At 38.2% G+C, this 144,179-nt stretch overlaps 6 protein-coding genes and 1 long non-coding RNA gene across 7 annotated transcripts; all 7 read right to left on the minus strand.

Annotated features, from left to right (window-relative positions):
• Positions 1-38,342: 38,342 nt before the first annotated feature.
• LOC128362323 (interferon-induced protein with tetratricopeptide repeats 5-like) lies at positions 38,343-53,200 on the minus strand. Its single transcript, XM_053323064.1, has 4 exons — positions 52,771-53,200; positions 52,401-52,694; positions 49,696-49,846; positions 38,343-39,657 (listed from the first exon to the last, which is right to left on the minus strand). The coding sequence occupies exons 1-4, from the start codon at positions 53,198-53,200 to the stop codon at positions 38,343-38,345; spliced, it is 2,190 nt and encodes a 729-aa protein (XP_053179039.1).
• A 7,573-nt stretch (positions 53,201-60,773) lies between these two features.
• Positions 60,774-62,084, minus strand: LOC128361411 (interferon-induced protein with tetratricopeptide repeats 1-like). Its single transcript, XM_053321866.1, has one exon. It carries the CDS (start codon positions 62,067-62,069, stop codon positions 60,774-60,776), a length of 1,296 nt encoding a protein of 431 aa, XP_053177841.1. The 5' UTR covers positions 62,070-62,084.
• A 5,252-nt stretch (positions 62,085-67,336) lies between these two features.
• On the minus strand, positions 67,337-68,686 carry LOC128362324 (interferon-induced protein with tetratricopeptide repeats 5-like). The gene has a single exon (XM_053323065.1). It carries the CDS (start codon positions 68,684-68,686, stop codon positions 67,337-67,339), a length of 1,350 nt encoding a protein of 449 aa, XP_053179040.1.
• A 20,058-nt stretch (positions 68,687-88,744) lies between these two features.
• Positions 88,745-100,158, minus strand: LOC128362325 (interferon-induced protein with tetratricopeptide repeats 1-like). The gene is made up of 3 exons (XM_053323066.1): positions 100,154-100,158; positions 99,012-99,910; positions 88,745-89,157 (listed from the first exon to the last, which is right to left on the minus strand). The coding sequence occupies exons 1-3, from the start codon at positions 100,156-100,158 to the stop codon at positions 88,745-88,747; spliced, it is 1,317 nt and encodes a 438-aa protein (XP_053179041.1).
• A 6,988-nt stretch (positions 100,159-107,146) lies between these two features.
• Positions 107,147-114,051, minus strand: LOC128362326 (interferon-induced protein with tetratricopeptide repeats 1-like). The gene is made up of 4 exons (XM_053323067.1): positions 114,000-114,051; positions 112,994-113,113; positions 109,132-109,171; positions 107,147-108,461 (listed from the first exon to the last, which is right to left on the minus strand). Exons 1-4 carry the CDS (start codon positions 114,049-114,051, stop codon positions 107,147-107,149), a joined length of 1,527 nt encoding a protein of 508 aa, XP_053179042.1.
• A 2,478-nt stretch (positions 114,052-116,529) lies between these two features.
• LOC128361418 (uncharacterized) lies at positions 116,530-117,197 on the minus strand. Its single transcript, XR_008321585.1, has 3 exons — positions 117,079-117,197; positions 116,861-116,980; positions 116,530-116,746 (listed from the first exon to the last, which is right to left on the minus strand). It is a non-coding gene; the product is annotated as an uncharacterized LOC128361418 (long non-coding RNA).
• Positions 117,198-127,664: 10,467 nt separating this feature from the next.
• Positions 127,665-129,224, minus strand: LOC128362327 (interferon-induced protein with tetratricopeptide repeats 1-like). Its single transcript, XM_053323068.1, has 2 exons — positions 129,220-129,224; positions 127,665-128,976 (listed from the first exon to the last, which is right to left on the minus strand). The coding sequence occupies exons 1-2, from the start codon at positions 129,222-129,224 to the stop codon at positions 127,665-127,667; spliced, it is 1,317 nt and encodes a 438-aa protein (XP_053179043.1).
• Between the last annotated feature and the right edge of the window lie 14,955 nt (positions 129,225-144,179).

Raw genomic sequence — 144,179 nt, forward strand, 5'->3', positions numbered from 1 at the left:
CACAGGCCAAAGGCACAGTTTCACTTTCACTAGTATTTCTAAAAATACACAACTTTCTGACCAAAGCGTAGAGCAAAAATAGCAGCCATCCAGTTTCATTTGTTTTAGTAGACGCATGTTGAATTGCTTAAACATTAGTTTACTTTTCAGAGCTCTGTCTTATGTCTGCAGGTACTGTGAGTACAAACTTTAAACATAAGTCAGTGTAAAAAAACAAAATAAGGAAGGAAAAAATTGACCAAAAAGAGGCATAATTTAAGTGATGTTCATATGAATGATTATTACACATGAAGGTGTCTGTGTGTGTGAGAAAGGAGAATGTATGTATGAGAGCCTCAAATATGCTGGGAAGGTGTAACTGTGGTTAGGATAGCTACGAAACAGCACGAAGGCAGTACAGCAATAGTTTCTGTTTTGAGTACTTTTGACCACAATACCTCTCTACAGTTGAGATGCATGACTTTAAGGCACGTAGCTATCATGAAGACACAGAAGTCTTAACTTCAGTATTTCTAAAATACCGGCTATGGCCCTGGTTGGTTTCCATTGTTTTCTAAAGCTGAAAATGAACGGACACAGTCATCAAAACTGAATTCATTGAACTTTTAAATATTCTTGTTGTCTTCAAATGTATTTCTCTTCATCTTCCAGAGAAATATCACAGTATAACCACAGTTTGCATGTTCCTGTGTCAGCTCGTTAAGTCTCATTAAGCTATGGTATATATGCACCACATTTAGATGTAACCTAATATATCCCTATGTGAGGGAAACCAGAGCTAATAAAAGCCTGGCTGCCTCATTTATAAAGTGGCTCATAAAACTGACAAATATTCTACCTTTTGAGGACTAATCTTTGACCTGCTGCTGAGGGCTTTGAGTAAATTTCCAGTTTCACAGACTGGTACTTTACAGTCTGTTGTATTTACATTCAGTATTTATATTCAGTATCATTTGTTCTGATTATACATCACTCCACCTCCTCTCCTGACATCTAGGTGCATGAGGGTGACTCAGAGACAGATGCAGGATGCAGGGACATTGCAGAGATCCTTTGTGTCATTTTTGAAATGTAGGTGTTGCGTGCATATGGTGATGCAAAAGTTTGTGGTGGAATTCATTGTTGTATGCAGGCCAGGCGGGCCACAACACCACAAAGTCTGCATGCCTGTGTAGAACCTTCCGTCTACATCTCTCCCTAGTAGCGCGAAATGAAAAACCAAAACCAAAACATGGCTAAGAAGCAAACAAAAACTGACCATTTTGTCCTGGACTACATGGACTGAATGTATATTTACAATTCCTTATATTCAACTGTAGTTTGGGTGTTGTGATTCTGCAATTTTGTTGGTTAGTTCTTGTTACTATGGTTCTTTTTGGGGATCAGCCAATCAGCTATGGGCTTCCCATGAATTTTGTTGGTTTTTCTGTGTAAAGGTTTAGAATTCTTATCATTCTTTTTGTCTATTGCCTTTGAAAAATAGCTATGTAATTGAAGCAGCTTCCTGCAAATACGCTTGCTGCTGCACTTGGGCTTCCTGTTACACAGACTCTTTGCACCTGCAGCTCCATACTTGCTCTACTCAAGACGGTGATCTGCCCTTTTACACTTTCAATTACCCAATATTCACACTTTTGACCTTCTGTCAATATGTCTTTTTGGCCTAAGTATGACCTTTCATATTTGCTCTCCAGCTAACGTGGTTTTAAAGCTGTAGTAAAAATTGGCATTGTTCTAAACTGAAAAGGTTCCCATTCAGCATGCTTATGTTTCATTTGAGAGTTAGAGCTTGAAGAGTGCATGTTGACACAAAAAGCTTTGTTTTAGTAGAAGCAAGTCTAATTGCTCACAACATTAGTTTACTTTTCAGAGCTCTGTCTCATGTCTCAGTCCGTTTTAATAAGCCATCACAAGTAGCACAGAGACTAATTTAACATGCCAATTTAAGAATATTACTTAAAGAAGACATGTTTCTCAAAATGTTCTCCAAAACTGAATACAGACTCAGCCTTGTGGTTATAAACAAATGGAAATAACACCTAAACACTAACATTTAAAACTATTGTCACCCGTCAAATTGCTTCCTATCATCATCATTGTTTGGAATAAGGCAGTAACAGACAACATGATTCACGGTCATAACAAGATACTGATCTGTTTTTTTCCCCCTGGTGTGCAAGGTTAATGATCCACACGTGACATTATAAAAAGAAGTAGAAAATTCACTTCAACGAGAAATATTGTTGCGTTTTCGTCTCGCCCAAATTGTCGCCCATCAAATTGCTTCCTATCAGTTGACTCAACATATGCCATGCTTTATTGGCAACAATAAATTATAATGTCAGGTAAAATTTTTAGAAAGAGAGATAATGCAGGCGTCACCATGACAGAAAACCGTGCACCTAAATGCTGCAGCCATTGATTTGATGACTGACTTTTGATTCTTAATATTTGTTGATAGCAATTTATTAGATTGACTTTTAACTCTCATCAAATTAACTTTGCATAATGTGTTAATATGACAAACAGGATTCATGCAGATTGTTCATCTCATCATCTTTTATTCAATAAATTACAGCTGAAGGTCTCAAGTGTTTGGTGAAGCGAATAACAACAACTTCCATTCCTGTAACTCTGGTAAAGTCTGTGCAAATATTATCACACAGGGTAACTGTTAAAGTATTGAACATAAGTCTGACGTTGTTTACAATTACAGTGTTTCATTTGTGTTCCTGATGTTCATATGAATGATTGTTACACAAGGTTAAAATGGCAGCAGGAAGTCGTGTGTGTGTGTGTGAGAATAGTTTCTGCAACAATAGTTTCTGTTTTGTGTACTTTTGACCACAATACCCCTCTACACTTCAGATGCATGGCTTTAAGGCATGTAGCTATCCTAACCACCTAGCTAACTTCAATATTTCTAAAATCCTGGTTATGGCCTTGGTTGGTTTCCATTGTTTTCTAAAGCTGAAAATGAATAGACACAGTCATCAAAACTGAAATGGATTCACTTAACTTTTAAATATTCTGGTTGTACCTGCTCAGCAGGGCCATCATACAGGATCTTCTAGCTGTTGGAGGTTGTGTCGTTCTCAGGAAGCCAATCACTGCCAATTTTCTGGGCCTGTCCAAAAATAAATATTTTCTGGCGCAAGGTTTATTCAGAACTAGTAACTATATTTGGAACTGACATTACATTTAACTGGGATGAACTTCTTTTTGGGATTGTACACTCAGCCAATGTAAGTGTGAAAAATAAATATTTATTTGCAATATTTAGTCTAGCTGTTAGAAAAGCAATTACAAAGAAATGGCTCAAGCCAGACATCCTATCTATAGATGAATGGTATGATATTATTTACGATGTGTATGAAATGGAAAGAATCACTTTTTCATTGAGGCTCCAGCAATCTAAATTCAATGACTTCTGGAAGCACTGGAAAATGTACATTTCCCAGAAACGCCCTTATTTTGTTTAAGTATCTTTTCTATAACAAGATGTACTTGATTGGTTAATTACTTTGCTGTAATATTGTGACAGAAAACACCCCATGTTCATGTTGTGTTACTTTATAAAATGCTGTGTAAAAGGAAAAACAATAAATTAAAAATATATATATATATTCTGGTTGTATTCAAATGTATTTCTCTTCATCTTTCGGAGAAATAACACAGTATAACCACAGTTTGCATGTGCCTGTGTCAGCTCGTTCAGTCTGTGAGAAAGTATAACTCTTCAAAGCCATGCTGGGTGATGAGTGACTGATGTTCTCTCATTAAGCTATGGTGTGTATGCACCAGATTTAGATGTAACCTAATATATCCCTGTAGATGTGAGGGAAACCAGAGCTGTCAACTCTCACGCAATAAGAGTGAGAGTCACGCAAATGACCATTTTCACACAATGCTATTTCTCACCCAAAAAAATTGATGTAGAAATATCTTTTTAAAATGTTTTCAGAGCGCTGTGTCAAACACCATGTGTTTGTTCTTGGTTACGTGCTGTTTCTTCGAAATCCTAACCATAGGTCCACAGCCTGTTTGAGGTCCTCATTCTCCTTTCATACACACACACACACACACACACACACAAACAAACAAACACACTTTTCAAAGGCCAAAGGCACTGTTTCACTTTCATTCGTGTTTTGTAGTTATACATTACTCTGAGCAAAAATGCAGGTTCCCATTCAGCATGCTTTTGTTTCATTTGAGAGTTAGAGCTTGAAGAGTGCATATCAACACGAAAAGCTTAATTTGTTTTAGTAGAAGCAAGTCTAATTGCTCACAACATTAGTTTACTTTTCAGAGCTCTGTCTCATGTCTCAGTCTCACTCATGTCATGTTCTCAGTCTGATTTAATAAGCCATCACAAGTAGCACAGAGACTAATTTAACATGGCAATTTAAGAATATTACTTAAAGAAGACATGTTTCTCAAAATGTTCTCCAAAACTGAATACAGACTCAGTCTTGTGGTTATAAAAAACATGGAAATAACACCTAAACACTAACATTTAAAACTATTGTCACCCGTCAAATTGCTTCCTATCATCATCATCATTGTTTGGAATAAGACAGTAACATAACAAAATGTGGTGCACTGTATGTATGGGAGAGGGCCTCAAACAGGCTGGGAACCTGCATGCATGTGGTTGTGATGTCTATGAAACAGCATGAAAACAGTTATAGCAGCAATACTTTCTGTTTTGTGCACTTTTGACCACACTACTTCTTTACTTTCTAAAATCCTGGCTATGACTCCAGTTGGGGTGGTTGTGTTCTAAAACTTCACACAGTGATCAAAACTTCAAAATTATCAAAATTAATTAACTTTGAAAGATGTCTAGTTTTCTTCACATGTATCTATGTTTATCTTTGAAACAATTGTGGTATATATTTATCTGTAGCAGAAAATACACTACACAATTGTCACAGTATAACCACAGCTTGCAAGTTTCTGTATCAGCTCATTCAGGTTGTGAACATGTTTAACACATTGAGCAATGATGTGTATGCACCACAGTTAGATGTAACCAATAAACCAATCATGAGCTAGTATTTCACAATTTTTCCACAAATCTAGATTCAGAAAACAAATAATGTTGGTTCAATTTTGTAATTTTTGGTTTTCAGTTCAGTCTTTGTCCGAGTCTCGGTGTTATTTTGCCTGTGGTTATTTGTAAGTTCATCATGTGTTGGCAATAAAATGCATTATCCAGACTCTGTCAGTCTGCATTTGGTTCCACCTGCTCCACAAACTGTGACAGGTTTGTCTCTCTTTATTATACAAAGATGCTGGAACTTTGCTTTCTATTATAATGTAAAAAAAACAACAACGAAGCCCTTTATTGGGCAATGACCAAGATACATGGCTAAATTCAGTGTTAACTATTTGCTTTCAGCTTCTGGTTTATTGGAGGTTCGCAGCAACAGCTGGAAAAAGAAAAACAGGGGATTCAGACTTTGTCAATTACACTCCAACACTATGGAGCACAGTACTGATAGATATCAGGGAAACCAGCTTGCTAAATATTTTTTAAAACAAAGCTAAAAACACATCTCCTTACCTCAGAGCTACAACTTTCCTGATGCAGCCAGACATTATTTCTATGATTTGCTGCTGATTCTTTTACTGTATTTTACTTGATTTTATGCATTCTATGTATTGTAGTATTATTATTATTATTATTATTATTAAGTGGGTTTATTTGAGCATCTCATTACATTGTTTTGTAACATGTATTTTATTCTTTTAATGACTTTTTTCATGTAAAACAACATAACACAATGTTAACACTTTGAGCTGCATTTCTTGTTTGAAAGGTTGCATACTAATAGAGTTCATGGTCACAGTTACTATGATAGATTCACTTCTATTTCTATCTGAAATAGAAGGAAGTTTTTTTTCACACTTTGAGCTGTGGCAAGAACTGTGAAGAGGATGACACATCACTGGTGGTGGAGGTGTACGTGTGTTTTGAAGTGTACAGATGGTACTGATGACTAGGTGTTGTCAAAAGTCTTTGGCGCTTGGACTCTGTAGAGACATTTTGAATTGAAGGCATGTTTTCCACACTTAAGTTTAGGTAGAAGGGAGCGCGTCTGGTTAATAATAGGGATGGGCATTTTCTTGATTGATCATCGGGGAAATTAACGATCAATTATTGATTAATCATTATTTTTTTTAATCTTAAAAGTGCCACGAATATACAAAATACAGTGTGTTTCTTCTCAATGAAATCTTTACTACAATAACTTATAGTCCAACAACAAACCTCTTAGACAAGGCAGTTAAAGTTCAACTGTTTAACTTTAACAAAAAAGATATACAGTGCTTGTAAAAGCAGCCGAGCCAAACCTCTTCACATATCAATCAATACAGCGCCCTTGAACACAATTGATGAATTTAGAAACACTTCCAAAAAAACAATAAGATCTTATCTTCACCAAAAAACTGAATATAACTCAGGACTGATGGTTTTTGCCTAAATATAACATAAAACAACTCCAAAATGCACAGAGAAAGAGGCACAGTGACTGAGAGAGATAGTATTGCTACGCTGAGGTGGTGAACTGATTCTTGTTGAGGAAGATTAGCATTTTAGCATGTTCAGGGATCAGTGAGTGCAGCCTGGTGACAGTCAGTTTGAGGGGACTGAAGTAGCTGGGATGCAGAGGTATTGTTGCGCTAGCCTGGGAAACCTGGCCAAGGTGCAGGTTTACAATGAACTCTACTTTCAAGATGTCAGTGGATGGAAGTGATGTTGGGTGTCTCACAGCCAATCAGGAACGAGGACCGAGGGATTATAGGATTATGAATTCTAGTGTGATTTGACCCTATAGGGAGGAAAGGGGCAGGGAGCCTCTTTGGCGCTCTTTCCTTTGTTTGAGTGCTGAACTCAGAGCAGGCTTTTGTCTTTCATGTAGTCCTCTCATGAACGCCATAGGCCATGGGCTCCTAAATTCAGCTCCACACTAAAGTGAAGGCCCAACAACTAGCTAAACTCTTCCTTGCAAATGATGACTTAAGTCGTAGTGAGCTTTAGTTGCTTTACCGTGTCTGTTTTACATCATCTTACAGGGACAGAGTGCAAACTGTAACAAGACAGAATATAAAAATCACCATTTTACTCTGCAACATGTGCTTTTTTTAAAACAGTACCATATGCATCCAACCATGAAAATATTTACTTACGATATTGCCTCTGTGGTCTTAACAGTGTGGGTTACATGTGATGAACACAGAAACACAGGTGTGCAGATATTGTTTAAAGCTAAAAACGTAGCTTTGCAATTTAGTTTTAACTAGCTATGATTTTTGTTCTTTTAATGACTTTTTTCATGTGAATCACATATAATAATGTCTTTACTGTAAAGCACTTTGAACTGCATTTCCTGTATGAAAGGTTGCATACTAATCAAGTTCATTATTTTATCATGACTGGTGGATTCACTTCCTTCTACTTCAGAGAGAACACTTGTCATTTGACCTTGAAAAAACACAGCGAAGAGGTAGTAACATCACTGGTGGAGGAACATGTGTGTTAGTTTCATTCTGAGCAAAGAGGAAGAACAAACATTTGACTAAGGAGAGACAACAGAATGAAACTAAAAGAGTTATCTATTATTCAGATGATATGATGATTGATGATTAGGTATTGAACTTTGCAGGGTTTAATACCAAGTTAAAATGTTTGAATTGAAGAACTTCAGTCCTGAACAGCAGCAAAATAGATCTCCCATGGAGTCCAGACACTGGTGGTGGTGGCTGTATTAACTTATTGTATTGTTGCGTTATCAAGATGACTTTTGTGTTTTTGTGTAGAGAAATGTTGAAAAAACCTTAACATGTGATTTTACAGTAAGGAAAACATTTCTGTGGAAACGAGAATCTGTAATATTGTTAAAAAGAAGAAAATAAAAAGGTACTAAAAGTTAACATTGAAGAAAAAAGACATGGAGATAAATTTACCAAATTACTGAAGATTGGATTTCAGATTGTTTTGACCCTTACTTTCTTATTTTGGGTGTTTGAAATTCTCTGCCTGGAATTAAATGTTGTTTTAATTTAAAACAACGTTGTGCTTTGAAAAGATGGTCAGTGTATCTATTGCTTTCAATTTGTTATTTTTTATTATTTTTAAAGATGTGACGTACACAAAAAAAACAGTACAGACACAAAAAAGAAAAATACATAATCAATAATTGGGAACAATCCTCTTGAGTGGATACAGCATTAAAACACCATTGTGTAGGATTTAGCAACATCTAATGGTAAGATCACAGAATGCAAATAAATGAGTGCTTTTACAAACTATACTGAGGCTGGTACATTTGAGCTTCCGTTTTTTTTCCCTTAATGAAATGCTTCTTCCTAGTCTGATATGAATGCAGAGGAAAGGCAATTGGAATCAGGTCACAAATTCATTCTTTGAGCTTATTAACAACACAAAACATAGTACAAGCATTATGAAAAGTATTAAGTTCAGTAATTCTCGATCCTTGTGTAAATGAAATGTTAAAATGTTAAACTGCCCAGCAGATGTCGCCAGCTGTTTCAAAAGCTTCTAGACAGTGAACCATTTAACACGAGTAAATACTTTTCTTATTACTTCTCTATAACAATAAATACTTATGACTTAATAATAAACCATCACAGTACAGACAAGAACAGACATTATTTATTAGGTGATAACAGTCAAAAACGTATCATGCATTTAATTGACAATGGTCTGACAAAGATCATAAAACTAAATTATATTAGAAAAATACTTTCACAAGTCCCAAAACAAATTTACAAAGGACACGATACCCCGGAAAGGATAAGTACCAAATACCGGATGTGACGTGGGAGTGTGGGGTCCATATAAATCCAAAATATGGAGGAATTCTATGGAAGAGATTTTTGATCATAGTTTAAAAAAAAAACAAAAAATAAAAATAGAAGCCCAAATAGAAAATTGACTGAGATAACATTAAAAAGTTAATGATTATAGTCACTATGATTATATAATTATAGTAATAATAACTAGAGGTATAGTAATTATGCTCAGAATATAATTCAGGACATAATTCAATTTAAAAAGAAAAAGGAAAATTAAAAAATCATATTTAAAAGTTAAATTTAGTCAAATTTATTAATGGAAATGCTTAAACTGAAAACTTAAATTGTTATGATGATATTGAAAATGACCAAAAACAAAAGGGTAACATCAAATATGAAAATCAAAATCGAAAATGGAAAAAAAAATGAAATGGAAATACATCACATTCAGTTTGACAGACCAGGCTGAGTTACAGAAGCTGCTTCCACAACATTTTGGTGGTTGAATAAACTTGACATCATCAGGCAGGTTCTTCATTTCAGAAAAATGTTTACAAAGCTCTCCAGAGACACATCCAAAGGTATGATGTTTTGCACCCTTGTTATCTTCCTCTGTGGATGACAAAATACTTTTTTAAGTTTCAAAAAGGTTTACTCAGCAGGAAAGTGACACATTAAAGGCAGCGATAATGTGTTTTGAGACATAAAATGATCATGAGGGCTCACCAGTCGCACTAACGCAGCGGTCCTCGTCTCCCCTACACTGTACTGTCTGGTTACACACAGCAGAAGATCGATCATCACAGCCGAAACACTGCAGGTTGTTTTTCTTCAGATCATCAGGGTCTGAAACAGAACAGGAGACATGACAGAAACTGTACAAGACACAAAGTGACTTATTGTTCTTCACTGTGACCAACATTAGACTGATACTACATGTGAATGTGATTTAGTGTCTTTAAAAAGGGAAACATTTCTCTTTACTTACAAGGTATGTCTTCACTGTTGCAGCCATCTGTGTTACACACATGAATGGATTTAGCCACAAATCCAATATTGAATGAAAATGTATGCTTTCCTTCAATGTTAGGAGGGGGTGTCACACAGGACCTTTCGGTGGCCTGATAAGGACTCCCATTCACAGTTCCTGTAAAGTGAAAATCAGACCAAACACTGTAACACAAAATCCCGTTAAGAATTGAATAAGTGAATGAATTTAAGGAACAATCACATTTATTTTCACACTTTATACAGATACCTTGGTCGGCAATAATGTGACACAGCTGAGTAGGTTCACATGAACGTAATTCCTTTGCATTATCTTCACCCTGCCAACACTGAAGAGCTTCAGCTGTAAGTTATGAAATAAATCAGGGTGAGTTAAACAATCAGCATGAATCCTGTTTGTCATATAAACACAGATACAGTATTCAAAGTTAATCTGACCACAAATTTCATCACACAATGAACGTTATTTAAGACAAAATAAATCAAATAAATTGTCCCCATAAAAGATGTTTCTTCCTTATATTGATAAAAAATATTCTTCTTGGTGTTATGTTAGCTTGGAGATTTCTTTTCTTGCTGTACAGATAATATAAGAAACAAATGAAATGATGATGAACCTGAACTTGAACAAAAGTCAGCAGCTGGCAGACAAACAGCAGAGGTAAAAAGTGAGGAGAATGATGAACTAGCTGGCATGACAGGTACCTGCAGAAACGCTGTTTTAAGAGTGAGTGAGGTTACCTGTGCTGGAGAGAGTCCAGATGAGAATGAGAGACAGAATCAGCTTCATCATGATGAGGAAATCTGTAGATTACAAGAAATACATTATATGGTGAACCTTCATACAAAAACCCCCCATAAAACTGCAGGTTAGAATTTGTCATCCATGCTACTGTAAATCAACACAGTAAATTGTATAATGTTGGGGGGAAAATAAATGACCAACAAAGAAAAGTCAAATAAAAATGGGATCATAAAATGTAGTGGATATTCAGTAATGAAAGTCTGATGCTCATGACACCTACACCTCAGTACAGAAATGGTGTGACATGATTCATATCAGAAGTTAAGTTGAAGAGAATTAAATGCAACTATAATTGTCATAAATAGCAGAGACATGCAGAGACCGCAGACTGATTGAGGTTAAGAAAATATTCTTGATTTATTTTGGACATATTAGGCAAAATAAAAGCTGACTGAGTTGAGCAAAACACATCAAACCAGGGTAAAATGAACAGAGCAGACTGAACTGAACAGAGGATCCAACCAAAACTGAAATGCATTTAGGAATTAGGGCATGTATACATGTAGCCAGGTATTTATACAAAAAAGTACATTTTCACCCCTCCATTTTCAATAATCGAAGCTTGATAAGCGCAGTTTCAGGAGCGGAAATACACACCAATTACACCCCTTCCGGCTCCTATATAAACAGACCTAACAGCTTCCCCCTTGTTCACTCTCGCATTCGAGTAAACCAGCAAACATCATAATATAATATATAATATTAATAAGCAAAACCAAATAATCAAAAGGACAGGACAGGAAACCAAGGGAACAAAAACACAAATTGTCCAAAAACCACGAGTCTATGACAATAATATTATAAAATAACTATCATATATCATAACTTCAGTGCATCAAAATGAAGCCGCTTTGAGGATCATATATTGATTTTAGTAAAACTCACCCAGTCAAAACTCAAGATGTCAAGTTCATCAACAGACAGGAACACTTTATAACTCCACCAGTGGTGTGTCTACAGGCTGCTGCTATTATATTAGCCCCACCCACGTGTTAAATTTATTGGTTTGACCCCCCCCCCCCCTTTTACCATGATAATAATGAGTACATCAGTCTATCCACTGAGCGCTTTATTATCAAATATATCCCACTTATTTATTGAGAGAGCCCACATCAATGAAACTCCATTCCACTTTGTCAATGCAATCTTTCACTCAGGCAGATTCTCACACAGCATGCACACACACACACACACACACGTGTACACACACACTTTTCACATGTCAAAGGCATAGTTTCACTTTCACTAGTGTTTCTGTTCATACACAACTTCCTGAGCAAAACATATAGAAAAAAAAGCAGGTTCCCATCCAATGTGCTTTTGTTGCATGTGACAGTTGGAGCTTCATTTGTTTTAGTAAAAGCAAGTTGAACTGCTCGTAACATCAGTTGACTTTTCAGAGCTCTTTGTTATGTCATCAGGTACTGAGTACACACTTTAGACAGAAATCAGTATATGTAAAAACAAAATAAAGAAGGAAAAACTTTTAGAAAGAAGAGGCATAATAAGTGATGTTCATATGAACGATTGTTACACTAGGTTAAAATGGCAGCAGGAAGTTGTGTGTGTGTGTGTGTGTTAAAAAAGTGGGCAGGGTTTACAGAGTTAACCCTTAAGCAGGGAGCTAAGAGGGACAAGGAAGAGACGACACTAACTGTTAACTGCTAAACTGCCTAACCACTTACAGGTTCTGTGTGGTACAAAAAACATTGCTGGTGAACATTTGCAGAAAGCAGTTTTCTTTCAAAAGAAAAGTCGGCTGTATATAATGTCATTTTTTGAGACTCTGTGTTGCTCTCATGTTATTTCCAAGTCTGCTATTCCTGCTTTTATTCAGTGTTTCTTCATCTAAGCTAAAACCTCTTACTAAATGCTGCTTTTAATTTTAAACACAAAAAAACTGTCCACTGTCCTCTGTCTGATTTAATAAGCCACCACAGGTAGCACAGAGACTAATTTAACATGGCAATGTAAGAATATCACTTAAAGAGTTTGGCAGGGGGACATGGGAAAGAAATGTTTCTCAAAATGTTCTCCAAAACTGAATACAGACTCTTCTTGTTATAAAAATAGAAATAACTACCAAGATTTAAAACTATTGTCACCCATTAAATTGCTTCCCATAACCAGTTGTCTCAAACATGCAGACAGAACTCACTAAAAGTATGTCTTGCTTTATTGGCTACAATAAATAATCAATAATGTAATGTAAAAGTTGTAGAAAGAGAGATAATGCACGCGTCACAATGACAGAAAACTGTGCACCTAAACGCTGCAGCCATTGATTTATGACTAATTTCTGATTCTTAATATTTGTGGATAACAATTTATTGGATTGACTTTTGAATTTCCTCAGATTAACTTTGAATATTGTGTTAATAAACAGATTCTTGCAGATTGTTTAATTTACCATCTTTTATTCAATAAATTGCAGCTGTAGCTCTCAGTTGTTTGGTTGGTGAAGGGCTTAGCTGCAGCTCCCATTCCTGTAACTCTGTTTAAGCTTGAGCAACTATTATCACACAAGGTAACTGTAAATGATTTTTATTGATGTCTTTCAATTATTTAGTTTTCATTTTTGAATTACAGATTTTCATTTGTGTGGGATATCTATGAAACAGCACGAAAACAAGAACAGTTATAGCAACAATACACACAGTGATCAAAACTTCAGCATAATCAAAATGAATTAACTGAAAGATTTCTGGTTCTCTTTATCTTTCAAACAACTGTCACAGTATAACTTTAGTATGTATGTTTCTGTGCCAAGTCATTCAGGCTGTGACAAAGTGTAACTCTCCAAAGCCATGCTGAGAAATTGTTTAACTCTCATTGAGAAATGGTTTCAATTCAATTCAAAAGATTTGCATGCACCACAGTTAGTTGTAACCAATAAATCAATCATGAGCTAATAATTCATCATTTTTCCACAAATCTAAATTCAGAAAAAAAAATGTTGGTTTGACCCTGGTTTGTAACCTTAAAGACCCGTCCACACCAAGAACTATACTATAATAGTAACTATAAATATATAATTTAAAAAATTATTTTAACTCCAGTAGATGGTGGAGTCCACACCACACCTATAATGACATCTACAGCCAATCAAAATCATTCCTTTTGAACAAATAACACAAACGAAAATCTGCATCCAGCCTGACATTTACAGTAAAACTTCAAAATCTGCAAATATCATCTTAAAAAGATACTAAAAGTTAACATTGAAGAAAAAAGACATGGAGATAAATTTACCAAATTACTGAAGATTGGATTTCAGATTGTTTTGACCCTTACTTTCTTATTTTGTGTGTTTGAAATTCTCTGCCTGGAATAAAATGTTATTTTAATTTAAAGCAATGTTGTGCTTTGAAAAGATGGTCATTGTATATATTGCTTTCAATTTGTTATTTTTTATTATTTTTAAAGATGTGATGTTTACAAAAAAACAGTAAAGTACAGAAACAAAAAAGTAAAACACATAATAATTGAGAACAATCCTCTTGAGTGGATAAAGCATTAAAACACCATTGTGTAGGATTTAGCAGCATCTAGTGGTGAGATCACAGAATGCAAATAAATGAGTGCTCCTCGCTTTTCAACCATGTAGGAGAACTTACAGTGGCACAGAATCTCATTACAAATGTGAAAGGCATCTCTAGAGTCAGTGATTGGTTTGTCCATTCTGGGCTACTGAAGAAACATGGTGGTCCAACTTGGCAGCCTCCATTGAAAAAGATCAGCTCCCAATGTAGATATAAAGGGCTCATTTTGTGGTGATTATATAGTAATTAAAACATACTTATTGTCTTTAAACCATTTCTGTGTAGGTTTCACTGTACGCTTCAGGTCATTGTGTCTCTGGAAAATATATATTCTCCCATGTTGAAGTTCTCTGGCAGACTGAATCATATTGTCCTCCAGGATTTCTTTACTGCGGCCACGAATTGTCCCCACAGCATGATGCTGCTAACACCATGCTTCACAGTGGGGATGGTGTATTTGCAGTGTTTGATATTGGCCAAACGTAGCGTCTAGCTCTCCTTTCAAATAAAAGCTTTGTATAACCTTCAAATAAACTAAAGGTCTAAAAGTACATATTTACTCATATATATATATATATTGAGAAACCTGAAGAGTTTGGGTTAGAACCTGTTTTATGTGTAATGTGCCTTTGCTTTGATTTGGCGCTATACAAATAAAGATTGATTGATTTTATATATATAAACTTTATTTTGCTCCCCAATCATTTACATTCTGAGTGTATTATGAAGGGATCTTCTAATGGCCAGTATGAACAGGAGGTAATTAAAAGCAGCGCTGTACACAGACAAGTGATGTTGACCTCAAAGCAGATTACTATAGCATCAATCTTAAAAGGTAAAAGTATTGCTTCAGCTTTAAAAGTTTTATTAAATATCACTTATTATAAAAACATAACAATCATGAAAGCAGTTAAACCACTTGAAGTCAGAGTGCTTCGTCATTGTCTCAGATTTAATCAACTGGCCAGCAGATGGCGCCATTTGAACTGTAGCAAACGCTTCCAGACAGTGAACCATTTTCAACACAATTACTTCACATTGATTCAGGGCCTCAGAAAGTTTTGTTTCCTCCCCCACCGCAGACTGGAAGCTTTTATCTAAATAAGCAGAAACACTGATTTTCATCCTGGTATCAAGCTACTCCTTAATTACTTCTCTATAACAAAACATAATCATCATGACTTAATAAGAAACCATCAAAGTTGAGAGGAGCACAGGCATTATTTATTGAGAATTTATGGTCAAAAACATATGCAATTGATTGACAGTGGTCTGACAACGTACAGGAGATTCTTGTCCATAATTAAAATTAAAAAATAACATAGAAATAGAAAATTAATTGAGATAATGTTAAACATTTTTATTTTAGTTATTATGATTATATAGCTAATTATAGTAATAATAAAATAATGTAGTAATCATACTAGGAATAAACAGACCGTTACTAAACGTACTACTAAATCATTAAATTATAGTTTGAAAATGTGAAGTGACAATGAACCAAAGTTACATTTAAAATGCAAAAGCATTAATTGGAAATGCTTAAATTGAAAGTTTACTTGTAAAAATGAAACTAAAAATGGTGAATATGAAAATCAAAATTGGAAAAGATTAAATGGGAATTCTTGAAGTTTAAAGATAATAAAATGTATTTTGTGCATCTGCACTTTACTATTTAGTATTTGACATGTGGCATTTAAAATTTGAACCTTTCCATATTGCTTTTCAAGCTGCATGTAAATAAAGAGGCATGGCCCAAAGGCTGCAGGGAGAGTTTGAAACAGCTGGGGTGCAGAGGCACCTTATGGACAGCAGGGGGAGCTGACTGCTAAAGGGCACAGTGAGTTTGGCAGAGCGATATGAGTCCAAACTAGAAGAGGAAGTGGACCGTGCTCTAATATCCACATCGGCTGCAATGGTAAAGTCAGAGTTGACCTCAGTCCTGAGACAGACATCATCTAACCTCGTCATGGTAGCCGACTCGTGGTAAAACATAAGCCTTATCACTGGAGTTATAACATTATAAAGGTTGAGATTTTGTGATGAGTTACACATTTATGTTAAAAGTCATGCAAAAGTTACTTTCCAAAGTAACTAAATACTTTTTATATGATTACTTTTTGAGTGAAGGAACTCGTAACTGTAACGAATGACTAAATTTCAGCAACTTTTCCAACACTGCTCATTAGCAGAACACTGATAAACAATGTTAAAATTAGAAACAATGTGACCAATCAGCAACATGTACACAGAGAACAAGAATGGACCAAGAACTGACCCTATATACTCATTAATTAGGAGTTTTACTCATTACTGAAGTAGTCTTTATTAATTAGATATATAAGTGGACTGTTACTTAGGAAGTTATCATTTTGTAAATAGATGTATTTGTTACTGTCTATGAATCAGACATATTATCATGAGTTAACTTTATTTTACTGGGATGCTGCAGTTATGGTTAAAATAATTATTCACCAAGCTAAAACATTCAAACTGTTGAAAACATCTCACTGTGTAAATGAGTGAAATGATGATAGTTGTATTTGGCTTATTAACACAAACTACACAGCTGTTTTTGTAATTTAATTAGTTTCTCTTTGTTCTAATAGAAGATAAGGGAAATGAGTCCAAACAGCAAAGTGATCACATTCAGTTTAACAGACCTCAGGCCTGTACTACGAAGCTGGATTTTGTCTTATCGAGGTAACTTCAGGGTTAACCCTGGGTTTTTTGTCCTACGACGCTGGTTCACTTCTTATCGTGGTAAATCACCATGGTAACTTATGTTGAACGGCTAACCTGCTTAGGAGAGAATGAGTTTTTAGGGATAGATGCAATTTTTTAATTGTCCAAAATATATATTAAAAAAACAATCCTTGTGGCACATGAGGGATATTAGTCTATATGTTATACAGTTGGTTTGACATCATTCACTCAAATAGTTGAAGCATAATAGGTTTGTATTTTGAATGTCAAATTAATGTTGAGTATTAAACTAACTTAATGTCGGCAATTCTGCCAGCATTCCTGCCTGGCTTTTGCTGCGGCAACAGAGTTGCTTTTGGCCTGGATGATGTGATTGAATTCTTCATATTTATGAAGAATAATTGTCTGCTCCTCCATGTTAAAATAGGGTGCAGGGTTTCTCGTTTGCAATTGGTCAGACGCTGCAAACACCTCCCCTTTTATGTGAGTGCGCAGTGATCCAGATTGGAAAACCCTGGGTTGATTTACCGAGTTGATAACCAGCTTCGTAGTACCACTTATCATGATTGCGAATGTCTGGGTAAGTCAACCCAGGTAACGGAGAGATATCCTGGGTATGTTAATCCAGCTTCGTAGTACAGGCCTCAGGTCTCTCTGTCTTCCGTCACTGGGGATTCCCACAGATCTAAATTTATTTTTTTCACACTCTTATAGTGTTTATTTGAGCCACAGAGGCTATAGACAACTATGACCAGAAGATTTGAGACACATTTTTTTTCTGTTTTTATTCCTCACAACAATTAACGGTCAATGAGGATCATGAATTGGCTAATGCAGCCAGTTCCACTATTGTCCAAAACAGCAAAAACAAAAACTTATTTCTCACAATCAATGGTGAATTGGTGAATAATTGCAACTGATAGTCATAACATTCACCCAGCATTTTGTTGAGTTATCCAGGACACTTTTTTGCTGTTGTTTTAAGAAATGTTGAGGATATAAATAAAATCATGAGTGAATTATCTGGTCTGCCCACAGGACTGATAAAGACACAACAGGAATAAAATCTAGTTAAATGTTGAAGAATACTTATAAAATATATTTTCAAATTACTGTATAATATCTAGACTTTATACACTGGACGGACGGACACAGCAGGTTAGAATATGTAAATCAGATCTATGCAGTGATAACATTTGTCCAAATTGCTTCCCGATTCTTAATCTACTGTAAATCAACACAGTAAATTGTATAATGTTAGAAAAATAAAGACCAAAAAAGTTCCATAAAAAATGTAATCAGTATTGGATCATAAAACATTCAGTTGTGAAAGTCAGGTGGACCCCAAATGCAAAGACTGCAGGCTGACTGAGGATGAAGAAAAGATTCTTTATTTTTGGATGGATCAGGCAAAATAAAAGCTGCTGAGTTGAGCAAAACAGATCACCAGATAAACCAGAGCAAAATGAACTGGACAGAGGATCCAACCAAAACTAAACTGCAAACCATTTAAATACTGACAGAACTAATAAGAGAATGAGGAAGAGGTGATTTAACACAATGGCAGGCTGGGAGTTAACTGGTGGAGAAGACACTGGGAGCAGGAGAGGGCTGACGAGACTGATATAGGACAGATGTGAAGGTAACAACAAGCTGGGGAGAAAAACTGAGGGCAGGGCTAATGTGCAGGATGCAGAGCAGTTGTGAAGGGAAAACTAGACTGGAGATGAGTGCAAGAATATAGAAGAGAAACAGAGCAAACTGAAAAGCAAACACAGGAAGCACAATACTTTTACAAGCATACATTAAACTGTCAATAAGCAAAACGTACATAATGAGCAAAAGGACTGCACAAAATAAGTATAACACAGGAAACCAAGAGAAAAAAAAAGTGTCCCAAAACCACAACTCTATGACAATAATATTATTAAATAACTTTTATAAATGATATGAAATCAATTCCTTCAATCCATCAAAATGAAGCCTTAAACATTATATCAATAACATTTCAGAATTATTGTAATAAAACTCACCCACTCAAAATTCAAGATGCCAAGTTCGTCAACAGACAGGAACACTTACAGCTCCTCCAGTGTCTACAGGCGTTGCTGCCATTATATAAGGGTCAGAAGGTCCACCCACATTTTTAATTTATTGGTTTGGACCCCCCTACTTCTACCATGTCGATAATCAGCACATCCACATCCCCTCAGAGCGCTGTGTCAATGCTTCATTATCAAATCTGTTCTGCTTATTAAGTGAAAATGTATGTATGTGAGACGGCCTCAAACAGACTAGGACCTGCATACCTGTGCTTTGGAAACAACACGAAAACAAGAACAATAACTGCAACAATAGTTTCTGTTTTATACACTTTTGACTACACTACCTCTTTACTGTTCAGATGCATGGCTTTTAGGCATGTAACTACCATTGAATACACAGAAGTCTTCAGTATTTCAGTATCAGTATTTCTAAAATCCTGGCTGCGGCCCTGGTTGGTTTCCGTTGTGTTGTGCTGACGCAGTCATCAAAACTTCAACATGATAAAAATGAATTAACTTTCTTCTGGTTCTCTTTTCATATGCTTCTCTTTAACTTTCAAACAACTGTCACAGCAGTTTGCATGTTTCTGTGTCAGCTCGTTCAGTCTGTGAGAAAGTGTAACGGTCCAAAGCCATGCTGAGAAAACCCTTTCATTGAGCAATGGTTTATGCATCACAGTTGATTGTAAGGTCATGTATCCCTGCAGCTATGGGGGAAAACATTGTATGAATATAACTAATAATAATAATAATAATAATAATAATAAGTATCTGCATAGAATTTGTATTGAATATGTATAAATGTTTTTATGAACTTAGAAACCACGTTTGTGTGTCTGAACAGTGTGTTCCTCCTGATGCATATCCTGTGATTAAAAAAAGTTGATGACTTTATGGTCATAAGAAGTTGGAAAGGACCAAATCAACAGTTCCCAACATCAGTACCTGTATATCACTCAATCGTCTTCACTGTAAAGCACTCTGAGCTGCATTCAATATATGAAAAGTTGCATACAAATAGAGTAGCTTACTAGTTACAACTTTCCTGACACAGCCAGAAATTCTTTCTGTGTTCTGCTTCTTTTAAAATGTACTTTACTTAAGGTTGTATTTTCATTTATATTATTATTATAATTATAAAGTGGGTTTTATTTTGCATCTTTTGTTACATTAATGGGTTTTGACATGTTTTTTGCTCTTTTAATGACTTACTTTGAGCTGCATATCTTGCATAAAAAGTTGCATACTAATAGTTCATTATTTTATCATGACTATGGTGGATTCACTTCCTTCTATTTCAGAGGAAAACGCAGTACTTGTCATTTGCCCTTGGACTCTAAAAAAAACACAGCGAAGAGGTAGAAACATCACTGGTGGAGATACATATGGGTTTTAAAGTGTTAGTTTCATTCTGAGCAAAGAGGAAGAACAAACATTTGAATCAGGAGACACAAGAATGAAGCAGAAAATAGTTATCTATAATACAGATGATGTTTGCGTTTTCAAAGAGCTAAATCATCTAAATATAATGCCTGTGGATCCTTGTGTGGCAGGATTAAAGATACATGTAGTATGTTGCTGATGAAACAACATGTCAGAAGTATGTATCTTTATCCATACTGTGTTCCAGATGTTCATGAATGTGTAGCCCCACAACTGAAGGTCCTCCAATAAAATGATGGTAGTCTGTTGAGTTGTTTATAATTTGTAGTTTATAACCTGTGTGTCATATTTTACATAAGAAAGACCTCTATTACATAACCTCTACACACATAAATATTAATCAGAACTATCCATCCATCCATCCATCTTCTTCCGCTTATCCGGGGTCGGGTCGCGGGGGCAGCAGCCTAAGCAGGGAAGCCCAGACTTCCCTCTCCCCAGCCACTTCGTCCAGCTCTTCCCGGGGGATCCCGAGGCGTTCCCAGGCCAGCCGAGAGACATAGTCTCTCCAGCGTGTCCTGGGTCTTCCCCAGGGTCTCCTACCGGTGGGACGTGCCCTGAACACCTCACCAGGGAGGCGTCCGGGAGGCATCCTAATTAGATGCCCGAACCACCTCATCTGGCTCCTCTCGACGTGGAGGAGCAGCGGGTCTACTCCGAGCTCCCTCCGGATAACTGAGTTCTCACCCTATCTCTAAGGGAGAGCCCAGCCACCCTACGGAGGAAGGTCATTTCGGCCGCTTGTACCCGCGATCTTGTTCTTTCGGTCACTACCCAAAGCTCATGACCATAGGTGAGGGTAGGAATGAAGAAGCTGGTAAATCCAGAGCTTTGCCTTTCGGCTCAGCTCTCTCTTCACCACGACGGATCTGTGCAGAGTCCGCATTACTGCAGACGCCGCACCGATCCGCCTGTCGATCTCCCGCTCCATCCTTCCCTCACTCGTGAACAAGACCCCGAGGTACTTGAACTCCTCCACTTGAGGCAGAATCTCATCCCTGACCCGAAGAGTGCACTCCACCCTTTTCCGGTTGAGGACCATGGCCTCGGATTTGGAGGTGCTGATTCTCATCTCGGCTGCGATCCGATCCAGCGAGAGTTGGAGATCACGGTCTGATGAAGCTTGCTATGAAGCTAATCAGAACTGTCTAAATCCAAATGCCATTATCATTGTTAAAAAAAGGCATTTTATATTCTGTGAGTGTGACATAGGAAGTCACTCATTTAATTTTATATTTTCAAGAATATGTAGCTGAGAATATTTAAGATGAAATCGTGATTATTAAAATCGTAATTTGTAATGAAGCCTTCCACTATGTAAGTCAGACAAAGAACCTCAGATTTCTCAGACTTGAATAATGGAGAAATAATAAAAATTAAAGACCATATTTGTATTAACTTATTGTATTGTTGCGTTATCAAGATGACTTTTGTGTTTTTGTGTAGAGAAATGTTGAAAAAACCTTAACATGTGATTTTACAGTGAGGAAAACATTTCTGTGTTGTTTCATCTGTGGAAACCAAAATCTGTAATATTGTAAAAAAGTAAAAAAAAGGTACTAAAAATTAACATTGAAGAAAAAAGACGTGGAGATAAATTCACCAAATTACTGAAGATTGGATTTCAGATTGTTTTGACCCTTACTTCCTTATTTTGGGTGTTTGAAATTCTCTGCCTGGAATAAAATGTTATTTTAATTTAAAGGAATGTTGTGCTTTGAAAAGACGGTTAGTGTATCTATTGCTTTCAATTTGTTATTTTTTATTATTTTTAAAGATGTCACATACACAAAACACCATGTAGCTGCAAGATGTCAGGTAGCTGTGTGTCTTGGCATACACATGTCCAGCCGATGCTTCTAATAATCCACTCCAAGTCCATGTAACGTTGAAAAATACAAAGGGTGTTTATTCCACAAGTGTCACAAAATATCCACAGAATTGGCCTTTCTTACTAAAAACAATATAGGACAGGACACGGTATGAAAACCATGTGTCTCCACAGTTACTCTAAGGTCCACTAATTAACCCAGCTCCACAGCTACTGTGTCACCTGTGTGTGAGGCTGCTGTCTCTTAAAGCTACAGTACCCAAATTTCAAAACTCACTGAAATAGCTTATTCTAGAAAGGATTAACAAATAATCAAATTCAATAAAACATACTTATACATAACATTTAGGCCATTGCAAAACTTCCAAACTCAAAGCTTCAATATCAAATTATATATTAGAATAATATAAGGAGAAATAATAAAATCAGCAAACTTAACCTTACCTCATACACACCAGTACTGTACAGAAACAACAAAGAAAAATACATAATCAATAATTGAGAACAATCCTCTTGAGTGGATAAAGCATTAAAACACCATTGTGTAGGATTTAGCAGCATCTAGTGGTAAGATCACAGAATGCAAATAAATGAGTGCTCCTCCCTTTTCAACCATGTAGGAGAACTTACAGTGGCACAGAATCCCATTAAAATGTGGAAGGCATCTCTAGAGTCAGTGTTTGGTTTGTCCATTCTGGGCTACTGTAGAAACATGGTGGTCCAACTTGGCAGCCTCCATTGAAAAAGATCAGCTCCCAATGTAGATATAAAGGGCTCATTCTAACAATTATTATTTACAGGTGATTATATACTAATTAATACCTACTTATTGTCTTTAAACCATTTCTGTGTAGGTTTCACTGTATGCTTCAGGTCATTGTCTTTCTGGAAAAAATATATATTCTCCCATGTTGAAGTTCTCTGGCAGACTGAATCATATTGTCCTCCAGGATTTCTCCACTGCGGCCATGAAGTATCCCCACAGCATGATGCTGCCAACACCATGCTTCACAGTGGGGATGGTGTATTTGTGGTGATGTGCAGTGTTTGATAATCGCCAAATGTAGCGTATAGCTCTCCTTTCAAATAAAAACTTGTATAACCTTCAAATAAACTAAAGGTCTAAATGTACATATATACTTATATATATTGAGAAACCTGAAGAGTACAGTTTAGAACCTGCTCTATGTGTAAAGTGCCTTGAGATAACTCTGTTGTGATTTGGCGCTATACAAATAAAGATTGATTGATTTTATATATATATATATATATATATATATATATATATATATATATATATATATATATAAACTTTATTTTGTTCCCCAATCATTTCCATTCTGAGTGCATTATGAAGGGATCTTCTAATGGCCAGTATGAACAGGAGGTAATTAAAAGCAGCGCTGTATGCAGACAAGTGATGTTGACCTCAAAGCAGATTACTATAGCATCAATCTTAAAAGGTAAAAGTATTGCTTCAGCTTTAAAAGATTTAATTATATATCACTTATTATAAAAACATAACAATCATGAAAGCAGTTAAACCACTTGAAGCCAGAGTGCTTCATCATTGTCTCAGATTTAATCAACTGGCCAGCAGATGGCGCCATTTGAACTGTAGCAAACGCTTCCAGACAGTGAACCATTTTCAACACAATTACTTAACATTGATTCAGGGCTTCAGAAAGTTTTGTTTCCTCCCCCACCGCAGACTGGAAGCTTTTATCTAAACAGGCAGAAACACTGATTTTCATCCTGGTATCAACCTACTCCTTAATTACTTCTCTATAACAAAACATAATCATCATGACTTAATAAGAAACCATCAAAGTTGAGAGGAGCACAGGCATTATTTATTGAGAATTTATGGTCAAAAACATATGCAATTGATTGACAGTGGTCTGACAACGTACAGGAGATTCTTGTCCATAATTAAAATTAAAAAATAACATAGAAATAGAAAATTAATTGAGATAATGTTAAACATTTTTATTTTAGTTATTATGATTATATAGCTAATTATAGTAATAATAAAATAATGTAGTAATCATACTAGGAATAAACAGACCGTTACTAAACTCACTACTAAATCATTAAATTATAGTTTGAAAATGTGAAGTGACAATGAACCAAAGTTACATTTAAAATGCAAAAGCATTAATTCGAAATGCTTAAATTGAAAGTTTACTTGTAAAAATGAAACTAAAAATGGTGAATATGAAAATCAAAATTGGAAAAGATTAAATGAGAATTCTTAAAGTTTAAAGATAATAAAATGTATTTTGTGCATCTGCACTTTACTATTTAGTATTTGACATGTGGCATTTAAAATTTTAACCTTTCCATATTGCTTTTTAAGCTGCATGTAAATAAAGAGGCATGGTCCAAAGGCTGCAGGGAGTTTGAAACAGCTGGGGTGCAGAGGCACTTTATGGACAGCAGGGGGAGCTGACTGCTAAAGGGCACAGTGAGTTTGGCAGAGCGATAGGGGTCCAAACTAGAAGAAGAAGTGGACCGTGCTCTAATATCCACATCGGCTGCAATGGTAAAGTCTTATCACTGGAGTTATAACATTATAAAGTAGTCTTTATTAATTAGATAAATAAGCGGAATGTTACTTAGGAAGTTATCATTTTGTAAATAGATGTATTTGTTACTGTCTATGAATCAGACATATTATCATGAGCTAACTTTATTTTACTGGGATGCTGCAGTTATGGTTAAAATAATTATTCACCAAGCTAAAACATTCAAACTGTTGAAGACATCTCACTGTGTAAATGAGTGAAATGATGATAGTTGTATTTGGCTTATTAACACAAACTACACAGCTGTTTTTGTAATTTAATTAGTTTCTCTTTGTTCTAATAGAAGATAAGGGAAATGAGTCCAAACAGCAAAGTGATCACATTCAGTTTAACAGACCTCAGGCCTGTACTACGAAGCTGGATTTTCTCTTATCGAGGTAACTTTAGGGTTAACCCTGGGTTTTCCATCCTACGACACTGGTTCACTTCTTATCAGGGTAAATCACCATGGTAATTTATGCTGAACGGCTAACCTGCTTAGGAGAGAATGAGTTTTTAGGGATAGATGCAATTTTTTGGCCAAAATATATATTAAAAAAACAATCCTTGTGGCACATGAAGGATATTAGTATACTATAGGATACTGCAAACACCTCCCCTTTTATGTGAGCGTGCAGTGATCCAGCTTGGAAAACCCTGGATTAAATTACCAAGTTGATAACCAGCTTCGTAGTACTGCTTATCATGATTGCAAATGTCTGGGTAAGTCAACCCAGGTAACGGAGAGATATCCTGGGTATGTTAATCCAGCTTCGTAGTACAGGCCTCAGGTCTCTCTGTCTTCCGTCACTGGGGATTCCCACAGATCTAAATTTATTTTTTCACACCCTTATAGTGTTTATTTGAGCCACAGAGGCTGTAGACAACTATGACCAGAAAATTTGAGACACATTTTTTTTCCTGTTTTTATTCCTCACAACAATTAACGGTCAATGAGGATCATGAATAGGCTAATGCAGCCAGTTCCACTATTGTCCAAAACAGCAAAAACAAAAACTTATTTCTCACAATCAATGGTGACATAATTGCAACTGATAGTCATAACATTCACCCATCATTTTGTTGAGTTATCCAGGACACCTTTTTGCTGTTGTGTTAAGAAATGTTGAGGATATAAATAAAATCATGAGTGAATTATCTGGTCTGCCCACAGGACTGATAAAGACACAACAGGAATAAAATCTAGTTAAATGTTGAAGAATATTTTATAAAATATATTTTCAAATTACTGTATAATATTTGTGGATTTGCAGACATGAATCAATGGATTAAATTTCGTGGCTATTTTATGAACTGCTGTGAGACTGGGTTGCACAGGTTTACTGATCGCTCGTGTTACTGCATCTGTATTTCAATCAGATAAAGAGAACGGCCTGACACACACTACACATGAGCTATTTTGTCAGATTCTCTTTGTTCTAATAGAAGATAAGGGTAATGAGTCCAAACAGCAAAGTCATCACATTCAGTTTGACAGACCAGGCTGAGTTACAGAAGTTACTTGCACAACATTGTGTTGGTAGAATGAACTTGCCACCAGCGACGATGTTCTCCACGTGAGAAAGAACCTCACAATACTTTGCAGAGGCACATCCATATTTATAATATACACCCTTGGTACCTTTCACTGTGGACAACAATAATCATTTTTAGACTAAAAATCAGAAAGCACCAATAATGTTTTTTTGGAGGCACAAAATTATCATGAAGGCTTACCAGTTGAGTTAAGGCAGCGGTCCATCTCTCCAAAACACTGTGCTGTAGTCCTGCACTGACTGTCAAATATCCCCTGATCATTAACACAGCCAAAACAAGTCAAGTTGTTTTTCTTCTGAAGATCAGGGACTGAAACAGAACAGGAAACATGACAAGACACAAAGTGACTTATTGTTCTTCACTGTGACCAACATTAGACTGATACTATATGTGAATGTGGTTTAGTGTCTTTAAAAAGGGAAACCTTTCTCTTTACTTACTAGTTATGGTTTCATTGTTGCAGCCATCTGTGCTACACACATGAATAGATGAAAACCTAGGTCCATCACCATTATTAAATGAGAATGTGTGCTTTCCTTCACTGAAAAAGGAGGATGACACACACAACCTTGTGGTGATCTTATGGACTGACTCTAGCATACTTTCTGTAAAATAAAACAGACCAAACACTGTAATGCAGAAATCCCATTATAATGAATAATTGAATGACATTAAGGAACAATCACATTTTTATACTTTTTACAGATACCTTGATATGCTAAAGTTGCACACCGCTGAGTAGAGTCACATGAACGTAAGTCCTTTGGTTTATCTTCTCCACCCTGCCAACACTGAAGAGCTTCAGCTGTAAGTTATGAAATAAATCATGGTGAGTTAAACAATCAGCATGAATCCTGTTTGTCATATAAACACAGATACAGTATACAAAGTTAATCTGATGAAAGAACCACAAAATGGTATTCAAACAAAAGTATATTAAATAAATTGTCCCCATAAAAGATGATTCTTCATTATATTGATATTATAATATGTGCAGCATTACATTTTTAAAATATATTTACTGTTACAAATGAGTCTTTTTCTTGGTTTTATGTTAGCTTGGAGATTTCTTTTCTTGCTGTACAGATATAACAAACAAATTAAATGATGATGAACCTGAACTTGAACAAAAGTCAGCAGCTGGCAGACAAACAGCAGAGGTAAAAAGTGAGGAGAATGATGAACTAGCTGACATGACAGGTACCTGCAGAAATGCTGTTTTAAGAGTGAGTGAGGTTACCTGTGCTGGAGAGAGTCCAGATGAGAGTGAGAGACAGAATCAGCTTCATCATGATGAGGATATCTGCAGATTACAGGAAACATTTTATATGGTGATCAGTGTTTATAAAGAGGAAGTGATGGACCACTTGAATATCAAGGGTATTTCTTCATTTTCAAGCATTAGAATTAATCCACTGTCTAGCTGTACAAAGCTACAATACATAGGTTCAGCAATCTGAAATGAGAGGTGCTGTAACAAATGACACTGTACAAAAAACAGCAGGTTAGAATTTTTAATCCAGCTCTATTCAGTGATAAAATTTGTCCAAACTGCTTCCTGATTCTTACACTACTGTAAGTCAACACAGTGAATTGTATAATGTTGGAAAAAAAATGACCAAAAAAGTTCCATAAAAAATTAACTAAAATTGTCATAAATAGCGGAGCAGGTGGACCGAAATGCAAAGACTGCAGGCTGACTGAGGATAAAGAAAAGGTTCTTTATTTTTGGATGCACTAGGCAAAATAAAAGCTGGCTGAGTTGAGCAAAACAGATCACCAGATAAACCAGAGCAAAATGAACAGATCAGAGGAAACCAAAACTGAACTGCAAACCAGGATTTAAATGTTGACAGAACTAATAAGAGAATGTGGAAGAGGTGATTTAACACAATGGTAGGCTTTTATTTAGTGTAATGGCGGAGAAGACACTGGGGCCCCGTTTATACGTACCCGGTTATTTTTTTAAACGGAGACATTAACCATCGTTTGCACCGTTTAGACGCAAATGGAGAATTCACCCATGAAAACGATGCTTTTCAAAAACTCCGGAGATTTTGGAAAACTCAGGCTGTGTCCCAATCTGGTCCCAATTGCGAGGCTGCATCCTCGAAGTACGCGGCCTTTGCGGCCTTCGAAGGATGCAGCCTTCTGAGGAACCTCCGAAGGACGCATCAACCGTTGTTAAATGAGACGGTCCTGGTTGCGTCACCAGCTGTTCCCGCCCATAGTTACTATGGTGATTTATTCTCTGCAGCTAGCCTGCTCCAGACCAGGCTAACAACCAGGCTAAGATTATTCCCAGGGATTCATCTGGCAGTTCTGTCAATCGTGTGACAAATTAATGGGTTTCACAGCATTTCCATGGTCTTTCTAAATATGTTGCATCATTTTAATTATCCTGCATTAAAATATTACAGATAGACTATATTGTCGTTTCATTAAAGTCTGTTGACTGTTTAATTGCAACAGTCATTTTATAGTCATTCATGTGGTATCATTATTGTGTATAATGTACAGTAGATTTACTTTGTACTATTTACTAGCTGATACTCACAATGTTACTTGGCTGCTTCTGAGGCTGAGCAGCATCTGGGTCCTGTTACACGTTATTTTCTATTAGCACCAAATCACTGACTTCATATCCATTATGGGCTAAATGCCACAAAATTGACATGATACCTCAAGCCTGGAGTCCAGCAACACTGTCTCCTCATCTGCAGAAGTGCATCCTGCAGCTGCAGATGTGCCTTCCCCCTGCCCTACACCTAATTATAATAATTGTTTGCACTTAATTATATTTCCTGAGTAGCATGCACTTTTACTTGCCACATTTAAATCAAAGTGTTCAATTTAATTTAAATCAAAACTGTTGATTAGTGGGCTTGGACAGTAACTTCTTTAGTCCTTTAATTGTAATGTTGACAGTTCTAGTGGAGCACTGTTGTATTAATTGTACTTTTTTTTTTAAGTATATTTTTGGGCTTTTTGCCTTTGATGTACAGGTTAGTAGAGAGAGACACAGGAAAACTGGAGACAGAGAGGGAAGAATGACATGCAGGATAGGTGTGCTTGGTGCGGGATTTGAACCGGGGTCTGTAGCCTCAACACATGGGGTGGGTGCTCTACCCACTGAGCTATGCTTAACCCATTAATTGCATATTAACTGGACATTAATTGCACTACTTATGTATTGAGCCGGTCCGTGATTGTCTGCCAGGCTTTCTCCCTTTCCTTGATTACAGTACTTTGTGCTTGTGTTGCCTTTTTTTCTTATAATTTCTTTAACCTCATCATGAAATTCCATCAGGAGCTGTTGTTCAGCGGCCGTGAAGAATGACGCGCAACACCTTTCCATTTTCCAATCTGTGATTCTGTGATCGATGCCATGGGTCTATTTGAGAATGCCGTCAACACGCACTTATCCCAACTATCTACACCTGGCTTGACATAGCCGCGCCTTTTCATCCTGGCTCAGCAAACGTGCAACCGAATAAGCCAAGATGCGCCGGGCAGGCTAGATCAAGCTGCGCTTGCTCAGTTATCCTGGATTTCTTTATTCTACTTTTGTGCAATACCCCTCTGCGTTAAATGCGACGTTGTTTACAATCTATGGTGATCATGGATGCACTATGTGGAGGAATGAAGTGACATTGTTGTTGTTGCTAGGTGGGATTCTGATTGACTAACGTGGGCTTGAGCTGCTCTTGACGGCATATACCCGGGTTAGTGTAAACAGAAACTTTTCTGAAAACGGACTGGTGTGTACGCAGTTTTTTTTGTAAACGGAGAGGATGAAATGTCCGTTTATGAAAATAGCCGGGCACGTGTAAACGTAGTCTGGGAGCAGGACAGGCCTGATGAGACTGATACAGGACAGGTGTGAAGGTAATAACAAGCTGGGGAGAAAAACTGAGGACAGGGCTAATGAACATGATGTGGAGCAGGTGTAAAGGGAAAACTAGACTGGAGATGAGTGCAGGAATATAGAGGAGAAACACAGAGCAAACTGAAAAGCAAACCCAGGAAGCACAATACTTTTGTAACCCAGCATACATTAAACTATCAAAACAAGGCAGTCATTCAAACCAACAAATATGAATTAATGCTGCAAGCAGTGTTGAATGGGCCCTCGCTCCCCCGCCCCGAAGGAGTGCCATTTGCTGCAACACATCTTCATGTTCTTGAGATGACATAGAGTGAATATGAAGTCTGTAGGAGAAATTCATTAAAGTACGTGGTGTGGTAATGGTATCAAACAGCGCCAAAATGGCAAATTTGAGTGAGGGTATGGACGTGGAAATCGTAAAAGTTTGTTAAAATCTTCATTAGGTGGCACTATTAAGCCATTTTGGCGAACCTTCAAATATCAAATTTTTTCAAATTCCTTCAATGCATCAAAATGAAAATCAGCCTTGACCATCACATCAATATAATTTCAGAATTATTGTTATAAAACTCACCCAGTCAAAATTCAAGATGCCAAATTCTTCAACAGACAGGAACACTTATGACTCCACCAGTGTTTTGTCCTCAGGCGTTGCTGCCATTATATTTGGGTCACAAGGCCCACCCACTTTTTAAAATTGTTCCACAGTTTCACTTTTATTTTACACCTCACCAGATTATCTGTTTCTCTCACAATACACACACTTTTCACAGGCCAAAGGCACAGTTTCACTTTCACTAGTATTTCTAAACATACACAACTTTCTGACCATAACAAAAATAGCAGCCATCCAGTTTCATTTGTTTTAGTAGACGCATGTTGAATTGCTTAAACATTAGTTTACTTTTCAGAGCTCTGTCTTATGTCTGCAGGTACTGTGAGTACAAATTTTAAACATAAGTCAGTGTAAAAAAACAAAATAAGGAAGGAAAAAATTGACCAAAAAGAGGCATAATTTAAGTGATGTTCATATGAATGATTATTACACACGAAGGTGTCTGTGTGTGTGAGAAAGGAGAATGTATGTATGTATGAGAGCCTCAAATATGCTGGGAAGGTGTAACTGTGGTTAGGATAGCTACGAAACAGCACAAAGGTACTTTTGACCACAATACCTCTCAACAGTTCAGATGCATGGCTTTAAGGCACGTAGCTATCATGAAGACACAGAAGTCTTAACTTATTTAACAGTATTTCTAAAATACCGGCTATGGCCCTGGTTGGTTTCCGTTGTTTTCTAAAGCTGAAAATGAATGGACACAGTCATCAAAACTTCAAAATTAATTCACTTAACTTTTAAATATTCTGGTTGTCTTCAAATGTATTTCTCTTCATCTTCCGGAGAAATATCACAGTATAACTGACAAATATTCTACTTTTTTAGTACTAATCTTTGGCCTGCTGATGAGGGCTTTGAGTAAATTTCCAGTTTCAGACTGGTACAGGCAGTTGTATTCACATTCAGTATTTATATTCAGTATCATTTGTTCTGATTATACATCACTCCACCTCCTCTCCTGACATCTAGGTGCATGAGGGTGACTCAGAGACAGATGCAGGATGCAGGGACATTGCAGAGATCATTTGTGTCATTTTTGAAATGTAGGTGTTGCGTGCATATGGTGATGCAAAAGTTTGTGGTGGAATTCAATGTTGTATGCAAGCCAGGCAGGCCACAACATCACAAAGTCTGCATGCCTGTGTAGAACCTTCCATCTATTTCTCTCCCTAGTAGCGCGAAGTGAAAACCAAAACCAAAACATGGCTAAGAAGCAAACAAAAACTGACCATTTTGTCCTGGACTACATGGACTGAATGTATATTTACAATTCCTTATATTCAACTGTAGTTTGGGTGTTGTGATTCTGCAATTTTATTGGTTAGTTCTTGTTACTATGGTTCTTTTTGGAGATCAGCCAATCAGCTATGAGCTTCTCATAAATTTTGTTGGTTTTCTGTGTAAAGGTTTAGAATTCTTATCATTCTATCTTTTTGTCTATCGCCTTTGAAAAATAGCTATGTCTCTGAAGCAGCTTCCTGCAGATGCGCTTACTGCTGCACTTAGGCTTCCTGTTACACAGACTCTTTGCACCTGCAGCTCCATACTTGTTCTACTCAAGACGGTGATCTGCCCTTTTGCACTTTCAATTACTCAATATTCACACTTTTGACCTTCTGTCAATATGTATTTTTGGCCTGAGTATGAACTTTCGTATTTGCTTTGCAGCTAACGTGGTTTTATAGCTGTAGTAAAAATTGGCATTGTTCTAAACTGAAAAGGTTCCCATTCAGCATGCTTTTGTTTCATTTGAGAGTTAGAGCTTGAAGAGTGCATGTTGACACAAAAAGCTTAATTTGTTTTAGTAGAAGCAAGTCTAATTGCTCACAACATTAGTTTACTTGTCAGAGCTCTGTCTCATGTCTCAGTCTGATTTAATAAGCCATCACAAGAAGCACAGAGGCTAATTTAACATGTCAATTTAAGAATATTACTCAAAGAAGACATGTTTCTCAAAATGTTCTCCAAAACTGAATACAGACTCAGTCTTGTGGTTATAAAAAAATGGAAATAACACCTAAACACTAAAATTTAAAACTATTGTCACCGGTCAAATTGCTTCCTATCATCATCATTGTTTGGAATAAGGCAGTAACATAACAAAATGTGGTGCACTGTATGTATGGGAGAGGGCCTCAAACAGGCTGGGAACCTGCATGCATGTGGTTGGGATGTCTATGAAACAGCATGAAAACAGTTATAGCAGCAATACTTTCTGTTTTGTGCACTTTTGGCCACACTACTTCTTTACTTTCTAAAATCCTGGCTATGACTCCAGTTGGTTTGGTTGTGTTCTAAAACTGCAAATGCACTGACACAGTGATCAAAACTTCAAAATTATCTAAATCTACATCAAAATTAATTCACTTTGAAAGATGTCTAGTTTTCTTCACATGTATCTATCTTTATCTTTGAAACAACTGTCACAGTAAAACCACAGCTTGCAAGTTTCTGTTTCAGCTTATTCAGGTTGTGAAAATGTTTAACCCATTGAGCAATGATGTGTATGCACCACAGTTAGATGTAACCAATAAACCAATCATGAGCTAGTATTTCACAATTTTTCCACAAATCTAGATTCAGAAAACAAATAATGTTGGTTCAATTTTTGGTTTTCAGTTCAGTCTTTGTCCGAGTCTCTGTGTTTATTCACCCTGTGATTATTTGTAAGTTTATCTTGTGTTGGCAATAAAATGCATTATCCAGACTCTGTCAGCATGCAGTCTGCATTTGGTTCCACCTGCTCCGCAAACCGTGACAGGTTTCCATTATAATGTAAAAAACAACAACAAAGCCCTTTATTGGGCAATGACCAAGATACATGGCTAAATCCAGTGTTAACTATTTGCTTTCAGCTTCTGGTTTATTGGAGGTTCGCAGCAACAGCTGGAAAAAGAAAAACAGGGGATTCAGACTTTGTCAATTACACTCCAACACTATGGAGCACAGTACTGATAGATATCAGGGAAACCAGCTTGCTAAATATGTTTTTATAAGAAAGCTAAAAACACTTCTCCTCACTTTAGCCTTTAAATAGAGCTACAACTTTCCTGATGCAGCCATGACATTATTTCTATGATTTGCTGCTGATTCTTTTACTGTACTTTACTTGATTTTATGCATTCTATGTATTGTATTATTATTATTATTATTATTATTATTATTATTAAGTGGGTTTTATTGAGCATCTCATTACATTGTTTTGTAACATGTCTGTTATTCTTTTAATGACTTTTTTCATGTGAAACAACATAACACAATGTTTTCATTGTAAAACACTTTGAGCTGCATTTCTTGTTTGAAAGGTTGCATACTAAGAGAGGTCATGGTCACAGTTACTATGGTAGATTCACTTCTGTTTCTATCTGGAATAGAAGGAAGTTTTTTTTCACACTACGAGCTGTGACAAGAACTGTGAAAAGGATGACACATCACTGGTGGAGGTGTACGTGTGTTTTGAAGTGTACAGATGGTACTGATGACTAGGTGTTGTCAAAAGTCTTTGGCGCTTGGACTCTGTAGCGACATTTTGAATTGAAAGCATGTTTTCCACACTTAAGTTTAGGTAGAAGGGAGCGCGTCTGGTTAATAATAGGGATGGGCATTTTCTTGATTGATCATCAGGGAAATTAACCATCAATAATTGATTAATCATTATTTTTTTTAATCTTAAAAGTGCCACGAATATACAAAATACAGTGTGTTTCTTCTCAATGAAATCTTTATTACAATAACTTATAGTCCAACAACAAACCTCTTAGACAAGGCAGTTAAAGTTCAACTGTTTAACTTTAACAAAAAAGATATACAGTGCTTGTAAAAGCAGCCGAGCCAAACCTCTTCACATATCAATCAATACAGCGCCCTTGAACACAATTGATGAATTTAGAAACACCTCCAAAAAAACAATAAGATCTTATCTTCACCAAAAAACTGAATATAACTCAGGAATGATGGTTTTTGCCTAAATACAACATAAAACGACTCCAAAATGCACAGAGAAAGAGGCACAGTGACTTAGAGAGATAGTATTGATACGCTGAGGTGGTGAACTGATTCTTGTTGAGGAAGATTAGCATTTTAGCATGTTCAGGGATCAGTGAGTGCAGCCTGGTGACAGTCAGTTTGAGGGGACTGAAGTAGCTGGGATGCAGAGGTATTGTTGCGCTAGCCTGGGAAACCTGGCCAAGGTGCAGGTTTACAATGAACTCTACTTTAAAGAAGTGAGTGGATGGAAGTGATATTGGGTGTCTCACAGCCAATCAGGAACGAGGACCGAGGGATTATAGGATTATGAATTCTAGTGTGATTTGACCCTATAGGGAGGAAAGGGGCAGGGAGCCTCTTTGGCGCTCTTTCCTTTGTTTGAGTGCTGAACTCAGAGCAGGCTTTTGTCTTTCATCTAGTCCTCTCATGAACACAATAGGCCATGGGCTCCTAAATTCAGCTCCACACTAAAGTGAAGGCCCAACAACTAGCTAAACTCTTCCTTGCAAATGATGACTTAAGTCGTAGTGAGCTTTAGTTGCGTTACTGTGGCTGTTTTAAATCATCTTACAGGGATAAAAATCACCATTTTACTCTGCAACATGTGCTTTTTTTAAACAGTACCATATGCATCCAACCATGAAAATATTTACTTACGATATTGCCTCTGTGGTCATGTGGTCTTAACAGTGTGGGTTACATGTGATGAACACAGAAACACAGGTGTGCAGATATTTTTTAAAGCTAAAAACGTAGCTTTGCAATTTAGTTTTAACTAGCTATGATTTTTGTTCTTTTAATGACTTTTTTCATGTGAATCACATATAATACATATAATGTCTTTACTGTAAAGCACTTTGAGTTGCATTTCCTTTATGAAAGGTTGCATCCTCATCAAGTTCCTTATTTTATCATGACTGGTGGATTCACTTCCTTCTACTTCAGAGAGAACACTTGTCATTTGACCTTGAAAAAACACAGCGAAGAGGTTGTAACATCACTGGTACATGTGTGTTAGTTTCACTCTGAGCAAAGAGGAAGAACAAACATTTGACTAAGGAGAGACACCAGAATGAAACAAAAGGAGTTATCTATTATTCAGATGATATGATGATTGATGATTAGGTATTGAACTTTGCAGGGTTTAATACCAAATTAAAATGTTTGAATTGAAGAACTTCAGTCCTGAACAGCAGCAAAATAGATCTCCATGGAGTCCAGACACTGGTGGTGGTGGCTGTATTAACTTATTGTATTGTTGCGTTATCAAGATGACTTTTGTGTTTTTGTGTAGAGAAATGTTGAAAAAACCTTAACATGTGATTTTACAGTAAGGAAAGCATTTCTGTGGAAACAAGAATCTGTAATATTGTTAAAAAGAAGAAAATAAAAAGGTACTAAAAGTTAACATTGAAGAAAAAAGACATGGAGATAAATTTACCAAATTACTGAAGATTGGATTTCAGATTGTTTTGACCCTTACTTTCTTATTTGGGGTGTTTGAAATTCTCTGCCTGGAATAAAATGTTTTAATTTAAAACAACATTGTGCTTTGAAAAGATGGTCAGTGTATCTATTGCTTTCAATTTGTTATTTTTTATTATTTTAAAATATGTGACATATACAAAACATCAGTACAGTACAGAAACAAAAAAGAAAAATACATAATCAATAATTGAGAACAATCCTCTTGAGTGGATACAGCATTAAAACACCATTGTGTAGGATTTAGCAGCGTCTAGTGGTAAGATCACAGAATGCAAATAAATGAGTGCTCCTCCCTTTTCAAGCATGTAGGAGAACTTACAGTGGCACAGAATCTCATTAAAAATGTGAAAGGCATCTCTAGAGTCAGTGTTTGGTTTGTCCATTCTGGGCTACTGTAGAAACATGGTGGTCCAACATGGCAGCCTCCATTGAAAAAGATCAGCTCCCAATGTAGATATAAAGGGCTCATTCTAACAATTATTATTTTCAGGTGATTATACGCTAATTAAAACATATTTATGAATATTACTATATTGCATTTCTGACAAGTCTGTTCTGCTAGATACCAGTAAATTATACACACTGCACCTTTAAATAAAACTTGTGTAATGGGGAACAAAAGGGAGGCCTGGGAAACAGTTTACAGTGCAGCCACAACTTACAAAGTAACACACAGTACCAATTTGAAGGAAAAATTAAAAAATATAGGGCATCATAAAGTTGAGCCCTCTTATATTTTCTGCTTACATTCAGTGATCTGATTTTAAAAGTCCCTGAATCTTTCTCCCATTTCAAAACTATTACCATTCTGTAAAAGGTTTTTTTTAAATTAAATTGTACTTATTTCTTTATTACCTTGTGTTGCAGGATTTCAGATACATGTAGTATATTGCTGATGAAAAAAGAGGGTTAGGGTTAGGGTTAGTGTGTTTGTATCTTAATTGTTCATATTGTTTTCCAGATGTTCATGAAAGTGTTTCCAAGTATATGTAGCCGAGAGTATTTAAGATAAAATCATGATTATTAAAACATAGTGTCTTGTAATGAAGCCTTCCACTATCTAAGTCAGACAAGGAACCTCTGCTTTCTCAGACTTGAAGGAGAAATAATTCAAACTAATTACCATACCATTTTTTCAACTTATTGTATTGTTGAGTTATCAAAATAACTTTTTATGTTTTTGTGTTGAGAAATGTTGACGATATCATTCAAATAAAACCGATGAGGAAGTTATTTATGTGTTGTCTGGAAACCAGAATCTGTAATATTGTTAAAAAGAAAGAAAAGAAAGGTAATAAAAGTTAACACTGAAAAAAAACATGACAATTAAATTCCAGATTGTTGGACTCCTATTTTCCTATTTTGGGTGTTATTGGCCAAAATCAATGAACAAGAGATCAAAATAGTTTCTCTGCCTGGAATAAAATGTAATTTTAATTTAAAAGTTAAGATAGTTAAGAAACAACTTTGTGCTTTGAAAAGATGGTCAAGGTATCCATTACTTTCAATTTTTATTTTTATTTTAAAGATATCGCATATACACAAAATGCTAGTACAGTCCAGAACAGAACCAAAAAAAAGAGAAACCATAATCAATAATTGAGAACAATCCTCTTGACTGGATACAGCATTAAAACACCATTGTGTAGGATTTAGCAGCATCTAGTGGTAAGATCACATATTGCAAATAAATGAGTGCTCCTCCCTTTTCAAGCATGTAGGAGAACTTACAGTGGCACAGAATCTCTTCAAGTTGACCTGGAAGTGTTTATAAGGTTGTAAATAACCTCAGAAAAAATATAAAGACATTGAGTAAAGGGTGCATGAAAGGAACCAAAAGAACATCTGAGTGATAAAAACAGATAAATTCAGCCATACACACTTGATCAGCACTTGAATAATATGTATGCAGATTAATGAGTATGTACAGATTTTTTTTGTGGTATGAATATCAACATTTTTCTGCAGTTAGACACAATGTTGCTCAGTTAAAGTGCAGTAAATGTTTCCTCTTTATTATTGGCTCTTAGTCTTGAAGCTTAGCAAGAAACTCATCAATTTCTCCACACATGTAGTGTCTTCTTCCTTTAATCTTCTTCAGCTCTCTGATGCTGCTCTCACGATAGCCAGATTGATTTGGTATCTCTGCTGCCATCATGTGATATTTTATTGCCTTGTAGCTTTCCTTTCGATCAAAGTACAAATACTTGGCGTAGCAGTTATACAGTATCTGTCTGTCTGCAGGTTCCAGATCAGTTTCTAGCAGATCCTGGTAAATCTGGTCAGCATCATCCTGGCCATGATTCAACTTTGCATATATGTTTGCGAGAGCTATTTTTACTTTAACTGAAGAATCAGGATAAAGAGAGATCACTTCTTTATGGAGACTGATTGCTCTGTCTATCTTTTTTGGCTCCAGGGGATTGTCTTTGTCTGAATAAATCCTCCTTTTGTAGCAGATTGCAGCACACCACTTGAGATGACGTTTATCTGGATTTATCTGTCTTTCCAGAGCCTCCTCTGCCAAATCAATAGCCTCATCTTTAGATATATACGTTCTGTACAGTTTTAGTAATGGTCTTATACCACTGTAGCTACTTGGTGGCTTTCTCAAAACCTTTTCGGCCAACTCACGTACTTCATCTTCAATTTTTCTTCCCTTCTTTGCACGTTCCTGAAGGTACAGAGCAGCAAGGTACAAGTTGTCTGGATCGTGCTCTTTGGCAATTTTTATTTTCTCCAGGATGTTTTCCTCCAGTGGTTCGTCAGGGTGCCCACAACCTTTCACCAAAGCCATGACATGACTGGTCTGCCACTCCACTATGTCCGGCTGCATCCTGATGGCTCTCTCGAAGTAATCTGCAGCCAGCAGCGTTTTGTCTCTGCCAAACTTCATCAGGGTCCAGGCTTTTTCAGCGTAGATCTCTGGATGGAGCTCATCCTCTGATGGAGATGGGTATTCTTTCAGCAGGGTGTCGACCTTTGACAGGTAAGTCTGACTCTCTGCTTGTTCTCCCAGCTGGTGGTGCAACCAAGCCAGGTTCCCGTAGTTCACCACCAACCAGGGACCTTCATCTGAGCCGGTGTTTCTCATGTGGTGCAAGGCCTCTGCAGCCCTGCTGAAGAAACACTGGGCATCTTCAGTGAAGCCCAGCTGGTAGTGAATGTACCCCTGCAGGTTGTAAATGTGACCCTGCCAGCTGTTTCCCTCCTCAGTGCCGATGTCCTTCAGCATGTCCCTGAGACAGAACAGTTTGGACCTGCTGGGGTCCAGATCCCAGGTGAAGTGACACTGCAGGGCCCCAAGTTTGGCCTCCAGTGTTGTCTGACTTTGAGCAGCACTAATGGAGAGGAAAAATGACTAATATCACACAACACATATGCAGTATGGTAATATGCTTCAATCCAAGACCTCCTTAGCAATGTTCATCTCATATGGAAGAAGGAAATCAGTTAGGAAGAAATGGAGGAGAGACTGATGAATATGCAGGAAGGAATGACACAAGGAAGGAGTGGATAGTGGAAAGGATGAGGAAAAACAGAGGGAAAGGGAGGGAAGGAAAGCAGGTGAGAAGAATCGAAGCTTGATAAGCGCAGTTTCAGGAGCGGGAACACACACCAATTACACCCCTTCCGGCTCCTATATAAACAGACCTAACAGCGTCCCCCTCGTTCACTCTCGCTTTCGAGTTTTGAAATTGCTTCTATATTGTCTGAGTCATAAACCCCCTGCCGTCTCCTCACTCCAACCGCAGAGCCGCTCCTAGACAGGGACATCAGGCACCGGGATGCCTGCGACCCATGCGGTTTCTTACTCCAGCCACAGCATTTCGTTTAGACAGGGACATCAGGCACCGGGATGCCTGCGACCCACGCAGTTTTCTTTACTCCAGCCACAGTGTTCTGTTTAGACGGAACATCCGTCACAGTGATACCAGCAACCACGCCATTTCCTCAATACGACCGCAGCGCTTCGTTTAGACAGGGACATCAGGCACCGGGATGCCTGCGACCATGCTGTTTTCTAAATCCAACAGCAGCACTTCGCTTAGTCGTCTACACCAGGCACCGGGATGCCTGCGACCCATGCGGTTTTCTTTACTCCAGCCACAGTGTTCTGTTTAGACGGAACATCAGTCACAGTGATACCAGCAACCACGCCATTTCCTCAATACGACCGCAGCGCTTCGTTTAGACAGGGACATCAGGCACCGGGATGCCTGCGACCTATGCCGTTTTCTTTACTCCAGCCACGCATTTCGTTTAGACAGGGATATCAGGCACCGGGATGCCTGCGACCTATGCCGTTTTCTTTACTCCAGCCACGCATTTCATTTAGACAGCATTTCGTTTAGACAGGGACATCAGGCACCGGGATGCTTGCGACCCACGTGGTTTTCTAACTCCAACCAGTGTTCTGCTTAGACGGGAACATCGGGCACAGTGATACCAGCAACCATGGCGTTTCCTCACTACGACCCCAGCGCTTCGCTTAGACAGGGACATCAGGCACCGGGACGTCTGCGACCATGCTGTTTCCTTAAATCCAACAGCAGCACAGCGCTTGTTTAGACAGGGACATCAGGCACCGGGATGCCTACGACCCATGCTGTTTCCTTAAATCCAACAGCAGCACAGCGCCTGTTTAGACAGGGACATCAGGCACCGGGACGCCTACGACCCATGCTGTTTCCTTAAATCCAACAGCAGCACAGCGCCTGTTTAGACAGGGACATCAGGCACCGGGATGCCTACGACCCATGCTATTTCCTTAAATCTAACAGCAGCACTTGCTTAGTTATGGACATCAGGCACCGGGATGCCTGCAACCCATGCTGTTTATTTGTCCAACCACAGCACTTTGTTCCAACAGGAACATCGGGCACCGGGATTCCTACAACCCTTGCCGTCCCTTCATTCCAATCACAGCACTCGGCTTAGGCCAGAACATCAGCACCAGGATGCCAATGACCCCTGCTGTTTTTCACTACATCTGCACCACTTCAATTCGGCCAGGATGTTTGATGTCAGTGACCCCACCGTTTACTCAACCCAACCTTGGCTCGCCTAGTTCGACAGCAGGCAGCTTTTATCGTGGACATCCTGCTCTAGTTGCCATAGAAGTCTGCTCTAGTCAAGGCTCCTGGCACCGAGAGCTGCCAGCACTCTGCTCCAACCGGAACATCTGCCCCCGGGCTTCCAGCGCCCCGCTGTCTCATCATCAAGGTACCAGGATAACCCATATTTGACTACACTGATCCCTGCAGCTCATTTCTCCCGGGCTGTGACACCGGGATGTCATTGCCCCCAAGTGCTACTCCCGCAACCTCATCAGACAGAACGATGCATCGTTCTCCGCCAAATGGCCAGCTGAGACCACCCCCTTTCACACGTTTAACGTAAACTACCTGTCGTTCTCTCTCGTCACTTCGACCATTTCATTATCAACGCCCCTTTCATATGTTTAACGTAACCTACACTTCGTCCTATCTCATCACTTCTACCATTTCATTATCAATGCCCCTGTCACACGTTCAAAGTAACATATATATGTCGTCCTATTTCACCACCATAACTATTTCATTATCGACGCGCTATCGTATCGTCCTGTCGCTTCTGTCTTCCTTGTCACGGAACCAATCCTGTCTCGCCGAGCTTCGCTTGTGGTTCCATCTCCTCTCTAGCCGGAACGGTATCTCCTTCTTTTATGATGATCAGCTGACTAACTCCCTTGACATCCAGCTACACTGATGCCGCTCCTTTCTGCTGATTTTGGGGGTTTCTACAACGGTAGATGGTTAGCATCAGAATGGCCCCCAGAACCATGGACAATTGCCAGGTCGCTTCCTCCGCCTCTTCGAAATCTACCCCCGTAGTAGCCACCGCTGTTCTATGGGGACACGAATAGTCTAGTTAATCCATTCTTATACACTATGATAATCTCAGTCGTTGAAATCATTAACCAAGGTCGCTCCAACTCCTTTTCAATCACGCCATTCATACGTCGCTCACGTGGCACTCCATCACTAACCAATATATCCTCCGTGCCGCCCACGTCCCAGGCCACCACAATACCATCGCTGACTCTCTCTCTCTCATTTTATGTTCCAGAAGTTCAGAAACTGGCTCTGCACGCCAAACCGCTGCCGACTCCAGTTCCTCCATATTCTGCACTGACTTCAATCTGTAAATCCATCTTTAATACTCCTGATCTTCGAAATCCAAACTACAATATTAACAGCTTATCTTCTACACTCTCCTACTACTGGACAGCTCGGATAGCTCCAACACTTTCATGACCGACACAACATCATTTCCCCCTCGTTCTATCTCACCACCGTCATCTGCTACATCACCTATGCTCATTCTGCCATGAACATAAAACACCTACTATCAAATCTACTTCAGTGGTACTAGTTTTTCTCCAAACTAATCATAGGTAATCCCAGTCCAGCCATAAACCATCCCCAAGTAAGTCACTTCTCGCTGGTCTCGTCAGCCAAGAACCAGCCAAACGGCTTTCTCTTACCGCCGATCTGCTGTCCACTTGCTTACACACCATTCGCTGAGGATACCAAACTCCTCACATCGCCCTGACCCTCAAAGCGAGGTTCATATTCCATATTTCATATAGCATCTTCAGTTTCCTTGGATGCTCAGAATTCACTGTGTCACCATCACACTTCGACCCGTGCCGTCTTGCTTGTATCTTGGACTCTCACTATTCACGCTCATTAACGTATCACAGCTATATCTGCTCAGACTCAACGATCTAAGATCCGCACGAGCACGTCTCAAATAATTGGAGGTTTTTGGGGGTTCGTCACTGCCCGGGCGCAGCGGCGGATCCTTCGTCCGACCTCCCCACACCGCATCAAGAATCACCGTATCAAGAATCGTTCCGCATCAAGAACACACAATTCATTCAAATTCTGTCAATAAATCTGTTAAAACGTATCTCGTTGGTGATGTGTTCCTTGCTCGTGAATCGAAGCTTGATAAGCGCAGTTTCAGGAGCGGGAACACACACCAATTACACCCCTTCCGGCTCCTATATAAACAGACCTAACAGCGTCCCCCTCGTTCACTCTCGCTTTCGAGTTTCCCTCCCCCCCGCCCTCTCTTCTGTTCTTCTCTCCTCTCTTATAGGTTCCTGGGGGTTCGTCACTGCCCGGGCGCAGCGGCGGATCCTTCGTCCGACCTCCCCACACCGCATCAAGAATCACCGTATCAAGAATCGTTCCGCATCAAGAACACACAATTCATTCAAATTCTGTCAATAAATCTGTTAAAACGTATCTCGTTGGTGATGTGTTCCTTGCTCGTGAAAGGTGGGGTAAGAAGGAAAATGTAGGTCATGGATGAAATCAATTGAGAGGGAAACAGGAGTCATAGGACAATGAGATGGACAGGAATAAGGTGTGAGGTGAGGAAATAAGAGTGAAAGGAAAATATAGCCTAGAAGGATGGATAAGGGAGAAAATAATGACAAAATAAAAAAGACAGATGGGGAAGAGCTGAAAAATGGAAAGAAGGAGAGGCGGAAGAAATGCAGAGCTCATTGATAATAAACTAATTACACTGTATTCATTCTGTTTAACACATACAAAATATTGATTATAAATAAAAAATGCAGAAGCAGCCACTCACCTCATCATGTAGCTGTTACCTCGACTCAGTTGTTCTCTAATGAAGTTTTTGCTCTTTATAAACACTTTTGTTTTGGGTGCAGCAATATAAAATCAGGAATGTATAACTTCTGCTGTAAATTATGTCTTATGGAGGACTGTTATTGAATGTGATGCACTTCTCAGCAATACAAACTTACACAGTGAGAGACAACATAAGCTTCATCATGATGAGGTAATCTGCAGATTACAGGAAACACCTGTTTAAAAGGAGGATGTGAAGGTAAATATTTACATACTGAAGGAACTGTATTCTTCTTCTTATAAAAGGCATTACATTTCTCACTATAAAAACCTGCAATACACAGTTTAACAAGCCATCAACTCTTTTTTACTCAATTCTTTCATCTGAAGAAATTGAAAAAAAGGTAAATACAGTGTGCTGTAATAAAATACACTGTATAAAAAACAAACAAACATGAAACAGCAGGTTAGAATTTGTAATCCAGATCTATTTAGTGATTTAAAAATACATAAAAATGTTATATGAATATTGGATCATAAAACATGGTACACATTCAATAGTCTGATACTGGTGACACCTACACCTCAGTATAAAAAGACGACAGGATTCACATCAGAAGTTAAGTTGAATAGAATTGACGGTAACTATAATTGTCACCAACTAGTGGAGCAGGTAGACTGAAATGCAGAGATTATTTATTTTTGGATGGATCAGGCAAAATAAAAGCTGGCTGAGTTGAGCAAAACAAATCACCAGATAAATCAGAGTAAAGTGAACAGCATGGACTGAACTGAACTGACAATCCAACCAAAACTGAACTGCAAACCTGAATTAATTAAGAAGAATGGATTAATATATATATATATATATATATATATATATATATATATAATATGAATAAACATAAACCAAATAATCAAAAGGACTGGACAGATGCACAGGGAACCAAGAGAGCAGAAAACAAAGTATCCAAAAACCATGAGTCTATGACAATGATATTATTATAACTATCATAAATAGTATAAAAACATAATTTCCTTCAATTTATGAAAATTTAAATCAGCTTTGAGCATCATATCAATAAAATTTATGAATTATTTTAATAAAACTCACCCAGTCAAAACTCAACACACCCAGTTTGTCAGCAGACAGGAACATTTATACTGTAACTCTATCAGAGGTGTGTCACTTTCTTTACACAGTAATACCACTTGTATTTCTGGTCTGACACAACTTCCTGAGCAAAACATGTTGCAAAAACAGCTGGATCCCATCCAGCATGCTTTTATTTGATTTACATATTGAGAGAGAGAGAGAAAGAGAGAGTGTTTTCTCAGCAATACAAACTATCAGACACATGTTCATCATACAGAAGTAGGAGTCAACAGATATGTATGGGGCTCAGATGATTTCATGGGAAATGAAATGGAAACTTCTTTTTTATAGAAGTTTTTATAGCAATCCACATAATTATGAGCAGGTTCATTTAGGTCTCAGGATGTTTTCTGTCTTTCACAATGTCCTCATACGGTACACGGTTGGTTGTATAGATGGTAATCAGTCATGGCTGCATTAACATCAAGTATATCTCAAAACAACAGTCAGCTTCCCAAATAAGCACTGAAATAGGTTCATCTTACTGTAATCATTCCTCTTGTTCATTACAAGATCTCCTCCAAATAGGCTAACAATGGAAGTGATCGGGGACAAAATCCACAGTCGTTGTTTTTGGCTAAAATGTATTTTAGTCTATCTGAAGATAATATGAACCTTCAGTTGTCTGACTGAACATACAGCCTCTTCTTTCAATGGTTTTTAAAGGTTTTTTCCCCTCATTCCAATCAAGTATCCAGGAACAGATTATGTTGTATTGCTGTACAGATTGTACAACTTTGAAAAATATTGACTTGATTTGACTCATTTGGACAGCTGAAGCTTTGTATAACCTTCACATAAACTTTTAAATACATGTTTTATGAGGACTGTGGCTTTTGTCCCCAATCACTTACATTGTAAGTGTATTATGAAGGGATCTTCCAATGGTCAGTATGGACAAGAGGAATGATTACTGCAAGAAAAATATGTATTAGTGTTCATTTGTTCTCCTGACTATCAATACATGTTGATAATTGTTGTTAACACATAACATCTAGCATTGATCAATATAACTCCCCAAAGTCAGGTTTTAACCTTTCACCTTGCTGTAGCAATGAAGACGTACACTTCAGGGTGTGTCAGTCACGATAAAGCAATTAAGCAATAAATCACAAATGTATCACTACAAGATGTTTCTGATGCCTTGCTTCCCCTTGTCAAAAATCTCAAGATTACTCTAAACTGTATCTGATGTGTCACACAGAGATTGTGCTGGTGTTGAATGTGGGACGCGCTTCTCAGTCTGCCACATTGTTAAAAAGCAAAGCTGTACACTCTGTTGAAAAGTTTTATGATGTAAACTTTATTGAACAGCATAACAATCATGAAAGCAGTTGAACCAGTTGAATTAAGATTGCTTCCTCATGGTCTCAGATTTAATCCACCGTTATAAATTAAATGCCAACAACTGGCCAGCAGATGGCGACAATGTAACTATCAAAAGCTTCCAGACACTGAACCATTTTCAACACAATTACGTCACTTTCCTTCAGGGCACTGCAGACTGGAAGCTTTTCTGTAGACAGGCAGAAACATTGCTTTTCATCTTTGTATCAAGCTACTCTTTAATTACTTCTCTATAAAAGTAAATAATTATGACATAATAGAAACCATCAAAGGTCAAACGAGTACATGCATTATTTATTGAGAGTTTACAGTCAAAAACTTATCATACATTTGATTGACAGTGATCTGAAAAGGTGTGCAAAACACATTGGGAATCACGGAATTTATGCAAAATGTAGTCCATATAAATCCAAAATATGGATAACATCAAATTAAAAGAGATAAAAATTAAAAGGTTAATTATTATAGTTGTTTTATGATTATATAAATGTTATGATAATTTGATTTTCTAGAAATTATATGGGGGTTGAATATGTAGAATATTTATTAAAAGCTATATTTTTTTAAAAATAATACACCCACGGGGCGTTTTGAGGGGTACAGAATGAAAGTATTGCTTTTCCATAAAAAAAAATATTTAGTCTGAATTAATATTTTTACATTTTTTTGACGGGTTCGACAATGACTTTCTGTGTACATTGTACCAGCCAATTAGCGACCGGAAGTGCGGGTTGCCATGGTTGTCTGTTGTTCCGGTGCAGCTACTGTAGGCTGGCACTGGGTGAAATGGAGTTGTAAACAAGCAGAGCCGTGTTGGACTTACTAAAACCAGCGTTTTTTGCTCTCAGATACAACTTTTCATCACAAAACTTCGAAGGTAAGACAGAATATCTGTTACTCGCTATAAATAAGTGGTTGCTTACCTTTGTATTGTTTGGCTGCTGGTTCACTGAGTTTGTGTCGGAGGGTAATAATAGTGGTACTGTTGAACTCGCCCGGGTCTTAGCTTTCATATGAGATGCTATTTGTTTGTGTACCATGGAGTATCAGAGCGATAGCAATGGAAATGTGGAGAGTGGGTTTACTTTCTGACGCCATTTGGATTTTGATATTTGATCATTAACCTCTTAACGCACGCTGTTCCGTTCACGGGACGGGACGGATGTTAGGAGGTAGCCACACGTTCTTCTGAATGTTTTAAACACCAACCCTTAAACATATATATTCATGCCGTACATTGTTGGAAAGCTTAGATTGTTCTGATTCATTCAAGACCACTCACGACTTATATGGTTGCTCACAGCCGTAATAGTATTAGCGGTTAGCTCGGCTAGCAACTCAGCTAAAGTAAGCTAACAGCTATAATGCTACATACCTTCTAAGTCTTCCCTTTATCCACAACGATCATCTTATGACTCAGGACTTACTGTACAGCTCGCCAAGTATCCATTCTTGTGAAATATGAAATCCGTTTCCATAAAACCGAAATACTTTCCTCAATATGTCAACATGTATTTAGTCCAACACCTAATGTAATAACACAAATAACAAACCATATACGGTCCGTTTACGTCATTTCCTGACCTGCGCGTCCATCTCAGAGTACACGTGACTAGATGTTTACTTTTATTATTTATTATTTTTTTATTTTATTTATCTCACACAGTGGACATCGACAAACAAAGAGTGAGGGGGTTACATGCAAAAGTCAGATATCAAATTGATTGGAAAGTTACTTAAGACAACAAGAACATAGCGTGCAGGATAAAAAAAAAAAAAACAGAATACATGTCTGATAGGCCACATTGGTTCAAAAACATGGAAACAAACAAAATACTTGTTGAGTTCTTAAGGCTTTTTTGTTTTCAGACTGGCTGATTGTATTAATGTATTGCCTGATTTCCCCTTCAAGATGGTAAATACATGGTATTTGATTATTGAATTTCCTGTTATGGATGTGAGTTTTGGCTAGAAATAATATTAAATTAATTATGTAGTATTGGTCTGCCTGGGGTAGTGGGGTTAATGGAAAACCAAACAATACATTTTGATAATCCAGAACACAGTTTTTTTCAATATGTTGATGGATAAGAGTAGTGACATTTCTCCAAAAAATCTGCAGGTGGGGACATGACCAAAAGAGATGATGAAGATCCTCTGGAGCCTGTTTACAGAAGGAGCAGAGTTCACTGATGTCTTTTTTATATCTTTGCATGAATAAGTTAGTGGGATAGACTCTGTGTATGATTTTGAGGGATACTTCTTTCGTTTTATTTGTGATGAAAAATTTGTGAGGAAGAGACCAAATGTTTTTCCAAACCAGATTAGTGAAGGTATTGTTCCAGTATGAGACGGCATTAGGGATGCTGATTATTTCTTTTTGGAATAGAGATCGTACTGTTCGGTTATTGTTCCTTGTTCCTGAAAAGCAAAGTTGACCAACTTCTGTCTGTACAGGAGGAAAAGGGTCTGTTTCCTGTATCATGACATTTTTAAACAGCATAATTACACCAGAAGGTATTGCATCAAACACAATTGCGTATTCTTTTGGAGGTACAGGAAAGGTATATTTGTTTATGAATTCTGAGTATGATAACAGTGTGCCGTTTGATCCAAAAAGCTGACTGACTAAAGTTATGCCATGGGTGAACCAGTTCTCTATGAAAAGTGATCTATGTTTGTATAATATGTCCCTATTATTCCAAATATAATATCTGTGGGGTGAGAAATTGTGTTTATACACCAAAGACCATGAAAGAAGTATCTGTTTATGAAAGTTGGCTAATTTTGTAGGAAGTTTTTCAATATTGTAAGAGCAGAATAACAGAAATTTCAGGCCACCGATTTTAGAGAATATGTAATTGGGAATGAAGTTCCAGATTGATGTTGGGTCTCTAATAAATTGTCTGATCCAGTTGATTTTGAATGTGTTGTTCAGGGTGGAAAAATCAAGAAGGTTAAAACCTCCGTTTTCATAAGAGTTCAATGAAGTTGATTTTTTAATATAATGAATTTTGTTTTTCCATACAAAGTTAAGGAGAGTTTTGTCAATAAGTGCAGTAGTCTGCTTGTTTACATCCAGAGATGTTGCTGCATAGGTGAGTCGGGATAAGCCCTCTGCTATAGATAAAAGAATCCTGCCCTGTAGAGACAGATCTCTTTGGAGCCAGGAGTTGAATTTTTTCTATGTTTTTTCTATGATATAATTGAAGTTCATAGCGCACCTGCTGTCTGCGTTTTTGTTGATGATGATTCCCAGATAAGTGACAGAATCTTTTACCGGTATATTGCAGATGGATGTGCTGCTGCAGTCTTTGATTGGAAGCAGTTCGCATTTGTTCAGATTGAGCTGAAGTCCAGATGCTCTGGAAAAAACTGAAATTCGATTAACAGCAATTGAGACCTGTGTTGCATTTTTTAGGAATAATGAAGTGTCATCTGCTAGTTGGCTGATGATGATTTCCCTGTCTGCTATGGAGATCCCTTTAAGGGGACTCTGTTTGATAAAATCAGAGAGCAGTTGGGCACATATTAGAAATAGATATGGAGACACAGGGCAACCTTGCCTGATTCCACAACCTAAATCAAAACGTGGAGAAGTGCCTGTATGCATTTTTATTGAACAGTTTGCCTTCTTATATATGGTTTCGATTGTTGAACAGAAGTACTTTCCAAAACCAAACTCCTGAAGAGCCTGAAACATAAATTTGTGTTCAATGGTATCAAATGCCTTACGAAAATCCAAGAACAAAATAAAGCTATCATCAGGGCAGTATTCAGCATAGTCAATGAGGTCCAGGACAAGTCTTATGTTATTTGATATATGTCTGCCCTTCATGAATCCTGTTTGAGTTTCATCAATAATGTCATCCAGTACTGCTTTGAGTCTTTTGGCTAAGATTCCAGCTAAGATTTTATAGTCGTTATTGAGGAGACAGATTGGTCTCCAGTTATCAATGAGAAGTGAGTCTTTGTTAGGTTTAGGGATGAGTGTTAAGAGCCCTTGATATAAGGTGGGAGGAAGAGTCTGCTTGTGGATGCTTTCCGAAATCATGCCATGGAGGAAGGGGGCGAGTTTATCGAGGAATTTTATGTAGAATTCAGATGTCAGGCCGTCAGTTCCAGGAGATTTGTTTAATTTAAGTTGCTGAATCGCCAAATTGACTTCCTCTAAAGTTACTTGCTTGTCACAGAGGTCCCTTTGGGCACCACTAATAGGTTTTAGCTGAGGAAGCTGTTCAAAAAAGTGTTTTGTTGCATTTTCATCATACTGTGATTTATATAGGTTCCTATAAAACCTTAGGCAGTGGTTAGATACCATTTGAGGGTCATCTGTGACAGCTCCATCTATATTCAGTTTTTGGATGCAGTTCGTTCTGCTACGCGACTTTTCCAGCCTAAAAAAGTATGCTGTGTTTTTCTCCCCTTCTTCCAGCCATTGCTTCCTGGATCTCACATAAGCACATTCTGCTTTGACTCTGTATATTTCATCTAGCTTGATTTGCTGCTCTGTTAGATATTTTTTGTCATCCTCTGTTAAGTCTTCAGGCATGCGCTGGGTGAGAGTGGAAATTTTAGTAATCACTTCTGTTTCTTTTTCTTTTCTTATTTTGGCTAAGGTGGACCCATACTGTCTTAAGTATTTTGCTATTTCGAATTTCAGTAGTTCCCAGTTTTTTTGGAAGCATTTGTCTCGCAGAGCCCTCTGCCAGTAACACCTTATGAGAAAGTTAATCCTTTCTGTTACCACTTTATGTTTTAAGACTGAGTTGTTGAGTTTCCAGTATAGGTTCCGGCGATTACCAACAGCAAAAAGCAGGTTTGGGTATTTGGTTAACCAGGATATGAAACTGGATCCTAAGGTGTCAAATAAGAAATCATTATCAGTTTTGGTGTTATAGCCGTATACATTAGCCAAAAGGACTATATTATCATCACACTTTATAATTAGTATAACAAATCTGCCATTTGGGTCACTCTCAGAGTGTAAAATAGCCCCTTCAAATTTGTTTTTCAGGGAAGTTACTCCTGCTGACCTTTCTGAACCATGCGAGAACCATAAGTCGTTTCCCCACTGATTTTTCCAAAATTTGGTATCATCTATAACTGAGTGGGATTCTTGTAGGAAACAGAAGTCAGAGTTTTGTTGTTTGATAAATAAAAACAGGGCTTTGCGTTTTAAGTTGTCACGCAGGCCTCTGGTATTAAGTGACACTATTGATAAAGACATTTTAGAAGTTTATACAGATAATTCAGAGAGCTCGACATAGTCTTAATGTTTGTCATCATAATTAGGGCCTTTATTTCTAACTCTCCTGCAGTTAGTAAACATAGAATATACATGTACAAAGAAAAAATGCATGAACCCCCTTGTGTTAAAATTAAAAAGAAAGGCACGCACACACACACCTCTCATATGGTGGGTGCATACTAAAATTCCAAGCATCCATGACATATTTTACATGATAGAAGAGAAACATTTTTGCTACCTAAGCCAATTCATCTCAACTATGAGGATTTTAGTTCAACAGGATGTAAGAGAACACTTCCAGTAGCCTATTAAGTACAAAAAAAGGTTCATTATTTATCCATCCATCCATTATATGTAGGGAGATAACTTAAGAGCTATAAGGGGGGGAAATAAAGTATGGAGTGGATAAAGGTGTCCTTGACTGAGATTGTGTTTAAACAGCTAGATTATTTTAAAATAAAATAAATTAAATTAATAGGCTAATTGGGGTAGCAAAAAACGACACCCAAAACAAGAGTAGCAGTCGTAGTAGTAAGGTGAATATAAGTAAATCAAACTATGCTGTGACAAATTTAAATTTAAAGGAGGAAACTCATAATTTAACTTTCCTTTGTGCAACACGTGCTCAGACTACTGATTAAATGTCATTTTTCAGGTCATTCACGGTGATTGTTTTACCATCAATGAGGGCACATGCACCTCTGAAGCCGGCTCGCTTTCCCTCTTTTCTGGCTTGCTCCACCATCGGCCACAGCTTGTTTCTTGCATCTTTCGTTTCTGGAGTCAGGTCCTCGAAGATTTGGATCTTCCTTTCCTTGAGTAGCTTAGAGGTTCGCGCATCTTTCCAGATCTTATCCCGGTGTGTGCGAGATAGAAACTGCACAATGATGCGGCGGCTGGAGTGACGGTCGGCTGAGCGGGGACCAAGCCTGTGGACAATATCCACAGAAAAGTGCAGCTGTTGTGCGATGTCTGGAGATACCAGGCCAAGTATGTCAATGATCGTTTTTTTGATGTCTTCTCCAGTGTGTTCTGGGATCCCAGCCACTCTGAGGTTCCATCTTCTTTGGTAAGCTTGCAGATTCTCGAAGCACAGCATTTTCCTTCTCCAGTGTTTCAACTTGACTCTGCAAGGAGTCCACATGCAGTGTTACATCGTCCACCTGTTTCCCCAGCTGTTCCAGTGAGTCGGTAGCACTTCTGATTGCTTGTGTGTTATCTTGAACCGTAGATTCTAGCGATTGTAGTCTTCTGAGGGATTCCTCCTGCAGTTTTTCTATTCTTTCCATTACATTCATTAAAGCAGAATTTGACACATTTTGTTGTGTGTCTCCTTCGCTGGCCAGCGTCTTTGATTTTTTGCCCGGCAGTCGGCCTTCAACACTTCCCTCACATATTGGTGTCGGGTTCTCAGAGTTGATTAATCCATCCAAAACTTCAAGTTGATTTTCTAATGCTTTACGAGCGTATGAATGCATCGTGATAGCAGGGTCTTTGTTCATTTCAGCAGCCAAGTAATGAAGACTGCTTTTCTGTTAGGTTACTTTATTTAAAGGCAGTTTGAAGCCAAGAAGTTGAAGTAACTTTACAATCCTCAGGTTGTCTAGAAGTTATCTGCATTAAATTGTCTCATGTCATGGAGCTTAGATTCGGCCACCTCACAAAGACGACATGTGCGTCCCTCTCCGTGCCTCGTGACTAGATGTTTACGACCGTGAGCCTCTCCTGCTTCTGACGACACCACACACCAGCCAATCGGTGCTTAGGATTAGGCAGTACATGCAGAGACATTGCTGCTACTCCCGCTGGCGTTACAATGTAAGGTACCTCGGTGGTTTCAAGTCAGTTACAGCGAGGGTATGTTCGCTTCCTGTTTTCAAAATAAAAGCACCAACTCTATCGTTATGGTTTTCTTAATAATAAAAGGCAACGGGTGTTTTATTTTGTGAAAATGACCGGAAGTGCGTTACTCGCTACGGCTAACTTGAGTGGCTCCGAATTCGCAGGAACAAAACTTTAAGCAGATGTTATTTGGACAAATTAGCGTCACATTGTGGATCTAAATGGCTACTTTCTCGCCTAAAAAGGTTAGACATGTGGATAAAGTGGTATATTTACAGAGTTAGAGCTAAAATAAAATCCGGCACCGGACCTGGCAACTCGACTGCTGGAATTACTTTTTGGTTGTTGCGACTACGATCTCGTGACATTAGATGGCATTGTTCTGCTCATTCTACATATTCTACCTTTAAACTGAAAAACTTAAATTGTAATTATGACATTGAAAATGACAGTGGACAAAACAACAACAGAAAAACATCAAATATGAAAATCAAAATGGAAAATGGAAAATATTAAATGGAAAGACTTATATTGCTTTTCAAGCTGTATGTAAATAAGGAGGCATGGCCCCAAAGGCTGCAGGGAGGGTTTGAAACAGCTGGGGTGCAGAGGCACCTTATGGACAGCAGGGGGAGCTGACTGCTAAAGAGTACAGTGAGTTTGGTAGAGCGGTATGAGTCCAAACTAGAAGAAGAACTGGACCGTAAACAGATTTTGTTACTGTCTATGAATCAGACATATTATCATGAGCTAACTTTATTTTACTGGGATGCTGCAGTTATGGTGAAAATAATTATTCACCAAGCTAAAACATTCAAACTGTTGAAGACATCTCACTGTGTAAATGAATGAGAAGGTAATAGATGTGTTTGGCTTATTAACACACTACACTTGGGCTATTCTGTTCATTTCTCTTTGTTCTAATAGCAGATAAGGGTAATGAGTCCAAACAGCAAAGTCATCACATTCAGTTTGACAGACCAGGATGGTTACAGAAGCTGCTTCCACAACATTTTGGTGGTTGAATAAACTTGCCACCAGGCAAGAGCTGCAAGTCAGAAAGATGTTCACAAAGATATCGAGAGACACATCCAAAGGTATGAACTATTGCACGATCGTGACCTTGCACTGTGGATGACAAAATACTTTTTTTAAATTTCAAAAAGGTTTAATCAGCAGGACATTGACACTTTGAAAGCAGCAATAATGTGTTTTGAGACATAAAATGATCATGAGGGCTCACCAGTCCCATTAAAGCAGCGGTCCTCGTCTCCCTTACACTGTACTGTCTTCTTACACTCAGCAGAAGATAGATCATCACAGGTGAAACACTGCAGGTTGTTTTTCTTCAGATCATTAGGGTCTGAAACAGAACAGGAGACATGACAGAAAATGTACAAGACACAAAGTGACTTATTTTTCTTCACTGTGACCAACATTAGACTGATACTACATGTGAATGTGATTTAGTGTCTTTAAAAAGGGAAACCTTTCTCTTTACTTACAAGGTATGTCTTCCCTGTTGCAGCCATCTTTGTTACACACATGAATGGATTCAGCCACAAATCCAAAATTGAATGAAAATGCATGCTTTCCTTCAATGTTAGGAGGGGGTGGCACACAGGACCTGGCAGTGATCTGATGGAGAGTCCCATTCTCAGTTCCTGTAAAGTGAAAATCAGACCAAACACTGTAACACAAAATCCCATTTAGAATTGAATAAGTGAATGAATTTAAGGAACAATCACATTTATTTTCACACTTTGTACAGTTACCTTGTGAGGCAACAGTGATACACCACTCAGTAGTAGAGGCACATGGACGTAAATCCTTTGTATCTCCTTCACCCTGCCAACACTGAAGAGCTTCAGCTGCAAGTTATGAAATAAATCAGGGTGAGTTAAACAATCAGCATGAATCCTGTTTGTTATATAAACACAGATACAGTATACAAAGCTAATCTGACCACAAATTACATCACACAATGACAGAACGTTATTTAAGACAAAATAAACCAAATAAATTGTCCCCATAAAAGATGTTTCTTCCTTATATTGATAAAGTATATTCTTCTTGGTTTTATGTTAGCTTGGAGATTTCTTTTCTTGCTGTACAGATAATATAACAAACAAATGAAATGATGATGAACCTGAACTTGAACAAAAGTCAGCAGCTGGCAGACAAACAGCAGAGGTAAAAGTGAGGAGAATGATGAACTAGCTTACATGACAGGTACCTGCAGAAATGCTGTTTTAAGAGTGAGTGAGGTTACCTGTGCTGGAGAGAGTCCAGATGAGAGTGAGAGACAAGAGCAGCTTCATCATGATGAGTAAATCTGCAGATTACAGGACACACCTGTTTAAAAAGAGGAAGTGATGGTAAACGTTTACATACTGAAGGAACTGTATTTCTCTTCTTACAAAAGTCATTACATTTCTCACTGTCAAAAAGCGCAATACACAGTTTAACAAGCCATCAACTCTTTTTTTCTCAACTTTGTCATCTGAAGAAAATGAAAAAAAAAAGGTAAATAAAGTGTGCTGTAATAAAATACACTGTATATAAAACAAACAAACATTAAACAGCAGGTTAGAATTTGTAATCCAGATCTATTTGGTGATAAAAATGTATCCAAGTCGCTTACATACAAATATTAAATTAGTAATGGATCATAAAACATGGTACACATTCAATAGTGACAGTCTGATACTGGTGACACCTACACCTCAGTATAAAAAGACGACAGGATTCACATCAGAAGTTAAGTTGAATAGAATTGAAGGTAACTATAATTGTGACAAACTAGTGGAGCAGGTAGACTGAAATGCAGAGATTATTCATTTGGATCATTTGGATCAGGCAAAATAAAAGCTGGCTGAGTTGAGCAAAACAGATCACCAGATGAAACCAGAGCAAAATGAACAGCATGGACTGAACTGAACAGAGGATCCAACCAAGATTTAAATACTGACAGAACTAATAAGAGAATGAGGTGAGTCATTCAAACCAACACAAATAATTATATAATATATAATATGAATAAACATAAACCAAATAATCAAAAGGACTGGACAACAGATGCACAGGGAACCAAGAGAACAGAAAACACAGAGTATCCAAAAACCATGAGTCTATGACAATGATATTATTATAACTATCATAAATGGTATGAAAACACAATTTCATTCAATTCATGAAAATTTAAATCAGCTTTGAGCATCATATCAATAAAATTTCAGAATTATTTTAATAAAACTCACCCAGTCAAAACTCAACTCAACTCACCCAGTTTGTCAGCCGACAGGAACATTTATAGCTCTACCAGAGGTGTGTCACTTTCTTCTAACAGGAAAAAGACACAGTTTCACTTCCACTTGTGTTTCTGGTACCACATACAACTTCTTGAGCAAATCATGTTGCAAAAAAGCTGGATCCCATCCAGCATGCTTTCATTGGATTTAACCCCCTCAAATATGTTCATGAAGTGGACAAAATATTAGGAACACCAATATATTGCACCCTAATACACCACTACCACTTATTACGACCTCTGTAATAATCATTAAGTAGAATTATCACCTTTCTGACAATGTCAGCAAAAACCGAAAATGTAGAATTTATGGCCGAGCTGTTGTATTGGATTGCTTTAGATTGCACAGGTATACCTACTGAAGTGGCTGTTGAGTATATTCATATATTGTGTGTGTATATATATATATATATATATATACAATTAAATCAGCTTTGAGCATCATATCACTCAGTCAAAACTCAACACGCCCAGTTTGTCATCCGACAGGAGCACTTATAACTCTAACAGAGGTGTGTCACTTTCTTTTCACCACTTGTGTTGAGCAAACATGCTTTCATTGGATTTACATAGAGAGAGAGAGAAAGAGAGAGAGAGAGAGAGAGAGAGAGAGAGAGAGAGAGAGAGAGAGAGAGAGAGAGAGAGGGATTTCTCAGCAATAGAAACTTACAGACACATATTCAGAAACGGGAAATGAAATGGAAACTAAAATGTATTTAAGTCTATCTGAAGATAATATGAAGCTTCAGTTGTCTGACTGAACACACAACATCTGTCTGTTTGTCCTAGGAGAGGGAGTCCTCTTCTTTCAATGGTTTTTAAATGTTGTTTTCCTTCATTCCAATCAAGTATCCATGAACAAATGATGTTGTATTGCTGTACAGATTGTACAACTTTGAAAAGTATTGACTTGATTTGACTCATTTGTACAGCTGAAGCTTTGTATGAACGTCACATAAACTTTTAAATACATGTTTTATGAGGACTCTGGATTTTGTCCCCAATCATTTACATTGTAAGTGTATTATGAAGGGATCTTCCAATGGTCAGTATGGACAAGAGGAATGATTACTGCAAGAAAAATATGTATTAGTGTTCATTTGTGCTCCTGACTATCAATACATGTTGATAATTGTTGTTAACACATAACATCTAGTTAGAATTTGTAATCCAGATCTATTTGGTGATTTAAAGACAATTATTCAAATTGCTTACATAAAAATATTATAAGTCAACACAGTAAATTGTATAATGTTGGGGGGAAAATAAATGACCAACAAAGAAAAGTCAAATAAAAATGGGATCATAAAATATAGTGGATATTCAGTATTGAAAGTCTGATGCTGATGACACGTATACCTCAGTACAGAAATGGTATGACGAGATTCATATCAGAAGTTAAGTCGAATAGAATTAAATGCAACTATAATTGACATAAATAGCAGAGACATGCAGAGACCAGAGGTGATTTCTTTAGAGAGGTTTGTCTGTCTTTATTATACAAAGATGCAAGAACTTTGCTCTCCATTATAATGTAAAAAGCAACAAAGTCCGATCTCTTAGGCTTCAGGTCCATGTTGTCTTATAACCACAGTGGTGCACTTCAGCACATCACACTTCAAAATGTGCTGCTGTCGGCTCAGTTTGGTCTGTAAATACTGACACATCACAGCAACTAGTGTCTAAAATACTTCTGAACAACACATTGAATTAGCACCCGCCTGTGAACCCTTCTGCTTTTCTTTTTTATATCGCTGTAGAGTAAAAGGTCATCAACAATTAATTAGATATCAGGGAAAGCAGGTTGCTAAATATTTCTGAAAGAAAGCCAAATACATAACTCCTCACTTTAGCCTTTAAATAGCCACAACTTTACTGATGCAACCAGATATTCTTTCTGTGCTTTGCTTCATTTAAAATGTACTTTACTTGATTTCATGCATTCTATGTATTGTATTTTCATTCATTTATATTAAGTGGGTTTTATTTAGCATCTCTTTACATTGATATTTTGTAAAATGTCCTTTTGTTCTTTTAATTACTTTTTTCATGTGGAACACTTGGTGCATATCATGTCTTCATTGTAAAACACTTTGAGCTGCAGTTCTTGTATGAAATGCTGCACACAAATAGAAGTCATAATTATTATTACTATGGTAGTTTCACTTCCTTCTTTCACAGACAAGTAGAAGGAAGTTTTTTCACACCTTGAGCTGTGAAGAAACTGTGAAGAGGATGACACATCACTGGTGGAGATGTACATGTGTTTTGAAGTGTTTCTTTCTGAGCAAAAAGGATATACTAACATGTGACATAAACCTTGCTGAAGATGTACACTTCAGGGTGTGTCAATCACAATAAAGCAATAAAGCACATTTCAGATGACACCTATCAGTGTTCAGAGCTGCAATAGACAAGTTATATTAACCTCAAAGCAGTTTACTTATTATAGTTTCAATCTTAAAAGGCAAAGGTATCAATAGAAGATGTTCCAATGCCTCAGTTAGACCACTTGAGTTCAGACTGCTTCAGCATGGTTTCAGGTTTAATCCATCTATTATAAATGAAGTGCCAACAACTGACCAGTAGATGGCGCCATTGTAACTGTATCAAAAGCTTCCAGACAGTGACCCATTTTCTACATAATTACTTCACATTGATACAGGGCTTCAGAAAGTTTTGTTTCCTCCACCACTGCAGACTGGAAGCTTTTATCTAAAGAGGAAGAAACGCTGATTTTCATCCTGGTTTCAAGCTACTCTTTAAGTACTTCTCTATATAAATAAATGATTCTGACTTAATAAGAAACCATAAAAGTTCAGACAAGCACAGACATAATTTATTGAGAGTTTACAGTCAAAAGTATATCTTGTACATATGATTGACAGTGGTGTGAACAAGTATGGAAAAGACATTGGGAATCAGGAAATCTGTGCAAAATGTAGAATAATTTTATGGAGGGTTAGGCGTAGAGTTATAGGGTTATTTTCGGTCATCATTAAAAATAAAAGCCCAAATGGAAAATTAAATGAGATAACAATAAAGAGTTCATTATTAGTATGATTATATCATTACAGTAATAAAGTTCTGAGCTACAGCAATTACACTGGGAATAATCAGGCCATAATTAAACTTATAACAAAGATCTTTAAATTGGACCGCTTGTCAACTTTTAATTTTGCAACTACTACTCTTTTTTTCTTTTTTTTATACATATATGTTTTGTCTATACAAATCATGATAATAATGTTATTGTGAATTATTTTTGATAATGATAATCTTGTAGTGAAAATCTGATATGACTAATTTCTAATTTCAGTTTGAAGTTAAGTTTACTTGCTGACACCACTGGCAACAAGATGTGCTTTGCTTATGTGTGTTTGCCTGAACATTCACAGTGATTTAAGATGTATGAATAACCCAGTCTTCAGTCTGAATGATGTGGCTCCTATTCACATCATTATTCAAATATTGACAAATACACTTCTTGGTTTGTTTGTTTATTTAATTGCACAATATTTAAACAGAAGGTCACAAAGAATAGATACACAGGCATCAATAAAGCTCCCTTAGAAGAAAGTTATATGTCATTAGAAGCTAAATATATCAATAAAATCAACATTCACATGCTTATTAGTACAAAATTATTGGGTTTTTGAAGTTCAGGATGAAGCTGATGAACAACAGATCCAAATGTTTCATAGTATAATCTAAAATATCATTGTGTTTTTGAAAAATGATCAGTGTAAAGAGAAATAAAAACAGTTTAAACACCACAAATGTCCCACACCTTTTCCACATCAGATTTATGAGTATGTACAGATTTTTTCAGGACATGATTATCAACATTTTTCTGCTCAGTTAAAGTGCAGTAAATGTTTCCTCTTTGTTATTGGCTCTTACTCTTCCAGATTAGCAAGAAACTCTTCAATTTCTCTACACATGGGATGTCTTCTTCTTTCTTTAATCTTCTCCAGAGTAATAATGCTGCTCTTACGGAAGGCAGATTGATGTGGTATCTCTGCTGCCTTCATGTGATATTCTACTGACTTGTAGCTATCCTTTCGATTAAAGTGCAAATACTTGGCATAGGAGTTGTAAAGCATCTGTCTGTCTGCAGGTTCCAGATCACTCTCTAGTAGATCCTGGTAAAGCTGGTCAGCATCATCCTGGCTGAGATTCAACTTTGCATGTATGCTTGCGAGAGCTATTTTTACTTTAGGTGAAGAATCAGGGTAAAGAGAGATCACCTCTTTATGGAGACTGATTGCTCGGTCTATCTTTTTTGGCTCCAGGGGATTGTCCCTGTTTGAGTAAACCCTCCATTTGTAGCACATTGCAGCACACCACTTGAGATGACGTTCATCTGGTTGTCTTTCCAGAGCCTCCTCTGCCAAATCAATAGCCTCATCCTCAGATACATAGATTCTGTACAGTGTTAATAATGGTCTTATACCACTGTACCAGCTTAGAGGCTTTCTCAAAACCTTTTCAGCCAACTCACGTGCTTCATCTTCAATTTTTCTGCCTTTCTTTGCACATGCTTTAAGGTACAGAGCAGCAAGGTACAAGTTGTCTGGATCATTTTCTTTGGCGATTTTCATTTTCTCCAGGATGTTCTCCTCCAGTAGTTCGTCACCATGCCCATAAATAATCTCCAAAACTATCACATGATTGGTCTGCCACTCCACCATGTCTGGCTGCATCCTGATGGCTCTCTCAAAGTAATCTGCAGCCAGCAGCATTTTGTCTCTGCCAAACTTCATCAGGGTCCAGGCTTTTTCAGCGTAGATCTCTGGATGAAGCTCATCCTCTGATGGAGATGGGTATTCTTTCAGCAGGGTGTCGACCTTTGACAAGTAAGTCTCACACTCTGCTTGTTCTCCCAGCTGGCGGTGCAGCCAAGCCAGGTTCCCATAGTTCACCACCAACCAGGGACCTTCATCTGAGCCAGTGTTTCTCATCTGGCGGAAGGCCTCTGCAGCCCTGCTGAAGAAACGCCGGGCATCTTCAGTGAAGCCCAGCTGGTAGTGAATGTACCCCTGCAGGTTGTAAATGTGACCCAGCCAGCTGTTTCCCTCCTCAGTGCCAATGTCCTCCAGCATGTCCCTGAAACGGAATAGTTCAGACCTGCTGGGGTCCAGATCCCAGGTGAAGTGGCACTGCAGGGCCCCAAGTTTGGCTTCCATTGTCATCTGACTTTGAGCAGCACTAATGGAGAAGAAAAAACACTAATATCACACAACACATTTGTAGTATGGTAATATGATCAGTGAGTTAAGGAGAGGGGGAGAACATAAAGAAAGTGGAGAAATGAAGAAATAGAAGCAAATTAAGGAGGGAATGGAATGAAAAAGAGGGAATGGAGAGCTGATAACAAAACAACTGTCTGTAGATATTATATAATGAACATATTAAGAGTGTTGATTGTAAATGTGAAATGCAGCCACTCACCTCATCATGTAGCTGTTACCTGGACTCAGTTGTTCTCTAATGAAGTTTTTGCTGTTTATAAACACTTGTGCTTCGGGCATAGCACCATTAAATCAATAATTATATAATATATGGTGCTGTAAATGACGACATGTGGAGGACTGACTTTGGACTTTCCCGGTAATAGAAACCTACGGCCACATGTGTGCACACAAAAAACCTTCATGGAGCTCAGATGATAACTTTCACATTCTAAGAAATGATTTTGAAAAAAATCTCTGAATGGCCGTTCAGAGAAAGGTAAAGAAATAAAATATAACCTTTGTCCCCTCCAAGTTTTTATACCAATTAATTTGATGTCATTATCAGATTATTTTGAAACAGTTTCGATAATTAATCAATAGGTCACTTAGTCTTCGGGGAATCATTTCTCAGTAATTTTCACTATTTTGTATTTTCTGAACAATCATCCAAATAGTAAAAAAAAAATTATATATTATATATATATGTAGTGTGAGGTCTATTGATATTTTATTATTAAACAAATAAAAGTCTTAAAACTAAATTTTGACTCAGAGTTAGTGATACTGTACTTCAGCTCAAATCAATAAAATCAAATGATGTATGTCCAAATGATATGCAGTATATCTGTGACATTTGTGACAATTGGACAGTTTTCAGATTTGCCTGGTTGGCTAGATTTAGGGTTAGTACAACCACCTCAAAGTTGGAAGAAACTGTCCTCTTTGTGGATTCCAGCATTACACTTAAAACAGCATGTAAGTGTTTAAGTAAAGGTAACAATAGCATAATGAAAGAAATTACAAATAACAGTGTTCCATAAAAAATTCCACATAAGCAAAAATACAAAATTTGCAAGGTAAGCAAAATGAATTTAAGGTATCAAAAGTACTCATTATGGAAATTGTCTCAATTTAAACTGATATATTTATCATATGCTACAGTACTATTATAATATTAATACTGATTCATTGATGTGCACATGTAAACAGCATTTTAATGTTAGCATATTTTAATAAGCTATGTTGTTGTGTAAATCTATAATAATGGATATTTCATATTGATCAAAAAAGTAGCTAGTAACTATATCCTTCAGATGAATGTGGTGCAGTAAAAAGTGTAATATTTCCCTCTGAAATATTATAGTATATGATACATAGTACATGATAGAATTATAGAAGTGGAATATTTCCTAAAATTGTACTAAAGTACTAAGTTTTTTTAAGATTATAGGGAATATATCTTTAAAACAAACAAACAAAAATAGATTATGAACTCTTCTGACCTGGTTTTGCTTTCCAGGAAATTCGTTGTGGAAGTCTTTATCATTCTTCCTCGATACTACATATCATGCTTCCTTCAGGTGATATCATCAGATAACACAATATTTATCTCTATTGACACACTGGTGACTCACGGCTGATAATCCTGCACTCACACTGCACCGTCCTGTTACACACAGAATCATCACAGGTGAAACACTGCAGGTGAAACCGGACAGGATACAGAAACTGTACAGTGACTTACTGTTCTTCACTGTGACCAACATTAGTCTGATACTACATGTGAATGTGATTTTGTGTCTTTGAATAGATGCAACCATAGTTATAAAACCAGCATTGTATAGAAGTGTGTGCTTTCCTTCAGTGTGAAGGGAGGACTGCAATCATGTACTTATGGTTAAGTTTTGGAAATTCACATTCACATTTCCTGTGAAGTGAAACACAGTCTGAAAAAATTAAAGATTGAGAACCCGTCCTTTAACATTGGCAGTAGTTTTGATGTTTGCAGCAAAACTATGTAGAGAACATGAATTTCTTGTGAATTAACCACCAAAACAAACTTTTAGAAGATTTAATGTTGATTATTTAATAGTATTAGTATCATGTAAAAGTTTCTATCTACACACTTTGTGACTACATTCAGGTTATAAATCATATTAATCATTACACATTCCCCATCAGATCACTACAAAGCTCACAGCAAAGCACATTTCATAAAAGTCAAGTACAGTCAAGTAAAACCAGCCCATTAACTGTTGCTTATGGGGGGGGAGGGGAAATATGTCAGGCTTCTTGTTTCTATCTGTAAAATTATTTGAAGTAGTATTTATTTCTGCAACTTCCACAAATATTTTCCTTTGTATTCTTTGTTAATATTGTTATTCACTGCTCTTATGATGACAGAAGGGTACGATTACTTTGTTTAGTTAATGATAGGTATGATATTTTAATTCATTAATGTTACTAATGAATTGTTAGGTCATCTGTGATCAGCTGCCATGTCTGGCAAAAGGCCACCAGGTCTCACTGTTTCTTCTGAGATGACCCTGTTAAAGTCTGTGTAAAGTCAATTCAATGATTTACTCCTAAACATATTATACATGTTGGAAAATGGTTACAGAAAACATGTGAAAATGCTGATAACTATGCAGTACTGAATTGTGGAGATAGAGCCTTAAACTGTTTCTCACCCTCTTATTCTTCCTGATTTTATGAGCCTGCAAAAAAAGGGATACTCTGTGATGTAGTGGCATGCCCACGTGACCTTGGTCCCTCCACCTCCTTTATAAGACTGAGAATCCGCTCTCCTAGTGGCGAGTTATTGTTACTACATCTAACACTACTACTACTACTACAGTCTACAGTTAGCCAGTTAGCTGAGTTAGCTGCCGAGCTAGCAGCCAAATTAGCCGCTGAGCTAGCAGCCGAGTTAGCTGCCAAGCTAGCAGGTAAGCTAGCGGCAGAGAGAGCCGTAGCGTCCATGTTTCTGGTAGAGGTGGTGACTTTGATTGACAGGTGACACTTGGAAGGGGGCGGGGTTTCAGCGAACTCGTCTGACTCACACAGCATTTGAAAGCAGAGAAAGATTTTTACACAACTTTGAAGCCTTCATATATTTGGCTATATTTTTTAAATCATTCAATTTAGAAGGGTTGTTAACAACACACTTTTCTGTGGTATGTCAAACTCAGAAGACATTTGTTTTTTTAGTTTGGTGAGAGAATGGAGTACTGAAACTAAGGTTTTAGGTCATTCTACGGTTTTGGTGGATATAACTATGTAAACGTTTATTTGATACTCATCCCATTTTAGTTATAATGATATAATCTCCATTACCATAGCTGTATTTGTTGATATTTTGAATAAGTTGACAGTAAAGCTAGGGTAAAGCTCTGTATAACCTTCAAGTAAACTTTTAAATACATTTTTGCAAAGCAATCACCTACATTTAAAGTGCATTGTGAAAGGATCTTCTGATGGTCAGTGCAAATAGAAAGAATAATTACTAGAAAAATATTCACAAGTGCTTATTTGGGCTCCTGACTATCAATAATTGTCATAGTATTTGTGTATTTCACTGGTAGGATGAATACATGCAAATACACATACAGTATCTCTTCTTTAAATGTCACAGATTTAAGGCCACTGAAAGGTTTGTTTAAAATGTTAAAGATCAGAATAACTCACCAAAATGTGGTTTTAATATCTCACCTTGCTGAAGATGTACACTTCAGGGTTTGTCAATCACAATACAGCAATAAAGCACATTTCAGACGACACCTATCAGTGTTCAGAGGTGCAATAGACAAGTGATATTAGCCTCAAAGCCGTTTACTTATTATAGTTTCAATCTTAAAAGGCAAAGGTATCAATGGAAGATGTTCCGATGCCTCACTTAGACCACTTGAGTTCAGACTGCTTCAGCATGGTTTCAGGTTTAATCCATCTATTATAAATGAAGTGCCAACAACTGACCAGTAGATGGCGCCATTGTAACTGTATCAAAAGCTTCCAGACAGTGACCCATTTTCTACATAATTACTTCACATTGATACAGGGCTTCAGAAAGTTTTGTTTCCTCCACCACTGCAGACTGGAAGCTTTTATCTAAAGAGGAAGAAACACTGATTTTCATCCTGGTTTCAAGCTACTCTTTAAGTACTTCTCTATATAAATAAATGATTCTGACTTAATAAGAAACCATAAAAGTTCAGACAAGCACAGACATTATTTATTGAGAGTTTACAGTCAAAGTATATCTTGTACATATGATTGACAGTGGTGTGGAAAAGTGTTTAAAAGACATTGGGAATCAGGAAATCTGTGCAAAATGTAGAATAATTTTATGGAGGGTTAGGCTTAGAGTTATAGGGTTATTTTTGGTCATCATTAAAAATAAAAGCCCAAATGGAAAATTAAATGAGATAACAATAAAGAGTTCATTATTAGTATGATTATATCATTACAGTAATAAAGTTCTGAGCTACAGCAATTACACTGGGAATAATCAGGCCATAATTAAACTTATAACAAAGATCTTTAAATTGGACCGCTTGTCAACTTTTAATTTTGCAACGACTACTCTTTTGTTAATGTGAATTATTTTTGATAATGATAATTTTATAGTGAAAATCTGATATGACAGACTACATTTCAGTTTGAAGTTTACTTGCTGACACCACTGGCAACAAGGTGTGCTTTGCTTGTGTACCTGAACATTCACAGTGATTTAAGATGTCTGAATAACCCAATCTTCAGTCTGAATTATGCGGTTCCTATTCACATCATTATTCAAATATTGACAAATACACTTCTTGGTTTGTTTGTTTATTTAATTGCACAATATTTAAACAGAAGGACACAAACAAGAGATACACAGGCATCAATAAAGCTCCCTTAGAAGAAAGTTATATGTCATTAGAAGCTAAATATATCAATAAAATCAACATTCACATGCTTATTAGTACAAAATTATTGAGTTTTTGAAGTTCAGGATGAAGCTGATGAACAACAGATCAAAATGTTTCATAGTATAATCTAAAATATCACTGTGTGTTTGAAAAATGATCAGTGTAAAGAGAAGTAAAAACAGTTTAAACACCACAAATGTCCCACACCTTTTCCACATCAGATTTATGAGTATGTACAGTTTTTTCAGGACATGATTATCAACATTTTTCTGCTCAGTTGAAGTGCAGTAAATGTTTCCTCTTTGTTATTGGCTCTTACTCTTCCAGATTAGCAAGAAACTCTTCAATTTCTCTACACATGGGATGTCTTCTTTTTTCTGTAATTCTCTCCAGAGCAATGATGCTGCTCTTACGGAAGCCAGATTTTTGGGGTATCTGTGCTGCCTTCATGTGATATTTTATTGCCTTGTAGCTTTCCTTTCGAATGAAATGCAAATGTTTGGCATAGGAGTTGTAAACCATCTGTCTGTCTGCAGGTTCAAGATCACTTTCTAGCAGATCCTGGTAAATCTGGTCAGCATCAGCCTGGCAGTGACTCAACTTTGTATGTAGGGTTGCGAGAGCAATTTTTTCTTTAGGTGAAGAATCAGGGTAAAGAGAGATCACTTCTTTATGGAGACTGATTGCTCTGTCTATCATTCTTGGCTCCAGGGGATTGTCCCTGTTTGAATAAACCCTCCATTTGTAGCACATTGCAGCACACCACTTTAGATGACGTTCATCTGGTTGTCTTTCCAGAGCCTCCTCTGCCAAATTAATAGCCTCATCCTCAGATACATAGAGTCTGTACAGTGTTAGTAAAGGTCTTATGCCACTGTATCTGCCTAGAGGCTTTCTCAAAACCTTTTCAGCCAACTCACGTGCTTCATCTTCAATTTGTCTTCCTTTCTTTGCACATGCCTTAAGGTACAGAGCAGCAAGGTACAAGTTGTCTGGATCGTTTTCTTTGGCGATTCTCATTTTCTCCAGGATGTTTTCCTCCAGCTGTTTGTCACCGTGCCCATAAATATTCTCTAAAACTATCACATGACTGGTCTGCCACTCCACCATGTCTGGCTGCATCCTGATGGCTCTCTCGAAGTAATCTACAGCCATCTGTGTTTTGTCTCTGCCAAACTTCATCAGGGTCCAGGCTTTTTCAGCGTAGATCTCTGGATGGAACTCATCCTCTGATGGAGATGGGTATTCTTTCAGTAGGGTGTCGACCTTTGACAGGTAAGTCTGACTCTCTGCTTGTTCTCCCAGCTGGTGGTGCAACCAAGCCAGATTCCCATAGTTCACCACCAACCAGGGACCTTCATCTGAGCCAGTGTTTCTCATGTGGCGGAAGGCCTCTGCAGCCCTGCTGAAGAAACACTGGGCATCTTCAGTGAAGCCCAGCTGGTAGTGAATGTACCCCTGCAGGTTGTAAATGTGACCCAGCCAGCTGTTTCCCTCCTCAGTGGTGATGTCCTCCAGCATGTCCCTGAAATGGAACAGTTCAGACCTGCTGGGGTCCAGGTCCCAGGTGAAGTGGCACTGCAGGGCCCCAAGTTTGGCTTCCATTGTCATCTGACTTTGAGCAGCACTATGGAGAAGAAAAACCACTAATATCACACAACACATATGCAGTATGGTAATATGCTCGGTGAGTTGAGGAGAGGGGGAGAAAATAAAGAAAGTGGAGAAATAAAGAAATAGGAGCAAATTAAGGAGGGAATGGAATGAAAAAGAGGGAATGGAGAGCTGATAAAAAAAAACAACTGTCTGTAGATATTATATAATGAACATATTAAGAGTGTTGATTATAAATGTGAAATGCAGCCACTCACCTCATCATGTAGCTGTTAACTGGACTCAGTTGTTCTCCAATGAAGTTTTTGCTGTTTATAAACACTTGTGCTTCGGCCGTAGCACCATTAAATCAATAATTATATAATATATGGTGCTGTAAATGACGACATGTGGAGGACTGACTTTGGACTTTCCCGGTAATAGAAACCTACGGCCACATGTGTGCACACAAAAAACCTTCATGGAGCTCAGGTGATAACTTTCACATTCTAAGAAATGATTTTGAAAAAAATCTCTGAATGGCCGTTCAGAGAAAGGTAAAGAAATAAAATATAACCTTTGTCCCCTCCAAGTTTTTTTACCAGTTAATTTGATGTCATTATCAGATTATTTTGAAACAGTTTTGATAATTAATCAATAGTTCACTTAGTCTTCGGGGAATCATTTCTCAGTAATTTTCACTATTTTGTATTTTCTGAACAATCATCCAAATAGTAAAAAAAAATGATATATAAAAGTCTTAAAACTAAATTTTGACACAGAGTTAGTGATAGTGTACTTCAGCTAAATCAAACCAATAAAATCAAGTGATGTATGTCCAAATGATATGCAGTATATCTGTGACATTTGTGACAATTGGACAGTTTTCAGATTTGCCTGGTTGGTTAGGTTTAGGGTTAGTACAACCACCTCAAAGTTGGAAGAAACCTCTTTGTGGATTCCAGCATTACACTTAAAACAGCATGTAAGTGTTTCAGTAAAGGTAACAATAGCATAATGAAAGAAATTACAAATAACAGTGTTCCATAAAAAAGCAAAAATAAAAAATTTGCAAGGTAAGCAAAATGAATTTATGGTATCAAAAGTACTCATTATGGAAATTGTCTCAATTTAAACTGATATATGTATCATATGCTACAGTATATGATACTATTATATACTATATTAGTACTATTATAATATTAATACTGATTCATTGATGTGCATTTTAATGTTGTTGAAGTAAAGCATATTTTAATAAGTTATGTTGTTGCGTAAATCTATAATATTGTATATTTCATATTGATCAAAAAAGTAGCTAGTAACTATATCCTTCAGATGAATGTGGTGCAGTAAAACGTGTAATATGTCCCTCTGAAATATTACAGTATATGATACATAGTACATGATAGAATTATAGAAGTGGAATATTTCCTCAAAATTGTACTAAAGTACTTAAGTATTTTTTTTAAGATTATAGGGAATATATCTTTAAAACAAACAAACAAAAATAAATCATGAACTCTTCTGACCTGGTTTTGTTTTTCAAGAAATTCGTTGTGGAAGTCTTTATCATTCTTCCTCGATACTACATATCATGCTTCATTCAGGTGAATATCATCAGATAACACAATATTTACCTGTATTGACACACTGGTGACTCACGGCTGATAATCCTGCACTCCCACACACTGCAAACATGTACTGATGGTTGGTTGGAAATTCACATTCACATTTCCTGTGAAGTGAAACACAGTCTGAACACTGTAACACAGAAATTCCTTTTGAAAAAAAAAAAATTTAAAGATTGAGAACCCGTCCTTTAAAATTGGCAGTAGTTTTGATGTTTGCAGCAAAACTATGTAGAGAAGATACATTTCTTGTGAATTAACCACCAAAACAAACTTTTAGAAGATTTAATGTTGATTATTTAATGGTATTAGTATCATGTACAAGTTTCTATCTACACACTTTGTGATTACATTCAGGTTATAAATCATATTAATCATTACACATTCCCCATCAGATCACTACAAAGCTTACAGCAAAGCAAATTTCATAAAAGTCAAGTACAGTCAAGTAAAACCAGCCCATTAACTGTTGCTTATGGGGAAACAATATGTCAGGCTTCTTGTTTATATCTGTAAAATTATTTGAAGTAGTATTTATTCTGCAACTTCCACAAATATTTGTATTCTTTGTTGATATTGTTATTCACTGTTCTTATGATGACAGAAGGGTACGATTACTTTGTTTAGTTAATGATAGGTATGGTAAATATTTTAATTCATTAATGTTACTAATGAATAATAATAATAATAATAATAATAATAATAATAATGCATTTTATTTAAAGGCGCCTTTCAACGCACTCAAGGTCACCTTACAAGGCACATATAACACAACAACAGTACATCAAACAATACAAAACAGGTGACATTTAGTGCAAAGACAAAGAATAAAGAAGAATAAATATGAACGTGACTTCAAAGTGCATTAATATAATAAATAAACAAGAATGAAGATTGCATAGTTAATGGGAGATAGAGTAGGCCACTCTGAAAAGGTGCGTTTTCAGGCGGGATTTAAAGGTGGAGACAGAGTCTGAAGTGCGAATGTCTGGTGGGAGAGAGTTCCATAGGCGAGGGGCTGATCGGCTGAAAGCTCTTGACCCCATGGTGGTTAAGTTGGCAGATGGAGCGAAGAGCTGGTTGGCAGAGGAGGATCGGAGAGTTCGATAAGGTGTTTAGATGTGAATAAGTTCAGAGAGATATGATGGTGCCAGATTGTGAAGGATCTTGAATGTGAGGAGTAGAATCTTAAAGTCAATGCGGGATTTGATAGGGAGTCAGTGAAGTTGCTGCAGGGCAGGAGTGATGTGTTCAATAAAGGGAGTTCTGGTTATGAGACGGGCGGCTGCGTTCTGTACAAGTTGGAGTTTGTGGAGAGATTTCCGTGGAAGGCCAAAGAGGAGAGAGTTACAGTAGTTCAGACGGGATGTGATCAGGCTGTTTACCAGGATAGCGGTGCAGGTTGGTGAAAGTGAGGGACGGAGACGATTGATGTTACGTAGATGGAAGTATGCAAACCGAGTAACGCTATTGATGTGGGCTTCAAAAGATACTGTGCTGTCCAGGATGCCACCCAGGCTTTTTACTTGGGGGGGATGGAGGAACAGTGGAATTGTCGATGGACATGGAGAAAGTGTTGAGTGTTGCTAGGGTTGATCTGGTACCAATGAGGAGGACCTCAGTTTTTTCACCGATGAGTTTAAGAAAATTTAGTGAGAGCCATGATTTAATTTCCAGTAAGCAGTCAGATAGAGCTGTAGGTGGCTGAGTGGAAGTAGGCTTAGTGGAAAGATAGAGTTGGGTATCATCAGCGTAACAGTGGAATTGTATGTCAAATTTCCTGAGAATGTGACCAAGAGGCAGAAGATAAATAATAAACAGGAGGGGGCCAAGGACAGAGCCCTGGGGAACACCACTAGAGACTGGAGAGGAGCCGGATCTCAGGTTTTTGATTTGAACAAACTGTGTGCGGCCAGAGAGATATGATGTGAACCAAGCCAGTGGGATGTCAGTGATTCCAATGGAGGCTAATCTGTCCAGGAGGATGTCATGAGAGGCGGTGTCATAGAGTTCATTGTTATCATGACTGTGGTGGATTCACTTTCCTCTATTTCAGAAGGAAACACTGTACTTTGAAGTGTTAGTTTCATTCTGAGCAAAGACGAAGAACAAACATTTGACTCAAGACAGGCAAGAGAATGAAGCAAAAAGAGTTATCGAGATGATGTTGGCGATTAGGTATTGAACTCTGCAGGGTTAAATACTGAATTAAAATGTTTGAATAGAAGGACTTCAGTCCTTTAGCATTGTTTGTTACACGTTCATGTGACACTTTGTGCATATGTCTTCACTGTAAAGCACTTTGGGCTGCATTTCTTGTATAAAGGTTGCATACTAATAGAGTTCATCATCATAATGACTGGTGGATTCACTTCCTTCTATTTCATTGAGAAACACTGTCATTTGACGTTGGGCTCTGGAAAAACACAGTGAAGCAATTGAAACATCACTGGTGGAGGTATATGAAGGTTTTAAAGTGTTAGTTTCATTCTGAGCAAAGAGGAAGAACAAACGTTTGACTCAGAGAAGACAAGAGAATGAAGCAAAAAGAGTTATTATACAGATGATAAAAAGGTATTTAACTCTGCAGGGTTAAATACCAAAATTAAAATGCTTGAATCGAAGGACTTCAGTCCTGAGCAGCAGCAAGTTAGATCTCCCACACTCGACACTAGTGGTGGTGACTGATCAGGCTGATTAAGTCTTTGCCGTGATGAGGAGGTGATGGGTCATACAAAACAGGGTCAAGAAAGCACTAAAGCAGAGAAGGAGAAAACCTATTAAAAAAAAGACAGCTGCAATATGAGAAGCTGACAATGAAGGTGTGACAGTGTGTTATTGGTTAGATGTGACCAGAGGCCTGTACTACGAAGCTGGATTTTCTCTTATCGAGGTAACTTCAGGGTTAACCCTGGGTTTTCCGTACTACGAAGCTGGTTCACTTCTTACCGGGGTAAATCACCATGGCAACTTATGCTGAACGGCTAACCTGCTCCGGAGCAGGTTATGTTCTGGATAAGAGATCAATGAGTATAAAAGCACCACCTCCTGACCAATCAGCTCTCTCAGAAAATGACCTGCCCATTCTTAAAAGATCCTGGCTGTCAACATTGGTGCGCGGATGGCGAGAGGAGCGCTTAGGAGAGAATGAGCTTTTAGGGATAGATGCAATTTTTTAATTGGCCAAAATATATATTTAAAAAATAATCATTGAGGCACGTGAGGGATATTATTCTGTATGTTATACATTTGGTTTGACATCATTCACTCAAATGGTTGAAGCGCATAATAGGTTTGTATTTTGAATGTTGAATATTAAACTAACTTAATGTCTCTATGAAAGGAAGGGCACTGAGGAAGCGATCTGCCCGAAACGTCTGTGCCGTAATAAAGTGGCATTGTGTGATCAGAGTGCTGTCCGTTTATATTGTCTGATAAATTAATATTGTATGATCTCATGAATTTACACATTAACAGAGTCAGCAATTTTCTGCCAGCATTCCTTCCTGGCTTTTGCTGCAGCAACAGTGTTGCTTTTGGCCTGGATGATGTGATTGAATACTTCATATTGTTGAAGAATAATTGTCTGCTCCTCCATGGTAAAGTAGTCTGCTCTGCAGGGTTTCTCCATGTTTGTGATTGGTCAGACGCTGCAAACACCTCCCCTTTATGTGAACGCGCAGAGATCCAGATTGGAAAACCCTGGGTTGATTTACCGAGTTGATAACCAGCTTCGTAGTACCGCTTATCCTGGACTGCGAAGATCTGGATAAGTCAACCCAGGTAACGGAGAGAGATCCTGGATAGGTTAATCCAGCTTCGTAGTACAGGCCTCTGGTGATGTGAACAGCTGATGTCTTCAGTCATGCAACAGATGGCAGTGGCAGGACCCAATAGCAGCACAGAACAACAGTTATCATTATTTCCACAAGGTAACCGAAAAGGTATAGGCAGATTGCGTAGGGCAACAGGCAGGGCTCAGGGTCACTGATGACACAGAGTAGGCAGCAGGTAAGATCATGCCAGTAGCACTCAGAGTTGAGGTGTATGACCAGGCAGGAGTCTCGATCAAAAGCCAGAGGACGCCACAGACACAGGCAATATTCAAGGTCAGGGACAGAAGACTAGTGCGTTCCCCAGGGAAGACATGAGTAGAGGAAGTCCAAGGCAAGCAGGGTCGAAACCAGAAAAACAGGCCAGCAGCAGAGGCAGAGACAGGAATCTGAGCTGGAACCCCCCGTGGCTGACGACAGAGACAGAATTTGAGGCCGGACCCCTCGGTGGCCGGGGATAGAGACAGAATTTGAGGCCGGACCCCTCGGTGGCCGGGGATGGAGGCAGAACCTGAAGTCGGACCCCTCGGTGGCCGGGGACGGAGGCAGAACCTGAAGTCGGACCCCTCGGTGGCCGGGGATAGAGACAGAATTTGAGGCCGGACCCCTCGGTGGCCGGGGATGGAGGCAGAACCTGAAGCCGGACCCCTCCGTGGCGGGGGATGGAGGCAGAACCGGAAACCCTCTTGGAGGTCAACATCCAAGACCCCTTGTCCACACACTGGGCCCAAGAGGATGAGGGAGTTGGATCACCGGGAGCTTAGGCGCTGGGGGTGGCTTAGCACCAGGCAAAGTCGAGGCAGGCTGCTTGTCAGCCGAGGCCAAGGTGGAGTCCAGGGCCTGGGGTTGCTGCTCGTCCGCAGAGGCCGAGACACAGGCCGGAGCCTGGGGTAGCTGCTCGTCAGAGGCCGAGGCACAGGCCTGAGCCGGGGGTTGCTGCTCATCAGCAGGAACAGGAGGTATATGGCGCAGCCCAGTAGCCTGGGTTCGTGCACTGATAGCAGCCGTTAACTGTTGTAACTGCATAGCAAATGCAGTTATTGCCTGTGCCTGGGCATCAAAACACGAATGGCATTTAGAGCGGTGTGTCTCTCAAGGATTGCCTCAAATCTGTTAAGGCATCTCACTGGTGTGGCAAAGAGTGAGGACAACAGGAGTATACAGGCTTGATTATAGATTGGGTGCAGCTGAGAGTCCAGGCGATAACTGATGAAGCCCAGGTGAACTGAGTTAACTGATGAGGTGGGTGTGGCTGATTAGCAGGAGTAGAGCAGGTGTGTGATGACTGGAAATTTACCAGCAGCAGGAGAAGAGCAGAACAGCCTGTGACAATTGATGCCCCAGATATGACAGCAAGTAAGTTATGAGCTTTGATTGGGATCAGAATGGCAGAGGGATGGGAAATAAAACTATAGACTACAGTGAGCATGCAAAAAGTGTTATTTGCATACAATTATGCGTTTTCTTTGAACTTATTGTATTGTTGAGTTATCAAGATGACTTTTGTGTTTTTGTGAATGTTGGGATATCATTACAATAAAACCTTAACATGTGATTTCACAGTGAGGAAAACATTTGTGTGTCTTATGGAAACCAGAATCTGTAATATTGTTAAAAAGAAAGAAGAGAAAGGTACTAAAAGTTAACACTGAAGAAAAACATAAGTATAAATTTACCAAGTTACAATTTTGCGTCTTACGGGCTGAATTGATGAACAAGAGATCAAAATGTTTTCACTATTAGATAGTTTCTCTGCCTAGATTAATATGTAATTTTAATTTAAAAGTTTCGATAAAACAACGTTATGAGATGGTCAGTGTATCTATTGCTTTCAATTTGTTATTTTTTATTATTTTTAAAGATATCACATATACCACTACTAAACCAAAAAAGAAAAACACACAATCAATAATTGGGAACAATCCTCTTGAGTGGATAAAGCATTAAAACACCATTGTGTAGGATTTAGCAGCATCTAGTGGTGAGATCACAGAATGCAAATAAATGAGTGCTCCTCCCTTTTCAAGCATGTAGGAGAACTTACAGTGTCACAGAATCTCATTAAAAATGTGAAAGGCATCTCTAGAGTCAGTGTTTGGTTTGTCCATTCTGGGCTACTGTAGAAACATGGTGGTCCAACATGGCAGCCTCCATTGAAAAACATCAGCTCCCAACAATTATTATTTTCAGGGGATTATACGCTAATTAAAACATAAGTATGAATATTATTATATTGCATTTTTGACTGTTCTGATAGATACCAGTAAATTATACAAACTGCACCTTTAAATAAAACTTGTGTAATGGGGAACAAAAGGGAGGCTTGAGAAACAGTTTACAGTGCAGCCACAACTTACAAAGTAACACACAGTACCAATTTGAAGGAAAAATTAAAAAATACAGGGCATCATAAAGTTGAGCCCTCTTATATTTTCTGCTTACATTCAGTGATCTGATTTTAAAAGTCCCTGAATTTTGAAATAAATTAAGTTAAAGTTGACCTGGCAGTGTTCGTAAGGTTGTAAATAACCTCATAAAAAAGACATTGAGTAAAGGGTGCATGAAAGGAACCAAAAGAACATCTGAGTGATAAAAACAGATCAATTCAGCCATACACATTTGATCAGCATTTGAATAATATGTATGCAAATTAATGAGTATGTACAGATTTCTTCGGGCATGAATATCAACATTTTTCTGCAGTTAGACACAATGTTGCTCAGTTAAAGTCCAGTAAATGTTTCCTCTTTATTATTGGCTCTTAGTCTTGAAGCTTAGCAAGAAACTCATCAATTTCTCTACGCATGGGATGTCTTCTGTTTTCTTTAATCCTCTTCAGAGTATTGATGCTGCTTTTACGATAGCCAGACTGATGTGGCACTGCAGGGCCCCAAGTTTGGCCTCCAGTGTTGTCTGATTTTGAGCAGCACTAATGGAGAAGAAAAATGACTAATATCACACAACACATATGCAGTATGGTAATATGCTTCAATCCAAGACCTCCTTAGCAATGTTCATCTCATATGGAAGAAGGAAATCAATTAGGAAGAAATGGAGGAGGGACTGATGAAAATGCAGGAAGGAATGACACAAGGAAGGAGTGAATAGTGGAAAGGATGAGGAAAAACAGAGGAAAGGGAGGGAAGGAAAGCAGGTGAGAAGAAAGGTGGGTTGAAATGGGAAATGTAGGTTATGGATGAAATCAATTGAGAGGGAAACAGGAGTCATAGGACAATGAGATGGACAGGAATAAGGTGTGAGGTGTGACAACGGAGAAAATAATGAGAAAATAAAAAAGGGAGATGGGGAAGAGCTGAAAAATGGAAAGAAGGAGAGAAGGAAGAAATTGAGAGCTCATTGATAATAAACTAATTACACTGTATTCATTCTGTTTAACACATCAAAAATATTGATTATAAATATAAAATGCAGAAGCAGCCACTCACCTCATCATGTAGCTGTTACCTCGACTCAGTTGTTCTCTAATGAAGTTTTTGCTCTTTATAAACACTTCCGCTTTGCGTGCAGCAATATAAAATCAGGAATGTATAACTTCTGCTGTAAATTATGTCATATGGAGGACTGTTATTGAATGTGATGCACTTCTCAGCAATACAAACTTACAGAGTGAGAGACAACATAAGGTTCATCATGATGAGGTAATCTGCAGATTACAGGAAACACCTGTTTAAAAGGAGGGAGTGAAGGTAAATATTTACATACTGAAGGAACTGTATTCTTCTTCTTACAAAAGGCATATTTCTCACTATAAAAAGCTGCAATTCACAGTTTAACAAGCCATCAACTCCTTTTTACTCAATTCTTTCATCTGAAGAAATTGAAAAAAAAGGTAAATAAAGGGTGCTGTAATAAAATACACTGTATAAAAAACAAACAAACTTAGAATTCGTAATCCAGATCTATTTGGTGATAAAATGTATCAAAGTCACTTACAGACAAATATTAAATTAATATTGGATCATAAAACATGGTACACATTCAGTAGTGACAGTCTGATACTGGTGACACCTACACCTCAGTATGAAAAAATGACAGGATTCACATCAGAAGTTAAGTTGAATAGAATTGAAGGTAACTATAATTGTCACCAACTAGTGGAGCAGGTAGACTGAAATGCAGAGATTATTTATTTTTGGATGGATCAGGCAAAATAAAAGCTGGCTGATTTGAGCAAAACAGATCACCAGATAAACCAGAGCAAAATTAACAGCATGGCCTGAACTGAACAGAGGATCCAACAAAAACTGAATGCAAATCAGGACAATGGTACAAACATAATTATATAATATATAATATGAATAAACATAAACCAAATAATCAAAAGGACTGGACAGATGCACAGGGAACCAAGAGAACAGAAAACACAGAGTATCCAAAAACCATGAGTCTATGACAATGATATTATAACTATCATAAATGGTATAAAAACATAATTTCGTTCAATTCATGAACATTTAAATCAGCTTTGAGCATCATATCAATAAAATTTATTAATTATTTTAATAAAACTCACCCAGTCAAAACTCAACACACCCAGTTTGTCAGCAGACAGGAGTATTTATACTGCAGTTCTACCAGAGGTGTGTCACTTTCTTTACACAGTAATACCACTTGTGTTTCTGGTCTGACACAACTTCCTGAGCAGAACATGTTGCAAAAAAAGCTGGATCCCATCCAGCATGCTTTCATTGGATTTACATATTGAGAGAGAGAGAGAAAGAGAGAGTGTTTTCTCAGCAATAGAAACTATCAGACTGACTATCAGACAAATGGAAATGAAATGGAAATGAAATGGAAATGAAATGGAAATGAAATGAAATGGAAATGAAATGGAAATGAAAATGGAAACTTCTTCAAGTTTTTATAGCAATCCACATAATTATGAGCAGGTTCATTTAGGTCTCAGGATGTTTTCTGTCTTTCACAATGTTCTCATTAACCTCCAACACAAGTACACGGTTGGTTGTATAGTTGGTAATCAGTCATGGCTGCATTAACATCAAGTATATCTCAAAACAACAGTCAGCTTCCCAAATAAGCACTGAAATAGGTTCATCTTACTGTAATCATTCCTCTTGTTCATACTGATCATTACAAGATCTCCTCCAAATAGGCTAACAATGGAAGTGATCGGGGACAAAATCTATCCAAGTCGTTGTTTTTGGCTAAAATGTATTTTAGTCTATCTGAAGATAATATGAAGCTTCAGTTGTCTGACTGAACACACAACATCTGTCTGTTTGTCCTGGGAGAGGGATTCCTCTTCTTTCAATGATTTTTAAATGTTGTTTTTTTCCCTCATTCCATTCAAGTATCCATGAACAAATGATGTTGTATTGCTGTACAGATTGTACAACTGTGAAAAATATTGACTTGATTTGACTCATTTGTACAGCTGAAGCTTTGTATAACCTTCACATAAACTTTTAAATACATGTTTTATGAGGACTGTGGATTTTGTCCCCAATCATTTACATTGTAAGTGTATTATGAAAGGATCTTCCAATGGTCAGTATGGACAAGAGGAATGATTACTGCAAGAAAAATATGTATTAGTGTTCATTTGTGCTCCTGACTATCAATACATGTTGATAATTGTTGTTAACACATAACATCTAGCATTGATCAATATAACTCCCCAAAGTCAGGTTTTAACCTTTCACCTTGCTGCAGGAACGAAGACGTACACTTCAGGGTGTGTCAGTCACAATAAAGCAATAACTCACAAATGTATCACTACCAGATGTTTCTGATGCCTTGCTTCCCCTTGTCAAAAATCTCAAGACTACTCTAAACTGTATCTTATGTCTCACACAGAGATTGTGCTGGTGTTAAATGTGGGATGTGCTTCTCAGTCTGCCACAGTATTTAAAAGCAAAGCTGTACACTCTGTTTAAAAGTTTAATATAAACTTTATTGAACAGCATAACAATCATGAAAGCAGTTGAACCAGTTGAATTCAGACTGCTTCATCATGGTCTCAGATTTAATCCATCGTTATAAATTAAATGCCAACAACTGGCCAGCAGATGGCGCCATTGTAACTATCAAAAGCTTCCAGACACTGAACCATTTTCAACATAATCACTTCACTTTCCTCCAGGGCACTGCAGACTGGAAGCTTCTGTGTAGACAGGCAGGAACATTGCTTTTCATCTTTGTATCAAACTACTCTTTAATTACTTCTCTATAAAAGTAAATCATTATGACATAATAGAAACCATCAAAGTTCAGACGAGTACAGGCTTTATTTATTGAGAGTTTACAGTCAAAAACTTATCATACATTTGATTGATAGTGATCTGAAAAGGTGTGCAAAACACATTGGGAATCAGGGAATTTATGCAAAATGTAGTCCATATAAATCCAAAATATGGATAACATCAAATTAAAAGAGATAAAAAAAGAAAGGGTTAATTATTATAGTTGTTTCATGATTATATAAATGTAGTTATCATAATTTGAATTTCTAGAAATGATATGAGGAATAATCAGGGCATATAAAAAGAAAAGGGATATTGGAAAATTGTATTTCAAAGGTAAAATATAGTTTTGAAATGTAAAGTGACAATGAAACAAATTTAAAATACAAAAACTGCAATGGAAATGCTTAAACTGACATTGAAAATGACAATGGACAAAACAACAACAGAGAAACATCAAATATGAAAATCAAAATGGAAAATGGAAAATATTAAATGGAAAGACTTATATTGCTTTTCAAGCTGTATGTAAATAAAGAGGCATGGCCCCAAAGGCTGCAGGGAGGGTTTGAAACAGCTGGGGTGCAGAGGCACCTTATGGACAGCAGGGGGAGCTGACTGCTAAAGAGCACAGTGAGTTTGGCAGAGCGGTATGAGTCCAAACTAGAAGAAGAACTGGACCGTAAACAGATTTTGTTACTGTCTACGAATCCGACATATTATCATGAGCTAACTTTATTTTACTGGGATGCTGCAGTTATGGTTAAAACAATTATTCACCAAGCTAAAACATTCAAACTGTTGAAGACATCTCACTGTGTAAATGACTGTGAAGGTAATAGATGTATTTGGCTTATTCACACACTACACTTGGGCTATTCTGTTAGTTTCTCTTTGTTCTATTAGCAGATAAGGGTAATGAGTCCAAACAGCAAAGTCATCACATTCAGTTTGACAGACCAGGATGGTTACAGAAGCTGCTTCCACAACATTTTGGTGGTTGAATAAACTTGCCACCAGGCAAGAGCTGCAAGTCAGAAAGATGTTCACAAAGATATTGAGAGACACATCCAAAGGTATGAACTTTTGCACGATCGTGACCTTGCACTGTGGATGACAAAATACTTTTTTTAAATTTCAAAAAGGTTTAATCAGCAGGAAATTGACACGTTGAAAGCAGCAATAATGTGTTTTGAGACATAAAATGATCATGAGGGCTCACCAGTCCCATTAAAGCAGCGGTCCTCGTCTCCCCTACACTGTACTGTCTTCTTACACTCAGCAGAAGATAGATCATCACAGGTGAAACACTGAAGGCTGTTTTTCTTCAGATCATCAGGGTCTGAAACAGAACAGGAGACATGACAGAAAATGTACAAGACACAAAGTGACTTATTTTTCTTCACTGTGACCAACATTAGACTGATACTGCATGTGAATGTGATTTAGTGTCTTTGAAAAGAGAAACCTTTCTCTTTACTTACAAGGTATGTCTTCCCTGTTGCAGCCATCTGTGTTACACACATGAATGGATTCAGCCACAAATCCAAAATTGAATGAAAATGCATGCTTTCCTTCAATGTTAGGAGGGGGTGGCACACAGGACCTGGCAGTGATCTGATGGAGAGTCCCATTCTCAGTTCCTGTAAAGTGAAAATCAGACCAAACACTGTAACACAAAATCCCATTTAGAATTGAATAAGTGAATGAATTTAAGGAACAATCACATTTATTTTCACATTTTATACAGATACCTTGTGAGGCAACAGTGATACACCACTCAGTAGTAGAGGCACATGGACGTAAATCCTTTGTATCTCCTTCACCCTGCCAACACTGAAGAGCTTCAGCTGCAAGTTATGAAATAAATCAGGGTGAGTTAAACAATCAGCATGAATCCTGTTTGTTATATAAACACAGATACAGTATTCAAAGCTAATCTGACCACAAATTACATCACACAATGACAGAACGTTATTTAAGACAAAATAAACCAAATAAATTGTCCCCATAAAAGATGTTTCTTCCTTATATTGATAAAGTATATTCTTCTTGGTTTTATGTTAGCTTGGAGATTTCTTTTCTTGCTGTACAGATAATATAACAAACAAATGAAATGATGATGAAACTGAACTTGAACAAAAGTCAGCAGCTGGCAGACAAACAGCAGAGGTAAAAAGTGAGGAGAATGATGAACTAGCTGACATGACAGGTACCTGCAGAAATGCTGTTTTAAGAGTGAGTGAGGTTACCTGTGCTGGAGAGAGTCCAGATGAGAGTGAGAGACAAGAGCAGCTTCATCATGATGAGTAAATCTGCAGATTACAGGACACACCTGTTTAAAAAGAGGAAGTGATGGTAAACGTTTACATACTGAAGGAACTGTATTTCTCTTCTTACAAAAGTCATTACATTTCTCACTGTCAAAAAGCGCAATACACAGTTTAACAAGCCATCAACTCTTTTTTTCTCAACTTTGTCATCTGAAGAAAATGAAAAAAAAAGATAAATAAAGTGTGCTGTAATAAAATACACTGTATATAAAACAAACAAACATTAAACAGCAGGTTAGAATTTGTAATCCAGATCTATTTAGTGATAAAAATGTATCCAAGTCGCTTACACACAAATATTAAATTAGTAATGGATCATAAAACATGGTACACATTTAATAGTGACAGTCTGATACTGGTGACACCTACACCTCAGTATAAAAAGACGACAGGATTCACATCAGAAGTTAAGTTGAATAGAATTGAAGGTAACTATAATTGTGACAAACTAGTGGAGCAGGTAGACTGAAATGCAGAGATTATTCATTTGGATCATTTGGATCAGGCAAAATAAAAGCTGGCTGAGTTGAGCAAAACAGATCACCAGATGAAACCAGAGCAAAATGAACAGCATGGACTGAACTGAACAGAGGATCCAACCAAAACTGAACTGCAAACCAAGATTTAAATGCTGACAGAACTAATAAGAGAATGAGGTGAGTCATTCAAACCAACAAAAATAATTATATAATATATAATATGAATAAACATAAACCAAATAATCAAAAGTACTGGACAGATGCACAGGGAACCAAGAGAACAGAAAACACAAAGTATCCAAAAACCATGAGTCTATGACAATCATATTATAACTATCATAAATGGTATAAAAACATAATTTCATTCAATTCATGTAAATTTAAATCAGCTTTGAGCATCATATCAATAAAATTTCAGAATTATTTTAATAAAACTCACCCAGTCAAAACTCAACTCAGCTCACCCAGTTTGTCAGCCGACAGGAGCACTTATAGCTCTACCAGGGGTGTGTCACTTTCTTTTAACAGGAAAAAGACACAGTTTCACTTCCACTTGTGTTTCTGGTCTGACACAACTTCTTGAGCAAATCATGTTGCAAAAAAGCTGGATCCCATCCAGCATGCTTTCATTGGATTTAACCCCCTCAAATATGTTCATGAAGTGGACAAAATATTAGGAACACCAATATATTGCACCCTAATACACCACTACCACTTATTACGACCTCTGTAATAATCATTAAGTAGAATTATCACCTTTCTGACAATGTCAGCAAAAACCGAAAATGTAGAATTTATGGCCGAGCTGTTGTATTGGATTGCTTTAGATTGCACAGGTATACCTACTGAAGTGGCTGTTGAGTATATTCATATATTGTGTGTGTATATATATATATATATATATATATATATATATATATATATATATATACACAATTAAATCAGCTTTGAGCATCATATCACTCAGTCAAAACTCAACACGCCCAGTTTGTCATCCGACAGGAGCACTTATAACTCTAACAGAGGTGTGTCACTTTCTTTTCACCACTTGTGTTGAGCAAACATGCTTTCATTGGATTTACATAGAGAGAGAGAGAGAGAGAGAGAGAGAGAGAGAGAGAGAGAGAGAGAGAGAGAGAGAGAGAGAGAGAGAGAGAGAGAGAGAGAGAGAGAGAGAGAGAGAGAGAGAGAGAGAGAGAGAGAGAGAGAGAGAGAGAGAGGGATTTCTCAGCAATAGAAACTTACAGACACATATTCAGAAACGGGAAATGAAATGGAAACTAAAATGTATTTAAGTCTATCTGAAGATAATATGAAGCTTCAGTTGTTTGACTGAACACACAACATCTGTCTGTTTGTCCTGGGAGAGGGATTCCTCTTCTTTCAATGGTTTTTAAATGTTGTTTTTTTCCCCTCATTCCATTCAAGTATCCATGAACAAATGATGTTGTATTGCTGTACAGATTGTACAACTTTGAAAAGTATTGACTTGATTTGACTCATTTGTACAGCTGAAGCTTTGTATGAACGTCACATAAACTTTTAAATACATGTTTTATGAGGACTCTGGATTTTGTCCCCAATCATTTACATTGTAAGTGTATTATGAAGGGATCTTCCAATGGTCAGTATGGACAAGAGGAATGATTACTGCAAGAAAAATATGTATTAGTGTTCATTTGTGCTCCTGACTATCAATACATGTTGATAATTGTTGTTAACACATAACATCTAGTTAGAATTTGTAATCCAGATCTATTTGGTGATTTAAAGACAATTATTCAAATTGCTTACATAAAAATATTATAAGTCAACACAGTAAATTGTATAATGTTGGGGGAAAATAAATGACCAACAAAGAAAAGTCAAATAAAAATGGGATCATAAAATGTGGTGGATATTCAGTAGTGAAAGTCTGATGCTCATGACACCTACACCTCAGTACAGAAATGGTATGACAAGATTCATATCAGAAGTTAAGTTGAATAGAATTAAATGCAACTATACTTGTCATAAATAGCAGAGACATGCAGAGACCAGAGGTGATTTTTTAGAGAGGTTTGTCTCGCTTTATTATACAAAGATGCAAGAACTTTGCTCTCCATTATAATGTAAAAGCAACAAAGTCCGATGTCTTAGGCTTCAGGTCCATGCTGTCTTATAACCACAGTGGTGCACTTCAGCACATCACACTTCAAAATGTGCTGCTGTCTATCAGCTCAGTTTGGTCTGTAAATAGTGAAACATCACAGCAACTAGTGTCTAAAATACTTCTGAACATCACATTCAACAATTAGCACCCGCCTGTGAACCCTTCTGCTTTTCTTTTTTATATCGCTGTAGAGTAAAAGGTCATCAACAATTAATTAGATATCAGGGAAAGCAGGTTGCTAAATATTTCTGAAAGAAAGCCAAATACATAACTCCTCACTTTAGCCTTTAAATAGCCACAACTTTACTGATGCAACCAGATATTCTTTCTGTGCTTTGCTTCATTTAAAATGTACTTTACTTGATTTCATGCATTCTATGTATTGTATTTTCATTCATTTATATTAAGTGGGTTTTATTTAGCATCTCTTTACATTAATATTTTGTAAAATGTCCTTTGTTCTTTTAATTACTTTTTTCATGTGGAACACTTGGTGCATATAATGTCTTCATTGTAAAACACTTTGAGCTGCAGTTCTTGTATGAAATGCTGCACACAAATAGAAGTCATAATTATTATTACTATGGTAGATTCACTTCCTTCTTTCACAGACAAGTAGAAGGAAGTTTTTTCACACCTTGAGCTGTGAAAATACACACATGTACGGAGGTAAGAGGGACTCCACAATCTTAAAGTAGAATTATTCACTGAAATCTCGACCGATTTCCAAACGGTTTGATTTGTTAAAAACACACAACCCATGTGAATATATGTTGAAAATTGAGCAATTTTATTTATTTATCTATTTATTTATTTTTATTACAATTGAGCGATGTATGATCACTTTTTAATAGTGCAAACACGTCATTCCTCTACAGACGTAATGCGCTGCAGGAGTGGCCCTGTACCAAGATGGCCGCCGTGTAGGCACGTCGCTCCAATCGACAGCAGCAGTCAACGCAGCGTCTATGTCTATGTTCACGTGCATGGCAGGTTTCTCTCTTGGGGAGGGGCTTTGACAGCAGAGAGGAAGAAGGAGGAACTGAAAAGTTGTGCTCATTCAAATTTCCAATTAATAAATGATAATAAGATAGCAGGGAATGGGGGGCGAAAGTAAGGGTGAAAGGATAATATAGCCTGATATGTAAAATATAAATTTAAATAATTACATTTTTCATATTTTGTTGCAGTGGATTTGTAACAAAAACAGGTCATTTTACATTAAAAACTTTGAGAGATATGGACTTGATTTGACTCATTTGGATGGCTAAAGCTCTGTAAACCCTTCAAGTAAACTTTTAAATACATTTTTGCACAGCAATCACCTACATTTAATGTGCATTGTGAAAGGATCTCCTGATGGTCAGTGCAAATAGAAAGAATGATTACTAGAAAAATATTCACGAGTGCTTATTTGGGCTCCTGTATCAATCAATAATTGTCATAATATTTGTGTATTTCACTGGTAGGATGAATACATGCAAATACACATACAGTATCTCTTCTTTAAATGTCACAGATTTAAAGCCACTGAAAGGTTTGTTTAAAATTTTAAAGATCAGAATAACTCACCAAAATGTGGTTTTAATATCTCACCTTGTTGAAGATGTACACTTCAGGGTGTGTCAATCACAATAAAGCAATAAAGCACATTTCAGACGACACCTATCAGTGTTCAGAGGTGCAATAGACAAGTGATATTAGCCTCAAAGCCGTTTACTTATTATAGTTTCAATCTTAAAAGGCAAAGGTATCAATGGAAGATGTTCCGATGCCTCAGTTAGACCACTTGAGTTCAGACTGCTTCAGCATGGTTTCAGGTTTAATCCATCTATTATAAATGAAGTGCCAACAACTGACCAGCAGATGGTGCCATTGTATCTGTATCAAAAGCTTCCAGACAGTAACCCATTTTCTACATAGCCTTTCACTTAACATAGCCTACAATAGACTCTGTAGATTTGTCCTTGGATGCCCTTTTCTTACCCATCACTGCACAATGTACACTAGACTCAACTGGCCATCACTAAATATGAGAAGACACATGCACTGGTTACAGCTAATATACAAATGCATTTACTTTAATTACCCATCCTATCTACAGCAGTATCTTACACCATATACAACAAGTTGTCATATTAGACATTCATCGCAGAACCTTTTTTTCTGTTCCCAATGTCATCAAATCATTTGGTAGAAGAGCTTTTATGTTTAAAGCACCAGCAGATTGGAACAACCTCCCTGCTAAGATCCAGTTCCTCTCTTGGTATTTTCAAGCATGCTCTGTCTTCTCATCTCATGGTGACCTGTTCCTGTTTTCACTGAAGATGCATTTCTGATTTATTGAACCGGTACTAATCATTATATACTGTCATTTTATTCTCAGTGTTGACCATGGTTGCCTTACTATGGTTGTTTTGTTTTGTTCCCAGGGTAGTTACAGTAACTGTGGTTTGTCCTTGTTTGCATTATCATTTATGTCATTTATGTGCATTATTTATTGAGAGTTTACAGTCAAAAGTATATCTTATATGGTTGACAGTGGTGTGAAAGTGTGTAAAGGACATTGGGAATCAGGAAATCTGTGCAAAATGTAGAATAATTATTTGGAGGGTTAGGCTTAGAGTTATAGGGTTATTTTTGGTCATCATTAAAAATAAAAGCCCAAATGGAAAATTAAATAAGATAACAATAAAGAGTTCATTATTATTATGATTATATCATTATATTAATAAAGTTCTGAACTACAGCAATTACACTGGGAATAATCAGGCCATAATTAAACTTATAACAAAGATCTTTAAATTGGACCGCTTGTCAACTTTTAATTTTGCAACTACTACTCTTTTTTTAATGTGAATTATTTTTGATAATGATAATTTTATAGTGAAAATCTGATATGACAGACTACATTTCAGTTTGAAGTTTACTTGCTGACACCACTGGCAACAAGATGTGCTTTGCTTGTGTACCTGAACATTGAACTAAGATGTCTGAATAACCCAATCTTCAGTCTGAATGATGTGGTTCCTATTCACATCATTATTCAAATATTGACAAATACACTTCTTGGTTTGTTTGTTTATTTAATTGCACAATATTTAAACAGAAGGTCACAAACAATAGATACACAGGCATCAATAAAGCTCCCTTAGAAGAAAGTTATATGTCATTAGAAGCTAAATATATCAATAAAATCAACATTCACATGATTATTAGTACAAAATTATTGGATTTTTGAAGTTCAGGATGAAGCTGATGAACAACAGATCAAAATGTTTCATAGTATAATCTAAAATATCATTGTGGTTTTGAATGATCAGTGTAAAGAGAAGTAAGAACAGTTTAAACACCACAAATGTCCCACACCTTTTCCACATCAGATTTATGAGTATGTACAGATTTTTTCAGGACATGATTATCAACATTTTTCTGCTCAGTTGAAGTGCAGTAAATGTTTCCTCTTTGTTATTGGCTCTTACTCTTCCAGATTAGCAAGAAACTCTTCAATTTCTCTACACATGGGATGTCTTCTTCTTTCTTTAATCCCCTCCAGAGCAATGATGCTTCTCTTACGGTAGGCAGATTGTTGGGGTATCTGTGCTGCCATCATGTGATATTTTATTGCCTTGTAGCTTTCCTTTCGATTAAAATGCAAATACTTGGCATAGGAGTTGTAAAGCATCTGTCTGCTTGCAGGTTCCAGATCACTTTCTAGCAGATCCTGGTAAATCTGGTCAGCATCATCCTGGCCATGACTCAACTTTGCATGTATGTTTGCGAGAGCTATTTTTTCTTTAGTTGAAGAATCAGGGTGAAGAGAGATCACTTCTTTATAGAGACTGATTGCTCTGTCTATAATTCTTGGCTCTATGGGATTGTCTTTGTGATGGGAAAATACAAATCTCTTATATTCCTTTTGTGTTCCTATAACCCAGTAACACCAATGTCTTATATTCATTTCGACATTTGCATAATCAGTTTGCAACATTATATTCAGTTTACTGTTGATTGTATTCTTTTACATGATGTTAGTATGTGTTAGAATGCTTAGCGTGACTTTTATATGCCTGTAATGATAATTAAAAGTGTATGTGTTAGACTTTGCATTCCACACTTGTTTGAAGTAGATTTAATGTGCTTTTGACTGTTAGAGGCCACAGTGTTAGAAGGCCAATGGTTTAACACTTGCTCTTTGTTGCAGTAAATTTCTATCCTATGTTATGAGATATTTTGACTAATGTCGAAGGTCGCAAGTGGTGGGAGAGGGAGACTCGTCTAGGAGACAGCACGGGATGGTTCCAGAGGAAAAACAGCCCACCACCTGGCATTCTGATAACATTGTTGATAGAAGATGATTTGTTACTTCTTAAGTATAAAACTTGAGCTCAGAGGACTGCCCTCTGAGCATTTTTCTTTGCACGGTTGGTAGCTGTGTGTTGTTGATTTGCTCCTTCTTGCAAGAATAAAAGTAACTTTGACTTTTGAATTTGGTTTCAGCCTCAGTCTTGTAATTAATTTTTCTATCATATTGGTCCTTCGAGAGCCGGATTCAACATCTCTGCCTCCATCCAGGTGCGCTGAACCCCCGGGGGGGGGAGTGAGACACTCCTTCTGCTACAAAGTCCTCCGCCCTGTCCTCTAAAGACGACAGTTTGGAAACATTGGAGGCCGGTGTCAACTGGAGAGGAGGCAGGGTGACGAAATCCTAGAGAACCAGACTGAGACGATCAAATTCAGGTCGGTAAAGTTGCTTTTGGGAAAAATCACCTGGGGTGATTTAGCCCAGTTCAGTGTCAGTGAAATTGAACTAGAGGCTTTTCAAAGTCTGTGGGAAGACTAATGAAATAAACTACCTAGCCGGTTTCTCTTTGAACACTTTGGATAAGTGTGTGCCGAAAGGGCAAAATCTTTGAGCCGCGGACACCGCTGAGGGCAAGAAAAGATAGAAATCTTTGAGCCGCGGACACCGCTGAGGGCAAGAAAAGATAGATTATTGCAATAATAAGGTTAATTGTTGTCATTGTCATTTTTGTAGTGTCGTTGTTAATTGTTGTTGTTGTTTCGTTGTTTTTGTTGAAGAGACACAGTAGTGAGAAGAAGACTACATGGGGTCAAGCCACTCAAATGAGGAGGGGCAGTATGAGGGAGATGTGAAATTCATGCATGGCACAGATAAGAATAGTGTGCGTCATTTGAAAAAATGGAAGAAGAAGTATGAGTTTAAGGGAACACTGGAAGTGTTGGGCTGTGCCAATTTGGTGGCAAGCATCAGAAAGGATTGTGAAGATAACCCAAAAAGAATGAGAAAGGCAGGTTATACAGAGGCAAAAGCTTGGTTAGAGGAAGCAAAAAAGAGACAGGCAGGAATGGAGAGAGCCAAACAATCAGAGGTTTTGAAGAAACAATATGAACAAGACCTGATTGAAATAAAGGAAAGAACGGAACAGTTGGTAGTGCTGAGGAAAAAGCAAGAACAGGAGATTAGTGAAATAAAAAACCAAGATGATAACACTAAACAATGTTCTCTCCATTTTTCTGAGAGTGACTATGACGAGGAAACAGTGCTGAGACGGAGGCATGAACATCTCGCTCCGGATCCTCCACCTCCCCCCTACAACCCAGCACGGGCCGTCGAACCCGCCACCGCACCTCCTCCCGACCCCCGACCTCCTGAACCTCGACCCCGTCGCTGCCTAAGCTCAGAGCGCACACATCCCTCCCAATCTGTGGCATACCAAATCCTCAGACCGAGGAGAAACAGCCTACAGGAGGGCCAGCGAGAGGCCCAGCAGCATGCAACAAGATCGGGTAAGATATTTAATGATGCTTATCCTATGATTGAAATGCCTAACCCCAGAGCAGGGGAAGAGATGGCAGGGGGTGGAGGGGCAGTCCATCCTTCAACCATGTTAGTGTATAGACCGTGGAACCAGGCTGACGTTATTAGAGCGACAGAGGGGATAAATCACCCAAGAGAAAATCCTGGTGAATGTATCCGCCAGCTTCGCCAGCTGTTTCAAGGCTATAAAAGTCACTTATTGGAGGTAGAAGCGTGTGTAAAGAGAGTGATAGGAGTAGATTGGTGTCTGATAAATACAAATTGGAACCCTGTTGATGCACAACAGGCACCAATGACACATGATCACCCAGATTATGTGACACGCTTAGATGGCCTCCTCAATAATATTCGAGATGCATTTGCCAAAAGAGCTGATTGGACAAAAATATATGATTGTAGGCAAGGTGAGAATGAGGAAGTCATGCCTTACTTTGCACGACTGAAGGTGGTGTTTGACGCAAATAGCGGAATCACAGTCGCTAATATAAATGATGAGGAATCTCCTTATAACCAACAGCTAAAGACTGCCTTCTTACAGGGACTGCGACCTGACATTTCTGGGTTTGTAAAACAGCACCTGGTGGGATGGCAGTCAGGCTCAGTGAAGACTGTTAAAGAATATGCTGTGCATGCTGAGAAGGCTTTAAAAGAAAAAGCAGAGGCAAAACGTGTGAAAAAAGAAAAGAAAAATGAATCATATGTGACTGATCTTGTTTCTTCTCTCTCTGAAACACTCTACCGAGGCAATTCGGCAGGGAGGGGCGGACACGGAGGACGAGGAAGGAGGGGTAGGAGGGAACGGAGGAGAGGTGGGACAAGAGGCGGAAGAGGAGGAAGTGATGGATCCTGTTACATCTGCGGAAAGATGGGCCATTGGGCCAAGGAATGCCACTCCAAAAAGGACGGCCCCGAGGGTGAAGCAGTGGGAGGAGGAGTGGGGGGATCCGACGAGTGGGCATGACTGTCCGGCTCAGTGACTGCAGACAACTCAGGTCATGCAGACACACAAACACAAACACACACTCACATAGTTGAGGAGGCAGAGGACATTCTAAATTTGGAAACAGTAGAGATGTTGTTAAATTGTGATGAAAGGCCAATGATAACTCTCTCTGTAGGAGGAAAAAAGATAAAATTCCTATGCGATTCAGGCGCTTGTAGAACAGTGATTATCTCTTCAGAACAGTTGAAATTGCCTCTGTCAAAAAGAGTAATCCTTGTCAAATCAGCCACTGGACACTTGTGTTCGGAACCATTGACCATTCCCACTCTTATTGAAGATCCCGAAACCAAAAGGAAGGTTACTCTTCCCATAGCAAGATCAGCCCTCTGCCCTGTTAATCTACTGGGGAGAGATGTAATGATTGAGCTAGGAATAGGAGTAATACCAACACCAGGGGGTATGAAAGCAGTAAGGGTGGGAGAGACGGGGTTAAATGTGTTGGAGGGACAACTAGAACCAAATTATTTGTACAGTCTGGACCTAGTGACGACTGGGCCCGGTTCTGTTACCAGTGAGTTGGAAAAACTAGCTGTAGACAAAACTTCTCCAAGAGCACAAAAACAAAGCCCCCAGAACATGCATTGTACCATGCTGTATAACCACATCCCAGGGCCAGATAAAGACTTTGAAACATTCTTTTTCAAAAAGCTAAACAGCAAGCTAAAACTCACTAATCTATATTGGGACACAACGGGATTCATGGGGGTTGTGTGTTCTCTCCTTGAAGAAGACAGAAAGCTGTATCAGGGTGGCAGAACACCTCATGTTTCCTTGGCAAAGCCAGAGCAGGCCAGATGGGGGGATGTGGGAATGTTTGTAACAAAGGTTGAAATGTCAAACATGCAGTGGGTACCAGTAAGCAGTGATCCTGATGTATACTATTTGCCAGGATTACAAACTTATTGTAAGAAATTGAACTGGGTTACACAGGCAGTAAAAGCTGTACACCTGACAGAAAAGCCAAAACAGTACTGAGAAATGCTCAGCCTGACTCCAGAAGAGGAGGGGGAGCTTAAAAAAATACCATTGACATTATGGTCTGCGGGCCCAGCTGATGTAGGATTAATGAAAGACACACTGCCTATATCAATAACACCTAAAGGTTCGCATAGACCTTATCAGAGACAATATCCATTAAAGCAGGAAGCGATTGAGGGCATAACACCGGTTTTTGAATCTTTGTTAAAATCAGGGGTCATCAGGCCATGTCCAGACTCACCATGTAACACTCCTCTATTTCCTGTAAGGAAGGCAGCCCCTTCCACAGGATGGAGAATGGTGCAGGATTTACAAGCAGTAAACAAAGCTGTAATTCCCAGAGCTCCCATAGTGCCAGATCCACATGTACTGCTAAATGACTTAGAACCAAAATCAAAATACTTTTCTGTAATAGACATAGCAAATGCTTTCTTTTCGATACCTGTGCATCCAGATAGTCAATTTTGGTTCTGTTTTCAGTTCAAAGGGAAAAAATGGACATGGACTCGAATGCCTCAAGGTTACTGTGAAAGTCCAACCATATTTTCACAGGCCATGCAAAGCAATATTTCTAAATTTACCCCACCACAGGGAAGTCAGATTTTATTGTACGTAGATGACATTTTGCTCACCTCAGAAACAGAAAAACAATGTAAAGCTGATACTTTAGCGTTGTTACTGTTCTTGGCACAGCAAGGCCATAAAGTAAGCAAAAATAAACTACAACTGTGGAAAACTGAAGTAAAGTATCTAGGATACAATTTATCTCAAGCAGGTAGATCCCTAGATACTAAACGAAAAGAAGCAATCTTAAAGGCTCCAAAGCCGTTAACTAAAAGACAAATGATGTCATTTTTAGGAATGACTAACTTCTGCCGAGCATGGATCCCAAATTATGCTGAGGTAGCTAACCCTTTGTCTAAGTTGATATATGGTGAACAGATGTCAGCACATGATAAAATAAAATGGACCACAGAAACAGAAGAAGCTTTTGTGAGACTAAAACAAACATTAACAGGTTCATCTGTATTAGGATTGCCTAATTATGAGAAACCCTTTGTGCAAACAGTAGACTGTAGGGAGGGATTTATGACATCAGTGTTAACTCAAGAGCATGGAGGAAAACAGAGGCCTATTGCCTTTTACTCCTCCCAATTAGATCCTGTTGCTAAAGCTATGCCTGTTTGTGTCCAAGCTGTGATTGCTGCTTCACTCGCAGTGCAGGCTTCAGCACCAGTTGTACTATTTAAACCGTTGACGCTAAAAGTACCTCATGCAGTATCTGTTTTGTTATTGCAAAGTAAAATAACTTTCATGTCACCAGCCAGACATTTATCATGTATGACTGTTTTGCTTTCACAACCACATTTGACTATTGAGAGATGTAACACTTTAAATCCATCCACGTTGTTACCTACAGCCATGGATGGTGAACCGCATGACTGTGTAGCTGAGACTGAAAGGAAAGTGTCAGCCAGACAAGACTTAACTGATGTTCCTTTAGAGGATGCTGACATTGTAATGTATGTTGATGGTTCTTGTAAAAAGAACCCTGATGGCACAAATGCTACAGGTTATGCTGTAGTGACACAAGATACAATTTTAAAATCAGCACCTCTGCCATCACACCTGTCTGCCCAGGCAGCTGAGATAATTGCTTTGACTGAAGCATGTAAATTAGGGAAAGATAAAAAGGTGACAATTTACACTGACAGTAACTACGCTTTCTCTACAACACATGTTTTTGCACAACAGTGGAAAAATAGGGGTATGGTGACTTCAACAGGTAAAACAATACTGCACAAGGACTTAATTTTGCAGCTACTAGAGGCAATACAATTGCCATCTAAAATAGCTATCTGTAAATGTGCAGCACACACCAAAGGGACTGATCCAGTCTCTATGGGTAATCAGAAAGCTGACGACGCAGCTAAAGCAGCTGCCCAAATAAAACAACATGAAACGCTGATAACCTGTGATATTTCACACCTAAATCATGACATTTTAAAAGATATGCAAAGCACTGCACCTCCACGAGAAAAAGCAACGTGGAAAACTAATGATGCGAAACAAGATGACCAAGGGTTATGGAGATGACCTGCAAATAAATTAATATTGCCAAAATCATTATATAGATACGCTGCTATTTTGAGTCATGGATTGAATCATGTCTCAACAGGAGGGATGGTATCTATAGTTAATATGGCATTCACCACATATGGTTTTACAAATTACTCTAAAAAATTTTGTGCAGCATGCACCATTTGTGCTAAAAATAATCCACAAGGGAATTTCAGACCACCACAAGGGAAAATACCTGAAGCACAATATCCTTTCCAAAAGATATGTATGGATTTTATTGAACTGACACCATGTGAGGGAAAGAAATACTGTTTGGTGATAATTGATATGTTTTCAAAATGGACTGAAGTGTTTCCAACAAAACATCAGGATGCATTAACAGTAGCAAAAGCGTTAACAAGAGATATTATCCCTAGGTTTGGAATACCAGAGATCATGTATAGTGATAATGGAACACATTTTGTAAACCAAGTGATACATCATCTTGCATTGGTGTTTGGCATAAGTGTAAAAAATCATTGTGCGTATCATCCACAGTCAGCAGGGCTAGTGGAAAGAACCAATGGTACTATTAAATCAAAATTAAAGAAAACAATGACAGAGACAGGGAAGAATTGGATGTATTGTCTTCCGTTGGTTATGCTAAACATGCACATTCTTCCAGGGGTGAGAGGGATTTCACCATTTGAGATATTATATGGAAGACCTTACACATTGCCAGAATTAAAACCATTTATTCGAGATGACAGTGAAATGGAGGCAACATTAGCTGACTATATGGCAAAAATGTTAAAGAGACAAGCTATTACGTCCTCCGTCATCTCTCCTTCACAGGAAACAGCTGACCAGGATCCACTTCTGAAACCTGGTGACTGGACATTCATAAAGGTCATAAAGAGGAAGTACTGGCACTCTCCAAGGTGGGAGGGACCATACCAAGTGCTCCTCTCAACACCGACAGCGATAAGAATAGCTGAGAGAACTTCCTGGATACACTTATCACATTGTAAAAAGGTGAAAGAACTGTCAGACTAGAGTTTGCCGTGATTACCTGTCTAACCTGTTTTCCCTGTTTCCTCAGCGGACCATAAAGACCGGCTGCAAAGGGGGGCTGTTGCTCTAGGCACGTTCCTCTCAAACCGGTGAAGAATCAGGCTGTTTTCCAAAAAGTGTCCTGGGGAGTAGAAGGGGGACGGGAAGGAGGGTTCTTGGGGAAACCTAACTGCTGAAGTTCTGATTGGCAACCTTAAGGTAACTTTGCATCACCAACACCATGCAGCCTAGACCTTGGCATCCTTACCGACACCCAGGGCTTTGTGGCTTGAGAGGGACCAATTGTGTTTTCATAACTTTAAGCCTCATAGTTGTGATGACCGTGTCAAGCTTGACTGCTTTATACGAGTCTTACCATGAGCTTAAGGGAGGAAACCAGACTAACATTACTGGACTAAGACGACCGACTAGGGCTCTCGCACAGGATGACGATGTAGCCGGAGAGGATAATCTGTGGTACAAGACAATACATCTCTTCACAAGGAAGGTGGGGGTCAATGAGAGCTGCTATGTGTGTGCGCAGTGGCCACACTCAGCTGGGTATACAGTACCTGTGATTCCCCGGCCTCTGAATGTATCTGAAGTGATGGGTGTACTGATGGCATTTGCTCTCACTAACACCACAGACGTGACAGACACTAACAAGTCTAAGAATATGACACACATGAAAGTATGTAATCTTGCACAACCTCTGAAACTTTTGAATGCCTCTGTGTCTGACTGCAGTGGGAGGGAGATAAGGGGGATGAATATGTCTGGATGGGATCCTATGGTATTTAACCCTTTGTTTGAAGTTAACCCCACTTGGCTTCCAGCAGGAGGTGTGTGTTTTCAGAGACGATGCAGGAAATCCACTTACTATCTGGGACGGGCCCATTGTAATGTGACTGTGCAGGCCACTTGCGGGAGGAGGAATGGCTCCACCTCTCCGTGTTTGATGAGCAGGCCTCTCCTCGAGAAACTGAATCTGACTCGAGAGCTCCTCTCACCTGGAGATAATGGTAGCAGTAGTTTTACAGCTATTATGCCTGATGATAGTGGTTTTGGTAGCCTCACTGAACATGTATGGGTGTGTGGGAAACATGTGTATCAAGCGCTAAGACCCCAATGGTGTGGAAAATGTTTCTTAGCTAAATTATTCCCACACATGACTGTGCGCAGCACTCTTACCTATCACCACACACACTATAGCCACTTCTACAAGTCATCTGCCCAATCTAGACAGCGCAGGGAGACAGACACTCAAGCCGTGCGCATTTCCGGCGGAGTGAAATTTCTGTCTGGGATTCTGCCATGGTACGGAACTGTAAATAATGCACACCGTCTCGATGAGATTGCTGTAGAAGTAGAAGACTTGACAGCCCAGACGGTGGAAGGTTTTAGTGCCATGGCAGCTGAAATGAAGGCGCTCAGAAATGTTGCTGTACAGAACAGAATGGCTCTTGACTTGACGTTGGCAGCAAATGGTGGTGTATGTCATGTGATCGGAGCTGAGTGTTGTACGTATGTCCCTGACTATTCTGATAATATGACACATGTTGTTTCACATCTGAATGATCTTTTGGCCAGTGAGAAAGCCCTCGACCTGGAGGAGACTAGAGGATTCGATTTGTGGACGTGGCTGACAACAGGAGGGTGGAAAGCTACACTTCTGAAGTTGATAACACCTGTTTTAGTGTTTCTGATGACATTTATTGTCTTTGCATGTTGTGTGTTGCCTTGTCTGAAAGTTCTGATATCCAAGACAGTAGGTACGCTGGTGGGGGGGCACATGCTGCAGACCGCACGACCAGCTCCTGATGAGGATGATGTTTGGGAATTGCTCAAACCTGGTCGCCATGCCTCACCCTGCTATGCTGACATCTACTTCACTGAGACTGACGTTGACCTCTTTACTGAGAACTGACTTGATGGCATGATGACTCACATACTGAAAATCGTGAGAAGTGGTATTGGTGATGACAAATGTTTACTAAAACATAGCCTAAATAAGCAGTTGAATAAGAGGGTGTAAATACATTTTATTTCATGCCTTTTACTGTTATTTGTGACTATATACACTTTGCAAATAACCATGTGTGCTTTATATTTTCCAGGAGGATTTATACAGTGGAAACTTGTATAAACAGGAGGGAATGATGGGAAAATACAAATCTCTTATATTCCTTTTGTGTTCCTATAACCCAGTAACACCAATGTCTTATATTCATTTCGACATTTGCATAATCAGTTTGCAACATTATATTCAGTTTACTGTTGATTGTATTCTTTTACATGATGTTAGTATGTGTTAGAATGCTTAGCGTGACTTTTATATGCCTGTAATGATAATTAAAAGTGTATGTGTTAGACTTTGCATTCCACACTTGTTTGAAGTAGATTTAATGTGCTTTTGACTGTTAGAGGCCACAGTGTTAGAAGGCCAATGGTTTAACACTTGCTCTTTGTTGCAGTAAATTTCTATCCTATGTTATGAGATATTTTGACTAATGTCGAAGGTCGCAAGTGGTGGGAGAGGGAGACTCGTCTAGGAGACAGCACGGGATGGTTCCAGAGGAAAAACAGCCCACCACCTGGCATTCTGATAACATTGTTGATAGAAGATGATTTGTTACTTCTTAAGTATAAAACTTGAGCTCAGAGGACTGCCCTCTGAGCATTTTTCTTTGCACGGTTGGTAGCTGTGTGTTGTTGATTTGCTCCTTCTTGCAAGAATAAAAGTAACTTTGACTTTTGAATTTGGTTTCAGCCTCAGTCTTGTAATTAATTTTTCTATCACTTTGTATGAATAAATCCTCCATTTGTAGCAGTTTGCAGCACACCACTTGAGATGATGTTTATCTGGATGTCTTTCCAGAGCCTCCTCTGCCAAATCAATAGCCTTGTCCTCAGATACATAGATTCTGTACAGTGTTAATAATGGTCTTATACCACTGTACCTGCTTAGAGGCTTTCTCAAAACCTTTTCAGCCAACTCATGTGCTTCATCTTCAATTTTTCTTCCCGTCTTTGCACATGCCTTAAGGTACAGAGCAGCAAGGTACAAGTTGTCTGGATCGTGTTCTTTGGCGATTCTCATTTTCTCCAGGATGTTTTCATCCAGTAGTCTGTCACCATGCCCATAAATATTCTCTAAAACTATGACATGACTGGTCTGCCACTCCACCATTTCTGGCTGCATCCTGATGGCTCTCTCGAAGTAATCTACAGCCATCTGTGTTTTGTCTCTGCCAAACTTCATCAGGGTCCAAGCTTTTTCAGCGTAGATCTCTGGATGGAACTCATCCTCTGATGGAGATGGGTATTCTTTCAGCAGGGTGTCGACCTTTGACAGGTAAGTCTGACTCTCTGCTTGTTCTCCCTGCTGGTAGTGCCACCAAGCCAGATTCCCATAGTTCACCACCAACCAGGGACCTTCATCTGAGCCGGTGTTTCTCATGTGGCGGAAGGCCTCTGCAGCCCTGCTGAAGAAACACTGGGCATCTTCAGTGAAGCCCAGCTGGTAGTGAATGTACCCCTGCAGGTTGTAAGTGTGACCCAGCCAGCTGTTTCCCTCCTCAGTGGCAATGTCCTCCAGTATGTCCCTGAAACGGAACAGTTCAGACCTGCTGGGGTCCAGGTCCCAGGTGAAGTGGCACTGCAGGGCCCCAAGTTTGGCTTCCATTGTCATCTGACTTTGAGCAGCACTAATGGAGAAGAAAAAACACTAATATCACACAACACATATGCAGTATGGTAATATGATCAGTGAGTTAAGGAGAGGGGGAGAAAATAAAGAAAGTGGAGAAATAAAGAAATAGGAGCAAATTAAGGAGGGAATGGAATGAAAAAGAGGGAATGGAGAGCTGATAACAAAACAACTGTCTGTAGATATTATATAATGAACATATTAAGAGTGTTGATTATAAATGTGAAATGCAGCCACTCACCTCATCATGTAGCTGTTACCTGGACTCAGTTGTTCTCTAATGAAGTTTTTGCTGTTTATAAACACTTGTGCTTTGGGTGTAGCACCATTAAATCAATAATGATATAATATATCATGCTGTACATGACGACATATGGAGGACTGACTTTGGACTTTCCCAATAATAGAAACCTACGGCTACATGTGTGCACACAAAAAACCTTCATGGAGCTCAGATGATAACTTTCACATTCTAAGAAATTATTTTGAAATAAATATCTGAAGGTGTGGCAGTTGTGTCAGAGAAAGGTAAAGAAATAAAATATAACCTTTGTCCCCTCCAAGTTTTTATACCAATTAATTTGATGTCATTATAAGATTATTTTGAAACAGTCTTCTTAGTTCACTTAGTCTTTATTTATTTACTTAGTCTTTATTTATTTATTTTATTTATTTTCTGAACAATCATTCAAATAGTAAAAAAACAATTATATATATACGTAGTGTGAGGTCTATTGACAATGAAAATAATGCTATGATTGTACTTGTCCGCTTTCTGTGCAAAACAGAACTGTACAATAACAAAGTACAATAGAGATTTAAACAAATAAAAGTCTTAAAACTAAATTTTGACACAGAGTTAGTGATAGTGTACTTCAGCTAAATCAAACCAATAAAATCAAATGATGTATGTCCAAATGATATGCAGTATATCTGTGACATTTGTGACAATTGGACAGTTTTCAGATTTGCCTGGTTGGTTAGGTTTAGGGTTAGTACAACCACCTCAAAGTTGGAAGAAACCTCTTTGTGGATTCCAGCATTACACTTAAAACAGCATGTAAGTGTTTCAGTAAAGGTAACAATAGCATAATGAAAGAAATTACAAATAACAGTTTTCCATAAAAAAGCAAAAATAAAAAATTTGCAAGGTAAGCAAAATGAATTTAAGGTATCAAAAGTACTCATTATGGAAATTGTCTCAATTTAAACTGATATATGTATCATATGCTACAGTATATGATACTATTATATACTATATTAGTACTATTATAATATTAATACTGATTCATTGATGTGCATTTTAATGTTGTTGAAGTAAAGCATATTTTAATAAGTTATGTTGTTGCGTAAATCTATAATATTGTATATTTCATATTGATCAAAAAAGTAGCTAGTAACTATATCCTTCAGATGAATGTGGTGCAGTAAAACGTGTAATATGTCCCTCTGAAATATTACAGTATATGATACATAGTACATGATAGAATTATAGAAGTGGAATATTTCCTCAAAATTGTACTAAAGTACTTAAGTATTTTTTTTAAGATTATAGGGAATATATCTTTAAAACAAACAAACAAAAATAAATCATGAACTCTTCTGACCTGGTTTTGTTTTTCAAGAAATTCGTTGTGGAAGTCTTTATCATTCTTCCTCGATACTACATATCATGCTTCATTCAGGTGAATATCATCAGATAACACAATATTTACCTGTATTGACACACTGGTGACTCACGGCTGATAATCCTGCACTCCCACACACTGCAAACATGTACTGATGGTTGGTTGGAAATTCACATTCACATTTCCTGTGAAGTGAAACACAGTCTGAACACTGTAACACAGAAATTCCTTTTGAAAAAAAAAAAAATTTAAAGATTGAGAACCCGTCCTTTAAAATTGGCAGTAGTTTTGATGTTTGCAGCAAAGCTATGTAGAGAAGATACATTTCTTGTGAATTAACCACCAAAACAAACTTTTAGAAGATTTAATGTTGATTATTTAATGGTATTAGTATCATGTACAAGTTTCTATCTACACACTTTGTGATTACATTCAGGTTATAAATCATATTAATCATTACACATTCCCCATCAGATCACTACAAAGCTTACAGCAAAGAAAATTTCATAAAAGTCAAGTACAGTCAAGTAAAACCAGCCCATTAACTGTTGCTTATGGGGAAACAATATGTCAGGCTTCTTGTTTATATCTGTAAAATTATTTGAAGTAGTATTTATTCTGCAACTTCCACAAATATTTTCCTTTGTATTCTTTGTTGATATTGTTATTCACTGTTCTTATGATGACAGAAGGGTACGATTACTTTGTTTAGTTAATGATAGGTATGGTAAATATTTTAATTCATTAATGTTACTAATGAATAATAATAATAATAATAATAATAATAATGCATTTTATTTAAAGGCGCCTTTCAACGCACTCAAGGTCACCTTACAAGGCACATATAACACAACAACAGTACATCAAACAATACAAAACAGGTGACATTTAGTGCAAAGACAAAGAATAAAGAAGAATAAATATGAACGTGACTTCAAAGTGCATTAATATAATAAATAAACAAGAATGAAGATTGCATAGTTAATGGGAGATAGAGTAGGCCACTCTGAATAGGTGCGTTTTCAGGCGGGATTTAAAGGTGGAGACAGAATCTGAAGTGCGAATGTCTGGTAGGAGAGAGTTCCATAGGCAGGGGGCAGATCGGCTGAAAGCTCTTGACCCCATGGTGGTTAAGTTGGCAGATGGAGCGAAGAGCTGGTTGGCAGAGGAGGATCGGAGAGTTCGAGAAGGTGTGTAGATGTGAATAAGTTCAGAGAGATATGATGGTGCCAGATTGTGAAGGATCTTGAATGTGAGGAGTAGAATCTTAAAGTCAATGCGGGATTTGATAGGGAGTCAGTGAAGTTGCTGCAGGGCAGGAGTGATGTGTTCAATAAAGGGAGTTCTGGTTATGAGACGAGCGGCTGCGTTCTGTACAAGTTGGAGTTTGTGGAGAGATTTCCGTGGAAGGCCAAAGAGGAGAGAGTTACAGTAGTCCAGACGGGATGTGATCAGGGTGTTTACCAGGAAAGCGGTGCAGGTTGGTGAAAGTGAGGGACGGAGACGATTGATGTTACGTAGATGGAAGTATGCAAACCGAGTAACGCTATTGATGTGGGCTACAAAAGATACTGTGCTGTCCAGGATGACACCCAGGCTCTTTACTTGGGGGGGATGGAGGAACAGTGGAATTGTCGATGGACATGGAGAAAGTGTTGAGTGTTGCTAGGGTTGATCTGGTACCAATGAGGAGGACCTCAGTTTTTTCACCGTTGAGTTTAAGAAAATTTAGTGAGAGCCATGATTTAATTTCCAGTAAGCAGTCGGATAGAGCTGTGGGTGGCAGAGTGGAGGTAGGCTTGGTGGAGAGATAGAGTTGGGTATCATCAGCGTAACAGTGGGAATTAACACTGAGAATGTGACCAAGAGGCAGAAGATAAATAATGAACAGGAGGGGGCCAAGGACAGAGCCCTGGGGAACACCACTAGAGACTGGAGAGGAGCCGGATCTCAGGTTTTTGATTTGAACAAACTGTGTGCGGCCAGAGAGATATGATGTGAACCAAACCAGTGGGATGTCAGTGATTCCAATGGAGGCTAATCTGTCCAGGAGGATGTCATGAGAGACGGTGTCATAGAGTTCATTGTTATCATGACTGTGGTGGATTCACTTCCCTCTATTTCAGAAGGAAACACTTTACTTTGAAGTGTTAGTTTCATTCTGAGCAAAGACGAAGAACAAACATTTGACTCAGGACAGACAAGAGAATGAAGCAAAAAGAGTTATCGAGATGATGTTGGCGATTAGGTATTGAACTCTGCAGGGTTAAATACCGAATTAAAATGTTTGAATAGAAGGACTTCAGTCCTTTAGCATTGTTTGTTACACGTTCATGTGACACTTTGTGCATATGTCTTCACTGTAAAGCACTTTGGGCTGCATTTCTTGTATAAAAGGTTGCATACTAATAGAGTTCATCATCATAATGACTGGTGGATTCACTTCCTTCTATTTCATTGAGAAACACTGTCATTTGACGTTGGGCTCTGGAAAAACACAGTGAAGCAATTGAAACATCACTGGTGGAGGTATATGAGGGTTTTAAAGTGTTAGTTTCATTCTGAGCAAAGAGGAAGAACAAACAGTTGACTCAGAGAAGACAAGAGGATGAAGCAAAAAGAGTTATTATACAGATAAGGTATTTAACTCTGCAGGGTTAAATACCAAAATTAAAATGCTTGAATCGAAGGACTTCAGTCCTGAGCAGCAGCAAGTTAGATCTCCCACACTCGACACTAGTGGTGGTGACTGATCAGGCTGATTAAGTCTTTGCCGTGATGAGGAGGTGATGGGTCATACAAAACAGAGTCAAGAAAGCACTAAAGCAGAGAAGGAGAAAACCTATTAAAAAAAAAAGACAGCTGCAATATGAGAAGCTGACAATGAAGGTGTGACTGTGTTATTGGTTAGATGTGACCAGGTGATGTCTTCAGTCATGCAACGGGTGGCGGTGGCAGGACCCAATAGCAGCACAGAACAACAATTATCATTATCATCATTATTTCCACAAGGTAACCGAACAGGTATAGGCAGAATGCGTAGGGCAACAGGCAGGGCTCAGGGTCACTGATGACACAGAGTAGGCAGCAGGTGAGATCATGCCAGTAGCACTCAGAGTTGAGGTGTATGACCAGGCAGGAGTCTCTGGGCTCTCCTAACAGGATCAAAAGCCAGAGGACGCCACAGACACAGGCAATATTCAAGGTCAGGGACAGAAAACGAGTGCGTTCCCCAGGGAAGACACGAGGAGAGGAAGTCCAAGGCAAGCAGGGTCGAAACCAGAAAAACAGGCCAGCAGCAGAGGCAGAGACAGGAATCTGAGCTGGAACCCCCCGTGGCTGACGACAGAGACAGAATTTGAGGCCGGACCCCTCGGTGGCCGGGGATAGAGACAGAATTTGAGGCCGGACCCCTCGGTGGCCGGGGATGGAGGCAGAACCTGAAGCCGGACCCCTCCGTGGCGGGGGATGGAGGCAGAACCGGGAACCCTCTTGGAGGTCAACATCCAAGACCCCTTGTCCACACACTGGGCCCAAGAGGATGAGGGAGTTGGATCACCGGGAGCTTAGGCGCTGGGGGTGGCTTAGCACCAGGCAAAGTCGAGGCAGGCTGCTTGTCAGCCGAGGCCAAGGTGGAGTCCAGGGCCTGGGGTTGCTGCTCGTCCGCAGAGGCCGAGACACAGGCCGGAGCCTGGGGTAGCTGCTCGTCAGAGGCCGAGGCACAGGCCTGAGCCGGGGGTTGCTGCTCGTCAGCAGGAACAGGAGGTATATGGCGCAGCCCAGTAGCCTGGGTTCGTGCACTGATAGCAGCTGTTAACTGTTGTAACTGCATAGCAAATGCAGTTATTGCCTGTGCCTGGGCATCAAAACACGAATGGCATTTAGAGCGGTGTGTCTCTCAAGGATGCCCTCAAATCTGTTAAGGCATCTCACTGGTGTGGCAAAGAGTGAGGACAACAGGAGTATACAGGCTTGATTATAAATAGGGTGCAGCTGAGAGTCCAGGCGATTACTGATGAAGCCCAGGTGAACTGAGTTAACTGATGAGGTGGGTGTGGCTGATTAGCAGGAGTAGAGCAGGGGTGTGGTGACTGGAAATTTAAAATTGCAGCAGGAGGAGAGCAGAACAGCCTGTGACAATTGATGCCCCAGATATGACAGCAAGTAGGTTATGAGCTTTGAGAGGGATCAGAATGGCAGAGGGATGGGAAATAAAACTATAGACTACAGTGAGCATGCAAAAAGTGTTATTTGCATACAATTATGCGTTTTCTTTGAACTTATTGTATTGTTGAGTTATCAAGATGACTTTTGTGTTTTTGTGAATGTTGGGATATCATTACAATAAAACCTTAACATGTGATTTCACAGTGAGGAAAACATTTGTGTGTCTTATGGAAACCAGAATCTGTAATATTGTTAAAAAGAAAGAAGAGAAAGGTACTAAAAGTTAACACTGAAGAAAAACATAAGTATAAATTTACCAAGTTACAATTTTGCGTCTTACGGGCTGAATTGATGAACAAGAGATCAAAATGTTTTCACTATTAGATAGTTTCTCTGCCTAGATTAATATGTAATTTTAATTTAAAAGTTTCGATAAAACAACGTTATGAGATGGTCAGTGTATCTATTGCTTTCAATTTGTTATTTTTTATTATTTTTAAAGATATCACATATACCACTACTAAACCAAAAAAGAAAAACACACAATCAATAATTGGGAACAATCCTCTTGAGTGGATACAGCATTAAAACACCATTGTGTAGGATTTAGCAACATCTAGTGGTAAGATCACAGAATGCAAATAAATGGGTGTTCCTCCCTTTTCAAGCATGTAGGAGAACTTACAGTGGCACAGAATCTCATTAAAAATGTAAAAGGCGTCTCTGGAGTCAGTGTTTGGTTTGTCCATTCTGGGCTACTGTAGAAACATGGTGGTCCAACATGGCAGCCTCCATTGAAAAAGATCAGCTCCCAATGTAGATATAAAGGGCTCATTCTAACAATTATTATTTTCAGGTGATTATATATTAATTAAAACATATTTATGAATATCATTATATTGCATTTCTGACAAGTCTCTTCTGATAGATACCAGTAAATTATACACACTGCACCTTTAATTAAAACTTGTGTAATGGGGAACAAAAGGGAGGCCTGAGAAACAGTTTACAGTGCAGCCACAACTTACAAAGTAACACACAGTACCAATTTGAAGGAAAAATTAAAAAATATAGGGCATCATAAAGTTGAGCCCTCTTATATTTTCTGCTTACATTCAGTGATCTGATTTTAAAAGTCCCTGAATTTTGAAATAAATTAAGTTAAAGTTGACCTGGCAGTGTTCATAAGGTTGTAAATAACCTCAGAAAAAAGATAAAGACATTGAGTAAAGGGTTCATGAAAGGAACCAAAAGAACATCTGAGTGATAAAAACAGATAAATTCAGCCATACACATTTGATCAGCACTTGAATAATATGTATGCAGATTAATGAGTATGTATAGATTTTTTTGTGGTATGAATATCAACATTTTTCTGCAGTTAGACACAATGTTGCTCAGTTAAAGTGCAGTAAATGTTTCCTCTTTATTATTGGCTCTTAGTCTTGAAGCTTAGCAAGAAACTCATCAATTTCTCCACACATGTAGTGTCTTCTTCCTTTAATCTTCTTCAGCTCTCTGATGCTGCTCTCACGATAGCCAGATTGATTTGGTATCTCTGCTGCCATCATGTGATATTTTATTGCCTTGTAGCTTTCCTTTCGATCAAAGTACAAATACTTGGCGTAGCAGTTATACAGTATCTGTCTGTCTGCAGGTTCCAGATTACTTTCTAGCAGATCCTGGTAAATCTGGTCAGCATCATCCTGGCCATGATTCAGCTGTGCATGTATGTTTGCAAGAGCTATTTTTACTTTAAGTGAAGAATCAGGGTAAAGAGAGATCACTTCTTTATGGAGACTAATTGCTCTGTCTATCTTTTTTGGCTCCAGGGGATTGTCTTTGTCTGAGTAAACCCTCCATTTGTAACACATTGCAGCACACCACTTGAGATGACGTTTATCTGGATTTATCTGTCTTTCCAGAGCCTCCTCTGCCAAATCAATAGCCTCATCTTTAGATATATACAATATGTACAGCATTAGTAATGGTCTTATACCACTGTAGCTGCTTTGTGGCTTTCTCAAAACCTTTTCGGCCAACTCACGTGCTTCATCTTCAATTTTTCTTCCCTTCTTTGCACATGCCTGAAGGTACAAAGCAGCAAGGTACAAGTTGTCTGGATCGTGTTCTCTGGCAATTTTCATTTTCTCAAGGATGTTTTCATCCAGCTGTTCGTCACCATGCCCAGAAACATTCACTAAAGCTATCACATGACTGGTCTGCCACTCCACCATGTCTGGCTGCATCCTGATGGCTCTCTCGAAGTAATCTGCAGCCAGTAGCCTATTGTCTCTGTCTAACTTCATCAGGGTCCAGGCTTTTTCAGCGTAGATCTCTGGATGAAGCTCATCCTCTGATGGAGATGGGTATTCTTTCAGCAGGGTGTCGACCTTTGACAGGTAAGTCTGACTCTCTGCTTGTTCTCCCAGCTGGTGGTGCAACCAAGCCAGGTTCCCGTAGTTCACGACCAACCAGGGACCTTCATCTGAGCAGGTGTTTCTCATGTGGCGCAAGGCCTCTGCAGCCCTGCTGAAGAAAAGCCGGGCATCTTCAGTGAAGCCCAGCTGGTATTGAATGTACCCCTGCAGGTTGTAAATGTGACCCAGCCAGCTGTTTCCCTCCTCAGTGCCGATGTCCTTCAGCGTGTCCCTGAGACAGAACAGTTTGGACCTGCTGGGGTCCAGGTCCCAGGTAAAGTGACACTGCAGGGCCCCAAGTTTGGCCTCCAGTGTTGTCTGACTTTGAGCAGCACTAATGGAGAAGAAAAATGACTAATATCACACAACACATATGTAGTATGGTAATATGCTTCAATCCAAGACCTCCTTAGCAATGTACATCTCATATGGAAGAAGGAAATCAGTTACGAAGAAATGAAGGAGGGACTGATGAATATGCAGGAAGGAATGACACAAGGAAGGAGTGGATAGTGGAAAGGATGAGGAAAAACAGAGGGAAAGGGAGGGAAGGAAAGCAGGTGAGAAGAAAGGTGGGGTGAAAAGGGAAATGTTATGGATGAAATCAATTGAGAGGGAAACAGGAGTCATATGACAATGAGATGGACAGGAATAAGGTGAGAGGTGTGACAACGGAGAAAATAATGAGGAAATAAAAAAGGGAGATGGGGAAGAGCTGAAGAAATGGGGTTGAAAGGAAGATGATGAAATAAATTACATTGTATTCATTCTGTTTAACACATAAAAATATTGATTATAAATATAAAATGCAGAAGCAGCAACTCACCTCATCATGTAGCTGTTACCTCGACTCAGTTGTTCTCTAATGAAGTTTTTGCTCTTTATAAACACTTCTGCTTTGGGTGCAGCAATATAAAATCAGGAATGTATAACTTCTGCTGTAAATTATGTCATATGGAGGACTGTTATTGAATGTGATGCACTTCTCAGCAATACAAACTTACAGAGTGAGAGACAACATAAGCTTCATCATGATGAGGTAATCTGCAGATTACAGGAAACACCTGTTTAAAAGGAGGATGTGAAGGTAAATATTTACATACTGAAGGAACTGTATTCTTCTTCTTACAAAAGGCATATTTCTCACTATAAAAAGCTGCAATACACAGTTTAACAAGCCATCAACTCTTTTTTACTCAATTCTTTCATCTGAAGAAATTGAAAAAAAGGTAAATAAAGGGTGCTGTAATAAAATACACTGTATAAAAAACAAACAAACTTAGAATTCGTAATCCAGATCTATTTGGTGATAAAATGTATCAAAGTCACTTACAGACAAATATTAAATTAATATTGGATCATAAAACATGGTACACATTCAGTAGTGACAGTCTGATACTGGTGACACCTACACCTCAGTATAAAAAAATGACAGGATTCACATCAGAAGTTAAGTTGAATAGAATTGAAGGTAACTATAATTGTCACAAACTAGTGGAGCAGGTAGACAGTTTTTAACAATAACCGGGTACGTATAAACAGGGCCTGAAATGCAGAGACTACAGGCTTCTTTATTTTTGGATGGATCAGGCAAAATAAAAGCTGGCTGATTTGAGCAAAACAGATCACCAGATAAACCAGAGCAAAATTAACAGCATGGACTGAACTGAACAGAGGATCCAACAAAAACTGCATGCAAATCAGGACAATGGTACAAACATAATTATATAATATATAATATGAATAAACATAAACCAAATAATCAAAAGGACTGGACAGATGCACAGGGAACCAAGAGAACAGAAAACACAAAGTATCCAAAAACCATGAGTCTATGACAATGATATTATTATAACTATCATAAATGGTATAAAAACATAATTTCCTTCAATTCATGAAAATTTAAATCAGCTTTGAGCATCATATCAATAAAATTTATGAATTATTTTAATAAAACTCACCCAGTCAAAACTCAACACACCCAGTTTGTCAGCAGACAGGAACATTTATACTGTAACTCTATCAGAGGTGTGTCACTTTCTTTACACAGTAATACCACTTGTATTTCTGGTCTGACACAACTTCCTGAGCAAAACATGTTGCAAAAACAGCTGGATCCCATCCAGCATGCTTTTATTTGATTTACATATTGAGAGAGAGAGAGAGAAAGAGAGAGTGTTTTCTCAGCAATACAAACTATCAGACACATGTTCATCATACAGAAGTAGGAGTCAACAGATATGTATGGGGCTCAGATGATTTCATGGGAAATGAAATGGAAACTTCTTTTTTATAGAAGTTTTTATAGCAATCCACATAATTATGAGCAGGTTCATTTAGGTCTCAGGATGTTTTCTGTCTTTCACAATGTCCTCATACGGTACACGGTTGGTTGTATAGATGGTAATCAGTCATGGCTGCATTAACATCAAGTATATCTCAAAACAACAGTCAGCTTCCCAAATAAGCACTGAAATAGGTTCATCTTACTGTAATCATTCCTCTTGTTCATTACAAGATCTCCTCCAAATAGGCTAACAATGGAAGTGATCGGGGACAAAATCCACAGTCGTTGTTTTTGGCTAAAATGTATTTTAGTCTATCTGAAGATAATATGAACCTTCAGTTGTCTGACTGAACATACAGCATCTGTCTGTTTGTCCTAGGAGAGGGATTCCTCTTCTTTCAATGGTTTTTAAAGGTTTTTTCCCCTCATTCCAATCAAGTATCCAGGAACAGATTATGTTGTATTGCTGTACAGATTGTACAACTTTGAAAAATATTGACTTGATTTGACTCATTTGGACAGCTGAAGCTTTGTATAACCTTCACATAAACTTTTAAATACATGTTTTATGAGGACTGTGGCTTTTGTCCCCAATCATTTACATTGTAAGTGTATTATGAAGGGATCTTCCAATGGTCAGTATGGACAAGAGGAATGATTACTGCAAGAAAAATATGTATTAGTGTTCATTTGTTCTCCTGACTATCAATACATGTTGATAATTGTTGTTAACACATAACATCTAGCATTGATCAATATAACTCCCCAAAGTCAGGTTTTAACCTTTCACCTTGCTGCAGGAACGAAGACGTACACTTCAGGGTGTGTCAGTCACAATTAAGCAATAAATCACAAATATATCACTACGAGATGTTTTCGATGCCTTGCTTCCCCTTGTCAAAAATCTACTAAAGATTTAAAGACTACTCTAAACTGTATCTTATGCCTCACACAGAGATTGTGATGGTGTTGAATGTGGGATGTGCTTCTCAGTCTGCCACATTGTTAAAAAGCAAAGCTGTACACTCTGTTTAAAAGTTTTATGATGTAAACTTTATTGAACAGCATAACAATCATGAAAGCAGTTGAACCAGTTGAATTCAGACTGCTTCATCATGGTCTCAGATTTAATCCATCGTTATAAATTAAATGCCAACAACTGGCCAGCAGATGGCGCCATTGTAACTATCAAAAGCTTCCAGACACTGAACCATTTTCAACATAATCACTTCACTTTCCTTCAGGGCACTGCAGACTGGAAGTTTTTCTGTCGACAGGCAGGAACATTGCTTTTCATCTTTGTATCAAACTACTCTTTAATTACTTCTCTATAAAAGTAAATCATTATGACATAATAGAAACCATCAAAGTTCAGACGAGTACAGGCATTATTTATTGAGAGTTTACAGTCAAAAACTTATCATACATTTGATTGATAGTGATCTGAAAAGGTGTGCAAAACACATTGGGAATCAGGGAATTTATGCAAAATGTAGTCCATATAAATCCAAAATATGGATAACATCAAATTAAAAGAGATAAAAAAAAGAAAAGGTTAATTATTATAGTTGTTTTATGATTATATAAATGTAGTTATCATAATTTGATTTTCTAGAAATTATATGGGGAATAATCAGGGCATATAAAAAGAAAAAGGATATTGAAAAATCTTATTTCAAAGGTAAAATATAGTTTTGAAATGTAAAGTGACAATGAAACAAATTTAAAATGCAAACGCTGCAATGGAAATGCTTAAACTGAAAACTTAAATTGTAATGATGACATTGAAAATGACAATGGACAAAACAACAACAGAGAAACATCAAATATGAAAATCAAAATGGAAAATGGAAAATATTAAATGGAAAGACTTATGTTGCTTTTCAAGCTGTATCTAAATAAAGAGGCATGGCCCCACAGGCTGCAGAGAGGGTTTGAAACAGCTGGGGTGCAGAGGCACCTTATTGACAGCAGGGGGAGCTGACTGCTAAAGAGCACAGTGAGTTTGGCAGAGCGGTATGAGTCCAAACTAGAAGAAGAACTGGACCGTACACAGATTTTGTTACTGTCTATGAATCAGACATATTATCATGAGCTAACTTTATTTTACTGGGTTGCTGCAGTTATGATTAAAGTAATTATTCACCAAGCTAAAACATTCAAACTGTTGAAGACATCTCACTGTGTAAATGACTGAGAGGGTAATAGATGTAGTTGGCTTATTCGCACACTACACAGCTGTTTCTCTTTGTTCTAATAGAAGATAAGGGTAATGAGTCCAAACAGCAAAGTCATCACATTCAGTTTGACAGACCAGGATGAGTTACAGAAGCTGCCTTTACAACATTTTGGTGGTTGACTAAACTTGACATCATTAATCAGGAGCTGAGAGTCAATAAAATCTTCGCAAAGCTCTCCAGAGACACATCCAAAAGTATGAAGTTCTACACCCTTGATACCTTCCACTGTGGATGACAAAATACTTTTTTAAGTTTCAAAAAGGTTTAATCAGCAGGAAATTGACACTTTTAAGGCAGCAGTAATGTGTTTTGAGACATAAAATGATCATGAGGGCTCACCAGTCCCACTAAAGCAGCGGTCCTCGTGTCCCACACACTGTACTGCCTTGTTGCACTCAGCAGAATATGGATCATCACAGGTGAAACACTGCAGGCCGTTTTTCTTCAGATCACCAGGGTCTGAAACAGAACAGGAGACATGACAGAAACTGTACAAGACACAAAGTGACTTATTGTTCTTCACTGTGACCAACATTAGACTGATACTACACGTGAGTGTGATTTAGTGTCTTTACAAAGGGAAACCTTTCTCTTTACTTACAAGGTATGTCTTCACCGTTGCAGCCATCTGTGTTACACACATGAATGGATTCAGAAAGAAAACCAACATTCAATGAATATGAATGCTTTCCTTTCAAATCAAGAGGGTGTGGCACACAGGACCTGGTGGTGGTTGAGATCAGACCAAACACTGTAACACAAAATCCTAATTAGAATTTAATACATGAATGATATTACAGAACAATCACATTTCTTTTCACACTTTTTACAGATACCTTGTATGGCAGCAGTTTGACACAGCTCAGCAGGTTCACATGAATGTAATTCCTTTGTATTATCTTCACCATGCCAACACTGGAGACCTTCAGCTGCAAGTTATGAAATAAATCATGGTGAGTTAAACAATCAGCATGAATCCTGTTTGTCATATAAACACAGAAACAGTATACAAAGTTAATCTGATGAGAGACAACCACAAATTACATCACAAAATAAACCAAATAAATTGTCCCCATAAAATATGTTTCTTTCTAAAAACACAGTTATTGTTACAAATTAGTCTTGTTTGTGTTGTTAGATCAATTTGTACATTTCTGTGCCTGCTACACAGATTATAAAAAAGAAAGAGAGAGAGAAAGAAAATGAATGATGATGATTAATCTGAACCTGAACAAAAGTCAGCAGCTGGCAGACAAACAGCAGAGGTAAAAAGTGAGGAGAATGATGAACTAGCTGACATGACAGGTACCTGCAGAAATGCTGTTTTAAGAGTGAGTGAGGTTACCTGTGCTGGAGAGAGTCCAGATGAGAGTGAGAGACAAGATCAGCTTCATCATGATGAGTAAATCTGTAGATTACGGGAAACTCTTTATACAGTGAACACCTGTTTAAAAAGAGGAAGTGGAGAAGTAATGTCTGGATCTCTACATATAATTGGTAATTATATCTCTATAATTGACAATTATATATTTTGAAGGAATGGTAAATAAAGTGTGCTGTAATAACATACACTGTATAAAAAAACAAACAAACATTAAACAGCAGGTTAGAATTTGTAATCCAGATCTATTTAGTGATAAAAATGTATCCAAGTCGCTTACATACAAATATTAAATTAATAATAGATCATAAAACATGGTACACATTCAATAGTGACAGTCTGAAACTGGTGACACCTACACCTTAGTATAAAAAGACGACAGGGTTCACATCAGAAGTTAAGTTGAATAGAATTGAAGGTAACTATAATTGGCACCAACTAGTGGAGCAGGTAGACTGAAATGCAGAGATTTTTTATTTTTGGATGGATCAGGCAAAATAAAAGCTGGCTGAGTTGAGCAAAACAGATCACCAGATAAACCAGAGCAAAATGAACAGCATGGACTGAACTGAACAGAGGATTCAACCAAAAAAAAAACTGAACTGCAAACCAGGATTTAAACACTGACAGAACTAATAAGAGAATGAGGTGAGTCATTCAAACCAACAAAAATAATTATATAACATATAATATGAATAAACATAAACCAAATAATCAAAAGGACTGGACAGATGCACAGGGAACCAAGAGAACAGAAAACACAAAGTATCCAAAAACAATGAGTTATAACAATTATATTATTATAACTATCATAAATGGTATAAAAACATAATTTCATTCAATTCATAAAAATTTAAATCAGCTTTGAGCATCATATCAATAACGTTTCAGAATTATTTTAATAAAACTCACCCAGTCAAAACTCAACACACCCAGTTTGTCATCTGACAGGAACATTTATAGCTCTACCAGAGGTGTGTCACTTTCTTTTAAAAGGAGAAAGACACAGTTTCACTTTCCACTTGTGTTTCTGGTCTGACACAACTTCCTGAGCTAAACATGTTGCAAAAAAGCTGGATCCCATCCAGGATGCTTTCATTGGATTTACCCCCCTCAAACATGTTAATGGAGTGGACAAAATATTAGGAACACAACAATATATTGCACCCTAATACACCACTACCACTCATTAATTACGACCTCAGTAATAATCATTAAGTAGAATTATCACCTTTCTGACAATGTCAGCAAAAACCGAAAATATGGAACTTATGGCCGAGCTGTTGTATTGGATTGCTTTAGATTGCACAGGTATACCTACTGAAGTTGCTTTTGAGTTGTATACAAACATAACAATCATGAAAGCAGTTGAACCAGTTGAATTCAGACTGCTTCATCATGGTCTCAGATTTAATCCATCGATATAAATGAAATACCAACAACTGGCCAGCAGATGGCGCCAATGTAACTATCAAAAGCTTCCAGACACTGAACCATTTTCAACACAATTACTTCACATTCCTGCAGACTGGACGCTTTTGTCAAGACAGGCAGAAAGACTGCTTTTCATATTTGTATCAAGCTACTCGTTAATTTCTTCTCTATAAAAATAAATAATTATGACTTAATAAAAAACCATCAAACTTCAGACGAGTACAGGCATTATTTATTGAGAGTTTACAGTCAAAACTTATCATACATTTGATTGACAGTGATCTGAAAAGGTGTGCAAAACACATTGGGAATCAGGGAATTTATGCAAAATGTAGTCCATATAAATCCAAAATATGGATAACATAAAATTAAAAGAGATAAAAAAAGAAAAGGTTAATTATTATAGTTGTTTTATGATTATATAAATTTAGTTATCATAATTAGATTTTTCTAGAAATTATATGGGAAATAATCAGGGCATATTAAAAGAAAAAGGATATTGAAAAATCTAATTTCAAAGGAAAAATATAGTTTTGAAATGTAAAGTGACAATGAAACAAATTTAAAATGCAAAAGCTGCAATGGAAATGCTTAAACTGAAAACTTAAATTGTAATGATGACATTGAAAATGACAATGGACAAAACAACAACAGAGAAAAATCAAATATGAAAATCAAAATGGAAAATATTAAATGGAAATACTTATGTTGCTTTTCAAGCTGTATGTAAATAAAGAGGCATGGCCCCAAAGGCTGCAGGGAGGGTTTGAAACAGCTGGGGTGCAGGCGGAGCTGACTACTAAAGAGCACAGTGAGTTTGGCAGAGCGGTATGAGTCCAAACTAGAAGAAGAACTGGACCGTAAACAGATTTTTTTACTGTCTATGAATCAGACATATTTTCATGAGCTAACTTTATTTTACTGGGATGCTGCAGTTATGGTTAAAATAATTATTCACCAAGCTAAAACATTCAAACTGTTGAAGACATCTCACTGTGTAAATGAATGAGAAGGTAATAGATGTATTTGGCTTATTCACACACTACACAGCTGTTTCTCTTTGTTCTAATAGAAGATAAGGGTGATGAGTCCAAACAGCAAAGTCATCACACTCAGTTTGACGGACCAGGATGAGTTACAGAAGCTGCCTTCACAACATTTTGGTGGACTAATGAAGTTGCCAGGGAGAGGCAGGAGTTTAGAACTAGAAAGAATTGGACAGAAGTTTGAAGAGACACATCCAAACATATTAACTGTTGCACCCATGTTGTCTTCCACTGTGGACGAAAATAAACATTGTTAGATTTCTTTAAATTGAAGCAGCAGGACATAGTCACCTTTAATGCAGCAATAATATGTTTTGAGGCACAAAATGATCATGAATGACTTACCACTTCCATTAAAACAGCGGTTCTCCATTCCCTCACACTATAATTTCTTCTTACACAGAGCAGAAGATTCATCATTACAGAAGAAACACTGCAGGTTGTTTTTCTTCTGAACACCAGGATCTGAAACAGAACAGGAGACATGACAGAAACTGTATAACTATACTACATGTGATTTTGATTCTGTGTCTTTAAAAAGGGAAACCTTTCTCTTTACTTACAAGGTATGATTCCATTGTTGCAGCCATCTGTGTTACACACATGAACAGATCCAGCCGCAGTGCTAAAACCTAAATTGATTGAAAATGTGTGGGTTCCAACACTGAAAAAGGAGGGGGGGGGGGGAACATGACCTTCTGATTGTTTGATTCATTTTCCCATTTGCATATGCTGTAAAGTGAAACAGATTGAGAACTGTAAGACAGAAATCCTGTTTAAAACTGAATAAGTGAATGACCTTTATGAACAATCTGATTTTTTATATTTTTTTACAGATACCTTGTAAGGCATAAACTCCACACATCTCAGAGTCACATGGAACTGCCGTTTTTTTATCTCCTAAACCATGCCAACACCAAAGAGCTTCACCTGCAAGTAAGTAAGTGAATTGAACAATCAGCATAAATCCTGTTTGTTATATAAACACAGATACAGTATGCAATGTTAATCTGACGAGAGACAACAACAAATTACATCACACAATGACAGAACGGTATTTAAGACAAAGTAAATCCAATAAAATAAAACCCATACAAGACTTTCTTCAGTATGTTGATTTTAAAAAGATCTGTGCAGTATTATGTTTCTTTCTAAGCATATTTACTGTCATAATACAATAAATTGTTCTCAACAAATATAATATATCATGAATCAGTCATCAAATTAAATGACCACAGCCTTTAGGTCAACAGTTTTCTGTCAGGGTGATGACTGCATTATCCCTTTCAAAGAACTTGTAAGCTCCACAAAATGTTTTTTTGTTATGTTGATAAAAACAACTAAAAAAACTAAATGTATGCAGTATTGTGTTTCTTTTTAATGGATATTTACAGTTGCAAATTAGTGTTTTGTGTTTTATGTTAGTTTGGAGATTTCTTTTCTTGCTGTTCAGATAATAAACAAAAATTAAATGATGATGAATCTGAACTTGCTGGCAAACAGCAGAGGTAAAAAGTGAGGAGAATGATGAACTACCTGACATGACAGGCACTTGCAGAAATGCTGTTTTAAGAGTGAGTGAGGTTACCTGTGCTGGAGAGAGTCCAGATGAGAGTGAGAGACAAGATCAGCTTGAAGAAATGTTTAACTCTCATTGAGCAATGGTTTGTATGCATCACAGTTGATTGTAAGCCCCAAAACCAGAGCCTCAGGTCATAAATTATTTCTTGACATTTCAATAGGGTCATCACACCCAAGACTAAGTTTCTACAAAACACATTCCACAAGACACACATGCAGTAATGAGGCAAAAGCAGTGATCCTATACCCAATAAACCAATCGCTGATTCTTTTACAGTCAAAACAAGTTGGAAATGACCAAATCGACTTGACAGTTCCCAACAACAGTACCTGTATATCACTTGATCATTTCATATTTGATTCAGAATCCAATTCAGACTTTGTCAATTACACCCCAAAACTATTGAACACACTATCAATAGATATCAGGGAAGCTTGCTAAATATTTTTAAAAGAAAGCAAAAAAAACGTATCTCTTCACTTTAGCCTTTAACTGTTTCTTTAAGATTTTCCTGAATTCTTTCTGCGCTCTGCTTCTTTTACTTTACTTTAGGTATTGTATTTTGATTATTGTTATTATGAAGTGAATTTTATTTTGCCTCTTTTGTTAATTTAGTGTTTAACATGCTTTTTGTTCTTTTAATGATTTGTTCATGTGAAACACATATGTCTTCACTGTAAAGCACTTTGGGCTGCATTTCTTGTATGAAAGGTTGCATACTAATGGAGTTCATTATTATCATGACTGTGGTGGATTCACTTCCCTCTATTTCAGAAGGAAACACTGTAATTTGAAGTGTTAGTTTCATTCTGAGCAAAGACGAAGAACAAACATTTGACTCAGGACAGAAGAGAATGAAGCAAAAAGAGTTATCGAGATGATGTTGGTGATTAGGTATTGAACTCTGCAGGGTTAAATACCGAATTAAAAATGTTTGAATAGAAGGACTTCAGTCCTTTAGCATTGTTTGTTAGACTTTCATGTGACACTTTGTGCAAATGTCTTCACTGTAAAGCACTTTGGGCTGCATTTCTTGTATAAAAGGTTGCATACTAATAGAGTTCATCATCATAATGACTGGTGGATTCACTTCCTTCTATTTCATTGAGAAACACTGTCATTTGACATTGGGCTCTGGAAAAACACAGTGAAGCAATTGAAACATCACTGGTGAAGGTATGAGGGTTTTAAAGTGTTAGTTTCATTCTGAGCAAAGAGGAAGAACAAACATTTGACTCAGAGAAGACAAGAGGATGAAGCAAAAAGAGTTATTATACAGATGATAAGGTATTTAACTCTGCACGGTTAAATACCAAAATTAAAATGCTTCAATCGAAGGACTTCAGTCCTGAGCAGCAGCAAGTTAGATCTCCCACACTCGACACTAGTGGTGGTGAGTGATCAGGCTGATTAAGTCTTTGCCGTGATGAGGAGGTGATGGGTCATACAAAACAGAGTCAAGAAAGCACTAAAGCAAAGAAGGAGAAAACCTATTTTTAAAAAAAGACAGCTGCAATATGAGAAGCTGACAATGAAGGTGTGACAGTGTGTTATTGGTTAGATGTGACCAGGTGATGTGAACAGCTGAGGCCTGTACTACGAAGCTGGATTAACCTATCCAGGATATCTCTCCGTTACCTGGGTTGACTTATCCAGATATTCGCAGTCTGGGATAAGCGGTACTACGAAGCTGGTTATCAACTCGGTAAATCAACCCAGGGTTTTCCAATCTGGATCTCTGCGCGCTCACATAAAGGGGAGGTGTTTGCAGCGTCTGACCAATCACAAACATGGAGAAACCCTGCAGAGCAGACTACTTTACCATGGAGGAGCAGACAATTATTATTCAAAAATATGAAGAATTCAAACATCATCCAGGCCAAAAGCAACACTGATGATGCAGCAAAAGCCAGGAAGGAATGCTGGCAGAAAATTGCCGACTCTGTTAATGTGTAAATTCATGAGATCATACAATATTAATTTATCAGACAATATAAACGGACAGCACTCTGATCACACAATGTCACTTTATTACGGCACAGACGTTTGGGGCAGAGCGCTTCCTCAGTGTCTTTCCTTTCATAGAGGCATTAAGTTAGTTTAATATTCAACATTCAAAATACAAACCCATTATGCGCTTCAACCATTTGAGTGAATGATGTCAAACCAACTGTATAACATACAGAATAATATCCCTCATGTGCCTCAAGGCTTATTTTACAAATATATATTTTCGTCAATTTTTTACAATTACAATAAATAAATACAGTTATTATGCTCCCTGACACTTTGATCTCAGGATGTCAAACCCATAGACTGTATATAAGAAATGGACGTAACATCCGTGACGTCACCCATTGGTTTGTGGACTGCTGCTCGGAAGCCAATAGTATCGAATCTAGGCAGCGCCATCTTGAAAATTTCAGGTGCATGCCGGGAAAAAATGAACACGGATTCTACTTATGTGGGCATGAGGCGGAGTCATGGACGGATGTATGGGCGGGACCAACAGCGGAGTGGGGAGGCTGCGATTGGTTGCGAGGGCTGGATCTCAAGGACATTGGTCAATCAACCTGTCAATCACAACATAGCCACGTAGCCTGCTTTATTGTCAAATATAAAATCAGGGAGGCCAAAATGTCCCAAATGAACACCAGACTGCATTGAAGAAGGCTTTAAACTAGCGATTGAGACCATAAACACATTTTGAAAACGTTTACTGAGGTTAGAAATCAAGTGAGAAGTTGGTGAATTCTCCATTGACTTGTATAGAGCCGGACGTCTTTTTGAACACAAAACGGTCGCCCCCTGGTGGCCTTTTGATAGAATGCAGCTCTAAGTTACTTCCGCATTGGCTTCTTTTCAGAGGACAGGAACTCCCCGCCTGGTCAAACCTACAGAATAATATCCCCCACGTGCCTCAATGATTATTTTTTAAATATATATTTTGGCCAATTAAAAAATTGCATCTATCCCTAAAAGCTCATTCTCTCCTAAGCACTCCTCCCCCGCACCAATGTTGACAGGATCTTTTAAGAATGGGCAGGTCATTTTCTAAGAGAACTGATTGGTCAGGAGGTGGTGCTTTTGTACTCATTGATCTCTTATCCAGAACATAACCTGCTCCGGAGCAGGTTAGCCGTTCAGCATAAGTTACCATGGTGATTTATCCCGGTAAGAAGTGAACCAGCTTCGTAGTACGGAAAACCCAGAGTTAACCCTGAAGTTACCTTGATAAGAGAAAATCCAGCTTCGTAGTACAGGCCTCTGGTGTCTTCAGTCATGCAACGGGTGGCGGTGGTAGGACCCAATAGCAGCACAGAACAACATTATTATCATTATTTCCACAAGGTAACCGAACAGGTATAGGCAGAATGCGTAGGGAAACAGGCAGGGCTCAGGGTCACTGATGACACAGAGTAGGCAGCAGGTAAGATCATGCCAGTAGCACTCACAGAGTTGAGGTGTATGACCAGGCAGGAGTCTCTGGGCTCTCCTAACAGGATCAAAAGCCAGAGGAGGCAGAACCTGAAGCCGGACCCCTCGGTGGTGGGATGGAGAACCGGGGACCCTCTTGGAGGTCAACATCCAAGACCCCTTATCCACACACTGGGCCCAAGAGGATGAGGGAGTTGGATCACCGGGAGCTTAGGCGCTGGGGGTGGCTTAGCACCAGGCAAAGCCGAGGCAGGCTGCTTGTCAGCCGAGGCCAAGGTGGAGTCCAGGGCCTGGGGTTGCTGCTTGTCCGCAGAGGCCGAGACACAGGCCGGAGCCTGGGGTAGCTGCTCGTCAGAGGCCGAGGCACAGGCCTGAGCCTGGGGTAGCTGCTTGTCAGAGGCCGAGGCACAGGCCTGAGCTGGGGGTTGCTGCTCATCAGCAGGAACAGGAGGTATATGGCGCAGCCCAGTAGCCTGGGTTCGTGCACTGATAGCAGCTGTTAACTGTTGTAACAACAGCATAGCAAATGCAGTTATTGCCTGTGCCTGGGCATCAAAACACGAATGGTATTTAGAGCGGTGTGTCTCTCAAGGATGCCCTCAAATCTGTCAAGGCATCTCACTGATGTGAGGTTGTGCGCTGGGTCCATGGCTGGCCAGATCGTACTGTAATGGGTGGAGGTGGTAGGACCCAATAGCAGCACAGAACACCAGGGAGCAGTTTTAAATGATCTTTATTATATAATCCACAAGGTAACTGAACAGGTATAGGCAGAAAGCGTAGGGCAACAGGCAGGGCTCAGGGTCACTGATGACAGAGTAGGTAGCAGTTAAGATCATGCCAGTAGCATTCAGAGTTGAGGTGTATGACCAGGCAGGAGTCTCTGGGCTCTCCTAACAGGATCAAAGCCGGAGGACGTCACACAACCACAGGCAGACAGGAAAAGGCGATATTCAAGGTCAGGGACAGAAGGCTGGTGCATTCCCCAGGGAAGACACGAGGAGAGGAGGTGAAGCATGAAGCATTTGTCAATGACGATCTGGCAAAGAGTGAGGACAGGCTTGATTATAGATGGGGTGCAGCTGAGAGTCCAGTTGATTACTGATGAAGCCCAGGTGAACTGAGTTAACTGATGAGGTGGGTGTGGCTGATTAGCAGGAGTGGAGCAGGGGTGTGGTGACTGGAAATTTACCAGCAGCAGGAGAAGAGCAGAACAGACTGTGACAATTGATGCTCCAGATATGACAGCAAGTAAATTATGAGCTTGGAGAGGGATGGGAAATAAAACTATAGACTACAGTGAGCATGCAAAAAGTGTTATTTGCATACAATTATGTGTTTTCTTATTGTATTGTTGAGTTATCAAGATGACTTTTGTGTTTTTGTGTAGAGAAAACATGAGGATAAATTTACCAAGTTACAATTTTGGGTGTTATGGGCTGAATTGATGAACAAGAGATCAAAATGTTTTTATTATTAAATAGTTTCTCTGCCTAGATTAAAATGTAATTTTTAATTTAAAAGTTACGATACAACAACGTTGTGCTTTGAAAAGATGGTCAGTGTATGTATTGCTTTCAATTTGTTATTTTTTATTATTTTTAAAGATGTCATATATACAACACCAGTACTTAACCAAAAAAGAAAAACACTTAATCAATAATTGGGAACAATCCTCTTGAGTGGATACAGCATTACAATTGTGTAGGATTTAACAGCATCTAGTGGTAAGATCACAGAATGCAAATAAATGAGTGCTCCTCCAGAATCTCATTACAAATGTGAAAGGCGTCTCTGGAGTCAGTGTTTAGTTTGTCCATTCTGGGCTACTGTAGAAACATGGTGGTCCAACTTCGCAGCCTCCATTGAAAAAGATCAGCTCCCAATGTAAATATAAAGGGCTCATTCTAACAATTATTATTATTATTATATACTAATTAAAACATATTTATGAATATCATTATATTGCATTTTTGACAAGTCTCTTCTGCTAGATACCAGTAAATTATACACACTGCACCATTAAATAAAACTTGTGTAATGGGGAACAAAAGGGAAGCCTGAGAAACAGTTTACAGTGCAGCCACAACTTACAAAGTAACACACAGTAACAATTTGAAGATTTGATTTGATTAGATTGCACCGGTATACCTACTGAAGTGGCCATTGAGTATATTCATATATTGTGTGTGTGTGTGTGTGTGTGTGTCATCCAACAGGAGCACTTATAACTCTAACAGAGGTGTGTCACTTTCTTTTCACCACTTGTGTTGAGCAAACATGCTTTCATTGGATTTAGAGAGAGAGAGAGAGAGAGAGAGAGAGAGAGAGAGAGAGAGAGAGAGAGAGAGAGAGAGAGAGAGAGAGAGAGAGAGAGAGAGAGAGAGAGAGAGAGAGAGAGAGAGAGAGAGAGAGAGAGAGAGAGAGAGAGAGAGAGAGAGAGAGAGAGAGAGAGAGAGAGAGAGAGAGAGAGAGAGAGAGAGAGAGAGAGAGAGAGAGAGATTTCTCAGCAATAGAAACTTACAGACACATATTCAGAAACGGGAAATGAAATGGAAACTAAAATGTATTAAAGTCTATCTGAATTGGAATGGGATTCCTCTTCTTTCAATGTTTTTTAAATGTTGTTTTTTCCCCTCATTCCAATCAAGTATCCATGAATAAATTATATTGTATTGCTGTACAAAATGTACAACTTTGAAAAATATTGACTTGATTTGACTCATTTGGACAGCTGAAGCTTTGTATAACCTTCACATAAACTTTTAAATACATGTTTTATGAGGACTGTGGCTTCTGTCCCCAATCATTTACATTGTAAGTGTATTATGAAGGGATCTTCCAATGGTCAGTATGGACAAGAGGAATGATTACTGCAAGAAAAATATGTATTAGTGTTCATTTGTGCTCCTGACTATCAATACATGTTGATAATTGTTGTTAACACATAACATCTAGCATTGATCAATATAACTCCCCAAAGTCAGGTTTTAACCTTTCACCTTGCTGCAGGAACGAAGACGTACACTTCAGGGTGTGTCAGTCACGATAAAGCAATAACTCACAAATGTATCACTACCAGATGTTTCCGATGCCTTGCTTCCCCTTGTCAAAAATCTCAAGACTACTCTAAACTGTATCTGATGTCTCACACAGAGATTGTGCAGCTTCATCATGATGAGTAAATCTGCCGATTACGGGAAACTCTTTATATAATGAACACCTGTTTAGAAAGAAGGAAGTGGTGGTAAATATTTACATACTGAAGAACTGTATTCCTCTTCTTACAAAAGTCATTACATTTCTCACTGTCAAAAGCGCAATACACAATTTAACAAGCCGTCAACTATTTTTTCTCAACGTTTTCATGTGAAGAAAATGAAAAAAAAAAGATAAATAAAGTGTGCTGTAATAAAATACACTGTGTAAAAAAACAAACAAACATTAAACAGGAGGTTAGAATTTGTAATCCAGATCTATTAGGTGATTTAAAGACAATTATACAAATTACTTACATAAAAATATTATATAAGTCAACACAGTAAATTGTATAATGTTGGGGGGAAAATAAATGACCAATGAAGAAAAGTCAAATGTAGTGGATATTCAGTAGTGAAAGTCTGATGCTGATGACACCTACACCTCAGTACAGAAATGGTATGACAAGATTCATATCAGAAGTTAAGTCGAATAGAATTAAATGCAACTATAATTGACATAAATAGCAGAGACATGCAGAGACCAGAGGTGATTTCTTTAGAGAGGTTTGTCTGTCTTTATTATACAAAGATCCAAGAACTTTGCTCTCCATTATAATGTAAAAAGCAACAAAGTCTGATCTCTTAGGCTTCAGGTCCATGCTATTTTATAACCACAGTGGTGCACTTCAGCACATCACACTTCAAAATGTGCTGCTGTCGGTCAGCTCAGTTTGGTCTGTAAATAGTGAAACATTACAGCAACTAGTGTCTAAAATACTTCTGAACATCACATTCAACAATTAGCACCCGCCTGTGAACCCTTCTGCTTTTCTTTTTTTATATCGCTGTAGAGTAAAAGGTCATCAACAATTAATTAGATATCAGGGAAAGCAGGTTGCTAAATATTTCTGAAAGAAAGCCAAATACATAACTCCTCACTTTAGCCTTTAAATAGCCACAACTTTACTGATGCAGCCAGATATTCTTTCTGTGCTTTGCTTCATTTAAAATGTGCTTTACTTGATTTCATGCATTCTATGTATTGTATTTTCATTCATGTTATTTATATTAAGTGGGGTTTTTTTAGCATCTCTTTACATTAATATTTTGTAAAATGTCCTTTGTTCTTTTAATTACTTTTTTCATGTGGAACACTTGGTGCATATAATGTCTTCATTGTAAAAACACTTTGAGCTGCAGTTCTTGTGTGAAATGTTGCACACAAATAGAGGTCATAATTATTATTACTATGGTAGATTCACTTCCTTCTTTCACAGACAAGTAGAAGGAAGTTTTTTCACACCTTGAGCTGTGAAAAAACTGTGAAGAGGATGACACATCACTGGTGGATATGTACATGTGTTTTGAACTGTTTCTTTCTGAGCAAAAAGGATATACTAACATGTGACATAAACCTTGCTGAAGATGTACACTTCAGGGTGTGTCAATCACAATAAAGCAATAAAGCACATTTCAGATGACACCTATCAGTGTTCAGAGGTGTAATTGACAAGTGATATTAACCTCAAAGCAGTTTACTTATTATAGTTTCAATCTTAAAAGGCAACGGTATCAATGGAAGATGTTCCAATGCCTCAGTTAGACCACTTGAGTTCAGACTGCTTCAGCATGGTTTCAGGTTTAATCCATCTATTATAAATGAAGTGCCAACAACTGACCAGTAGATGGCGCCATTGTAACTGTATCAAAAGCTTCCAGGCAGTGACCCATTTTCTACATAATTACTTCACATTGATTCAGGGCTTCAGAAAGTTTTGTTTCCTCCACCACTGCAGACTGGAAGCTTTTATCTAAAGAGAGAAGAAACACTGATTTTCATCCTGGTTTCAAGCTACTCTTTAAGTACTTCTCTATATAAATAAATAATTCTGACTTAATAAGAAACCATAAAAGTTCAGACAAGCACAGACATAATTTATTGAGAGTTTACAGTCAAAAGTATATCTTGTACATATGATTGACAGTGGTGTGGAAAAGTGTGTAAAGGACATTGGGAATCAGGAAATCTGTGCAAAATGTAGAATAATTCTATGGAGGGTTAGGCTTAGAGTTATAGGGTTATTTTTGGTCATCATTAAAAATAAAAGCTCAAATGGAAAATTAAATAAGATAACAATAAAGAGTTCATTATTATTATGATTATATCATTACAGTAATAAAGTTCTGAGCTACAGCAATTACACTGGGAATAATCAGGCCATAATTAAACTTATAACAAAGATCTTTAAATTGGACCGCTTGTCAACTTTTAATTTTGCAACTACTACTCTTCGATGATAATAATGTTATTGTGAATTATTTTTGATATTAATAATCTTGTAGTGAAAATCTGATATGACAGACTAAATTTCAGTTTGAAGTTTACTTGCTGACACCACTGGCAACAAGATGTGCTTTGCTTATGTGTGTTTGCCTGAACATTCACAGTGATTTAAGATGTATGAATAACCCAGTCTTCAGTCTGAATGATGTGGTTCCTATTCACATCATTATTCAAATGTTGACAAATACACTTCTTGGTTTGTTTGTTTATTTAATTGCACAATATTTAAACAGAAGGACACAAACAAGAGATACACAGGCATCAATAAAGCTCCCTTAGAAGAAAGTTATATGTCATTAGAAGCTAAATATATCAATAAAATCAACATTCACATGCTTACACACAAGTTCGGGATGAAGCTGATGAACAACAGATCCAAATGTTTTATACTATAATCTAAAATATCATTGTGTTTTTGAAAAATGATCAGTGTAAAGAGAAGTAAAAACAGTTTAAACACCACAAATGTCCCACACCTTTTCCACATCAGATTTATGAGTATGTACAGATTTTTTCAGGACATGATAATCAACATTTTTCTGCTCAGTTAAAGTGCAGTAAATGTTTCCCCTTTGTTATTGGCTCTTACTCTTCCAGATTAGCAAGAAACTCTTCAATTTCTCTACACATGGGATGTCTTCTTCTTTCTTTAAACCACTCCAGAGCAATGATGCTTCTCTTACGGTAGGCAGATTGTTGGGGTATCTGTGCTGCCTTCATGTGATATTCTATTGCCTTGTAGCTTTCCTTTCGATTAAAGTACAAATACTTGGCATAGGAGTTGTAAAGCATCTGTCTGCTTGCAGGTTCCAGATCACTTTCTAGCAGATCCTGGTAAATCTGGTCAGCATCATCCTGGCCATGATTCAACTTTGCATGTATGTTTGCGAGAGCTATTTTTTCTTTAGTTGAAGAATCAGGGTAAAGAGAGATCACTTCTTTATAGAGACTGATTGCTCTGTCTATCATTCTTGGCTCTATGGGATTGTCTTTGTATGAATAAATCCTCCATTTGTAGCAGTTTGCAGCACACCACTTGAGATGACGTTTATCTGGATGTCTTTCCAGAGCCTCCTCTGCCAAATCAATAGCCTTGTCCTCAGATACATAGATTCTGTACAGTGTTAATAATGGTCTTATACCACTGTACCTGCTTAGAGGCTTTCTCAAAACCTTTTCGGCCAATTCACATGCTTCATCTTCAATTTTTCTTCCCTTCTTTGCACATGCCTTAAGGTACAGAGCAGCAAGGTACAAGTTGTCTGGATCGTTTTCTTTGGCGATTCTCATTTTCTCCAGGATGTTTTCATCCAGTAGTCTGTCACCATGCCCATAAATATTCTCTAAAACTATGACATGACTGGTCTGCCACTCCACCATGTCTGGCTGCATCCTGATGGCTCTCTCAAAGTAATCTACAGCCATCTGTGTTTTGTCTCTGCCAAACTTCATCAGGGTCCAGGCTTTTTCAGCGTAGATCTCTGGATGAAGCTCATCCTCTGATGGAGATGGGTATTCTTTCAGCAGGGTGTTGACCTTTGACAGGTAAGTCTGACTCTCTGCTTTTTCTCCCCGCTGGTAGTGCCACCAAGCCAGGTTCCCATAGTTCACCACCAACCAGGGACCTTCATCTGAGCCAGTGTTTCTCATCTGGCGGAAGGCCTCTGCAGCCCTGCTGAAGAAACACTGGGCATCTTCAGTGAAGCCCAGCTGGTAGTGAATGTACCCCTGCAGGTTGTAAGTGTGACCCAGCCAGCTGTTTCCCTCCTCAGTGGCAATGTCCTCCAGCATGGCCCTGAAACGGAACAGTTCAGACCTGCTGGGGTCCAGGTCCCAGGTGAAGTGGCACTGCAGGGCCCCAAGTTTGGCTTCCATTGTCATCTGACTTTGAGCAGCACTAATGGAGAAGAAAAACCACTAATATCACACAACACATATGTAGTATGGTAATATGATCAGTGAGTTAAGGAGAGGGGGAGAAAATAAAGAAAGTGGAGAAATAAAGAAATAGGAGCAAATTAAGGAGGGAATGGAATGAAAGAGAGGGAATGGTGAGCTGATAACAAAACAACTGTCTGTAGATATTATATAATGAACATATTAAGAGTGTTGATTATAAATGTGAAATGCAGCCACTCACCTCATCATGTAGCTGTTAGCTGGACTCAGTTGTTCTCTAATGAAGTTTTTGCTGTTTATAAACACTTGTGCTTTGGGTGTAGCACCATTAAATCAATAATGATATAATATATCATGCTGTACATGACGACATGTGGAGGACTGACTTTGGACTTTCCCGGTAATAGAAACCTACGGCCACATGTGTGCACACAAAAAACCTTCATGGAGCTCAGATGATAACTTTCACATTCTAAGAAATTATTTTGAAATAAATATCTGAAGGTGTGGCAGTTGTGTCAGAGAAAGGTAAAGAAATAAAATATAACCTTTGTCCCCTCCAAGTTTTTATACCAATTAATTTGATGTCAATATAAGATTATTTTGAAACAGTTTTGATAATTAATCAATAGTTCACTTAGTCTTCGGGGAATCATTTCTCACTAATTTTCACTATTTTGTATTTTCTGAACAATCATCCAAATAGTAAAAAAAAATGATATATAAAAGTCTTAAAACTAAATTTTGACACAGAGTTAGTGATAGTGTACTTCAGCTAAATCAAACCAATAAAATCAAGTGATGTATGTCCAAATGATATGCAGTATATCTGTGACATTTGTGACAATTGGACAGTTTTCAGATTTGCCTGGTTGGTTAGGTTTAGGGTTAGTACAACCACCTCAAAGTTGGAAGAAACCTCTTTGTGGATTCCAGCATTACACTTAAAACAGCATGTAAGTGTTTCAGTAAAGGTAACAATAGCATAATGAAAGAAATTACAAATAACAGTGTTCCATAAAAAAGCAAAAATAAAAAATTTGCAAGGTAAGCAAAATGAATTTATGGTATCAAAAGTACTCATTATGGAAATTGTCTCAATTTAAACTGATATATGTATCATATGCTACAGTATATGATACTATTATATACTATATTAGTACTATTATAATATTAATACTGATTCATTGATGTGCATTTTAATGTTGTTGAAGTAAAGCATATTTTAATAAGTTATGTTGTTGCGTAAATCTATAATAATGGATATTTCATATTGATCAAAAAAGTAGCTAGTAGTAACTATATCCTTCAGATGAATGTGGTGCAGTAAAATGTGTAATATTTCCCTCTGAAATATTACAGTATATGATACATAGTACATGATAGAATTATAGAAGTGGAATATTTCCTCAAAATTGTACTAAAGTACTTAAGTATTTTTTTTAAGATTATAGGGAATATATCTTTAAAACAAACAAACAAAAATAAATCATGAACTCTTCTGACCTGGTTTTGTTTTTCAAGAAATTCGTTGTGGAAGTCTTTATCATTCTTCCTCGATACTACATATCATGCTTCATTCAGGTGAATATCATCAGATAACACAATATTTACCTGTATTGACACACTGGTGACTCACGGCTGATAATCCTGCACTCCCACACACTGCAAACATGTACTGATGGTTGGTTGGAAATTCACATTCACATTTCCTGTGAAGTGAAACACAGTCTGAACACTGTAACACAGAAATTCCTTTTGGAAAAAAAAAATGTTAAAGATTGAGAACCCGTCCTTTAAAATTGGCAGTAGTTTTGATGTTTGCAGCAAAGCTATGTAGAGAAGATACATTTCTTGTGAATTAACCACCAAAACAAACTTTTAGAAGATTTAATGTTGATTATTTAATGGTATTAGTATCATGTACAAGTTTCTACCTACACACCTTGTGATTACATTCAGGTTATAAATCATATTAATCATTACACATGCCCCATCAGATCACTACAAAGCTTACAGCAAAGCAAATTTCATAAAAGTCAAGTACAGTCAAGTAAAACCAGCCCATTAACTGTTGCTTATGGGGAAACAATATGTCAGGCTTCTTGTTTCTATCTGTAAAATTATTTGAAGTAGTATTTATTTCTGCAACTTCCACAAATATTTTCCTTTTTATTCTTTGTTAATATTGTTATTCACTGTTCTTATGATGACAGAAGGGTACGATTACTTTGTTTAGTTAATGATAGGTATGGTAAATATTTTAATTCATTAATGTTGCTAATGAATAATAATAATAATAATAATAATGCATTTTATTTAAAGGCGCCTTTCAAAGCACTCAAGGTCACCTTACAAGGCACATATAACACAACAACAGTACATCAAACAATACAAAACAGGTGACATTTAGTGCAAAGACAAAGAATAAAGAAGAATAAATATGAACGTGACTTCAAAGTGCATTACTATAATAAATAAACAAGAATGAAGATTGCATAGTTAATGGGAGATAGAGTAGGCCACTCTGAATAGGTGCGTTTTCAGATGGGATTTAAAGGTGGAGACAGAGTCTGAAGTGTGAATGTCAGGTAGGAGAGAGTTCCATAGGCGGGGGGCTGATCGGCTGAAATCTCTTGACCCCATGGTGGTTAAGTTGGCAGATGGAGCGAAGAGCTGGTTGGCAGAGGAGGATCGGAGAGTTCGATAAGGTGTGTAGATGTGAATAAGTTCAGAGAGATATGATGGTGCCAGATTGTGAAGGATCTTGAATGTGAGGAGTAGAATCTTAAAGTCAATGCGGGATTTGATAGGGAGCCAGTGAAGTTGCTGCAGGGCAGGAGCGATGTGTTCAATAAAGGGAGTTCTGGTTATGAGACGAGCGGCTGCGTTCTGTACAAGTTGGAGTTTGTGGAGAGATTTCCGTGGAAGGCCAAAGAGGAGAGAGTTACAGTAGTCCAGACGGGATGTGATCAGGGTGTTTACCAGGATAGCGGTGCAGGTTGGTGACATTGAGGGACGGAGACGATTGATGTTACGTAGATGGAAGTATGCAAACCGAGTAACGCTATTGATGTGGGCTACAAAAGATACTGTGCTGTCCAGGATGACACCCAGGCTCTTTACTTGGGGGGATGGAGGAACAGTGGAATTGTCGATGGACATGGAGAAAGTGTTGAGTGTTGCTAGGGTTGATCTGGTACCAATGAGGAGGACCTCAGTTTTTTCACCGTTGAGTTTAAGAAAATTTAGTGAGAGCCATGATTTAATTTCCAGTAAGCAATCAGATAGAGCTGTAGGTGGCAGAGTGGAAGTAGGCTTTAACACTGAGAATGTGACCAAGAGGCAGAAGATAAATAATGAACAGGAGGGGGCCAAGGACAGAGCCCTGGGGAACACCACTAGAGACTGGAGAGGAGCCGGATCTCAGGTTTTTGATTTGAACAAACTGTGTGCGGCCAGAGAGATATGATGTGAACCAAACCAGTGGGATGTCAGTGATTCCAATGGAGGCTAATCTGTCCAGGAGGATGTCATGAGAGACGGTGTCATAGAGTTCATTGTTATCATGACTGTGGTGGATTCACTTCCCTCTATTTCAGAAGGAAACACTTTACTTTGAAGTGTTAGTTTCATTCTGAGCAAAGACGAAGAACAAACATTTGACTCAGGACAGACAAGAGAATGAAGCAAAAAGAGTTATCGAGATGATGTTGGCGATTAGGTATTGAACTCTGCAGGGTTAAATACCGAATTAAAATGTTTGAATAGAAGGACTTCAGTCCTTTAGCATTGCTTGTTACACGTTCATGTGACACTTTGTGCATATGTCTTCACTGTAAAGCACTTTGGGCTGCATTTCTTGTATAAAAGGTTGCATTCTAATAGAGTTCATCATCATAATGACTGGTGGATTCACTTCCTTCTATTTCATTGAGAAACACTGTCATTTGACGTTGGGCTCTGGAAAAACACAGTGAAGCAATTGAAACATCACTGGTGGAGGTATATGAGGGTTTTAAAGTGTTAGTTTCATTCTGAGCAAAGAGGAAGAACAAACATTTGACTCAGAGAAGACAAGAGGATGAAGCAAAAAGAGTTATTATACAGATGATAAGGTATTTAACTCTGCAGGGTTAAATACCAAAATTAAAATGCTTGAATCGAAGGACTTCAGTCCTGAGCAGCAGCAAGTTAGATCTCCCACACTCGACACTAGTGGTGGTGACTGATCAGGCTGATTAAGTCTTTGCCGTGATGAGGAGGTGATGGGTCATACAAAACAGGGTCAAGAAGGCACTAAAGCAGAGAAGGAGAAAACCTATTAAAAAAAAAAGACAGCTGCAATATGAGAAGCTGACAATGAAGGTGTGACAGTGTGTTATTGGTTAGATGTGACCAGGTGATGTCTTCAGTCATGCAACGGGTGGCGGTGGCAGGACCCAATAGCAGCACAGAACAACAATTATCATTATCATCATTATTTCCACAAGGTAACCGAACAGGTATAGGCAGAATGCGTAGGGCAACAGGCAGGGCTCAGGGTCACTGATGACACAGAGTAGGCAGCAGGTAAGATCATGCCAGTAGCACTCAGAGTTGAGGTGTATGACCAGGCAGGAGTCTCTGGGCTCTCCTAACAGGATCAAAAGCCAGAGGACGCCACAGACACAGGCAATATTCAAGGTCAGGGACAGAAGACTAGTGCGTTCCCCAGGGAAGACACAAGGAGAGGAAGTCCAAGGCAAGCAGGGTCGAAACCAGAAAAACAGGCCAGCAGCAGAGGCAGAGACAGGAATCTGAGCTGGAACCCCCCGTGGCTGACGACAGAGACAGAATTTGAGGCCGGACCCCTCGGTGGCCGGGGATAGAGACAGAATTTGAGGCCGGACCCCTCGGTGGCCGGGGATGGAGGCAGAACCTGAAGCTGGACCCCTCGGTGGCCGGGGATAGAGACAGAATTTGAGGCCGGACCCCTCGGTGGCCGGGGATGGAGGCAGAACCTGAAGCCGGACCCCTCCGTGTCAGGGGATGGAGGCAGAACTGGCAACCCTCTTGGAGGTCAACATCCAAGACCCCTTGTCCACACACTGGGCCCAAGAGGATGAGGGAGTTGGATCACCGGGAGCTTAGGCGCTGGGGGTGGCTTAGCACCAGGCAAAGTCGAGGCAGGCTGCTTGTCAGCCGAGGCCAAGGTGGAGTCCAGGGCCTGGCGTTGCTGCTCGTCCGCAGAGGCCGAGGCACAGGCCTGAGCTGGGGGTTGCTGCTCGTCAGCAGGAACAGGAGGTATATGGCGCAGCCCAGTAGCCTGGGTTCGTGCACTGATAGCAGCTGTTAACTGTTGTAACTGCATAGCAAATGCAGTTATTGCCTGTGCCTGGGCATCAAAACACGAATGGCATTTAGAGCGGTGTGTCTCTCAAGGATTGCCTCAAATCTGTTAAGGCATCTCACTGGTGTGGCAAAGAGTGAGGACAACAGGAGTATACAGGCTTGATTATAAATAGGGTGCAGCTGAGAGTCCAGGCGATTACTGATGAAGCCCAGGTGAACTGAGTTAACTGATGAGGTGGGTGTGGCTGATTAGCAGGAGTAGAGCAGGGGTGTGGTGACTGGAAATTTAAAATTGCAGCAGGAGGAGAGCAGAACAGCCTGTGACAATTGATGCCCCAGATATGACAGCAAGTAAGTTATGAGCTTTGAGAGGGATCAGAATGGCAGAGGGATGGGAAATAAAACTATAGACTACAGTGAGCATGCAAAAAGTGTTATTTGCATACAATTATGCGTTTTCTTTGAACTTATTGTATTGTTGAGTTATCAAGATGACTTTTGTGTTTTTGTGTAGAGAAATGTTGAGGATATCATTACAATAAAACCTTAACATGTGATTTCACAGTGAGGAAAACATTTGTGTGTTTTATGGAAACCAGAATCTGTAATGTTAAAAAGAAAGAAAAGAAAGGTACTAAAAGTTAACACTGAAGAAAAACATAAGGATAAATTTACCAAGTTACAATTTTGCGTCTTAGGGGCTGAATTGATGAACAAGAGATCAAAATGTTTTCATTATTAGATATTTTCTCTGCCTAGATTAAAATGTAATTCTAATTTAAAAGTTACGATAAAACAACGTTATGAGATGGTCAGTGTATCTATTGCTTTCAATTTGTTATTTTTTATTATTTTTAAAGATATCACATATACCACTACTAAACCAAAAAAGAAAAACACATAATCAATTAAAACTGCAAGCAGTGATGAACGGGCCCTCGCGCCCCCACGCATGTCGGGCTGTGGCTCGGTCGCAGAATGTAGCATCACCAAGGTCTTATGTCTCATCTGAGTTAATTTCAGGTGTAAATACTTAAGATTATGGGAGTAATTAGTCAACGAATGAAGCAAGTGACTTACTGTTGCCAGTAGGTGGCGCTATGACTGTCAGTAAATATGAGACTGTACATGTGTTCAGACCAGGACGCTGAACAAGCATATTAAATTTGGAAAAGCTCAGACCATGTGGAGTCAAGTTATGAGGGTTTGAAATTTCATGGCGAGGCATCGAAATTCGCCGCGTCACCACGGCAACCAGGAATAACGGGCGAAAAACCTTTTGATAACTTTTCATCTCCAATGTCTCAAGATGATTCTGTGTGAATTTGAAGTGGATGGGAAGAAAACTCTAGGAGTAGTGCATTCAAATATGATGCCACAATTTGCATTAAAATCAATATTTTGATTCAAAATGGCCGACTTCCTGTTGGTGTTAGGGTATGTGTCCAAGAGACTTTTTGGTGCGTCTTGACATGTTGAACATGTATACCAAGTTTTGTTTCTCTATGTCAATCTGTCTCGAGGGGCTCGCTTTTATTGATTTTGTAGGGGGCGCTAGAGAGCCATTTTGTCACGCCCATTTGTGCAAACCATAAAATATCGAAATTTTCGCCGGGTTTGGCTTGCGTGCAAACTTTGGTGATTTTCGGGGCACGTTCAGGGGGGCAAAAAGGCCGTCGTCGGGAGAGAAAAAAAAAAAAAATAATAATAATTAAAACTGCAAGCAGTGATGAACGGGCCCTCGCGCCCCCACGCACCGCCTTGTACGCGCATGTCGGTGTGTGCTGCAGTTACACGGCAGACGCAGCGGGCACGTACACGTCTTGGCACCCGGGCTCGTAATGAACGTTATGTGATGGGGCTACGTCACATTGCATGTGTCCACTAGGTGGCGCTAGAGATCACCCACCAATTATATGTCATGTTGCAGTGTGTGATGTGGAGAACACGTCCTGTAAATTTCATGTAAATAGGATAATGTTTGTCATATGAGGCTGACTTCCTGTGTCCAGTAGGTGGCGCTGTGTATATGAAGCAGTATTGATGCATAGATGTGTTCAGGGCGGGACCCTCTACATGTGTGATCAATTTGGTGTAGACGGGACAATGTCTGTAGGAGTTATGAGGACTTCATGCTTCATGGCGAAGCATCGAAATTGTTTGCACAGCCACGCCCAACAGGAAGAAGTCATAAAAAAGCTTTTGATAACTTGTCATCTCCAATGTCTCAAGATGACTCTGTGTGAATTTGAAGTGGATGGGATGAAATCTCTAGGACTAGTTCATTCAAATATGAGACCTGGAAATGACCAAAAAATTCACCAAAATTTAGCATTTTCCCAAGATGGCCGACTTCCTGTTGGACTTAGGGTATGAGTCCAAATGGCATTTTTGTGCGTCTGGAGATGATACATAAACCTACCGAATTTCATTCTTCTATGTCAATCGGGAAGGCTGAGGTTCAATTTTGAAATATTCAAGGGGGCGCTATTGAGCCGTTTAGTCACACCCATCCCATTGAAGTATATAGGACGTTAAATGAACCCACTCCAGACGTGTGTGTTGAGTTTCGTTACCGTGGAGGCATCTTTGCCTCTGAAAACTGTAATCGTATTTTCATGGCGTTGAATGCGTTGTCATGGCAACAGTATTTGATGATGGATTATGAGTTGCAGAATGTAGCATCACCAAGGTCTTATGTCTCAGCTGAGTAAATTTCAGGTGGAAATACTTAAGATTATGGGAGTAATTAATGAACAAATGAAGCAAGTCACTTCCTGTCGCCACTAGGTGGCGCTATGACTGTCACTAAATATGAGACTGTACATGTGTTCAGACCGGGACACTGAACAAGCATATTAAATTTGGAAAAGTTCAGACCATGTGGAGTCAAGTTATGAGGGTTTGAAATTTCATGGCGAAGCATCGAAATTCGCCGCGTCACCACGGCAACCAGGAATGTCGGGGGAAAAAGCTTTTGATAACTTTTCATCTCCAATGTCTCAAGATGACTCTGTGTGAATTTGAAGTGGATGGGATGAAATCTCTAGGACTAGTTCGCTCAAATATGATACCAGATTCAGCATTAAAATCAATATTTTGATTCAAAATGGCCGACTTCCTGTTGGTGTTAGGGTATGTGTCCAAGAGACTTTTTGGTGCGTCTTGACATGGTGAACATGTGTACCAAGTTTCGTTTCTCTATGTCAATCTGTCACGAGGGGCTCGCTTTTATTGATTTTGTAGGGGGCGCTAGAGAGCCATTTTTCCACGCCCATTTCTGCAAACCATAAAATATCAAAATTTTCGCCGGGTCTAGCTTGCATGCAAACTTTGGTGACTTTTAAGGCACGTTCAGGGGGGCAAAAAGGCCGTCGTTGTGCAAGAAGAAAAAGATGAAGAAGAATAATAATCAGGACAGATACAATAGGGCTTCGCGCTGGTCAGCGCTCGGGCCCTAATTAAAACTGCAAGCAGTGATGAACGGGCCCTCGCGCCCCCATGCACCGCCTTGTACGCGCATGCCGGTGCATGCTGCAGTTGCACGGCAGACACAGCGGGCACGTAGACGTCTTGGCACCGGGGCTTGTAATGAACACTGTGTGATGGGGCTAAGTCACATTGCATGTGTCCAGTAGGTGGCGCTAGAGATCACCCACCAATTACATGTCATGTTGCAGTGTATGATGTGGAGAACACATCCTGTAAATTTCATGTAAATCGGATAATGTTTGTCATATGAGGCTGACTTCCTGTGTCCAGTAGGTGGCGCTGTGTATTTGACGCAGTATTGATGCGTAGATGTGTTCAGGGCGGGACCCTCTACATGCATGATGAATTTGGTGTAGACAGGACAATGTCTGTAGGAGTTATAAGGACTTCCTGCCTAATGGCGAAGCATCGAAATTGTCTGCACAGCCACGCCCAACAGGAAGAAGTCATAAAAAAGATTTTGATAACTGGTGTTATGTCTCAGCTGAGTCAATTTCAGGTGGAAATACTTAACATTATGGGAGTAATTAATGTACAAATGACGCAAGTGACTTCCTGTTGCCAGTAGGTGGCGCTATGACTGACACTAAATATGAGACTGTACATGTGTTCAGACGAGGACACTGAACAAGCATATGAAATTTGGAAAAGCTCAGACCATGTGGAGTCAAGTTATGAGGGTTTGAAATTTCATGGCGAACCATCGAAATTCGCCGCTTCACCACGGCAACCAGGAATGGCGGGGGAAAAAGCTTTTGATAACTTTTCATCTCCAATGTGTCAAGATGATCCTGTGTGAATTTGAAGTGGATGGGATGAAATCCCTAGGACTAGTTTGTTAAAATATGAGGCCTGGAAATGACCAAAAAACTCACCAAAATTGAATATTTTTCCCAAGATGGCCGACTTCCTGTTGGACTTAGGGTATGGGTCCAAATGGTATTTTTGTGCGTCTGGAGATGATACATAAACGTACCGAATTTCATTCTTCTATGTCAATCGGGAAGGCTGAGGTTCAATTTTGAAATATTCAAGGGGGCGCTATTGAGCCGTGTAGCCACGCCCATCCCATTGAAGTATATAGGATGTGAAATGACCCCACTCCAGACGTGTGTGTTGAGTTTCGTTACCGTGGAGGCATCCTTTGCCTCTGAAAACTGTAATCGTATTTTCATGGCGTTGAATGCGTTGTCATGGCAACAGTATTTGATGATGGGTCATGAGTTGCAGAATGTAGCATCACCAAGGTCTTATGTCTCAGCTGATTCAATTTCAGGTGTAAATACTTAAGATTATGGGAGTAATTAGTGAAAGAATGAAGCAAGTGACTTCCTGTTGCCAGTAGGTGGCGCTATGACTGTCACTAAATATGAGACTGTACATGTGTTCAGACCAGGACGCTGAACAAGCATCTGAAATTTGGAAAAGCTCAGACCATGTGGAGTCAAGTTATGAGGGTTTGAAATTTCATGGCGAAGCATCGAAATTCGCCGCGTCACCACGGCAACCAGGAATGACGGGGGGAAAAGCTTTTGATAACTTTTCATCTCCAATGTCTCAAGATGACTCTGTGTGAATTTGAAGTGGATGGGAAGAAATCTCTAGGACTAGTTCGCTCAAATATGATGCCAGATTCAGCATTAAAATCAATATTTTGATTCAAAATGGCCGACTTCCTGTTGGTGTTAGGGTATGTGTCCAAGAGACTTTTTGGTGCGTCTCGACATGTTGAACATGTGTACCAAGTTTCGTTTCTCTATGTCAATCTGTCACGAGGGGCTCGCTTTTATTGATTTTGTAGGGGGCGCTAGAGAGCCATTTTTCCACGCCCATTTCTGCAAACCATAAAATATCAAAATTTTCGCCGGGTCTGGCTTGCGTGCAAACTTTGGTGACTTTTAAGGCACGTTCAGGGGGGCAAAAAGGGCGTCGTTGTGCAAGAAGAAAAAGATGAAGAAGAATAATAATCCGGACAGATACAATAGGGCTTCGCGCTGGTCAGCGCTCGGGCCCTAATAATCATGGCAAAAACAATAGGGCTTCGCGCTGGTCAGCGCTCGGGCCCTAATAATTGGGAACAATCCTCTTGAATGGATACAGCATTAAAACACCATTGTGTAGGATTTAGCAACATCTAGTGGTAAGATCACAGAATGCAAATAAATGAGTGCTCCTCCCTTTTCAAGCATGTAGGAGAACTTACAGTGTCACAGAATCTCATTAAAAATGTGAAAGGCATCTCTAGAGTCAGTGTTTGGTTTGTCCATTCTGGGCTACTGTAGAAACATGGTGGTCCAACTTGGCAGCCTCCATCGAAAAACATCAGCTCCGAACAATTATTATTTTCAGGGGATTATACGCTAATTAAAACATAAGTATGAATATTATTATATTGCATTTTTGACTGTTCTGATAGATACCAGTAAATTATACAAACTGCACCTTTAATTAAAACGTGTGTAATGGGGAACAAAAGGGAGGCTTGAGAAACAGTTTACAGTGCAGCCACAACTTACAAAGTAACACACAGTACCAATTTGAAGGAAAAATTAAAAAATATAGGGCATCATAAAGTTGAGCCCTCTTATATTTTCTGCTTACATTCAGTGATCTGATTTTAAAAGTCCCTGAATTTTGAAATAAATTAAGTTAAAGTTGACCTGGCAGTGTTCGTAAGGTTGTAAATAACCTCATAAAAAAGACATTGAGTAAAGGGTGCATGAAAGGAACCAAAAGAACATCTGAGTGATAAAAACAGATCAATTCAGCCATACACATTTGATCAGCATTTGAATAATATGTATGCAAATTAATGAGTATGTATAGATTTCTTCAGGCATGAATATCAACATTTTTCTGTAGTTAGACACAATGTTGCTCAGTTAAAGTCCAGTAAATGTTTCCTCTTTATTATTGGCTCTTAGTCTTGAAGCTTAGCAAGAAACTCATCAATTTCTCTACGCATGGGATGTCTTCTGTTTTCTTTAATCCTCTTCAGAGTATTGATGCTGCTTTTACGATAGCCAGACTGATGTGGCATTGCAGGGCCCCAAGTTTGGCCTCCAGTGTTGTCTGATTTTGAGCAGCACTAATGGAGAAGAAAAATGACTAATATCACACAACACATATGCAGTATGGTAATATGCTTCAATCCAAGACCTCCTTAGCAATGTACATCTCATATGGAAGAAGGAAATCAGTTAGGAAGAAACGGAGGAGGGACTGATGAAAATGCAGGAAGGAATGACACAAGGAAGGAGTGAATAGTGGAAAGGATGAGGAAAAACAGAGGAAAAGGGAGGGAAAGAAAGCAGGTGAGAAGAAAGGTGGGGTGAAAAGGGAAATGTGGGTCATGGATGAAATCAATTGAGAGGGAAACAGGAGTCATAGGACAATGAGATGGACAGGAATAAGGTGAGAGGTGTGACAATGGAGAAAATAATGAGAAAATAAAAAAGGGAGATGGGGAAGAGCTGAAAAATGGAAAGAAGGAGAGGCGGAAGAAATGCAGAGCTCATTGATAATAAACTAATTACACTGTATTCATTCTGTTTAACACATACAAAATATTGATTATAAATAAAAAATGCAGAAGCAGCCACTCACCTCATCATGTAGCTGTTACCTCGACTCAGTTGTTCTCTAATGAAGTTTTTGCTCTTTATAAACACTTTTGTTTTGGGTGCAGCAATATAAAATCAGGAATGCATAACTTCTGCTGTAAATTATGTCTTATGGAGGACTGTTATTGAATGTGATGCACTTCTCAGCAATACAAACTTACACAGTGAGAGACAACATAAGCTTCATCATGATGAGGTAATCTGCAGATTACAGGAAACACCTGTTTAAAAGGAGGATGTGAAGGTAAATATTTACATACTGAAGGAACTGTATTCTTCTTCTTACAAAAGGCATTACATTTCTCACTATAAAAAGCTGCAATACACAATTTAACAAGCCATCAACTCTTTTTTACTCAATTCTTTCATCTGAAGAAATTGAAAAAAAGGTAAATACAGTGTGCTGTAATAAAATACACTGTATAAAAAACAAACAAACATGAAACAGCAGGTTAGAATTTGTAATCCAGATCTATTTAGTTATTTAAAAATACATACAAATGTTATATGAATATTGGATCATAAAACATGGTACACATTCAATAGTCTGATACTGGTGACACCTCAGTATAAAAAGACGACAGGATTCACATCAGAAGTTAAGTTGAATAGAATTGACGGTAACTATAATTGTCACCAACTAGTGGAGCAGGTAGACTGAAATGCAGAGATTATTTATTTTTGGATGGATCAGTTAAAATAAAAGCTGGCTGAGTTGAGCAAAACAAATCACCAGATAAATCAGAGTAAAGTGAACAGCATGGACTGAACTGAACTGACAATCCAACCAAAACTGAACTGCAAACCTGAATTAATTAAGAAGAATGGATTAATATATATATATATATATATATATATATATAATATGAATAAACATAAACCAAATAATCAAAAGGACTGGACAGATGCACAGGGAACCAAGAGAACAGAAAACACAAAGTATCCAAAAACCATGAGTCTATGACAATGATATTATTATAACTATCATAAATGGTATAAAAACATAATTTCCTTCAATTCATGAAAATTTAAATCAGCTTTGAGCATCATATCAATAAAATTTATGAATTATTTTAATAAAACTCACCCAGTCAAAACTCAACACACCCAGTTTGTCAGCAGACAGGAACATTTATACTGTAACTCTATCAGAGGTGTGTCACTTTCTTTACACAGTAATACCACTTGTATTTCTGGTCTGACACAACTTCCTGAGCAAAACATGTTGCAAAAACAGCTGGATCCCATCCAGCATGCTTTTATTTGATTTACATATTGAGAGAGAGAGAGAGAAAGAGAGAGTGTTTTCTCAGCAATACAAACTATCAGACACATGTTCATCATACAGAAGTAGGAGTCAACAGATATGTATGGGGCTCAGATGATTTCATGGGAAATGAAATGGAAACTTCTTTTTTATAGAAGTTTTTATAGCAATCCACATAATTATGAGCAGGTTCATTTAGGTCTCAGGATGTTTTCTGTCTTTCACAATGTCCTCATACGGTACACGGTTGGTTGTATAGATGGTAATCAGTCATGGCTGCATTAACATCAAGTATATCTCAAAACAACAGTCAGCTTCCCAAATAAGCACTGAAATAGGTTCATCTTACTGTAATCATTCCTCTTGTTCATTACAAGATCTCCTCCAAATAGGCTAACAATGGAAGTGATCGGGGACAAAATCCACAGTCGTTGTTTTTGGCTAAAATGTATTTTAGTCTATCTGAAGATAATATGAACCTTCAGTTGTCTGACTGAACATACAGCCTCTTCTTTCAATGGTTTTTAAAGGTTTTTTCCCCTCATTCCAATCAAGTATCCAGGAACAGATTATGTTGTATTGCTGTACAGATTGTACAACTTTGAAAAATATTGACTTGATTTGACTCATTTGGACAGCTGAAGCTTTGTATAACCTTCACATAAACTTTTAAATACATGTTTTATGAGGACTGTGGCTTTTGTCCCCAATCATTTACATTGTAAGTGTATTATGAAGGGATCTTCCAATGGTCAGTATGGACAAGAGGAATGATTACTGCAAGAAAAATATGTATTAGTGTTCATTTGTTCTCCTGACTATCAATACATGTTGATAATTGTTGTTAACACATAACATCTAGCATTGATCAATATAACTCCCCAAAGTCAGGTTTTAACCTTTCACCTTGCTGTAGCAATGAAGACGTACACTTCAGGGTGTGTCAGTCACAATAAAGCAATAACTCACAAATGTATCACTACCAGATGTTTCTGATGCCTTGCTTCCCCTTGTCAAAAATCTCAAGACTACTCTAAACTGTATCTGATGTCTCACACAGAGATTGTGATGGTGTTGAATGTGGGATGTGTTTCTCAGTCTGCCACAGTATTAAAAAGCAAAGCTGTACACTCTGTTGAAAAGTTTTATGATGTAAACTTTATTGAACAGCATAACAATCATGAAAGCAGTTGAACCAGTTGAATTAAGACTGCTTCCTCATGGTCTCAGATTTAATCCACCGTTATAAATTAAATGCCAACAACTGGCCAGCAGATGGCGACAATGTAACTATCAAAAGCTTCCAGACACTGAACCATTTTCAACACAATTACGTCACTTTCCTTCAGGGCACTGCAGACTGGAAGCTTTTCTGTAGACAGGCAGAAACATTGCTTTTCATCTTTGTATCAAGCTACTCTTTAATTACTTCTCTATAAAAGTAAATAATTATGACATAATAGAAACCATCAAAGGTCAAACGAG

The sequence above is a fragment of the Scomber japonicus genome, chromosome 7, assembly GCF_027409825.1.
Source record: "Scomber japonicus isolate fScoJap1 chromosome 7, fScoJap1.pri, whole genome shotgun sequence".
NCBI lineage: Eukaryota > Metazoa > Chordata > Actinopteri > Scombriformes > Scombridae > Scomber > Scomber japonicus.

Bases quoted from the DNA above. Each gene is read 5' to 3' on its own strand.
- LOC128362324 (XM_053323065.1), bottom strand. From the start codon at position 68,686: ATGTGTTGTGTGATATTAGTGGTTTTTCTTCTCCATAGTGCTGCTCAA.
- LOC128362323 (XM_053323064.1), bottom strand. From the start codon at position 53,200: ATGCATTCATACGCTCGTAAAGCATTAGAAAATCAACTTGAAGTTTTG. The intron at 52,695-52,770 runs GTGGCTGGGATC...TGGTATCTCCAG, and splicing joins AAAGAAGATGGAACCTCAGA to ACATCGCACAACAGCTGCAC. The intron at 49,847-52,400 runs GTAAAACAATCA...ATCGAATTTCAG, and splicing joins TGCATGTGCCCTCATTGATG to TTTTTTCCAGAGCATCTGGA.
- LOC128361411 (XM_053321866.1), bottom strand. From the start codon at position 62,069: ATGACAATGGAAGCCAAACTTGGGGCCCTGCAGTGCCACTTCACCTGG.
- LOC128362326 (XM_053323067.1), bottom strand. From the start codon at position 114,051: ATGATGAAGCTGATCTTGTCTCTCACTCTCATCTGGACTCTCTCCAGC. The intron at 113,114-113,999 runs GTAACCTCACTC...GTTCTGTTTCAG, and splicing joins CTGGACTCTCTCCAGCACAG to ACCCTGGTGATCTGAAGAAA. The intron at 108,462-109,131 runs GTAAGTTTGTAT...CTTCTCCATTAG, and splicing joins CTTATGTTGTCTCTCACTCT to TGCTGCTCAAAGTCAGACAA.
- LOC128362325 (XM_053323066.1), bottom strand. The intron at 89,158-99,011 runs CATACAAAGTGA...TTGTATTTTCCC, and splicing joins CTACAAATGGAGGATTTATT to ATCACAAAGACAATCCCATA.